Below are 144,179 nucleotides of genomic sequence, written 5' to 3'. Positions count from 1 at the left end.
ATATTTTATGCTGATTGATTTACTTGTGTTAAAACACCCTTTCATGTCTGGGATAAAATATACTTTATCATGATGATTATTCTTTTAATGTGTTGTTGGATTTGATTAATGAGTGTTTTGTTGAGGATTTTTGCATCTATATTTATTAGGGAAATGTCATTTTCTCTTTTTTGAAATATCTTTATGTGGCTTTGGTAGTAAGGTAATAGTTGTTTCATATTGGTCATGTTCTTTCCTATTCAAGTTTTTGGAAAAGTTTAAGTAAGATTGGTATTAAATCTTCATTGAGTGCTTAGTGGAAGTCACCTGTGAAGTCATCTGGTCTTGGACTTTTCATTTTGGCGAGGAGTTTGATGACTATTTCAATTTCTTTGCTTGTGAATGGTTTATTGAGGTCTTCTATTTTTTCTAGGGTCAGTGTAGATTGTTTGTCTGCTCCTAGGAATTTGACCATTTCATCTACATTATCTAGTTTGTTGGTATACAGTTTTTCATAGTATGTCCTTACAATGTCTTTTATTTCTTATATATAAGAAATAAATATAATGGCCCCATTTCTTTTCTGATTTTATTTATTTGCATCTTCTCTCATGTTTACTTTGTCAGCCTGGGTAAGGATTTTTTTATTTTGTTGATCTTCTCAAAGAATCAACTTTTGGTTTTGTTGATTCTTTCTATTGTTTTCTGTTGTTGTTGTTCTCAGTTTCTTTTATTTCTGTTCTGATTTTCATTACTTCTTTCCTTGGCTTGCTTTTGGTTTAGTTTGCTGTTCTTTTTCTAGTCTCCCCAGGTGTGAAGTTAGGTCTTCTATTTTAGCTCTTCCTTCTTTTTTAATACAAGCATTGAGGGCTACATATTTCCCTATCAGCACTGTCTCTGCTGCATCCCATGGATTCTAATATGTCATGTTCTAATTTTCATTCATCTCGAGATATTTACTGATTACTCTTGCAATTTTTTCCTTGACCCACTGTTTATTTAAGAGTGTGTCATTTAATCTCCATATATGTTGAATTTTCCCTTTTTCTATCTGTTGTTGATTTCCAACTTCATTCCATTATGATCAGAGAAAGTGTTTTGTATACTTTCAATCTTTTTAAATTTATTGAAATCTGTTTTGTGTCCCAATATATGGACAGTAATGGAGAAAGATCCATAAGCACTTGAGAAGAATGTATATCCTGCAGTTTTGGGGATGCAATTTTCTGTTTATATCTATTAGATTTAATTCTTTCCATATTTTATTCAAGCTATCTTCTTCTTTATGGATCCTCTGCCCAGATGTTCTATCCAATAGTGACAGTAGTTTCTGAAGTTTCCAACTATTATTGTAAAGGTATCTATTTCTCCCTTCAGTTTTGCCAGTGTTTGCTTCATGTAATTTGGGGCATCCTGGTTAGGTACATATACATTAATAATCATACAATTGATTGTTATTTATTCCTGGTGAATTGCCCCTTTTATTAATATATAATGACTTTCCTTATCTCTAATAACAACTTTACTTTCAAAGTCTATTTCATCTGATATAAGTATAGCTACTTAAACTTTTTTTGGTAAGTGAATGCAGGAAATATCTTCTATTCTTTCACTTTCAATCAGTTGTATCCTTGGGTCTAAAGTGAGTCTCTGGTAGACAGCATATAGATATCTCATGTTTTGTTATGCATTAGGCCAGTCTGTGTCTTTTCTTAACAAATCAATTTTATTGATACATATTAATAAACAATGAATCCATCCAAAGTGTACAAACAATAGTATTTGGTATAGCCACATAGTTGTGCATTCATTAATTGAATCGCTATTATCTTGTCCATGTGGGCCAAAAGTGGCAGTGACTGCAGTTGCCTGGAGAGACTGAGGAAGCACTATTCCTCCTTCCTGCCTGCTCTCTGCTGGGGGCAGGAATGGAGTCACAAAGGTGTCCAAGATTCTAGTCCTTGGAAGACAAAAGCAGCTGCAGTTGTCCAGAGAGGCTGAGGGACAACTGTCCCTCTTGCCCTGTCAGAGACAGGTATAGAGCCACAGGAACATTCAACAATCTATTCTGCATGGACTGAAAATGCCTGCAGTGGCCTGGAGAGGCAGAGGCAACACTCCCACCCCTCTTGTCCTATCAGGTGTGGGAATGGAGCCATAGATGTTCAACAATCTAGTCTATGAGGGCCACAGGTATCTGCAAGTTCCATTGACTTTGAGCTTCTGGCTGATTCCAATCTGCCAGTACCCGTATAATATATATTTTTTGTATAATTCCTCTTCATACATCTTACAATTTCTAAAATGGAAATCCATAAAGAGTTGTAATTATGTATGGTTTGGGGCATAAAATGTATAAAGATATAGTTTGTAATAAGTACAACAAAAAGGTAGGGGAATGAAGGGTTATAAGAACAATATTTGGGTATACTTCTGAAATTAAGTTGGTATCAAATGAAACTACTGTTATAGATTTAGAATGTTAAATTTAAGCTCTGTGGAAAACAAAAGAAAATATGTGAAACATATATAGAAAAAATATGAGATGAAATTTTAAATAGTACACTACAAAAATCAAATAAATAAGATATTATACATTCACAGAAGAATTGGGGACTAAGAATATATACACTTACAAGGCAAAATAACAAAACAGCAGAAAAGAGTCCTGCATTCTCAGTAGTTACTTTAAATGTAAATAGCTATAACAGTCTACTCAGAAGCCAGACATTGTCAGAATGGATAAAAAATATGACCTAATTATATGCTGTTTACAAGAAACTCACTTATAATCAAAGACACAGTAAGTTGAAAGTGAAAGAATGTAAAAAATATATACCATGAAAATAGTAACCAACGGAGAGCTGGTATAGATATATGAATATCAGATAAAATAGACTTTAAGTAAAAAAATAATTGTAAGAGACAAAGAAGATCACTACTGATAGAGAGAGAAATTCAGTAAGAAGACATACATTTATGAATATATATGCACCTAATGGCAGGGCCCCAAAATATATGAAGCAAATATTAATATATTTAACAGAGAAATCGATGGTTCAACATTAATAGTAGGAGAATTCAATGCAACACTTTCAATAATGGTTAGAACACCTTGGCAGAAGATCAATAAGGAAATAGAGGTTTGAACAATAAACTTAGCAGACATATATATATTACATCAACCAATGACAGCAAATCATGTTCTTCTGAAGTAGCGCATATCGGTTATTCTCCAGGATAGACCACATATTACGTCAGAAAATAGTCTCAATAATTTAAAATTATTGAAATCCTACACTGTATCTTCACCAACCACAATGAAATGAATTGAAGAATCAGTATTAGAGAGAACACCGGAAAATTCACAAATATGTAGAAATAAACCACGTACTCTTAAGCAAAAAATGAGTCAAAGAAAAAATCATAAGGGAAATTAGGAAATATCTTGAAGCAAATGGAAAATGAAATGATATGCAAAAGAAATTTTGCATACCAAAATTTATGGGACACTGCAAAGTCAGTGCTGAGGGAAATCTACAGCTCTAAATGCTTACATTACAAAAGAAGACCTAAAACCAGAGGCTTAAGTCTCATACCCAGAGGAACTAAGAAAAAGAAGAAAAACATAAACATAATGTGAACAGAAGAAAGGAAATGCTAAAGATTAGACTGGAGATAAATGAAATAGAGAATAATAATAATAATAAAACAATAGAGAGGATCACCAAAACCAAAGGTTGTTTTACTGCTAAGATCCATAAAATTGACAAACTTTATATATATTGACATAGAAAAGAAGAGAGACAACACAAATAATTAACATCAGAAATGAAAAGAGAGACATTTCTACCAGCCCCAAAGAAATAAACAGGGTTAAAAGAGAATACTATGAACAATTGTATGCCAACAAATTAGATAATCTAGGTGAAATGGACAAATTCCTAAAATATGTATATAAACTAAAACTACCTACACTGAGACTCAGAAGAAATTGATGATGTCAACAGACCAATACTAAACACAGAGACTGGAGTCAGTAATCAAAAAACAACCAAGAAAAATAAAGCTTATTGGCAGATAGTTTCACTAGTGAATTTTACCATCAACTGATGAATGTATAAGCAGAATGTGATATATGCACAGAGTGGAATATTATTCAGCCATAAAAAGGAATGGAATTCTGATACATGTGACAACAAGGATGAAACCTTGAAGACATCATGTTGAGCAAATAAACCAGGCACAAAAGCACAAATATCACATGATTTGAAACAATTAGAATAAGCGAACTCGTAGCATGAAAATCTAGAATATAGATTACCAAGGGACAGTATAGAGATAGGGAGTGTGAAGTTAAGACTCAAAATGATCAGAGTTCCTAATTAGAATGATAGAAACACATCAGAAATGTAATTAGTTACACTGAAATATATACCTAAATGTGGTTAAAAGGGAAAATATTAGTTTGTATATATGGTAACAGAATAATTTTTTTTTAAATTCATGGAATTACACTACATAAACAGTAAACCTAAAGATAAACCATGGACTATAATTAGCAGTACTATTTTGAAACTGTGTTGTAATCAATTGTAATAAATGTTAAACAACAAAGCAAGGTACTAATAATGGAATGGTATGTGGGAATCCTTTATTTTATGCATGATTATTCTTTAAACCCACAATTTATCTAATAAAGAAAAAAGAGTATATATAAGAATTAAATATATGTTAGTGAAAGACTCAAATAGCTGGAGGAAAGATATAAGTAAGTACCACACAGTTCTTTTAAAAATTGTTTAGGTGTGTGGGAAAAATACCAATTGAATCAAACACCAAAATGTGCTAACACTACATTTATATGATATCCACATATTTAGCAGAAAGTGTAGTTTAGTATATGCACCTAGAAAGATAAGTTCAAAAGCAAAGAAACCACAAGGGATGAAATTTTAAAAATTCAATATTCTATTCTTTTTAGTAGACTATAAAATCAGTGTTTCAAGCTGTATTACATGGAAACAAGCAGCCTTCAAGGTAATGGGAGATACAACAAGGAAATAGAGTTCTAGCCCTCTTTTACCCTCCTTCCAGGTGGGAAAGACTTCTTAAATAATACAACATTCTAGAATCCATTCAAGAAAAAATTGGCATGATTTGTCTATGTAACAAACTAAAAAAATCAGCATAGTAAAATGCACCACAGATAAAAGATAAAAAATAAAAATGGAAGAGAAATATTTGTACTATATATACTATAAGATTAAAAACCACAGTCAACACATTAAGGAAATAAATATATTTTATGATATATTAAACATAAATATAATACATTATACCTATTATAATCTATGTCTGTATGCAATAACACATATATAATATAAATCCAAAATATATGGAGTTTCTACAAAGCAGTAAAGAGTGTCAAACAGCTTATCTCAGCCTGATTTTCCCAGAAAATTAAATCAGAAGCAATGAAAATTCATGTGCTATTATTTGTTAGGAAATGCAGAGAATCAGGTGTAAAAAAATGTATGGGTGTTGTACATAAGCTTCAAGGAAACATCTCAATACAATATTTTGACTAATTCCAGGTATACTTGCCAAGTCTCAATCACAAGTGTCAATAAATTCTCCTTTACCCAGCCTGAAAATACATCCCTTTGGTTAACCTGTTCATCATCTTCTCCCACAAGTTTTTTTTTTTTTTTTTTACCTGATCTTTTCTGTCATGTATTAACCAGGGCCTTCAACTTTTTCATGAGTAGTTTTTTTCCCCCAGAGTAAATATCATCCTTCCTTACTCAGACTATGCTCTGTTATCAGCCTGGAGGTGACCCGGCCCGCAGGTCAAACGAACCGGCACCTGAAAGAGGGAGTGGGAATTGGGGGACAAGAGGCGAGAGAAACGGAGACAAGACAGGATTCTGATCGAGCCTCCGTTTATTGAGGGTAGAGCATCAGAATATATACTAAGGGGAGGGTATTAGCAGGGGGTGATAGGCTGATGAAGTGGCTCTTCCATATAAGGCAATAAAATGCTGTTACACCAGTTGCTATAGGTTGCGAGTCTTCAATGCTGGTCATGGCTTCAACATCTTGTTGCGCAGGCGCGACACTTTTTGCCCGGGAAACTGGGGAAAGGGGAAGAAGAAGGCGGAAGCACAGGGGTGGAGTAGGTGTAGTTATGAAAACCATGTTGCTGGAGACCACAAATGCACGTAGCTCCGGGCGGCTCCCCACATGGAGGTAATAAAAGTGTTGGGAAGTGTGGTTCTTTGAGTCTTTTGCTGACCCCAGGAAATTATGTTTTTAAACTGGCCCATTCCTGTAGGTGTGAATCTATTGTGAAGCTTTGATTAAATTATACTCAGCTAAGGGCCGTTTGATTAGATTACTCCAGTAAGGCATAGCTGGGGTGGGTCTTAATCCTCTTACTGGAGTCTTTTATGCACTGGAATTGGATGAACCAGAGAAACAGAGAAGCTGAGAGAGAATCCCCAGAAGCCAGAAGCTGAAATAAGTGGAACACAGAAACAGAGGGATCCCCCCACAAATCCAGAAGCTGAAAGCAATAAGGCACAGAGGAGAGGGGAGAAAGATGGTGCCATGTGGGTGCCATGCACCCACAGTTGCAGCTCATGGAGAGAGCATCTCCTGATGATGCCTTGATTTGGACACTTTTACAGCTTTAGAACTGTAAGCTTGTAACCTAATAAATGCCCATTGTGAAAGCCAATCAGTTTCTGGCACTTTGTCTTAGCAACCTTTTGCAAACTGAAACAGGAATTGTAGTCATCATCTTACAAGGCACCTGGTTTCTGGTAAGGTCACTGCATGATCTCCAAGCAAGGAAAGTGTTATTCTTTTCTGACAAGTGTACTTAGATTCTTCTGTGGACCTAGAAGTTCCAGGAGAATTTGGATGTTCTATATTCTCAGGCTCATTCATTCAAACATTCCCATCCTAGGTCTCAAGGTCCTCTTATCAGGGTCTGACTTTTATATTATAGATGATTTGAAGCTGCACATTTAATTTGTTTTGCAGCTCTGACACCCTTATAATTAGATGCTGTACCTGAATTTATTCTGTCTCCCTTGAGGAGTTTAGAGACAGAGGACTTCTGATTTTTCTAGCAAGTCTTAAGTTTTCACTTAGTACAAATATATGCATATAAATGCACATACACATATACACATACACGTCTATACATACACACAAACATATATCATATCCAGATTTTTTTTACAACAGAAGCTATAATCTTTAGAGTTTGCATTGCCTTTGTACAGTTCTAGTCCACAAAGAATGTATTTCTCAACTTTACCTTTCACCAATTAATCACAGATAAAATCCTTAGTGATTGTGATACCACTTCATGGGATTACTGCCACCCAACTAACCACATGCAGTGGATTCCTATTCCCTTTGGAAAGGTGAAAAATCCATGCTAAAAATCCCATTCTGTGGTTCAGTATTCTAGAGTCTCTACTGCTCTTTATTAATGGCTCTGCCTCCATAAGTGAAAGACCTGCCCTGGGGGCCTTAACTTCCCCATACTACTGGATTATACATACATGAGTTCTTAGCAGATCTCTTAGCAGGATGATAAGTGAGAGAACACATAGAATAGACTTGAGCCTATTTCTTAGATTGTTCCCACACAAAGTGGTCAGAACCCATGTAAAGTTTGTCACCTCAGCAATAGCTAGCACAAAACAAGTGATCAAGGTCTCAGAAGACATCTTAGATGAAATGGATCTGAGGTAGCGTGATAATGGTATCTATGTAACCCAGCCAACTCACAGAAAATAATTAAACACAGACAGTAAATATGTATTATTATGTTCCCAAATTTACTAGTAATCAAGGTAACATATTATAAACAATAGTGTGTTATCATTTACTATTCATCAGATTGTCAAGTATTAGAAAGACTGATAATTTCTATTAGTATGGATATACCAAAAAAAAAAAAAAGTTCTTCCCAGTGACAACTCTATCCTATGGAAATGAAAGCACAAAATTTAGAGAATAACTAGCATGCTTTGCAACATTATGCCTCTCTACCTTTTCCTTACAATAGGACCTACTGATCTCTCCTCAAAAGAGATAACCTGAAGTCCAATTACCTTATCCAGCTGAAACTCCAAGATCTCATGCACAGATATATCCATCAAGTCAAGTATTGTTCCTTATAATCCACTAAATTATAAATTACAAAGACAAGTTACCTGTCTCCTGCTATACACTGCAAATGTAGTAGTGAAACAAGGGCAGTATATCTTCATTGAAAGCTCTTTTGGAAAGAGAAAGAATGGGAAACATCTCACTATGAGTGTGTTTTGGTTTCCTTGTTGCTAAGGCAAATTCAATGCAATAAATTGGTTTAAACAATGGGAATTTGCTGGCTCACAGTTTTGAGGCTAGAAGAAGTCCAAACAACTATCACCAAAGTGATGCTTTCTTCCCAAAGACCAACCTTCTGTGTCTTGCTGCTGGTGAACCTTGGTTTTGACTCCTCTGTCATCCAGCAACGCACATGATGGCCTCTCTTGGCCTCTCAGTTCTCTTCTCGGTTTATTAAATTTCAGTTTCTTGCTTCCCATGACTTTTTCTTATACTGCCTGAATTTCATTTTGCTAATAATAATAATAATAACAACAACAATACCATTATTACTCTCATAATAGTATTAAGACACATCCTTCCAGTTTCCCTTGACTTTCACCTTCTGGTAGCTCATTATATGGATTTTTTTTCTTTCTCTGTGATCTTCCCTAGACAGCCTGCAATAATAGGATTAAGACCCATCCTGGGCCACACCTTATCTGAAGTAAACTCTTCGAAAGTTCATACCCACAGGAATTAATTAAGTTTTAAAACATTTTTTTTTCTGGGGTACTTAGCTCCAAATCAGTACAGAGTGATTCATAAAAGTGACAGACTCTTGCTTATCAGGCATTATAAAAACCCTATCCTTTAGGTGCTCCCCACTGGCCTGGCAGAGATTCTACTTTCTGGGTAGAATTCCCTTATCTGTTGTTTACCTAAACCCTGACTATGCCTTTGGGGAAGTTCTTCCCAATCCGTTATCCTCTATTGTAAAATTTAAGATAGTCAAAGCCCTTTTCAGTTTAGACTCATAGTTTTTCTAGCAATACAGTTAAAATGTAGTAGGTTTCTAATCAATTCACTTGTACTCATTTTCATTTGCAAGCAGCCTCACCAAAAATTTTCCTAGACCTTGTTTCCAAGTTCATTTTATTTCCTTGCTTCTTTACCTAAACGCCTCTTTTAAGCCTATGATAGCTACCAACTTAAGACTATCTGAAACAATACATTTGGGGAAGGATGAAACTCCTTTATCTGATCTAAACCACAAGTCTGAATTTCTTTGTTTAACTTAGAAATTTTAATAGACTTTTACCGCATGAAACTTTTTCAAGCCTATTTTCTGGTGTTCTGGGTGTCTAGAAGCAAATGAGCTTCCAATCCTACAAAACCAAAATTCCTGGACTTTCTTGATCACCTTTCATTTCTTTTATTTCTTCTCTTAAGCCAGTTAATACCTGCCTAAGTTCATCACTTTTTCTAGTACATTCTTATACTCAGCAAATAACTACCAATGCACAGCAACTGTCTAGAATTTTCTAACCTCTTTTTCTAGAGCTACAGGCTCAAAGGACATGTGTTCTACCTTCAGAATGAGAACATGTCAGAAATTGTCAAAGATTTTAATTCCATATTACAGGTTCTCCATATTTTAATTCTCTAACATTTGTTTTCTCTCTGCTTTACATATAACTGCTAAGTCAGTGTCACATCTTTTATATTTTTATTATAGCAGTGTCAGACTTCAAGGTATTAAATTCTGTAGTCTTTGGCACAAAGCTTAATTTTTGTAAAAATGAATCACAAAATTTCATTATCTTACTCAATAGTAGTTTATTTCTCACTCATGTAACATACCAAGTCAAATATGCATGGTCTGTGGTGGTTTTCTTCCACATTGTGACCAATGAACCCAGGCTCTATCCATCTTGTGATTCTACTATTCAACATTCAGTAGAGAAAAAGAGAGCATGGAAAAATCACATTCTGACATTTGGAAGACTTTGTGGATCCCAGAGAAGATAATATTCTTAAAGGAAGTCCATTACTGTGGGTATGGGACCCTTTAATTAGATTGAATTTGGTTTCTCAGGCTTTGATTGGATTTCTTCAGTGAGCAATGATGCAGGATGGCTCTTGGTCCTGTCACTGCAATTGTTTATAATTAAGAGAAACATGCAGAGACACACAGTAAAAAGCAGCAGAGACAAGAGAACCCCTGAGTGGCTGATAAAGAGATCCCAGAAGTCAGAGGCTGTCTACCATATAGGAGGTCCAGGGTTCAATGCCCAGGGCCTCCTGGTGAGGGCAAGCTGGCCCACGCAGCATGCTGGCCCTCACAGAGGGCTGGCCAGCATGGAAATGCCACTCTGTGTGGGAGTGCCACCCCATGCAGAAGAGCTGGCTGATGCAGAGGCCTGGTACAGCAAGATGATGCAGGAAGAGACACAGAGGAGAGAAAATAAGAAGACATAGCAGAACAGGGAGCTGAGGTGGTGCAAGAGAGTAATCGCCTCTCTCCCACTCCAGAAGGTCCCAGGATCAGGTCCCAGAGCCTAATGAGAATATAAGCAGACACAGAAGAACACACAGGAAATGGACACAGAGAGCAGACAATGGGGGGCAGGGGAGGAGAGAAATAAATAAATAAATCTTTTTAAAAATCCCTTGCTATTAACAGCGTAAATTGTGGGAGAGGAATGGGGTGGGATATATGGGACTCCCCTATACTTTCTATGTAACTTTTCTGTAATCTAAATCTTCTCTAAAAATAAATTTTATTTAAAAAGTCACATCTGCTACAGGTATCTTTGTATTTTGTTTTAATTAAATTCTATTCAGTAGTTTTGTTAATGGAGGGGCCATGTCTTATTTGTCTTCTCATCACCCTTGACAGTCATTTACCCTGAATAAAACAAAATTAGTTTTGAATGAACAGCACAGATCACTTTTTTTCTTCATCTGATATAAAGTAGTAGCCCAAATAGTAGCCCACTTTCACATCTACACATACCTGAACATGATTTTAACTCCTGTCAATGATGCATTTTAGAGCCAAGTTATTTTTATTCTCATTACATAAGAGCTGATGCATTTCATTAAGGAGACAGGCTGTGGTTGTAGATAGAGAAGCAGATTTAGCAAATGATAGATCTTGTTTAAAACTTAAAAACACGTAGCAAATTGTGATGCCCTGGGCAAGATATATAACTTCTTTGAGCCTCAGTTTCCTCATTTATGAAATAGGAGAATAATACCTGCATTTGTTAGTAAACTCTAGATTTAAAAATAATAGCTGAATTCCCTAAAAGTGTTTGGCACATAATAGATAGTCAATAGGGGATAGAAATTATTGTTTAGCATAAACCTGATAAACCAGAAAAAAGAAATTAAACTAGGATGGAACTCAACTGTTTTATAATAAAAAGATTAAGTGTAATTCATTTACTAGCTTGTTTTAGCATTTTAAAATTAAACTAAGTGACAAATGGCCTGCTTCTAGAATGATCTAGAAATCACAATGTTTCTCTCTGCTATTTCTAAGAAAATATTTAAGAGAATTTCGCATTTGCCAAGTCCAAATGTCAGACTTTTATGGTTGCCTTACATCAATCAAGTTTGGCTAGAAAGGTAAAGAGAAACCTTCTTCAGTCACCAGAGAAAGGATGATTTATAGTCTGGAATTATATTACTTTGAACCTGGGAATATGTCTATATTTCTACCTTAAAATAAAGAAGAAAAAGAAAATTGTTTTAAGAAAGTAAAACTTTGAATGGATTATTTTACTAGTTAAGTAAAACATTTTACCACATACCATCACACTGAATTATTAATGCAATCAAATAAGTCAATGAATTCAATTACAGAAATAATTTTTCAAAATTTCAAACACAGAAGAATTAGAAAGAGTACAAGGAACACACATATAACCTTACTCATATGTACTTCTTTTTAAATCATTGAGAATTGTTTTATAGACATCCTTAAATAATTCATAATGTAAAAATAAGAAGAGTTTCTACATGCCATCATCACACCTAAGATATTTAATGTTGATTCAGTATTTTGTAATGTATAGTTCACATGAAAATATCCCCAATTGTCCCAATAATTCCTTCTTGACATTTAATTTCAATCTTGGTTCCAATGCAACATTGCTTTGCGTTTAGTTTATCATATCCCTTTAGTCTCCTAAAACTGTCCCTTCACTTTTTTTCAATTTCTTTTTTTCCCTTCCTTCTTTTTTTTTTTTTCTTTTTTTCTTTTTTGGCCATTTATGCAATTGATCCTTTTTAGTCAGGACAAATTGTTTACTAGAACATCCAAAAATATAAATTTGTCCAATTGTTTCTTCTGGTTATATACAAGTTAATTATTTTTGACAAGAGTATTTCATAATTGATGTGTATTTCCCCACATCATATCATATTTTCCTGTGATTGGTGATATTAAGCTTCATGATTTGTTAAAGGTGATGCCCACCAAATTTCTGCTTTACAATGAAGACACAATGAGTGGAGTAAGTATTGTTTGAGCCTGTGTGATATCCTGTCCCCAATAACATCTTTCACCCAATAATTTCATTGAGGATCCTGGTCTGGATCGATAATTACAGTTCTATTTGCAAAACAGTGATTTTTAGCTTCTCTCATTCCTTCTTCATTTATTAGTTGGCATTTTTCTATGAAGCAGAGCTTTTCTTCTCTCTTCTCCCTAATACTCCACACTCCATTTTTTGCCACCACAGTAGATGCATTGGATATTTTTCAGTGTGTTTTAGTACACTATAAATTTTGTTACTCATCTTGGTCCAATATGATTAGTGGATGCTCTTTCAAGCTGCATCTTATGTCTCTCTGTCATATTTCTATCAGTTGGAAGCATCAGTTGATACTCCCAAATTTTATTTTTCAATCCAGTGCTAATATTTGAAAGATAAAAGAAAATTATACATTTATTCCTTTATATAATGTAAATATACTAAATTTTTGGGACACAACTTAGAATAATGTTTTGGCTCAGAAAATCCTGGGTAAATCTTGAATCTAAAACTTACAAGCTGTGCATATTCTTGGGTAGGTGTCCCATCCTGATTCTGAGTATTCTCATCTCTAAATGAGGGATAAGTATCATACCTACCTCACTGGATTATCTGGAAGATTAAGTAAGAAAATATATGAGAAGAATTATCACAGGTTTTGGTGTTAAATAATTGATAAATGCTAGCTATTAATATTATAGGATCATAGAGCAGTTCAAGGTACAAGACAGTCAGTAGAATATTGCAGTTTTAAAATTACACTTCATCTCCTTTATTAACTGAAGTTTTCTGTCTTTCAGACCAAAGAAAATGTTCCACAATGTCTCCTTTTCCAAAATAACATTTTCTTTTTCACTAAAAGAAAAACAATTTGGATCACTAGAGCCTCAAAGCTGACCTTTTAAATTTTGACTGCAGTTTTCCACTTTACTTTCCACATTATTTCACTGAAATTTATATTTCATTGACAAGAGGAATCATTTCTTTCACTATTTGTTGAAGCCATGTCTCCACAGGAAAACTAGGTCAGTTAAAGCAATACTAGACAAGCTCATTGTCAGGGTGTTTTGTTTCCCTAAGAGCTAAAACTCATGGGAATTTTGAGTGACTCTGAGAAGTGCACACATATTTTGTTTAAAAATATATATATATGTAATATATATATATATATATATAGAGAGAGAGAGAGAGAGAGATTTTGTCTGCCCCCTTTTTACAAACAAGATGTGAAATACTATGAGGATTTATATAGGGTCTGGTACTTGACTCAAGAAAGCATCTTCAATGAATTAAATGGAAAAAAACTTTAAATAACAAATATTTTCATTGACAGGTTTATTTCATTTTACTTCTAATCTTCCAATAGCCACTTCAGAGTTCACAGAAATATTAAGCAATTAAAAACATATAATGCTTAGAACAATGGAATATTCAAGAAAAACAGTCAAGGGATCTCTTCACCTGGAAACTTATTTAGCCATTAAATCATGCTTTAACAGATTTTAATCCTTGGCAAATAAGATCATAATCTTTATTGCCCTTTCCCTTCCAAGATGTTTTATCACCCATTTCGAATTATAATGAATATTTCTGGTCAAGGGGTTAAGTACATGCTTAGATATACTACTACTGTTCCAACACAGAAATGTCAATAAAATACAAAAAGGGAAATCCAATAAAATATGGATCTGAAACACAAAGCAGTATACTGGGAGAAAAATCACAAGCTTAATGGGCTGCAACACTGAAGCAGATTTGTCTAAAAGTTTGGTGACTATGGGGTAATGAATATTAAAAATTGTCTATACAAAACGGAAAACAAGAGCCAAACTCACTGGACTTCTGGACTTCTGTTCATACAAGGAAACTTGGCAAAAAACAGAACAAACCAGCCAACCAACCAAACAACAGCAACAAAAATATTGCTGATCTACTGATCTTGGGCAGCCAGATTTCCAGGGAAACATTTGTACCTATGGAGGTGAAAAGAAAAAGATGCAGCCTCATGAACCAGGAACTGAGTCAGCTACTCACTATTTGACCATATCATGAGTTTACTACATGTTAAAGTAAAGTAGGAGAACCAAAAGAACATTACAAAAGATGTTATATCTGTAAGATCTCAAGAGGGCAAGTACAAGAAAACACAAAAGGCAAAATATTTTATATGGAGAATGGAAAGTAAATTAAAACTAAACTAAATTAAAGCTAAAACCATTCCACTTCACATGGTTCAATAACCAAAATCTCATTATATATGTGTTGGGGAAAAGCATGGTGCTTGCTGGGACAGGGAGACTGATATGACCACAGGCAGAGAGAGAATTTATTGGGAAGTTCTCCCAAAAGAGGGGGTCTGAAGAACAGACTTCAGCCCACTCCTGGAAGGGGGATTTGAATTTATACAGAACTTTCCTAGGCAGGGAAATGATAACTGGTGGGAGGGGGTTGAGAGTCCGAGTGAGGTGCAGGGGCCAATAGGAACCCCTAGAGATGAAAAGTGTCCCTCTTGGAATGCTGCAGGAACATGTTTCTTTGATCTGTAGGGATTTTATCTCCCTCTGATATGCAGGTTGGGAAGGTTTCCATTTCCCTTTACTCCTGTCTCTCTGTGGTTTCTTTGTTTAACCTGTGGAGAAGTGCCATGCTCTTGGACACGTAGGCTTATGATGGATGGGTTTAGCCTTTCCCCAGTGCATATCAGGGGAAACTGAGCTACAGCTTGTTAATTATCACAAGCCTCTAACAATATGTAAAGGAAAGAAGTACTGAGAAAGGTGGTCATGAAAATTAGTTGAAATATGAATTCAATCCAGATGAAAACAATATTATAGAGTACTCTGAAAAAGACTTCATAAAAGTATTCCAAGGATAATCAGAGAGCTATATGAAGAAATAACATCTTTAAAACAAATATAAATTTTATCAGATAGAAAAACAAAGAATGAACATGAGAAAGAACTAACCAGAAATATTAGAAATGAAAAAGCTTACTAGTTACAATGAAATTTATATAACAAAGAACAAATTTAATTGAAAGATCACCTGAAAAAATTTACTCAGATTTTGACAAACAAAAACAAAATGTATGAGCATTTTAAGATCAATTAAGAGGTTTCAAACTATCTAATAAGAATTCCAGGAAAAAAGCTGATGGAGAAACAATTTTATTTTAAAGAAATAATTGCAAAATATTTTCTAGAAGTAAAAGAGACACAAATCCTCAGATTCAAGTAAAATTTAATCACCAAAACATGATTTTTTGTATGATTGGAGTATTTCATGTCAATTTTTAAAGACTAAAACAAACATAAATGCCTATATTCTGGCCTACCTTAAATCTCATGGCTCTTAGTAAAATTGCCTTGGCTTTATAGAAATTATAAAAATGTAATCTGTAGTCATTGCTTGCTATAACCCCCAAATTTTCCTGACTTAAGAGAAATCCCCCAACATTTATAATCTTGAAAAGAGGCCTCTGAATTTCAACTACTTTTTTACTATTATTTATTAGCCACATTAACATGTGACAAATGCTGTTCTACATGCTGAAGATACAGAAAGGGACAGACAACAAAGCACCTCCCCCACAGGGCTTTCATTATAGTGAAGAGAAGCAGATCATCAACAAAATAAAGTTAGAGATGTTAGAAGATGGTATTTGCTATGCAGAAAATTAAAGTAGGAGAAAGAGTTTCGGCGGACTTGGCCCAGTGATTAGGGCGTCCGTCTACCACATGGGAGGTCCGTGGTTCAAACCCCGTGTGGAGCTGGCCCATGCGCAGTGCTGATGCGTGCAAGGAGTGCCCTGCTACATAGGAGTGTCCCCTGCGTAGGGGAGCCCCACGCACAAGGAGTGCACCCATAAGGAGAGCCGCCCAGCCCGAAAGAAAGTGCAGCCTGCCCAGAAATGGCGCCATACACACGGAGAGCTGACACAAGATGACGCAACAAAGAGAAACACGATTCCCGTGCCACTGACAACAACAGAATCGGACAAAGAAGACAGAGCAAATAGACACAGAGAACAGACAGCCGGGGTGGGGGGAAGGGGAGAGAAATAAATAATAAAATAAAATAAAATAAAGATTTCCAGGGTAAGAAGCTGCGATTTTAAAAAAGATAGGAATGGCTCATTGAAAAGGCGTTTCCAGAGTACAGGAGATTGGGAAGGAGAACCATGCACAGGATTGGAGTGAGAACCTGAAAGAAGGAACAGCAAATTCAGATATTCTCAGGTGGGAGAGTGCTTGGAATTCTTGAAAACAGCAAAGGATGCCAGTGAACGTGGAGCAGGGCAAGTGAGGGCTGGTCCTAGTACAGATTTACAGGCCATGTCATGATTTGGCCTGTGCAAATTATGTGTCATAATCTGACTTATATTTTTCAACATTCTCTCTGGCTGCTGTTTTGAAAATAAACTAGGAAGCAGAGAGAGGAGTTAGAAATTTACTGCCATTATCCAGTGGGAGATGATAATGCCCTACAGTTCTGGTGAAATGAGCTTTTGAAAGTACTTAGGCAAATTGTTTTGAAGCTCTTGGAATCCTGGAACCTTTAGGCCTCTCTGTATTTTTTGTCCCAGAGTATGGGGAATGACATTATGGTAAACTATGAAAGGAAAGCTACTTGTACAGTGTGGTGTGGTATGTATAGACGCATGCATGGTGGTGGTTTGACCAGAGAAGGACTAAATGAAGAACAAGGAAGAATCTTCTCTTTCTTTATTAATCCCAGATATTTGCAGTGAGCTCTGGAAAGTTTCATACGTATGTCATGAAATGAAAATAAAGTTATGAATAGGTAAATGATTCTTTCTTCCCATTCTTTTTAATCCTCTTAGTTGTACTCATTCGTCTGTGGACTTTCTTTTATGAGATTGGTTATATCATTTGGAAAGAGTCTCTGAGTCTTTAGGTAATAAAGGGAACAATCCCTGTTGGCTCAGTGCTTATAGAACTAAACAGTCTCACACCTTCTGAGAAGGCCTTAAAGTGTTGGAGGGTGGCTGCTTTTACACCAACATCAAGCCACTCTGTGCTTGGTCCCAGTCCTCTTTATGCTCCATTGTGGCAGCAAAAAACAGGAATTCCTGCAAGATGAGGGGCTCCTGCAAGCCCAGAAAATGTGAATTTGTTTGAAACCTACATGAATTGCTTGATGTTTTAACCCAGAAAGTGTTTCCCTATTTTGAGAGGTGTAAACATCAATCTGTATAATTACTCAGTAGTATTAAATAATGACTGCATTTGAAGTTTTAGTTAAGCACTAAATTCATAATTTACAAATTATTACAAATGAGTCCTTTTTGTGTATGATATTATACTAACTTCTTCATTACAAAATAATTTCCAAAGGAGCAAATTAATTAAGACCCTGGTTTACTTTTATCATTCTAAAAGTCTCAAAAAAAGCTTTACATTCCAATTATTAATATCTTAAATATGGTATTTTAAGAATGCAAATGGGTGAGATTTTAATAAGTGATATCCAGACAGTGGTCATTTGTCCCCATTCTGATGCCTGTGAAGCTGCCAGTCCTCAAGATTCCCACACAGCAGGCAGTTGAAAGGCAAGCCTCCAAATAAAGTTTTATGAGCCCTATGCACCTTGCTGTCTACATGTTTCCAAGGCTGGCAGTGAAAATTTGTCATCCCTAAACTACCTTTCTAATTAAAAGTTTAAAAAAAATTTTAAAAAAAGTTTTAAGTACTATCTAAAAAACATATATATAAATACTTGCATTGTTTTCTTTCTCATTCAAATATTATCCTAGCATTAAAATACCACTTTGATAAAACCAAGACTTTGAAATTACCAATATTTTTAAGATGCAAATTAAATTTATGGGAAAATTTAGCCAGCGAATTTAAATCTCAGAAAAATAGCTTACATTATCTAAAAAGGAAGTTTCTACACTGTTTCTTTTTTGTCTTTTGAAAGCATTGTAATTAAATAAAATTTAGATTTGAGCAACACATAGACACATTTAAAATGTAATTTTAGTTACTTGCTGCAACCATTCTAACATTTTTAAAACAGTTTTTAGAAGATCAAGCATTTCCTGTATTCTCAGTTCCCTACTTTCAAAGCTTTTGGGTATAGACCCACATATTTTCTCCCATTCCGTAGGTTGTCTTTTTCACTTTCATGATAAAGTCCTTTGATACACAAAAGTTTTTAATTTTGATGAGGCTCCATTTACCTGTTTTGTTGTTGTTGTTTTATTGCTTATGCTTTGGGTATAATGTCTAAAGACCCATTGCCTAACACAAGATCTTGAACGTGCTTCTCTACATTTTCTTCTAGTAGCTTTACAGTCCTGGTTTTTATATTAAGGTCTTGGAAACACTTTAAGTTAATTTTTAGAATATGTTGTGAGATAGGGATCCTCTTTCATTCTCTTGCATAAAGATATCCAGTTCTCCCAGCACTAATTACTGAAAAGACTATTCTATCTCAATTTAATGGACATAGAAACCTCTTCAAAATCAGTTGGTCATAGATATGAAGGTCTATTTCTGAATTCTCAATTGGATTCCATTGATCTATATGTCAATCCTTGTGACAGCACCATGTGATTTTAACCACTGTAGCTTTGTAACATGCTTTAAAGTCAGGAAATGTGAGCCCTCCAACTTGGTTCTTTTTTAAGATGTTATGGCTATTTGGAACCCCTTACCCTTCAAAATAAATTTGATAATTGGTTTTCCATTTCTCCAAAATAGGCTGTTAGAATTTTGGTTGGGATTGCATAGAATCTCTAAGCCATTTTGGGTAAAACTGACATCGTAACAATATTTATTCTTCTAATTCATAGGAAAAAATGTCCTTAAATTTATTTAGATCTTTTATTTCTTCCAGCAAAGTTTTGTAATTTTCTAAGTATTAAGTCCTTTACATCCTTGGTTACATTTATTCCTGGATTTCATTCTTTTAGTTGCTATTTGCTTTTGCAAATAGAATTTTTTTCTGTATTTTCTCCTCAAATTGCTCAATTAAGTTTAGAGAAACACTACTGATTTTTGCACACTGATCTTGTACCCTACTGCTTTGCTGAATTTGTTTTATAAGCTCAAGTAGCTTTGTTGTAGTTTTGGGGAACTCTCTCTATATAGGATCATGTAATCTGCAAACAGGGAAATTTTACTCCTCCTTTCCAATTTAGATGACTTTTATTTCTTTTTCTTGCCTACCTGCTCTGTAGTAGAGCTTCTAGCACAGCTTTTAGCACAATGTTGAATAACAATAGTGGCAACAGGTTCCTTGTCTTGGTCTTTATCTTAAAGGGAAAGCTGTCAGTCTTTCACCACTGAGTGTGACATTAGTAGTGCCTTGTTTATATATGCTCTTTATATTGTTGAGGAAATTACCCTTGCATACCTGGGATGAAACTCTCTTGAACATGGTGCATAATTATTTTAATGTACTGTTGGATTTGATTTGCAAGGTTTGTGTTTTGTTTTGTTTTTTTGTTTTTTGTTTTGATGATTTTTACATCTATATACATAGAGAAATAAGAGGAATTGGTCTCTAAGTTTCTTTTCTTGTAGTAGCTTTAGCTGGCTTTGGTATAGGATGATGTTGGCCTCATAGAATGAGATAGTCTACCAACGTATTCAAAATTGGTATTAATTTTTCTTGTAATGTTTGGTGGAATTCACCTGTAAAGTCATCCAGTCCCGGGATTTTCATTGTTAGGAGATATTTGATGACAAATTCAATCTCTTTAATTATAATTGGTCTGCTGAGATATTCTATTTCCTTTAGAGTCAGTGTAGGTTGTCCATGTGTTCCTAGGAATTTATCCACTTATTCTGTGTTGTCTACTTTGTGGGTATATAGTTTTCATAGTATCCTCTTATGATCCTTTTTATTTCTGAGGGGTCAGTATGAATGTCCTTTCTCTAGTTTCTGATTTATTTACATCTTCCCTTGTTTTTTCTTTATCAGTCTAGATAAGGGTTTGTCAATTTTATTGCTCTTTTAAAAGAACCAACTTTTGGTTATGTTAATGCTCCCTATTGTTTTTTTAAAACTCTTTTTCTTAAAAAACATTGTCTTGAAGTATATCCTTCAGACAAAGAACATAAATAAACAATAAATGTGTAGTAAAATTGGTGAATTTACTAAATAAACATGCATATCATCACACAGGCTCCCAAACAGCTCCCCACCACTAACACCTTATACAGTTTTATAACAGTTGTTATAAACTATGAAAAAGCAGTCAAAATATTACTACTAATTATAACCCCAGTCTTACATTTGATGTATTTTCTCCAACCTCACCCCATCATTAACACCCTATATTACTATTATATATTTGTTTTCTTTCAGGAGAAAATGTTCTCATATTAGTCCTGTTAACCACAGTCAATTTCCCACCATAGAATTCCCTGTATTATACCATCCCATGATTTCTACAATCCATTCAGAGTATATACTTAGTGACTCTCAGTTTCATCAGAGTTGTGCTGTCATCACCTCAGTCAATTTTAGAATGTTTTACTTACTCCAAAAGGAAAAATCTCATACCCCCATATAGTGCTCTATTGTTGTCCCTTAGTATTGTGAAAATATTTTCTTGCCGTTGCTGCAAAGTATTAGAAGATTACTGTTAACTACTGTCCATAAGTTACATTAGTTGTAATTTTCCTGTGTGTCACTATATTCCTAGAACTTTGTAAAAGAAGAGCATTCTTGCATTTATACTATTAACTGCATTTTTCATCCACCACTGAAATCATTGTTATATATTCTCTAGATTATTCTCTAGTTTCCTTTCAACTGACATTTATGTCCACAGACTGTCTCCCTTTCTCAACCCACCTTCTATTTCCTGCTGCCCTATACTGTAGAGTTTACCTCTGTGAGTGTAGTCATTATATTTATTTCATATTAGTGAGACCATACAATATTTATTCTTTTGTGGCTGGCTTATTCCACTAAGATAACATACTCTAGGTTCATCCATGTTGTCATATGCATCCCAATGTCATTTCTTCTTACAGTTGAACAGTATAACATTGTGTGTATATATACCTTTGTTTATCCATTCATGGGTTGATGGATACTTGGACTGTTTTCATATTTTAGCAATCATGAATGACGTTGCTAAGTACATCGGTGTGCAAATATCAGTTCAAGTCTTTGCTTCTAGTTCTTCTGAAATATTCCTAATAAAGGGATTTCTGGATCATATGGCAGTTCTATATTCAGCTTCTCGAGGTACTGCCAAACTCTTCCACAGAGGCTTGCACCATTCTACATTTCCACCAACAGTGAAAGAGCGTTCCTATTTCTCAATATCCTCTCCAGGAACTGTTTTCTGTTTTTAAAATAATGGCCATTCTGTAAGGTGTGAAAATGTATCTCACTGTAATTTTCATCTTCTTTTCCCTAATAATTAGGATGTGGTGTATTTTTTTTTTCATATACTTTTAGGCCATTTGTATTTTCTCTTGGAGAAGAGTCTATTCAAGTCTTTTGCCCATTTTTAATTGGTTTGCTTTTATTTTTAGCTCTGAGTTGTATTATCTCTTTATATATCATGGAAATCAGACCCTTATTAGATATGTGGTTTCCAAATATTTTCTTCCATTGAATAGGTTGTCTTTTACTTTCTTGACTAAGTGTTTTAAGAACAAAAGTGTTTAATTTTGATGAGGTCCCATTTATTTATTTATTGTTTTGTTGTTCATTGATTTGGGTATAAAGTTTGAGAAACTATTGCCTAAGATGTTTTCCTACATTTTCTTCTAAGAGCTTTATGGTTGTAGCTTTTATATTTAGATGACTGATCCATTTTAAGTTAATGGTTGTATAAGGTGTGAGGTAGAGGTTCTCTTTCTATCTTTTGGATAAGGATGTCCAGTTTTCCCAGCACCATTTGTTGAATAGACTGTTCTGCTGGGTGGGTTTGACAGCTTTGTCAAAAATAAGTTGACCGTAAATGTGGGGGTCTATTTCTGAGTTCTTGATTCAGTTCCATTGGTCAAACTGTTTAACTTTATGCCTAGTACCATGCTGTTTTTACCACTTAGCTAAGTAATATGCTTTAAAGTTAGGAAGCGAGAGTCTTCCAACTCATTTTTCCTTTTAAAGACATTTTTGGCTAATCTGGGTCCCTTACCCTTCCACATAAATTTGATAATTGGATTTTTCATTTCTGAAAAAAAAAAAAAGGCTTGTTGGGATTTTTTTTAAATTTGTATTTTGTCTTTATTTTTTTTTTAATGTTACATTAAAAAAATATGAGGTTCCCATATACCTCCCACCCCTCTTACCCCACTCCTCCCATAACAACAACCTCCTTCATCATCATGGGACATTCATTGCACTTGGTGAATACATCTCTGAGCACTGCTGCACCACATGGTCAATGGTTCACATTATAGTTTACACTCTCCCCCAGTCTTGTTGGGATTTTTATTGGAATTGCATGGAAACTGTACATCAATTTGGGTAGAACTGACATATTAAAAAACTTTCACCTTCCAATCCATAAACACAGAATATCTTTCCATTTATTTGGCTCCTTCAGTTACTCTTAGCAATATTTTGTAATTTTTTGAGTTCATGTCCTTTTTGGCCTTGGTTAAGTTTAACCCTAAATATTTGATTCTTTTATTGGACTTTTTTTTTCTGATTTCCTCCTTAAATTGCATATCAGTAGTATATAGAAGTGCTAATGATTTTTGCTTATTAGTCTTGGTATCTCTCCACTGTGCTGAAATTACCTATTAGTTCTAGAAGCTTTGTTGTGGATTTTTCAGGATTTCCCAGATATAGGATCATATTATTAGTGAATAGCAAAAGTTTTACTTCTTCCTTTCCTGTTTGGGTGCCTTTTTCTTTTTTTTCATTTAGGCCAGTAATTTTTTAAGGAAGAGAGGAAAGAGAATGGGAGAAAATAACAGATTATGAGTCCCAGGCAGTGAGGAAAGGGACTGAAAAGAGGTAAAGAGAGCTAATTTACAGACTACAACTCCCCATTATAGATTACAGATGCCCAGGTTTACTTGCATGCTGTTTCAGGCACAGGAGAAGGACAAAAAAAGCAGGTGAGGTTCATCTTTGCACTTGCTTGCTTTTTAACCACTAATTATTCCACCCCTTTCTAATGACAGGGAAGGAGTCCCAGGTGTTTGCTGTTTTGATTGATTACCCCACATATCAATCCCCCTTTATTTCTTTATCTAGTCTAATTGTTCTAGCTAGATAGTCTACCAGGATATTGAATAACAATGGTAACAGTGGGCATCCTTCTCTTGTTTCTGATCTCAGTGGGAAAGCTTTCATTCTTTCTTCATTGAGTAAAATGCTAAGCTGTAGATTTTTCATATATGCATTTTACCATATTTAGAAAGCTTCCTTCTATTCATATATTTGGAGTGTTTTTATCAAGAAAGGATGCTGTATTTTGTTAAATGTCATTTCTGCATCAATTGAGAGGTACACATTTTTCTTCTTGAATTTATTAAGGTGATTTGGCAGTTTGATATGGTTCATAAATTCCAAAAATAGATACTGGGTTATGGTTATAAACTGGTCTGTACCTGGGCATGATTAAATTATCATTAGGGCTTTGACTGGGCCACATCAGTAGGGTGTTGAGTCCACACCCCTTGGTGGGTGGGGACTCACATATAAAAGACATGGTAAAGGACAAAGTTGGAGTTTTGACATTGGAATTTTCATGCTGGAGTCTTGAGCTGGAGCCCAGGGAAGTAAGACCACAGAGGAACTTGGTTATGAGGAAATAAAATAGGCCCTGGGAAGAGAAACAAGTCATTTGCCTAATAGTCAATAGCTGCCCTTATGGAGAGAAGCAAAGCCTAGAGAGCCTCATAGTCTACAAGAATTCCAGAAAACTATAATGACACACTGCTTGGATGGCACTTGAGAATTTGGAAAGTGTGATTGCCACACTAAGCAATGCAGAGATGTTAAATCCATCATAGCAAATAGTGCAAGAATAGAACAAAAGTCTCAGAGAATGCTAGAGTGGATAAATAGTATAAGGCCAGAAATTCAACAACCTTCTATGCTCCCTGGGAAATCCTCCATTTATTGAAATGGTAAAAGTAAAGGGGACATCAACTTTGTTGAGTATCTCAGTGATAGCTTGCATCTATAGCCAGGCTTGTTATAGATTGGGATCCTAATATCAATAGAGATGATGGGATACTGCAAAAATAGAAGCCAGGTGGTTTTGATTGAAGGTCAGAAGCAGGATTGGCATATTTATCATAAAGAACATCAGAGTTTGAGTGGAAGCCAAATGTTCCTAGAAACAAGGTAGATGGAAAGCTAAAATCAAAATCAAATAAAGAAGTTTGTTTAGGAGGCTGTGGGAACTTCTCCAGTAAAATGATCATCTCTTGACCAGTTTTTGAAGAGGAACCATTTCTCGTATCCAGAATCCAGTAACTGCAAGAGAGGCTAGGTACCAATGAGGAAGGACTCTTAAAAACCACAAAAGTATATACTAATGGTTTCCCCAGTTAATTCCTACATTTAAGCAATCAAACACTATGTAAAAAGGAATACACAGACATTTCAAAGATTTAAGTCTGAATTGGTAGGACTTAGAGCATCATCACAAACAACCATTTTAGGAGCATTTAAGAGACTCAGTAAAAAACGGAGTTCAAGACCAGATTATAAAATTTGAATAGACAAACATCCTCCTTACCAGAGACATATAATATTGATTCTTTGGTCTCTGGAGTAAGAGTTATTGTAGATAGGAAGATTTAAACAGAGAAGGAGATACAGAATGAGGATACAGATTAATGGCTCTAGAAATGTGATACAGAGAAAGAAGAAAAGAAGGAAAGAAGAAAGGAAGGGAGGAAGGGAGAGAGGGAGGATAGGAGGAAGGTATTGGCTTATAAATTGTGTGGCAAACAAGGAATGTCCGGAATAGTCTAATATAAACAAATATCAAACTTTGCTCCTCTTAGAAAGCAGAGCCTGAGATTTCGACTTATGAAACGTTGTATATTTTAGGCAATTACTCTAGAAAAGAGAATTGGAGGATTGGGGGCTGTGGAAAAGGAGATGAAGGAAGGCTAACACAAACATAAGCAAGATAATCAATTAGCATTTGAATAGCAATGTGGAATATTTATTCACCAGTAATTCTTTTCCATTTGTCATGGATTCTTTCATGAGGTGTTAAAACCTTACGTTTCTAGTTTTGGTTATGTGATTTCCCAGGATATTCACAGAGCCATGCTTTACTGTAAGAAAAATCTTAGAGCAGAAAGCAAGGGATACAAGGTAAAGCTGAAGTGATAAGCTAAAAATTTCTACCTCTGCAATTTGCTACCTCAACTGCTGCCGTAAAAGTGGACCAAAAATGTGAGGTGGCACACAAAAGATGCCTGATATACCAAACATTCAAAGGAACATGGCAATAAGAGCGAAAAGCAGTAGAAATATAAGGCAGAAGAATATGCCAACACAGACATCAAATATGGGAATAAAAAGACACTGTTTAAAAAATAAGCAGTAACTTAAAATGTAAAGGCTGCACCAATTATGACTTTCTACTTGACATATTTACTGAATATATAACCTTGAATCAGACAAAAGTTATGTGAATTATAACTCAGCTTCTCTGAAGAAAAGACTCTAATTAGAAACCCCTCACACAAAACTGAAAGTGGATACACCTTTAGTAAAAATCAAATTATAAATGAACCTTCTTATCAAACTCTTCAGGAGTTTGAAAAGAAAATTGATTATCTTTAACTTGACATCGGGTGAAGGAAACTAAATAGAATCTTCACAGGAGGATTTGTAACAGTAAGCTGGTGCTCATCCTGAAATCACATTATTTGGTTGTATAAGAAAATGTAGTTTAATAAAGATGCAGAATTGGTAGTGTCCGCAGATGCAAAGAGAAACCAATGCAAAATACCTTTCTGAAAATTTGTATTCAACCAGGCCTCAAAGAATTCCCACACACAAGGTTTTAAGAAATATGAGCTTTATCTGCAAAAATTATCAAACAACAAATAAAAGAAAGCAATTTAAATGAGATCCAGCAGGAATATAAAGCACAATCAGACCTGTAAATATTTCAGGTCTTAAAATTTTCCAAAATAGAATATAAAACATATTCAATGTTTAATAGGTTTAAAAATTCAAAGACAGGTTTGAAAATATGAAAAGAAATTGAGCTTATATAAAGACAAAATAGGGAAGCGGACTTGGCCCAGTGGTTAGGCATAGGTCTACCACATGGGAGGTCTGCGGTTCAAACCCTGGGCTTCCTTGACCTGTGTGGAGCTGGCCCATGCGCAGTGCTGATGGGCGCAAGGAGTGCTATGCCACGCAGGGGTGTCCCTGCATAGGGGAGCCTCACGTGCAAGGAGTGCGCCCCGTAAGGAGAGCTGCCCAGTGCAAAAGAAAGTGCAGCCTGCCTAACAATGGCATCGCCCACACGGAGAGCTGACACAACAAGATGATGCAACAAAAAGAAACACAGATTCTTGTGCCGCTGACAACAACAGAAGCAGACAAAGAAGAAGATGCAGCAAATAGACACAGAGAACAGACAAGCGGGGTGTGGAGGGAAGGGGAGAGAAATAAATAAATCTTTAAAAAAACAAAACAAAGACAAAACAAATAAAAATCAAACTGATCTCCAAAAATGAAAATATAACGATTGAAATGAAAATGAAATGAATTGATTTAATAACAAAAGATCTAATCAACTGACATAAAAAACATAACATACAGGGTTTATAGCAGGTAGGATACAGCTAAAGAGAGAATTAGTAAATTGAGAAATATGAGGCACAAGGAAAAATGGAAAGTATTTAAGCATGATGAAGTGTACTGTGAGAATGTCTAATATTAAATAATCAAATTTTGAGAAAGAAGGAAGTGAAATGATGCAATAATAAAGAGATATTAAATGTTCTAAAATTGATAAAAGACATTGATCCACAAACTCAGGAAGCCAAACAAGTAAAATAAAATAAAATACAAATAAATCTGCACCTATAAATATCATGGTTAAACTGCAGAAATTTCATAAACAAAGAGATTTTTAAAACAGGGAGAAAATATATTACCTTCAAATGAACAACAATTAGAATGATATCTCATTTCTCAGTAGCAATAATGAAAGCCAGAAGGTAGGCAAATATGTATTCTCTGTGTTGATAGAAGGAAAGCACTGACAATTTAGAACTGTATATGCAGCAAAAATGTTCCCAGGAATAAAGTTAAAATTGAGACATTTACAGATAAACAAAATCTGTGGAGCAAAGAAATTAGCTAATATTTAGATAGATCAAAACAAACATTTATTATATATTTGTAATAAAGTGTCTGACTTCATTGTTTTTAATATTTGCTTCAACTTTAAAACTTCACCCCACCCTCTCCTCCTTCTGTCTCACATGTGGGCAGGCTGATAAAGAGAGAGAGGGTGCTCCTTCTTTTGACACTAACGAGATTCAAACCACACAAGCTCCTACCCTTTCAAGGGAACACTCACCCCTGTTCCATCCCAACTACAATTTAAAAACCCAAGTAAGTCTTTCCTTGCTCTCTCAACTTATTTTTTTTGGACTAGCTTGGGGTGTCTACCCTATTTTCCCAGCAAACCTCATTATATAATCATAAAACATTTCATGCCTCTTAGAGGATATGTGATAAAATAAAATGGTAGAAATAAATATAAAAATATTCATAGTTATTGCAAAAATAAAATGGACAAAATGTTCAACTCAGTGCTGCCATGGAATTTTATACATACGTCTTTTATTACTCATTTCACAATACCATCTTTATTCATAAAAGTATGCCCCTGTCCTTCTCTCTGGAATATGAACTCCTTGAATACAGGAAATATGCTTTTCATGTTAGATTTTAACATGGTGCATAGCACAAACTGCATGCCCAATAAATGCATATTGAATCAATTCTGAGTTAGTTGTCACAATTTCCTAACCCTTGCAATGTAAGTCCCTTACAAATATTTGAGATTTTAATTAATAATATTAGTTAGCATTGTTAGGGTGATTATAATGTGATAGCCTGCAGTATACTGATCCTTCCAAATACAATATCCCAGTTAATCCTTACAGAAACCTCTTAAGGTTGGTATTATAATAATCTAATTTTATAGATTCAGAAACTGTAAAGCGGCCAAGTAATTTACCTAAATTCATAAAGCAAAGCTCTATAATTGATGAAAGACAATCAATCTGATTCTAGAGCCCACAATCTTATTCACTAGTAATATGTGTTAAGTTCTAATTAATATTCTAATCAAGTAATCATAACTTGAACTCCAGTTCTCTTAATAAAGCCTGATATTCTACCCAAATCTTTGCAGATCCCTCTCCAAAAGGCTGAAATGATCCAAGCTATTGCAGTCCTACTCTAATAAAGTGAAATATTTAAATCTCTGATGTAGCCACCCACTTGACTTTGAATATTACCACTATCTGTTAACTACTCCCTCTGTGATCACATCAGGTCAAATTCTTTAAAATAGCAATACCAGTGCAGACAAAGTTTGATTTTGCCAAATTCTTTGGAAATCCTTACGTGGGCTTCAAGCTGTTCTCACTGGGGCCAGCCCAATACAGAAATTAATATACTTAGCCCCACTCAATATCGGTATCTTTCCCCAGTCTTGTTATTGGTATTCTAGAATGCCTTGAGGCTTAGTCCATCTAAATTACAATTTTAACCATATCTTATTTCTACCCTATGCTTACCTGACTTAGTTCATGCCAATAATTGAGATATGGGAAAGGGAGTGATGAAAAAATTAAAATCTTAGGCCTACTTTTTAACTCAGTTAAACCTAATATAATACTACAAAATACAGTTCCCATTTTTTTCTAGTCCAGCATACCATATTTTAAACATGAAATTAATAGTAAACTCTCTAACTATGCATTGTATGATGCTAAGTACAAATAAATTCCTGAGTCTGACTTTTCATTGTTGATTATTGACTCATTTATGCTGCCTTATAATTGCCATAACCTAAATAGACTCTTAAGAACCCTAAGTAAGAACCCTAAGTATGAAAAATATGATGACTCATTTTCTTTTCACATAATAAAATGTAAATGTTTATTTCTTTCAATGATTTAAGTTGACATATCTTAAATACTCTCATATTTTCAGCTATACCTTAAATTGTCTTTAGAGAAATTTGAATTTATTTTTAGAAAAAGATATAGCTCAATATGAAATACTATTACTTTCTGGCACTAAATAACTGTAATCCCCCATAAATAAGGAAAAAGAAAATGCAGATTGATTGTGGGAAGATGGCAGAGTCAGAAGTTCCAGGAATCGATCCCTTCACCAGAACAACTATTAAACAGACAAGAACTGTCTGAACCAACCATTTCAAACTCCAGAGTCCAGTAGAACCCTGCATAGCATCTAGGGAATAGCAGGAAGAAAGGATGGTAAGTTACAGTAATTAGAAGTAAATTGCTTTCTCCACACCGCAGTTACTTTTGACAAGCTCCCAATCTTGTGAGAGACAGCAGGGATGTCCAGCCTTTGGCATAGCTTACTGGTGCTAAAAGGAACATAAACTTTCAGTTCCCCAAGATCAGGGGTTGGGGGAAAGGACTCAGTCCTATAGCAGATTATTCCATTTGATTAGCTACTTCAGATCACTGAGGGGAGCCATTGTTCTAACCCACAAGTTATAATCATCCTAACAAGGACAAAATCATTAGAGGAGACTTAAAGATGTTATGCTTCCACAGAGCTGTAGGGGACAGTTTAAGGGCTGTATTTTCTGGGCAGGTACTGAGTCAAGAAAGTCCTAGAGAGGTCTGGAGCCAGCTGGTGCTATCTTTGTGGGTTCCTGGCCTTTTTCTGGCTGAGAAAAATTAACTTCTGAAATTCCTCTCTAGTATGCACCCCTCCCCAATTTGCCCTCCAGGCAAAAGCAGCTTGAGATAATGAAAGTAATGGAAGAAGCAATTGAGGCAGATGGCCTGGGGCAAACAAAGCTTTACCTGCTCTAAATCATGGATAGCCAGGAGAGGGAGAAAGTCTGTGCCAGGGAAGTGTGGTGGGTACATCCGAACTTCTGAAAACAGGGGAACTCCTAATATCACTAGCAAGCATTAGCCCAGGAAAAGACATAGGCTAGAAACAAACAGGGTGGCTCAAATGTGGCCTCTCTCTAAGTCAAAACTCAGCATATAAATGCATTACCTTCCCCACAGCATGGGACATGACTCCTGGGAATGAACCTCCCTGGCACCAACGGGTTACTACCAAGCACTAACTAGCAATGCAATTGGAAAAAGACCTTGACCGAGAGGGGGAAAGGGTAAAGACAAATGAGTTTATATGGCTAAGAGACTTCAAAGTGAGTCAGGAGTTCACACCAGAGGTTACACCTATGCACATCTCAGCAGGAGCTCATTGACGGCCAAAGTAAATATTGCCTCAAATGTGGGGCTACTGAGGGATCTGGAGACATCCAGAAACTATAGTCAGAGTAGACAGCACAGGAGTTTTTGGCACCCTGACAACTGGCCCTACTTTGGAATTTATGCTCCCCAGTGTAATAGAGTAAGACTTAGTTGTGTTTTCCCTACACATGGCTCTGCTGCCCCTCTGTTTGAACCTATAGTTACTACTAGAGTTGATAGTTGTATGTCAAGGAGGAATTTGCACTTTGCATTTGCGTTGGGCTAGACTTCATGAAAGGAAGGCTGAATTCTAATTCAATGCAAAGCCAATTTGCTAAGATGATGAAAGATGTTCTTTGCTTAGGTTTGCAGGGATTTTTTAGCTCCAGTCACTTAAGAAAATCTCTGTCATTAGACCAATAGGATATAAGCTTAAGAAACAGACACATCAGGGAGTAATCCCAGAGACAACATTTTTAAATATTAAATTATACAGAGAGAAAAAAAAAAGAGTACTACACAGAGAAACAGAAAATAATGACCCATCCAAAGGAAAGGATAAAAATCCAGAAAACATCAAAGAAGACCAGACCATGGACATACCAAACAAAGACATTAAGAAAATGATCTTCATAAGGATCAGATGTAGCTCAACTGGTTGAGCACCTGCTTCCCATGTATGAGGTCCCAGGTTGGAGCCCAAGTACCACCTAAAAAATAATCAAACAAACTAATAAAACCAACTCTCCCATACATTCCCCCCATGTCTTATTTTTTTCTGCTTTTCTGTTTTATCTTCAAAGAAGCTTTAGGTTACAGAAAAGTCACATAGAAGATATAGGGGATTCCCCTATACCCAACCCCTTATTCCTCTCCCAATAATATCATTTCATATGTGTATGGTACCTGTTACAAATGATGTTCAAATATTGAAGCATTGCTACTAACCATGGTAAATGGTTTACATTATGGTTTACATTTTGCACCATACACTTTTACAGATTTTGATAAAATTTAAAATGACCAATAACCTCATTGCAAGATCATGCAGAATAATTGAATGCCCTAAAAATGTCCTTCCCACCCCTTGGAACCTATGCTAACCACTAAGTTTCAATTTTTAAAGAACAAGGTTCATAGTTACATGCAATAATATTGAGGGCTTGACATTTTGGTCTGTTTCTTTTTATTAGGCACTATGTTCTCTATAGATTCTAGCCTCTCTAACTGAGAACAGTGCAGGACTCCCCAGGAAAGGAGATTAATATTTTCTTGCTTGTTGTGTGGGTCTCTACCCACACAGTGATAAGGTGAAAACTTTCATATTCCATGGAAGCATGCCCCAGGTGTGCCCAATCCCAAATATATCCCCACCCCTGATGCCCTGACCAGTAATTCTCCCCTGACAAAAGAACATTTCTATGATTGTAGTTTTCTTTTAGATTTATTTTTTATTTATCTCTCCCCTCGCCTTGCCATTTGATTACTGTCTACTCTCTGTGTCCATTTGCTGTGCGTTCTTCTGTGCCTGCTTGTCTTCCTTTGTTGGGTCCTCTTGCTGCACCAGCTCTCTGCTGATGTGGGCCATCAGCTCTCCACAGGCACAGGCCAGCTTGCCTTCACAAAGAGTCACATATGGTAGATGTGAACTCAATCAATTGAGCAACATTCACTTCCCTCCATGATTGTAGTTTTAACTACAGACCTACAAATCCCCAGAGTTCACCTGTTTCTTCCTCCAGCCCTCTCCCCACTTTCATGGATAGTGCAACCCAACCCACCATCCTACTCCCCATCACACTCCAGCACTGTTGAACTCAATCATATCACTGCACCATTATCACCCCATACACTACCCAACAATCCCCTTCCACCTTATCATATATTTTGTCTCTATTGAGCATCATTACCCTCTATTCCCTTTCTATCTCCTGAAAATCTATCTTCTAGACTCTAGTCTGTGAGTCTGCTCAATTTGCTTAAGTCATATCAGTGAGGTCATGTAATGTTTTGATTACTATTAGTGACTGGCTTACTTCACTCAACATAAGGTCTTCAAGTTTCATCCATGTAGTCCCATGTATTATTACTGCATTACTTCTTACAGCTGAGTAATATTTCATTGTATGTATATAACACATTTGATTATCCATTCATCTGTTGATGGACACCTGGGCTGCTTCCAACTCTTGGCAATAGTGAATAATGCCACTTTGAACATTGGTTTGTATATATCTGTTCATGTCCTTGCTTTCAAAAAATTGTCACTGTATGTAAAAGACAACAGATCTTACGGTGATGAAAGACAGTATGAAAAAAATTTTTCATTTACTTTTTGTAATTTATTATTTTCTTTTATTATATTTATTTTTTATATTTCGACTTTGTTCTGGGGGAGATTTTGGATTGCAGAAGAGTCACAACTGTGACAGGGAAGGATCACTGTTATAGGGTGTCAGCTCTGGGGGACTTTGTAGGGAGGGATCCACCAAAGGCATCCCTCTATGGTATATGAATATGTTCAAGTGGTCTTGGGACATTGTCTCAGTGGATAGAGACCCACACAATAATTGAAAAAAAAATTGAATTCCCCTCCTGGGGAGTCCTGCTACATTCTCTTATACAGTAGCAAGAATCCACAGAGTACATGGGCAGTGCCTATTGAAGGAGGACAGACCATTATGCAATTGACATTGATGGTTGTACTTACGAAGTGTGTCCTTGTGAAATTAAAATTAGCTTAGTATTTTTGTTGCTTAAGAGTTACCTCCTGAAAGTCTCGTTGTTGCTCAATTGTGCTCTCTCTCAGCCAAACGCAGCATATAAACACACTACCTTCTCCCTGTTATGGGACATGACTCCCAGGGGTAAGCCTTCCTGGCACTGACAGATTATTACCAAGTGCCAACTAGTGATGCATTTGGACGAAAGACCTTTACCAAAAGGGGGAAATAGTAAACACAAATGAGTTTTTATGCCAAAGTGATTTCAATGTGAGTGGGAAGGTCATCCAGAGGTGATGCTTATGCATGTCTCCACATGATCTGATTGACTGTCACAGTAAACAGTACCTCAAACAGTGGGGCTTTTTATGGCTCTAGAAACATCTAGACACATAGGCACGCCAGGCAATCTCAGGAATTCAGGACCTTTGTCATGGGCCTTACTTTGGAATAAATGCTCCCCAATGTAAGTGAGTTGGACTCTTTTATAATTTCCCCACACAGGGCTCTTCTGTCCCTTTTATTTGAACCTATTATTAGCACTGTGCTCTTAAATATATATCCCAGAGACTTAAGTTTTCAGTCTGTTTCAGTGCCAGTTGAGCACTGAATCTCAGCAGAGTTGCAACACCTACTCTCCAGGTCTTTGGATTCACCCAGGACAACTAACAAAAGGATTATGCTGGACATCACTCATTCTAAAAATCAGAGAGTATCCCACTCATCTTCTCCAAGGGATCTCAGCCCCATCTCAATCAGAAACAGTTTGCATCACTATCCCAAAATCCTCAAGACTGAGGAATGAACAAACATAAGTGGGAAGTATAACTATGGACTAAAGTAGACTTACTATATTCTAGCAATTGAAGAACTTGTACCATTGATTTAAAAAGGCAAAGGACATCAGAGGTTATGAAGGGAGGGAGAGGGAAGAATATGTGTGACATGGGGTATTTTGGGGACATTGGAATTGTCTGGCATGACATTGCAGTGATGGATACAGGCCATTAAACATTTTGTCAAAACATATAAAAATGTGTGGCACAAAGTGTAAACTATAATGTAAACTATAGAGCATGAATAGAAGCAATGCTTCAGTATGTGTTCATCAATTGAAAGAAATGTATCGCATTAATGAAAGATGTTGTTAAGGGATAAATTGTGGGAGAGGGAGGTAATGGGTTATATGGGAATCCCCTGTATTTCTGATGTAACATTTATGTAATCTAAAATTTCCTTATAAATAAAAGAATAAATTTTAAATCCAAACTAAAAAAAAATACTAATTGGGGAGCTCATGTAGCTCAGTGGGTTCAATACCTGGTACCTCTTAAAGAAAAGAAAAGAAAAGAAAAGAAAAGAAAAGAAAAGAAAAGAAAAGAAAAGAATCTTCATGATACTTAATGAGCATGATTAATAGACACCCTGTCACACTCAGATAAAATTCTTAAATGCAAAGCACAAGAAGTTTCTGAAAACTGCAAAAGAAAGGCAATATGTTATGTACAAGGCAGTCCCCATTAGATTAAGTGAAGTGTTCTCATCATAAACCGTGGAGGCAGGAAGGTAGTGGGTTAAAACACTTGCAGTACTGAAAGAAAGCAATCATCAATCAAAAATCTTATATTAAACAAGATTTCTTTCCAAAATGAGAGAGAGATTAAGTTATCTCCAGAAATACAAATTTAGATAGTTCATCATCGCCAGACATGTCCTATGATCTTTTATAAAAGAAGTTCTTCTGAATGAAAAGAAAGGACAAAAGACAGTGATTCAAAGCAGCAGAAAGAAAGAAAGACCTCTGGAAAATTACAAATGCCAGTGCTATTGCATTGTATTTTTGATATGGAACTCCACTTCTTACTTCCTACAGATACTAAAATGCAAATTCATAAAGAACAGTGATAAATCTATGGTTTTAGACATACAATGTACAAAAATATTATTTGTAACTAGTATAAAATATAGTGGTGAGATGGAGAGGTATTCTACTGAGGTCAAGTTAGTATTAAATAAAGTATGATTGTTATATATTTAGGATGTTAAATTTTAACCCAATGATAACCACAAGGAAAATATATGAAAATATATCCAGATAGAAATAAGAAGGGATTCAATATATTACAATACAAAAAATCAAATAAACATGAAAGTAGACATTAACAAAAGAATTCAGAGACAAATAGATAATAATTACAAAGAATAAATAGCAAAATGGTGGAAGAAAGTCTTGCATGATCTGTAGTGACTTTGAATGCAAATGCATTAAGTTCTCCAGTCAAAAGACAGAGATTGGCAGAATGGATGAAAAAACTATGACCAAACAATAAGCTACTTGTTAGGTTTTTTTTAAGAGAAGATTTAGATTACGTAAATGTCACATAAAAAATACAGGGGATTCCCATATGCCCCATCCCTCTCCTTCCCACACTTTCCCATATTAACAGCATCCTTCATTAGTGTGGTTATGACTGATGAACACATATTGTTAGTAATCATATACTATAGTTTACATTATAGTTTATACTCTGTCCCACACAATTTTGTAGGTTATGACAAAATATATAATGGCCTGTATCTGTCATTGCAGTATCATGCAGGACAATTCCAATGCCCCCAAAATGTTTCCATATTACACTTATTCTTCCCTCTCACTCCCCTCAGAAACTCTGGTGGTCACAGCCTTTATATTAATAATAAAAGTTCTTCCATTGCTAGACTAATCATGCCTATGATAGAATAATAATAAATCTACTTTATTCAATTGTTCATCCCCCAATCTTGAAGATTTTGGGGTGGTAATACCCACTATATTTCTAATTCAGATGGACCTAGATCATTATCTTGCTTGCAGTTGTAGATACTCTCTGTTCCTTGAGATGGGTGTTGTCCATTCCAAGGAAGAGAGAGTTGTCTATATGCTGTTAACAAGAGGATCACCTTAAATTCAAAGATATAAGTATGTCAAAAGTGAAAGAATGGAAAAATATGCTATGCATCTAGTAACCAGAAGAGAGCTGGGGTAGTATGCTAATAATAGATAAAATAGACTTTAAGTCAAAAACTGGTATTAGAGACAAAGATTGTCATTATATAATGATAAAATTGTCAATTCAATGAGAATATTGAAAAATTATAAATATATATGCACCTAACAACAGAGATACAAAATACATGAAGAAAATACTGATATGTTTTAAAGGAAAAATTGGTAGTTTTACATTGATAGTAGGAGACTTTAGTATACCACCTTCAATAATGGATAGAACATCTTGAAAGAAGATCAATAAGTAAATAGAAGGCTTGAATGATACTCTAAACCAAGGATTCTTAACCTTTTTTTGTTCCATGGACCCCTTTGCCAGTCAGGTGAAAACCACAGACCCTTCCTCAGAATGTAGCTGCAGATAGTTTTATGACATTCAACATTGGCATCTCTTTAAGTTAAATTTTAAAATTATTCAAAATTAGGTTTTACAATTTTCCCATAATTTCAATAGCTGATAACCTAACATGGTTCAACATCTGTTGAAATGGTCATTTTTGGCAAATATTTTAAAAATTCAAGTTTTCCCATAGCATCATAAAACCACCTCTGCCATCCTTACCAATCTTTTTGAAGGCAGTTATCCACTACACGCAGAACATGCTACGTCAAAATAAAAATCGTACTAACTCACACTCTACTGCGCATTACTTAATAAATATATCACACCCACACAACACATTCCCACAAGAATAATGTTTTTAAATGCGTAAAATAAAATTACAAAGGAAATCAGTTACATATATTGAAATACAGTTACTAAAAGAAAAAACGTAATACTGTACATACGTATTTCTTTCTTACATATTAAATAATAATCCAATACATCAAAAATATAGGAAAGTTGAAGTCAAATTTTATTTTTTAAAGACATATCATTGTGCAGGCTGTTGTTGTTTATCTTAAAAAAGAACTTTAAACTGTGGTGTAGTATTTGACAAGGCAACAAGTGTATCACGTTGGACATCTAATTGAGGTGACTTTTTTCAGTTCAAGCTCACAGACCTCCTGAAATCTTTGGTTAAGAACTGCTGCTCTAAACATTTTAGATCTAACAGACATATGTAGAACTTCTACAGAATAGCACAGAATGCAATTCTTCTAAAATGCGCAGGGATCATTCTCCAGAACAGGGCATATCTTAGTCACAAAACAAGTTTCAATAAATTTTAAAATATGAAATCAAACAATGTATTTTCTCCAACCACCATGAAATGAAGCTAGAAGTCAATAGGAGTGGGAGAATTGGAAAACTTACAAATATGTGGAAAATAAATTGCATATTCTGCAACAACTAATTGTTTACAGAGGAATCCACAAGAGAAATAAAGAAACAACTTGAGGCAAATGAAAATGTAATTACAACACACCAAAACTTATGGAACACAGCTAAGGCTGTAATGAAAGGGAAATGTTTAGCTCTAAATTCTCACATTAAAAAAGAAGATTTCAAATCAAAGACTAACTTCAAATCTGGAAGCATTAGAAAAAAAAGAGCAAACTGAACCCAAAGCAAGGAGAAGTAAGGAAATAACAAAGATTAGATAGAGAAAAAAGAAATAGAGGATAAAAATAATAGGCAATCAACAAAACCAAGAGTTGGTTCTTTGCAAAGATTAATAAAATTGACAAATGAGATAGACTGATGAAAACAAGAGGATACAAAATACTAACTTCAGAACTGAAAAAGGGACATCGCTACAAACCCCACTGAAATAAAATGTGCTATTAGAGGATATTATGACCAACTACATGCCAACATTAGATAGCCAAAATGAAATAGACAACTTCCTAAAGCTTGCAAACAACTTACACAGACCCAAGAAGAAATAGATCTTTACAAACCAATAACTAATAAAGAGATTAAATAAAAGTGTCAAAAACCTCCCAACAAAGAAAGCCCAGGACCAGATGGCTTCATACGGAAATTTTATCAAATATTCCAAGAAGAATTAACATATATTTTACTTAAAGTCTTCCAAAAAATCGAAGAAACAGGAAAACCCCCTATTTCATTCTATGAGGTCAACATCACCCTCATACCAAACCTAGATAATAATGCCATAAGAAAAGAAAATTACAGGCTAACATATCTCATGAATATAGATGCAAAGATACTCAGCAAAATACTAGGGAAGTGAATTTGATATCACATTAAGAGACTAAAACACCATGAACAAGTGAGATTTATTCCAGGTGTGTGTAGTATATTAATGTAATACACTACAATAACAAAATGAATGGGAAAAAAATGCATGACCATATCAATTGATGCAAAAATCCATTTACAAAGTAAAGCACACCTTCTTGATAAAAATACAACTCTAGAAATAGAAACTTTCTCAACATTATAAATGGTACATATGAAAATCTCACAGCTAACATCATACTTAATGGTGAAATGCTGAAGGCTTTCCCTAAAAGATTAGGAGCAAGACAAGGATGCCTACCATCACTACTGTTATTCAATATTTTACTGGAAGTTCTTGCCAGAGCAGTTAGGAAAAAAAAGAAAGAAAAGCCATACAAATTGGAAAGGAATAAGTAAGATGTTCTCTATTTGCAAATAACATGATCGTATACACATAAAATCCTCAAGAATCCACTGCAATGATCCTAGAACTAATAAATGAATTCAGCAAAGTGGCAGGGTACAAAATCAACTCCCCAAAATCATTAGTGTGTCAATACACTAATAATGAACACTGAGAAAAAGAAATCAAGAAAAAATTTCATTGTATAATAGCAACTGAAAATATCAAATAGCTAGGAAAAGTCTAACCAAGCATGTAAAGGACAAAATACTGCTAAAAGAAATCAAAGAAGACCTACATAACATTCTGTGTTCATAGATTGGAAGACTAAATACTGTTAAAATGTCAATTCTACCAAACATATTTATAAATTCAATCAATCCAAATCAAAATTCCAACAACCTTCTTCGCAGAAATGGAAAAGTCAGTCATTAAATTTATATGGGATAAGTGGCCCAAATAGCCAAATTTGTCTTGAAACACCAGAACAAAGTTGTAGGACTCACACTTCCTGATCTTAAAACATTACAGAGCCACAGTATTCAAAACATCATGACACTAGAACAAAGACATAGATATAGACCAGTGAAATCAAACTGAGAATTCAGAAACCAACCTAATATTTTTAGCCAACTTATTTTTGACAAGAGAACAAAGAACACACAATTGGGAAAGAATAGTCTCTTCAATGAATGGTGCTGCGGAAAATGGATTTCCATGTAAAAGACAATGAAGGCAGATCTTTGCATTATACCATATATAGAAATTAACTAAAATGCATCAAAGACTTAAATTAAGAACCAAGACTAGAAAACTCCTAGAAGAAATCTAGGGAATTATCTTTAGGAACTTCTGTTAGGCAACAGTCTCTTAGACTTTATAACCAAAACACAAACAATAAAAGAAAAAATAGATAAATGGTACCTCATCAAAATAAAAATCTTTTGTACGTCAAAGGATTTTATCATGAAAAGAAAACAACCACCTACACAATGGGAGAAAATATTTGGTAACAACATATCTGACAGGAGTTTAATATGCAGGATATATAAAGAAATCCAACTGAAGAATAAAAAGACAATTAAATTAAAAATGGGTAAAAGGCTTGAATAGACATTTCTTCATAGAAAGAATACAAATGTTCAAAAAGCACATGAAAAAGATGCTCACATCATTGTCCATTAGGGAAATGCTAATCAAAACCACAATGAGATACCATTTCATGTCCACTGGAATGGCTACTATTAAAAACACAGAGGGACGCGGATTTGGCTCAATGGATAAAGCATCCGCCTACCACATAGGAGGCCCAAGGTTCAAACCCAGGGCCTCCTGACCCATGTGGTGAAGCTGGCCCATGCGCAGTGCTGATGCATGTAAGGACTGCTGTGCCATTCAGGGGTGTCCCCCGTGTAGAGGAGCCCCACATGCAAATAGTGCACCCTGTAAGGAAAGCCGCCCCATGCAAAAAAAGTGCAGCCTGCCCAGGAGTGGGGCCACACACACAGAGAGCTGACACAGCAAGATGATGCAACAAAAAGAGACATAGATTCCCAGTGCTGCTGACAAGAATACAAGTGGACACAGAAGAACCACAGCAAATGGACACAGAAAGCCAACAACTGGATGGGGGGGCAGGGGAGAGAAATAGCTAAAAATAAATCTTTAAAAAAAGTAAAAATAAAAAAATGAAAACATAGAAATTTGCATGTATTGGGTTGAACGTGGAATAATACAAACATTCATTGTTGGTGGCAGTGTAAAATGGTGCAGCCACGGTAGAAGACAGTTTGTCAGTACCTTAGAAAGTTAAATATAGAATTACCATATGACTCAGAAAGCCCACTGCTAGATATATACCCAAGTGAATTGAAAGCAGGACCCAAATAAATATTTGCACCCTGATGTTCATAGGAGCATTATTCACAATTTCCAAAAGATAGAAGTGACCCATGTGTCCATCAACTGATGAATGGATAAACAAAATGTGTTATATACATGCAGTGGAATAGTATTCAGCCATAAAAAGGAAAGAAGCTCTGATACATGCAACAACATGGATGAACCTTGTAGACATCATGTTGAGTGAAATAATACAGACACAAAAGGACAAATATGGGGAGCAGATGCAGCTCAGTGGGTGTGAGCCTGCTTCCCATGTATCAGGTCCCAGGTCAAATCCCAGGTACCTCCTAAAATAATTTTTTAAATTATTCATTATTTTAATTATTTCATATTTGTACAAAAATAAAATAACTATAATAAGCAAACACATAGATTTACCACAGGGGATGGAGTAGAGGTAAAGAATTGGGAGTTAAGGCTTAAAATATATGTATTTTCCTCAGTTGTAACAAATGTGCCACAACAATGCAAGGTATTAATAATAAGGTGGTATATGGAAAACCTATATGATTTTTTTCTGCAAAGCCCCAAATTCTGTAATAAAAACACTCTGTGTATGTATTTAAATATATGTATTTATATATATCCTGTTATAATTGGGAAATTAAATTGGAAAAGCAATATTAGAAATTCTTTTATGTATACATATTTTCAATTTGACACATTCTACCATCCACTTCCCTAACAATAGAAACATCCAATATATCCTTCTAACATTGTTATTTTCAACACTGGCCTATTGTGAGTCACTATTATATTTTAACAACTTGAAGTTACATGCATGTTCCCTGATCATTATTTATAAATGTTAATCATATATACATAAAAGAATGTATTTCAATATTTAAAGTGCTATTTTGAAGCAAAAAATGTTTCAGACTTCAAAGCATTCTTAAATAGGAATTTTACTTTGACTGGCGATAATAAATTCAACCTGCAGAATAATAAATCATTTTAGGGTTATCTTTGCTTTTTAGCTTAGTAAAATATTACCACTTTTAGTTTCTATGTTTGTAGATGCTTAATACTTTCATTACGACCACAGATCTTATTATAATTTTATCTATAATTTATTACAAAGAATTTCATTTATTTAGAATATTGGGCTATGGGTCAAAACTGCACCATTTTAATTGTTCAAACTATGAATGAATAGCCTACTCAGTCTATTAAATTGACCCACTGAAGTACAAAATCAAAATTTATTTTGTTGTCTTCAAATACCACTGAGAATTTAGAAAGCTACTGCAAGTAATAAATATTCTAATACTCTACATCCAAGTTCATCAAATGACATTGAAATCATGTGGACTAGAGAGTTTAGTTTGCTAAATCTATCATATAATTAATAATTTTTCACATTATTTGTATACCAATGATGTAGGTGTGATTCCTTAAACACATAGAATTAGATACATTATTTGCTTAGCAAATTAAAAATTATAATGAAACAAACTCTAAATATTTAAAAATAACAGAGAATTCAGAAGTGGCAAGGAGATCCCCATATAGCTGAGTTCTAAAATTTAAGGAAAAGATTGTATTGTTTAGCTGAGAAACTAAGAAGTTGATTCCAATAAAGAAACCTAAGAGAAAAAGAACAATCAAAAAATAAAATTACTGGTTATAAGAAGAGCATAAAAATATAAAGTGAGATTCTCATTTTTTACTAGGACATTTGAAGAAAGAGAAAATATTTCAGTTTTGCACAATTAAAAAAAAACAAGTATTTCTAAATAGTATTGTTTTATGTTATCAATTTCCTTCCATATTATTTGTTTCTCTAAATCTAGGTACGATGTTGTAGAAATTACATTGACAGCCAAAGAGAAGTTTTCTTTTCTTTCTTTTTAAAATTAATTATTCATTAATTTATTGGCAAGAAAGCTGTTTTCAATAATGACACAAGCAAATGTTTTGAAACAAAAGAGAAAACAAAATTTGGAAATGAATACTACCACCCACCAACTTAAGCCTACTACTGTACAGTTGTTACTTTGTAAGAACATTGGTTTCCTCTTGTAGACAGAAATATGGGTGAAAAATTATGAAAAAGATGAGTTTTAATGGATAAATAAATAAAATGGATATAATTATGCTACATTGTTAATTGCTGTAGAACTATATTCAAATTTATGAATTTGAGAAAAATCTCACTTACTCTGCAGGGCTAAATAAATAATCAGCACCTCTGTAAACACTGCGATAAATCTAACAGTTAACCTTTCTAGGTTGGAATTCTTAACTGGATTTGGAATAATGTCTGTTCTTAGTCCAGACCAATAGGCTGCAGTAAAAGCCTTTATGAATACTAACATTTGATGTTCTTTTCACAGAATGGAAAGAAAAATAAAGAGTTGTGACTCTGCAACTAATAGCATATGCTTAACCACTGATCTTCCAGTGAAGAGACAGACACAATCAAAATTGAACATGCTGTATAATCCAAACCAACCCAATGTTCTTCACGGCTGTTTACATTTGGAATACTTTGCCCAGAGGAACATTCCCACAAACTCAACAAAGTATTCCCTATGTTTCAAGCTACGTAATTACTCTCTTCATAAATGACTCTACAATTCCTTTAGCCAAGAAGGAATCCAGAAGCTGCAAGAAAAACCCCACAAATTTAATGTCTCAGAAAAGATTAATTTAAACGGTAAGTCTTTCAAATACTTATTGCAAAGCCAAAAGATAATATATTTTACTGTACCACATAACACAGGCAAGCAAGAGAACAGTGTGAGGGGTCATCATTGAGTTGATTGATGTATGCCACAAGAATCAACACAGCATAGAACTTAAGAAAACCTTAGAGCTATATATTGTCAGAGATATGGTCCAACTTTAGACTAAGTTCATCTTAAGTTTTCAACAAATGTATCTTGTGAAGATCTATTAATCAAACAAAAGATGTCCTCAAATGGCTCCTGAATGCTAAAAAATGGAAATGGCTGCAGACTTTATTGTCAACTAACTGAAGCAGGCGCCTGAATATCTCCAAGACTGGGTCAAATAAGGTGATGCTTCCTTTGAGGAGCAGTGTTACTATGCACCCTACTGCTGCCACTTAAACAATCTTCAGTCCGTGACTTTCCCTTGAGGATGCTACTGAGGGTTCAGAAGGGGATGCAGGCTTCGTGTGGTCCCCTCCCACAGACAGAGCTGTTTGTGTAAAATAATTGCCTTGCCAAGGGCTTCCCTCCCAAAGATTCTGATTTCCATTAGCAAACAGGCTATTCATTTTTTTTAAGAATAAAATATTCATTGTACTAGGAAAATATTTCAATCGAAGCAATACACAGTTTAAATAAAAATAAGCATTTAAAATTATACCTAGTATCAAAACAATAACCATTAATTATCAATAATGATATCCCTTATTAACTTACTACTGCAAAATATTCCAAAAATTAGAAGATTAAAATGTAATTAGAAAATAAATATGGACAGACAAAAACATTGAATGAAGAAATTCATTCAAAACTTGTCTCCACATATTTAATTCATGGTACATCATAAATAGAAGTAAGATGTTACTTGAATACCATTTACTTTGAGGTTAAGTGAAAGAAAAGGGATAGAAAAAGGAGTACATCTGAAAATCTACAACTAATCACTCTCTAAGGAAATAGATGTTGACTAAGAAGTTTGAACACCTATATTATTAAGTACATGTTGTAATATTCTAATAAATTTAAATATAAATAAGTATATTGCCCATAAAATAGAAATTTTATTTAATCGTACTATAATTTTTGGAACTGAGGTTTGTTATAATAATTCACTCTTGCGGCTCTAAATATTACAGAAGAAATAACTCATAAGGTAAATTAAACAGACATAACAAAGTAATTTAACTATAAGAACTGACTATATTGAATTCTACAAAAATATGGCTTTACTAAGCTTGGAGCTGATTTCACTAAATTAACCCTGTATCTGGCTAGTAAACTCCCATCTTCAGCCTCTCATTATCCAAACATGATCAACTAAACTAACATTTCTTACTACATTGGGAATCCAAAAAAGTAGAAAATATCATCTTTATCCTCAAAGAGTTTACAATCAAGTTAGGATAATAAACACATGCTGAACATCTTAGAAGTAATACAATGCAATTCATAATAATAATTATTATACTTATTCAAAACTTAGTCACAGTATTTAATAATAATTTGACATACCATTGACCTTAGGACAAAGCAACCTTTGTATCACTAGAAATAACAGTGCTAGAAGAGTAGTGGACTGTCTTAATTAATATTATCTATTCTTTGTTTCTTTCATTCCTTTTTTTTTTTTTGCTTTCTTTTTCTTTCATTTATTTATTCATTAAATATTTCTTGAGCATCTGCTTGAGCTAGGCATTATTCCAAGCACTGAACACACAGAAACAAACAAATAAAAAAAAAAACAAAGTTAATCTTCATGGAAATTACATCCCAGGCTGAATTAGCAGTGTCCTAGTTTGTCACACTGTTATGGCAAATTTCAACAATGGATTGGCTTAAACCACGGGAATTTATTGGTTCACAGTTTCAGAGGCCAGAAGTCCAAATCAAGGTGTTGACTAGAAGGTTTGCTTCCTCCGGGTTGGTAAATTTTGGCTAGCCAACAATTCTTTGGGTTCTCAGATTTACTATCATATAGCAATGTCTTCTCCTTTTTCTTTTGAGTTTTCACTGACTTCCTGCTACAGGCTCCAAACTGTTTGCTACTTTTCTCTATTTCTAAAATTCTTCTGCTTATAGAAGACTCCAGTAATCAGAGTAAAGCTCACCCTCATTCAGCTGGCCTAGACCTAACTAAAAATAACATCTTCAAAAAGTCGTATTTACATTGAGTGCAAAGCCACATGCATTGCAAATTAAGATTAAGAACATGTTTTATTCTGGAGGGTATAGCTCAATCTACTACAAGAAGTCTTCTCCTTTTTCTCACATCTAAATCTGCATCTGTATCCACTTCCCTTTTGACAATGGCAAATAACTTAGTCTTGACTCATTACAGTACGGTATCTCTCTGGCAACAATAACTGATTCAGCATTAGGGAAAATAGCCAGCTAAAGACAATAAGAGTCCTTCTCTGAAATTGATATTGCTCCTTAAATTTGTTTGTTTCTTTATGTCAGTTCAATTTTTAAAACCCTGATTTATATGACAGGAGTGACATAAATTATTTATTAAAAGGATGTATGCATAGTGCTAAGAAAATCTAAAGTAAAAAGATTTCACTGTGGTTTTTGGCATAGAAGGAAGGCATAAAGGCGAAATTAAGTCATAAACAAATATTAATAAGTACAGGGTTTAATTAGGTAAGGAGTCTTTCCTATAGAAGAAAGAACAGAACTCTAGTAATCAGTGGATCATTCCATAGAATTTACCCCTCAAGATTAGTAGGAAAAGATACACTGATGACAATTTTCAGGAAACTATAGGTAAGAGTAAATTGCAAGGAACTATAGGTAGACTACCATAGTGTACGCTGCTTCCTGAACTCATAGGTCAAACTGAAAAGTACTCTGTGGCATTTCACCCTCCATGTCTTTTCGATTTGCAAATTGAAGATTGCAAGTTCAAAAAATACATACACTTACCTGAGAAAATTTTCTGAAAAATATTTTTTTTTTCATAACTGTTACTTGGGAAGTAAATTACTGCAGATAAACAACATATTTGAGAGACTATCAAAAGTTTTCAAAAATATCAAGTTAACAAAGAGTACTAGTGATGTAAGTCAGTTAACTTACTCAATAGTTAAATCTTCCACAATCAAGTGATTCAAATTTATGTTAAACCCTTATATATATAATCGCATGTAATTTCTAAAACATCATTATATATGTTATAGGTATTATTATCCCAATAAAAATTGTGAAATATCATGTATCTTTGGGTCTGTTCATCTAAAGTCAAAATGCCAAACATTAAATGCAGATTTCAAAGTTATACTGAAATACAAAAAGTGTGAGGGAAATTTAGTATCTACATCTACCATTACAAATCATCACCAGAATTAATTAATACATAAGGTAAGATAGGTTCATTTTTCTTTCCTCAGTACTCCATAATCCATATATGAAGCTCCTGTCATAAACAAGAGATTTCCTCCAATCAAAGACTGCTGATTTTCCAGAAGGCATAGCATTCACCATGCAACACTAGAATCACTATTTAGAGAGATTTTATCTGTAATAGACGTAGAATAGCATTTATCTACAATAGAAGCACACTGGTAAACTATTAAAGGTCCAGTGATTAAAATCAACTCTCAACCAATGCTGAGATGCTTCCAAGTCAATTTTCATCACAATAGAGTGAAAATCTAGAATATAATAAATCTGAAATGTTATGAAATAATTTAATTTTTATTAAAATATAATAGTCAAATTTTTGTTTGACATCATTGTGCAGCAATTGACAGCTTCTGTGGTCACTGTCTTGGACATTTGGCATATTAAGTATCAACTGAGATCAATAAGGAAGTAACATCTTGTTTGGTTGGTATTTTAATTTCCCCGGCTGTTAAAAAAAATACCATAAAATTGGTTTGCTAAACAACAAAAATTTATTAGCGTGTGCTTTTGAGGCTAGGAGAAATCCAAAATTAAGACTTCAGGAGGGAGAATATTGTTGCATTCTGGGACTGGCTGCCAGTGGTCCTTGCTCCTTTTCTTTTATCTGGCAATTAACATGACAGGGTCTTCTCCTTTCTCTTCCAGGTTCCATTGACTTCTAGCTTCTGTTGCTACCTTTAGCTTCCCTCTCCATCTGACTTTGATTCTCCTTAAAAAGGACTCCATTAATCCAGATTAAAACACAATCTGACTCAGTTTAACTGAGTTTAAGTAACAATGGCTCTTGAAAAGACATTATTGACAAGGTACTTGTCCCACCAGAATGTGGACCAAGATGACGAGCATGTTCAAACTGGTGTATACAATCCAAATGACTACAGTGACCTCTGCCAGGTATGTAAAATGATGCTACCATCACCAAGACACTAAGCATTTCTGCTGATCTTATAGTAACTGATTAAATGTAAAGATTTTATATACTTTTCAGAAATGAAAATTTAAGTTAATTGTAATGATGCAGTTTCTTTTTGAAAGACTTTAAACTTTAATATAAGAAACTTTTTAAAAGACTTGAAAGTGATATTTAGGTCTACCCCAGAATAGAGAATATTTCTACTTAATGTTTACCCAATAGAAAACCTTTTGGTTTTTAACACCCAAATTCTAGAAAATGTACTTAATTCTCAATACAAAAGTTTTGGACAGTGTGTAAAGAGAAAACCTCTATATTTTTTATCCCCCAAACTCTGTAAAATACTTTTAACAATTTGAGGTGTAAAATACTTTTAACAATTTGAGGTGTACTCAATTTTTGTTTCAGTACAAATGCAATCAGTAGACTGTCACATGAGGCTGGTGCTGGTGCTCAGTGAGAGATTTTCCCTGCCATTTTATCCTATCTTCCACCATTCTTTGAAAGCAGCCTCTTTTTGCATAATGTTGGGCAATGAGTCCCCAAATTTTTCAGAAAGTATTGAAAGAAAATTGCAGCAAATTTAACAATTTAAGTAAGAAAGCAATTAAAATGGAAGAAATGTTTATCAGTGGGTTGAAGATCAGAAATTAGCATTTAGAACATATTAAATTCTAACCTAACTACCAGGGCAGATGGCCCCTCTTTGGAAATGGTGTTTATGTGTGATGAATCTGGACTCAGATGGGATCTCCCTTCATAAGACTTTCATGCTAATGTGCTGGAGGTGCAGTTAATGTTGGGGTTTAAGATATATTTAGGGGATTTGAATCTCTGGACTGACAATGTGATAGCCAGATCCTGAGCCTCAACAGACTCCAGCACCTACAATCTGATTTATTGGACTTACCACACTCAGCTAAGATGGAGGTGAAGAAGGACAACCACCACACCATGGAGCCTAGAGTGATTACAACTGAAAATGGGAGGATTGCATCCAGCATCCAGGTGGAATCTGAGCCTCCTCTTGACATAAAGGTGCAATGGACACAACCAATCCAGTGTCCACATAGAAGAGGTGGCATTGGATTGGGAAAAGTGGACATAATGGACAAAGGGTATGGGGAAAGGCAGGAAGAGATGAGAGGTGGAGGCGTCTTAGGGACATGGAGCTGCCCTGGATGGTGCTTCAGAGGTAATCACCGGACATTGTAAATCCTCACAGGGCCTACATGATGGAATAGAGGAGAGTATGGGCCATGATGTGAACCAATGTATATGAGGTGCAGAGGTGCCCAAAGATGTACTTACCAAATCCAATGGATGTGTCATGATGATGGGAACGAGTGTTGTTGGGGGGGGGGGGAGAGGGGGGGTGGGGGGGTGGGGTTGAATGGGACCTCACATATATATTTTTAATGTAATATTATTACAAATTCAATAAAAAATAAAAAAATTAAAAAAAAAAAAAAAAATAAATTCTAACCTGATAGTTTATGATATTTTAAGAAATTGGTTGTGATCTCGGGGTTTATGTGAAATGCAGGATAATATTTCCTTTCTAATATAATGGAGGAAAGGTTTTTGTTAATATGTTCATGAAGAATATCTATTTGAAGAAAAAGTTAATAAGCTTCAGTCAAATTATTCTACAGCTCAGAGAAAGCAAAAATGTTTTCAAATTAATTTGTAAGAATTTAGCATAACACAACAAAATAAAACTACATGTTATCCGTCCTCACTCCTTACAAAGTAGAGATCATAAAGTTTAGAGTATTAAAAGAAAAATATAGCAAAATGCAGAGGGAATCATTCTAAAAATGCAAAAAGTAAAAATGTTCAAAACTTTATCTAATATAATTACTGTATTTAAAAGCCAAATAAATAAATATTATCTCCAAATAATTTAAAAGGGAATTCAAAATTAAAATTTAAAGCAAATTTAAAATTTAAATTAATAAAAACTTTAACACCCACATATTATATTTTTGAGGCGACAAAACTTACACTTAGTGGAGTAACATTACAAGCTTCCCTATTAAAGTCAAGAGGAAGACACTCGATACCTCCGTTGTTTTATCTGTTGCAAAGATGCAATTAGAAAAAAAAATGAAGTAGAGGGCAAACTTTTCATAATTTGCATTGGTATTTTGTATACTTTGAAAACAAAAAAAGAAATAAGTAAAAATAAAATGGTATTTCTTTAATATGGAATCTAACAAAAATAATCTTTCTTTTTGACATAAAATTACTAGCTAAAAAGATAACATAATGAAAGATTTTATGCACCATATCAGAAAATAATAATATTAATACTTGGAAGTAAATTTATCTGGAAACAAATACAACTGAATACAGAAAATAATAAAATTCCCTTAAGTATTATAAATAACTAAAAAGAAATGAAAAGAAATACCTTTATCTTATGTTGTCACATTCAATATTGTAAAGACTCAATCCTTAAAAATCAATACATAATTTTAATATAATCCTATGAGAACATACCTTCACTGATTTTAGTTTTTGACCCTTTTAACTTAAAATAAATGTAAGTTTTATTTGGTAAAAATTGAGGTTATAAAATAATCAAAAAATAATTTATAATTTGAAAATGTCATGAGGAAAGGCTCCTCCAGTCACATATTAAAATATATTCTAAAGCTGCAGTAATTAAAACAATACAGGTCAAGCGTGGTACAGATAGATTAATGTAGCTAAATAGGCGGTACAACCCTCATACACTGGGGGATTTAGTATATAACAAAGTTGGCCCATATTAGTAAGAATATTTAGAATCACAAGTGAAAGAAATACAACTCAATTTAGGCACAAGAGGACTTTATTGGCTTCTGTAACCATACCGTAGGAATGCAAGAGTTAGAGCTAGGTCAGTGGAAACCAGGGATTCTTCTTTGTGTGTCAGTCCCTAGTGACCAGAACAGAGAAGATTTTCAAATAGCATTTGTTGGCAGAATGTACACATTAATGAGCAGTCTGAGAGTCTCAGTGAAGAGCTGGGATAGGATGTATAGTGAAGAGGAAGGATAAAATGAAACTTGATTCAGAGTCTCAGACAATCATGAGGCTAGAAGTAAGATTATGTCCAAAAATTTTAATGTCCCTGAGGAATCACAAAACTGAGAGCAGAAGAGGAGGAAGTACTAGATAAGCGCTGGGTCAAATGTGAGACATAGAATTCAGGAGAGAAACAAATCTACAGTAATAATGCACAGGATAAAAACTAGTTTATGAAGTGGCAGGAACAAAATAAATTTTGGAGAGAAAACCACATGTATAAAAGCAAATTATGGGGATGGATGTGGCTCAAGTGGTTGAATAACTCCCTCCCACACAGGTTCAGTTCTCAGTGCCTCCTGAAAAAGCAAAAACAAACAACAATCAAAACAAGTGAAAAAACTAGCTCAAGGAAGGTGATATAGCTCCCTGGTTGAGAGCTGGCTTCCCACATATGAGGTCCCAGGTTCAATCCCTGACTCTGGTACCATAAAAAAAATTAAATTAAAAAATGCTTACCAAAAAAAAAAAAAAAGTCAAATGCATGCTATCAATCTGAGCAGGAGACTAAATAACAGCTCATGTTTTCATAAAATAAATTTTTAAAAGGTCTAATATTTATTAAATGCTTACCCTGTTCCAGGGAAGTTGCCAAAAAATTTATTTTTCAAGTATGTTTAGTTTAGTCTTATTGTAAATATATTCATATAGGGAAACGGACTTTGGCGCAGTGGTTAAGGTGTCCGTCTACCACATGGGAGGTCCGCGGTTCAAACCCCGGGCCTCCTTGACCCGTGTGGAGCTGGCCCATGCGCAGTGCTGATGCGCGCAAGGAGTGCCCTGCCACACATAGGGGAGCCCCACGCGCAAGGAGTGCGCCTGTAAGGAGAGCCACCCAGCGTGAAAAGAGAGAGCAGCCTGCCCAGGAATGGCGCCGCCCACACTTCCCGTGCCGCTGACGACAACAGAAGCGGACAAAGAAACAAGACGCAGCAAATAGACACAGAGAACAGACAACCGGGAGAGGGGAGGGGAATTAAATAAATAAAAAGTAAATCTTTTAAAAAATATATATATATATATATATATTCATATACATTCATCCCAATCAAATTGATGATGCCATTATCCCCAATTTAAGGATGAGAAACTGAAACTCAGAGAGGTTAGCGAGTTGTCCCTGGTCATTAAATTAATAAGTGGTAAACCTGAGATTCAAGCCCTGGCTCTGCTATTCCAGAGCCCATGCACATAAACTCTACACTGAACCTAATGCATATGAATATATTTGTAATGGAAAAAAATGCATTTGAAAAATAAATTCTTTATTAAATTACTATGTTTCATGTACTCATATCTGTATTTCATACCATAACACTAGGGCATGCAAACTTTTTTTGCTTATTGTTTTAAATTGAATTTAATTGTGACTCCACCCACTTGGCTGGTGAGAATTTCAGTGCCAGTCATTCTGGAGTCTCTGCACCAAAATATCTCCATGGGGTCACACAAAAGTTCTAGGCTTCTGTGGTGGTGAGTGCCCAGTCTGTACTCCATGAGTCACCATCTTTGCTCCAGCTTTTTTGGCCACATCCATGATAGCTTAGAATTCTGATAACTGCCATCTCTTTGGAGGGTTCTTAGACTTCAGATTGAATCAGAAATGACTCTTTATTATTTCTATTTATTTTTCATTTGTAAAGCATTTTTGAGCATCTTATAGGGTAGTTTTTTTCTCTGTTCAGATTTTTTTTTAATTGGAGAAGCTGTATGTTTACAGAAAATTCATGCATAAAATACAGACTTCCCAAATACCATCCTGTTATTAACACCTTTCATCAATATGGTGTATTTACTACAATTCCTGAAAGAATGTTTTTATAATTGTACTATGAACTATCGTCCATTGTTTACAACAGAATCCACTGCTTGTGTTGTACATTGTTATGTTTATTTGATTTTTTAAAAAATTTTATTCTCGTAACAAATTTACAACCTAAAGTTTCCCTTTTAACCACATTCAAATATATAATTCAGTGAAGTTATGTTCACAGTGTTGTGCTACCATCAGTGACTCAAATTCGTCTTCATTCATCAGCCCTAGCAGGCTTTACTACTGCTCTTAAGGCTTTAGTATTTACTGCTACAAAAGCAGTGTGCATGAAATGTCTAACTTTCCTACAAGCAAAACAAACCAAATGCCCTCTATGGGCACTTGTAATCTTAAACCACTACCTCTGAGACACTCCCCTTCTCTGTAGCTAAACAGTACACTTTATAGTTTTACCTCAGGTTCAGGCTTTTCTTTGGCATCTTCAAGTGTGTACTATAAGCCTACAGAATTGTGTGGGAGAGAGTGTAACCTACAATGTAAACTATAGTCCATGCTCAGTGGCAATTCCCCAATATGCGTTTATCAATTGCAATGAAAGTACCACTCTAATGAAGGACATTGTTTTTGTGGGAAAATGTGGGTGGTGTGGGGAGTGGAGCATATGGGAATCCCTTATATTTTTTATGTAACATTTATGTAATCGAAGTATTTTTTTAAAAATTGAAAATACATTTAAATAAAAGGACTTGGGAGGAGACAGTAAAAAGATTGCCAACAAAGACCGAAACTGCATTTAATTTTTTTTTTAAAGTGTGCATTATAGCCAGGCCATCCTAAAATGTTGAATAAAGGTTTTGCCCAGACACCAGAGTAGCAAGAACTCCAGAGGCCCTCTCCAGGCTCAATGGAAGACTAGAAAGCAAAATCAAGCCTTTAGTTGGCATATTGATTCCTTAACTGTCCTGGATGAGTGAAGTCAGTTCACTAAAATCATGTCTCTCATGAATAATTCTATGTCTGGAGTGAATAGCCATTTCCCCCTCCTTCCTTCTCTAGTGAGTTGGAGGGAGTGGTTCCATTTCTACGAGGCTAAGTTCCCAGTGGAGAGTTTACTCATAATAGCCCTTCCCTGGGCCTGCTCATGCCAGGCCTGATCCACAGCCCTTGTGTCTATGGCTCCTCTGTCCAAAACCAAGCTCCAAAATCTCCAGTCTCAGAGTCAATGCAGATACCTTTCAACCATCCTGCTTGCGGGTATTTAAAAAGCTGCCCTGAACTTCCTTTGCTGAAAATTCTTCCAATCACTACATATCTGCTTGCAGTTTTTAAAAAATATTCTGTAAGTTCTTTTCTTTTTTCTTTTTTTAGTTATGCCAATAAAAAGAAGTTATTTGGGAGATGGGGGAAAGAACAGAGCTTGCTAAGAAATGGGAGAGAAGGACAGAAACACCAAGATTTGGTGTGGGTCCCTCTAGGCAGAAAGAGCACACTCTGCTTCGAGCTATAGCTCTCTTCAGAGTAAATCTTACGGGAAGCAGATGTGGCTCAACTGATAGAGCATCCAGCTACCATACAGGAGGTCCAGGGTTCAAACCCAGGACCTCCTGGCCCGTGTGGTGAGTGGGCCCTCGTGCAATGGTGTCGTGCACAAGGAGTGCCCTGCCATGCAGGGGTGCCCCCCACATAGGGATGCCCCACTTTGAAGGAGTGCGACCCGCAAGGAGAGCCACCCCATGCAATAAAAGTGCAGCCCACCCAGGAGTGGTGCTGCATACATGGAGAGCTGATGCAGCAAGATGTCGCAACAAAAAGAGACACAGATTCCTGGTGCCACCTGACAAAAATGCAAGCGGACACAGAAGAACACACAGTGAATGGACACAGAGAGCAGACAATGGGGAGGGGGGTGGAGAAGGGGAGAGAAATAGATAAAAATAAATCTTTAAAAAAAAAAGTAAATCTTATCTTATTCCACTGATATTCCACAAATTAGCATGGCATTATGAAAGTTCTCACTACCCCTTAATCTCCAACCTGGTAATAGCCATTGTCTTAAAAGTCACTACACCCAATTCTTAACTTTTGTAATTAGTCTGCCATTTAAAGGTAGCTTGCACAAAGTCTTCTTAATAATCCCCATATTTCCCCCACATATAACTGGTATTAAATTTATTCCATTATATTTGTTTAAGAAATTTCTTATTCATTTATGGTAGGTTGTATATAGGGTAACAGAATAATTTCAAAATATCCGTGGAACTACACAAACAGTGAACCCTAAGTTAAATCATAGAGTATAGTTAATAATACATTATAAAAATATGCTTTTATCAGTTGTAACAAATGTTCCATGCCAAGGCAAGGTGTTAATAATAGGGTGTTATACGGAAATCCTATATTTTATTCAGGATTGTTCTATACCCACAACTTCTTTAATAAAAAAACATTAAAAATTTAAAGTAATAAGTGCTAAATATGTGAAATTGGTTTTTAAAAAAATAACCCAAGTTTCTGCATAACTTGCTGATAGTAAATTCAATTCAGTTGATATTGGGACTCTTTTCCTATCTCAATTAAATATGAAAATAATTCTTGAGTTTGTGATACCTCAAAAATAGTTCATTATGATTTCCACTTTACCATTGCTCTGTTAAGCTTCACACAGCAGCAGTTGAGCAGTGACATTCTCCACCTCTTAGACATTGGTTCTCTTTGAGTTTGGGAAAACTTGGCAATTTATATTAACCCAACTCTCTTGGCTAACTGGTTCTGACAGCACACATAGCAATGTCCAACTCTACCCCCAAAATTAGGTGATGTTTGCCATCTGGGCACAGGTTTCAGTGGAAACCTGGAACTTCAAAGCCTCTTTTGTAAATCTCAGGTAACTTCAGTTCCTGGACTTGCTACCTCTTCTGTTCTCACTGGAAACACTCACTTTCATTGCCTATATCTCTGGGATAATTCAGCCTGAACAAAAGTTCATTTCCTTCTTGAATATGGTGCTTACTTGAGGGAATTCAAACCTTTAAAAATGTAATGAGATTTTTTACTTTCAGAGGGTAGAGTGAGCATAGAGAGACAAAAGGTTGCATTCTTTCTTGGTAAGAGTCCAAAGCAACAACAAAAACAAAATACTGAGACTTCAATTTTGTTTTGGAGCTTGTGATTTTTGTAACAAATTCATTTCAAACATTTACTTCTACACGTTTTAATGCTTGGAGAAACTTAATAAGGCAGCATAGAAAAAAATTGCACAAACTCTTTACAAAGCTGTTTACTTTCATTTTGCTTCACTAAAGAAGATATAAGATTACAGATTATTTATTATTTTAATTTCTAAAATTGTATGCTGCATTGAATACAAATAAGTTTGAAAATGCTTATTAAAATAGAATATACAAATTAATAACAGGAAAAAGCTATACAATTATTTATTACTCCAAACAGGAAATATCTGCTCTATTTTTTAAGGAAGTGTAATAAATTGGGATTACGCACTTCTGCATCTTATGAAACTTCAAAAGTGGAGCTAGTTTATATTAAGTCAACCATAGGAGTAAATAAAATGACAATCAGTCCTGTGTTTTCATTAAGTCCAAGGAATGTAGGCTCTTCCTAAGCAACAGGAAGTATTGAAGAGAGACTATGGAACCATTAAAGCAAGGAAGTTTAGCCCCTTCTTAACAGGATGGAATAGTGTTTGTTGGGTAACATTAACACTGATGATATCATATATAATGGAGAAGATGCTACATAATCAATTTAGGGAAAAATTATTGATTGCTTTCTCATGTATGGCATGGACCAAAAGTGTTCTCTTTTGATTAGTTGCATTACTATTCATATTACCATGTGACAAGAATGAAATGTAATGTTTAGATAAAGTTTCTCTAATTTTGCTAACATCCGTAAGAGGCGGAGAGGGAGAGAAAGAGTCAGTGAAGTAAAATTGAACATTCAGGGAAGCGGCTGTAGCTTATTCAGTTGGGCTCCCGTCTACCATATGGGAAGCCCTGGGTTCATGGCACAGGGTCCCCTTGTGAAGGCAGGTTCACAGCAAGCTGCGGAGAGCCACCAGCCCACAAGCACTGCAGAGAGCCAACTCAGCAAGGTGACACAACAAAAAGGGAGACAAGCAAGAATGCAGAAGACTGTGTAGTGAATAGACACAGAGAGCAGACAGCAAGCAAGCCACAAAGGGGGGGGGGGTAATAAATAAATAAAAATAATAAATACTGACACAGAAGAACGCACAGCGAATGGACACAGAAAGCAGATAGCAAGCAAAAAGCCGCAGGGAGGAAGGGATAAAAAAATTTTTGAACACTCAGCAAACCAAGGAAATTAAAACCTTTCTTTTCCTTGCAAAGGCAATTTCAATAGTAATTGACTCCATCTACATTTTTTCATATGGTTTCCTTCACTTTTCGAGGTTAAATTTGCAGTGGTTTTTTTCAAGTTTCTGTTTCAGCTTAAGAGTGCACAATGTTTTTAAAAGGTCATTCTAAAATTATTAAAAACATATTTGATTTTACTATGGATTGACCAAACTGCTTTTGCTAAGTTATTTTTAGTAATAAATAACCCCAGATCTTAGCAACTTACAATAACAAAGGCTTATTTCTCACTCAGGTTAACTGTTCTCACAGCTCATCCATAGCTTTGCTTTATATAGTCTTAACTGCATGACCTAAGTTGCAAGAATAGCTCCTATCTTGTTCTCATGGCAGAGGAACAAAAGCAATGTCAGAACCATGCAATTCTCTCAAAGCTTCCAGTCAGCATACATCGCTTCCACTTACATTTTATTGGTAAGAGCTGCTCACATAACCATGTTGTGCTGTAAATGGAGTACTGGGCATGAGTAAAATTGTCTCTCAGGGAGTGGCGGTACAAATCACATGGCAGTGGAGAATAATGAATTTACTCTTTCCATGTGTGGGAGTAAATAATTAGGGAAAACAATGCTTTCTACCACTAAGTTCTTGTCAGTCTTGCAGTACTTGAAAATCCTAATAAAACTGCATTCCAGAGTAATTTGGATGGTATGACTTAGAGTTGGTCTAGCACCATGAAAAAACTGAGACTGCTGAAGTTCTTTATTCTGCCTGTGTACTTTTAACGCAATAAATCACAATAGAAAAAGAAAGGAAGAAAAGAAAAGAATCTGAAAAATTTAGAGAACTTTTATTTCAAAACGAAGGCTACACTATTTTTAATATTAACCACAATCCTCACCCACCACCAAGTTAATTTTTTTATACAGCCCCACTGGTACAAATACAAGAAATTTCTTCTATGTACTAGAACAAATGTACATCATTATTACAAGGGGTTTAGAATGTGGTGATACATGGGAAAAACACAACTAATGTAGCTTATGGACTATAGTTAATGGTAATCTTTTAATATTCTTGCATCAATGGCAATCAATTCTAAGGGTCAATAATAGGGGAATTATAGGAGGGTATGGTAGTTTTCTTTTCGCAGTGATGAAAGCTTTCTAGAAATGACAACACAAATCCATGTTGAAACTGAGAGCCACTGAATATATACTTTGGATGGACTGTACAAGGCATGGACTATATAACACAGAGAACCCTGCAGTGGATGATAGAACTGTGGTTAAGAGTATAAACATGTGATCATTTGCTCACGAACTCTAACAATTATACAACACTAATACATGGCGTTAATAATAGGGTGATGGAAAGATACACCAATGTAAGCTATGAATTATAGGTAATATTTGATAATATTCTTTCATCATTTATAACAAATATGCCACAACAGTGCAAGGTACTGATGGTAGGGTGATGCATGCGAGTCCTGTATGTTATGCATTATTGATTTGTAAGCTCAAAAATTTCCTAATTAAAATAATAATAATTTTTAAAACATGCGAAGTGATAGAAACTAGACACAAAGCACTATATATTGCATGATGTCATTTATATTAAATGTAAATATAAATAAATCTACAGATAGAAATAGATTAGTGGTTATGTAGGACTGGAGATAAACAGAGAAATTGAGGGGTGACTGTTAAGTGTTATGGGATTTCTCTTTTTGGAGTAATGAACATGTTCTAAAATTGATTGTGGCGATGAAAGCACAACTCTGTGATTATACTAAAAGCCATTGATTGCACACTTTGCATTGACTATATGGTATATGAATATATCTCATTAAAACTGCATTTTTTAAAAAATGAAGCTGCTCACGCTGCCAATTTGGCATGAGTCACCCTAACCTATTGAATGAAATCTTCAATATTACATGCATAGGTAAATTACCCATGGCAGGGGAATGACTTTCAGCCATTGTTTTTCTCTCATATCCAATCAGCTCAAGAGGGCATACTGAAAATAGTCCAGGGAAAAGACATTAAATTAAGTTGGGGGATCTAAGCACCAATATCTTCTTTGTGTGTAAGAGATGTTGTTGGGTATCGCATAATTAGATCAGAGAGAATTAAGTCAGTCATCATTAGTAACATCTATTACTTTCCCACCTGCATTGAACACCATCTGGGGAAAAGACTTTTTACCAGCTCTGACTTTATTTCAGTCAAGGTGCTTACTGAAAATGAAAAAGAAATTCTTACCAACTTACACTTATGGATATTTCCTGTCATTTTAGGTAATAGGCTGATTCAGTTCTCCCTTTTGTTTCTAAAAGTGTAAGACCTAAATGTCATCTAGGATGCAAAAGAGAGGAATGCTGTTTTCCCATTCACACAAATGGAAGCATTTTGTGCAATGAGGATCAGGGCTGCCTGCTGGGGAGGGCTCCAGACAAGATGTCGAAGCAATGATCTCTTCTCCTATTCCTATTCTGGCACTTCCCTGAATCATGCCTTTACAGATTCTGGGCTCTTTTACCCATTTGCTTATAAGGATGGTGGTTGTGGTGGTTAATTTCTTTTTCTCCTTATGCCCTTAACATGAAGGCACAAGAATATAATATGCTAAATCATTTTGTAATATTTAGGCTAGAAATTTGTTAGACAAAAGATTAAATGTAATGAGGTTATTAAAGGTGTTCATCTACACACACCACATCCCTCTTCAGTTAATATGGACATTTGAGATGTATCTTTTAACACATTTCATAAGTAACATATATGTCAGTCCTGAAAATTAAAACTTTTAAAATACTGGACCGGAATTTATACACACATAATACATAAACCATTGTTGACAATAGAATGCCATTCCTAAAGTTAGACTTCTTTTAAGATTAAGTATAATTCAGTAATTTTGAACTCTTAGGGAATCCAGGAAATTATTTCTGCATGATAAATAAGTACTACCCAATCTATATTATCATCTGCAACAAATTTAAATATTCTCATTTTTTGGATCTGTGACATTTGTTAATGAAATAGGGCCTAATTCATTGTAATTCAAATATTATACACCCTTTCTATATACTGGTTTTTAGAGATCTAACTATATTTAACTACATGTTTACCGTAAACCAATTTTTAGGAAAGTTTAAAAATCAAAAGAATTTATAAATATAATATGAATCCCTTTTCTTCTGTTTTGTCTAAGTAATATATCAGCATTTCTAAACATTTTAAACTTCTTTTAAGGTGCAAAACTGAGTTTAGTGGAGGCATTTTCATTAGATAGTGTATAATTTCTACAGTTGAAAAATATAAAACTTTAGAATAATTGCTGCAGGGGTTCTACATTATTTCATTTAACATACCTTCAATTTAACTGGATAAAATTCCGATTCTCTAGATTCTATTTCATTACAAAATAATAATATTTCCTACAGTGATTTAGATCTTTTTATGGTTCCTTCAGTGGTGAGAAGGTTCAGCCTAAGATATCTTTGAGTTACAAAAGTGTGTTAATGTAGAATAAATCTTTGAGGTCAGAATTGGGAATATACTTATGGCTTATCTATTTAAAATTTAGATACTGCCTCTTACAATAAGTATATGGAAGACTAGAGGGGAAATGTAGCATCTCTTTTTAATAGCATAAGCTTAGAGCATATTTATTTTCTTAAAAAATATAAGGTGTGTTAAATAGAAATTAATTTTACAAATCAAATGTTAATGTTCCTCAAAATTATGCAATAATTTGTTTTCTTGGTATTTTGCTTTTCTTCTAAACTGTTCCTCTTTATCAGCCTTTTTCAAGAAATTAAACATTGTCTGTTCACATAATAGGCCCATCATAGATACCACTATATTAATGTTGCTAGATTTTCATTTGCCCAAGAGTTTTATGAACATGAAAAAGAAAAGTTACTAGTATCATTTGTACTTTATATGAATTTGGAAGCAATTAACACTCTTTTAATTATTAAAACAACTGCTCTTGTAGTTAAAATGAAAACATACAAATAAGGTTGTAGTGTAAGGGGTTCTTAACTTTTTTCTCCGTAGACCCCTTTGCCAGTGAGGTGAAAACCATGGACCCCTTCTCAGAATGTAGCAGCAGATAGTTTTATGACACTCAACATTGGCACGTCTTTAAGTTAAATTTTTAAATTATTCAAAATTAGTTTTACAACTTTCCCATAATTTCAAAACCTGATAACCTAACATGGTTCAACATCTGTTCAAATGGTAATTTTTGGCAAACATTTAGAAATTCGAGTTTTCCCACAGTGTCATAAAACCATCTCCACTATCCTTACTAACCTTTTTGCAGTTATCCACTGCATTAAGAACACACTACATCAAAATAAAAATCATACTAAGTCTGCACTATACTCTATTTAATAAATATATCACACCCACACCAACACATCCCAACAAAGATGTTTTTAAATGCATAAAATAAAATTACAAAGGAAATCAGTTACATATATTGAAATACAGTTACTAAAAAACATATGATATAGTACTATACATATGTGTTTCTTACACATTAAAAATAATCCAATAGATCAAAAATATAGAAAAATTAAAGTTAAATTTTATTTTTTAAAGATATGTCAATGTGCAGACTGTTGTTTATCTTGAATAAGAACATTAAACTGTGATGTAGTACTTGACAAGGCAACACACATATCATGCTAGACATCTAAACAAGTTAATTGTTTTCAATTCAAGGTCATGGACCCCTGCTGTAGTGAAGGGACATCCATAGCCAAAAATCAATTAATCAATCAATCAATCAATCTTGATATTAAAAACCTCACACCTTATACAAAATTTAACTCAAAATGGATCATGAATGCAATCACAGCATGTAAAATTATAATACTTTTAGAAGAAAACAAAGGAGAACATATTTGAGACCTGGACTAGGCAAAGAATTCTTAGACACAACACCAAAAATAAAGATTAAAAAAAAATAAACTGTACTTCATCAGAACTAAAAAGCTTTTCTCTGCAAAAGTCCCTAGCTATAGGATGAAAAGTGAAGCTACAAACTGAGAGAAAGAGTATACACATCACATATCTAGATTATATAAAGAATCCTTAAATATCAGCAGCAAAAAATACAAACAATACAATTAAAAAAGTCAAAAGAGATGGACAGACTTTCACCAAAGAGAATAAATGTACACTATAAAAGCGTGGAAAAAAATATTTAACATCATTAGCCATTAGGGAAATACAAATTAAAACCACAGTAGAATATCTATCAAAAAGGTTAAGATTAAAAATAGTGATAATACCAAATGCTGACAAGGATGTGAAGAAACAGTTTCTCTCATACATTGCTGAGAGGAATGTAAAATGATACAGACACTCTGAAAAGGTTTGGCAGTTTCTTATCAAACTAAGTATACATTTTCCCAACCTAGCAGTTATACCTGTAGGCCTTCATCACAGAAAAATGGAAACTTGTGCTACCATAAAGTCCTATACAAATGTTCATAGCAGCTTTATTGATAATAACCAAAAGAAGAAGACAAAAATCCTTCAATGAGTGAATGGTTAAATAAACTGTGGTACATCTATACAACACACCACTACTCAGGGATAAAAAGAATCAAACCAGTGATACATGCAAGAAATTGAATGAATCTCAAAGTCATTATGCTGAATGATAAAAAAGCACAACTCAAAATACACACACTGTATTATTCCATTTATATAACATTCTTAAAAGAACAAAATAGGAGAAGTAACACAGATAGTGATTACTAGCAGATAATGATGGTGGGAGTGGGGGTGACTAAAAAGGGTAGCATGAAGGGGTTCCTTTGTGGCAAGGAAATGTTTCCATTGTGATGGTGGTTACGTGAACCTATACATGGGATAAAATTGCATAGAACTATATGCACACACAAATAAGTGCATATTAACTGATAAAATCTGATTAAGGTCTGTAGGCTTGTTAATAACATTAATATATTTAATAGTACTGACCAATGTAATTTTCCTCGTTTTGATATTGGTTTTTATGGGATGTAACCACTAGGGGAAGCTGAGTGAAGGGTACATAGAACTCTACACTACAGGAAGTCCATCAAAACGGTTAAAATTTAAAAGACTGATATTAACAAGTATTGGGAAGAATGTGGAACAACTAGGATTCTCACATATGCCTGGTAGGAATGCAAAATGGTAAAACCAACTTTAGAAAACTATTGGCAGCTTTTTAAAAAAACTATATATATACTTAAAATTTGACTACCGATTCCACTCTGAGTTACTTACCCAAGGATAGTGAACATAAATATCCTTACAAGGATGTTTTCATGAAAATTTGTGTTAATTTTATTCATAATAAAGACAAAATGGACTCAATCCAAATGGCCATCAATAAGTGAATAAATTAATGTATATCCATACAAAAGGATATTACTCAGCAATATAAAGAAACTGTTGATATATGCAATTGCATGGATAAACATTAATCTTATTTCTTGAAACATCTCTACTCCTGCAACTCTTTTTATATTTAAGGGAGGTGGGGATGCTCATATGTGAGACATGGTAAAAGAGAAGCATGTTATAACTGCGTGATACAGAAAACTTTAGCCATGAGGAAAAGAATGCTCTGATTTTTAAATGTCTACCATGGGGCCAAGAATGAAAGAATGGTGGGGCTGAGCAATTGGTGTCACTTCAATCTTTGTTTTCTTCTCCAAAAATATAAAAAGTGAGCCTGTTTTCCCTTTCGTAAAAATTTTAAACTATTTTCCCTAGTTAAAAGTAAGTTTAATTTGAGGGAAGCATGATGTGCATTATGGAACAAATTGTTTATAAATTATTGAGTGCATCCCAGAAATCATTCTGTAACAAGTCAAAAGACATCTACCAGTCTAGAAAAGAGAGTGAGTTGTATAATACAGTGGAAATAATATTCAATAAATAAATCTGATGTTATAGAAATTCCTTGTGTAGCTTGAGTTGTGTGCCACAAATTTAGACCTGCTCTTCCTCATAATTATTCTCATTCCTGTGGGTGTGAACGCATGGTAAATAGTATCTCTTGAAGGTGCTATTTTTAGTTAAGGCATGGCCCAACTGAATGAGCTTGGGTCTTAGTCTGGATTACTGCCACCCTTTATAAGCAGAAGAAATTCAGAATTAGAAAGAAAAAGCCATAGGGAGAAGCTGGAAGCAGAAATCAGCTGGAACCCAGAACAGAAATGAGAGGACATTGCTAAGTGAAGGAAACCCAAGGAGCCCCAAGCATTGCCAGCCCACCAAAACACAAACCACCCTTTTAGAAAACCAGTCTTCCAGCCCCTGAAACCATGAACCATTAAATCCCCATTGTTTAAACCAACCCATTGTGTGGTTTGTCAAAGCATTTGGGATACTACAGCAATCCTAAATGGAGGAATTTGAATTTGATATTAGACTGAGTATCCTCAAACTGTTCTGCCTAACCTTCCCTAATATCAGAGAGCTATGTAAATACATGTGCCTAGGGTTTCTGGAAGTATAGTTGAAGAAACCTTGCACTGACCAAAATTATATTGACATCCCATGTTTATCTCTAATATTCAGCACAATTTTGCATTCTAATAAATACTATGAGGCATTCTTATTACTTATCAAAGTATCAAACATCTGCCCAAATATTCCAGTGACATTGACACTGTACAAAAGTATACTATGCTTACCTTGTGGCCTTGCACATTCCTAGCATGTCACAAAGTACCTCCTGAGGTATGCACACCTCTCTGTTAAAAGCATGGCATAGGCAATAGTTGGTAATTCCTACATTCTTAAACAGGAGCAGAAGTGCACTTTTAGGAATATTTAAATGAATTATAATGCCTCAGACTTCATCTGGCAAAGAACTGTTGTGTTTGACCTTTATATTAACCTGTGGTGGTCTGCCAGATAAAGTATTTTATGTCTGTTTATAAACAGTCAAAGAAACAGAAAATTTAAATTGTACTGTTAGCAGCACAGCCCAAAGATAACATTTCTAGAGTCCCTAGTCACCCCAAAGCAGGATATAGTATAAAACTAATTTATCAGTGAGCGGATGTAGCTGGAACCCAGAATATATATGAGCACCAGCTTCACATATATAAGGTCACGGGTTCAATCTCTGCTACCTCTAAAAACAAACAAACCAAACAACTGATAAAATCAACTCTCATTGGGGAGCTGATATAGCTCCATGATTGAGTTGCTGCTTCCCATGTACGAGGTCCTGGTTCAAACCTCGGTACCAGCTAAAAAACAAAACAAAACAAAACAAAAAAAAAAATACCAATTTATTTTGAATCACTTCAAGTGAATTTAGTTGTACCTATTCTAAAACTCACACTTATCCTTATTGGTCATCCTAAAAAAATAGCCTGAAAACAACATACAATTTAAGTTTGCTAGTAAAGTAAGTTTTCACATATTAAAGTTGGTAGGTAACATCTGCCACTGACACAGATCTATTTTTTTAATTCTTAAATATTATTACTGGTTGTACTTAAAAGAATAAAACTGACCTGCTGAATTTTTTAAGAGCAAAAAATTTAAAAAAAAAAATGCCTTCTCCAAACTCCAAATTGTTGTTATGACAAAAGGACACATTTTTACAAATCATCTGGAAGTTCTCACTGCTATTTTCTTACTTCTTAGAACTTCAGTGGCCAATTATTCCCAAGAACCTCCAGAAATGAGTAAAGATTCATTTCAATTCTTGCTCTAAAGGAGTATGCTCTGGTTGGTTGTTTATGAGATACTAACCTCCTCTAATTGTACCCACTGAATATTATGTTCATTGCTACAAATTTCTGGATCTTGCAGAGTGTTTACCTGCCCAGACCCATTAAGAAGGAGGGAGGTCATTTTTATTTTTATTATTGTTTTTTAAACACACTTAGTCCTTTGACTAAAGGCAGAAGCTTTGAAGTTAATTGTTGATAAAAAGTCTATACCTGATGGGCAACCTAGACATTTGACTGAATTTTCCACTTGGACTACCTCAAAAGCATTATCATATTAGTCTCTGGTTCCGATGAGGGCAGACTTCCTGGAGTATTTTGAATTGGATTCCCTTGGCCTACTGGGCACAAAAAAGCCTGCCAAATTAGACTTAGATTCCTAGACTACTGATTTACAAAAAATAAAGAGTGGCATATTTGATATCCATGGCCTCCTTTTATGTCTGCTGATAGCAAAAGTTCCTTGTTTTCTTCTGATCTTATTAGCAAAATTTCCTTTGAATAAAACAGAAAAGAAGCAGAGATGATTATAAGAGAATGAGATAACTAGGCTAACTTTGAAAGTAGTTTCCAAAATGAATAAACAGGGTTTTGGCTTAGAAAAATAAAAGCTTTTCTAGCTATTGCATTTTTGCTTTCATTTTTATTTTTTAATAGCCAGGTAGACCAAAATTAGCAAGGTTAGAACTTAATCCTTGTTCTTATAGTGTTTATAAATGTCAATGTATTTTTCATTGTGTCTAGTATATGTTATTTCACTGATAAAAACCTACTCATCACACTTATTTAAGTTTATACATTTAGGGACACCTAAACATATAAACGGAAATTTTTTTTTATTTTATGTTTCACAGCTTCTGTGAATGGTAATAATTGTAAGAAACCAGGGAGAACATGTGCTCATGGTGTCTTAGAAACATATTGTGACCAACCAATAAATAAATAATTGTCATGCTAAATCATGATTAAAAGTTCTGGGTTAGTAATTTCTAAATGTCGATGAATTTTGGAATCAACTGTAAATATTTTTTAAAAAATGATGCCTGACTACCATCCAAGTCATACTTATTTAATTAGTATGAAATGTAATTTAGGCTTTGGGATTATTAAAAGCTTTACAGTTAAAGAGATAGTCTGGTGGAATCAAAACCATACTATAAGCCTGGAAACCTGAGTTCAAATCCAGGATTTTTTGCTTACTACTTTAGAGTTTTGAGCAAATCAGTTGACCTCTTATCTGTTAAAAAACCAGGATATTGATAATACATTTTCTGCCTCCCTCAGAGGGTTTTTGTGGGGATAAAACCCAAGACACTATGCTAGAAGCTCTTTATAAATTATCAATTTAAATTATGAAGTGACACATAAACATGAGTTATTATTAATTATTATATTATATTATATTATATTTATTATTATATATTTGGCAGGCTACATGTGGTATTGGTACCAAATTTTGTTTAGGTTCTTGGCTATGCTGCAGAAATGAGTTTCAAGAGCACACCAGGTGAGTTAGGCCAGTAATTTATTTAGGTAGGGAAGGAAGAGAAATGGCAGAAAATAACAGGTTCCAGGTAGAGAAGAAGGAGCTGAAAAGTGATAAAGAGAGCTAATTTACAGGCTACAATTTCCCATTATAGGTTATCAATGTCCAAATTTACTTGCGTGACCACATGGCAGAGGATAAACAGTGAAAGCAGTATGCGGAGGGCAGAAACAGGTCCACAGGCAAGAGAGAGCACAAAAGAGCAAACTCAGACCTGGCACCACTTTTTAAACTGCTAATTATCTCACTACTTTGTTAATGGCAGGGGAAGAGCCCCAGCTGTTCACTTCTTTGATTGCTTATTTTCCCCATCAATGTCCCAGGAGGGTCCAATGATAATGCCCTTAGGGAATATCTGGTTTTCTCCTGGCTCCCCAAGGAAGTCTTCTTCTGAGTGGCATCATCTTGGGGAGGGTCTTCCAGCAGCCATCTTAGGGTTGCTGATGTCCACGTGGACTTCTTGCCAGGTTCCAGATCCATCTATTATTTCTCTATCTTACTAGCCTGTTTCAATATTGTGAAGCTCAAATGAGATAATGCCTGTGAAAGTGCTTTGAAAACTGTCAAGGCATACATAAATGTAATGTATTGTAATTACCATTTTTAACAAGACATACTGTAGAAAATTCCATAGATGTCAATGACCAATAAAAAATGTAGGATTACTGAACTATGATTTAAGTTACTTCTTGGCCCTCATCTTCACCTCAACTCTGCCTAAAATATTCTGGCATTTATTGGGATTTGAAAGACATCAAACACTGTCTCTGTCAAATTGTCAGGGAAACAACATTCTAAAAGAGCAAACTTCAACTATAAATCTTTTTTTCCTTAACTCAAGAATTATACCTATTAAAACACAGTTGATTCTAATGACTCCCAAGACTGGCCATATGAGTAGGTGGTATGATCTGAGAACTCTCAAGAGTCCTTTCCTGCCAAATACAAATTCCTTAGTAAAATTCCTGGAATTCTCATTAGAGACAAAACAGAAAGTCCCTTTTAAAGTGCACAGAAGTGTTAGCATCTCAAGGGTTCACTTAGCAGTTTGAATAGAAAATGAAGGAAGGAGCACAGGTTAAAACTGGCAGTGTAGGAAGTTTGACAAATAGCTCCCTTGGCTAAAAAAAAAAAAAAAAAAGAAAGAGCTGAGAAAAGAGAATTGAATTAAGTGGGTAGTAACCCTGGAACCAGAATGAACATTTAGAGAAACTACAGGAGTGCCAGTGGAAGATGCTGCCTCTGCCCAGAGTTCTGCTTTAGTAAGTGAAACCATGACCAGCCCCCATTACACAGTCTCACAGCTGTGGCTGCAGAAGTGGTTGAGGAAGTATGGCCTGGGTTTCAGGAGTGGCTGACTAAGTACACAGTGGCAGAGGAAACCAGGTCCACTAGAAGTTAGAGTTGAGAGTCAAGGTCAGTTTGGGTACCTGAGGGGTCTCAGTTTTGGCCCTTGGGGTAGCCAGCTTGCAGCCTTCCAGCAGCTTTCACTTGGGTATAAAGGGTTAATATTGGTTTGTTTGTTTCTTTAGGGTATGACATTTCCTGGCCTGTCAGATCCCTGAGGGTACTGCATAGACTGCCTGGTTTCAGCCATCTCTGCTGCAGTTGCTTCTGGCAGTACCAGCATTTTTCAGGACTTAAATGCTCAGAGCACTTTCTCATTTGTTCAGTTTCTTCTTTCCCTTTCTTGTTTTGTTTTAGTCTCGTGGATCACTGAGGGTCCCGCACTGATGTTAGCCTTGGTTTCTCTCAAAAGCAGTGTCTCTTTACATCTATTTGATTTTTTTTCTGTTTTATAATTTTGGATCTGGTGGATCCCTGAGCAATGAGTATGGTTACTAGCCTAGGGTTTGACAGCAAAAGCAGTATGCTTCTCACCAGCATGTAACCAGGGACTTGGAGAGGCTATAAAATTCATTATTTTTCCTTTTTCCTTTCATGGGCATTTTGTCTATTTGTTAGTATTTTCTTTTTCTTTTCTTTCCTCTGCCCTCTCTATTTCTTTCCTTCCTTTTTTTTTTTTTTTTCTTTCTTATCTTAGTCGGGCAGACTGAAGAGTGGGAGAACTAGATTCCCAGAGTGACCACACTATGATACTTAGAATGTGCAGATCTCAACAAATAATCACAAATCATATGAGGAAAGAGGACAGTATGGCCCAGTCATAAGGAAAAAAAAATGGAAAATATTCTAGAGGACTTGTAGTCTCAGAAATTACTAATCAAATATCTTAATACATCTCCCATAAATAATATCAATGAACTAAAGGAAAATATGAGGGTGAAATGAAGATATTTTCAGATAAACAAAAACTGAAGGAATTCATTACCACTAGACCTGCCTTACAAGAAGTGCTCAAGGGAGTCCTCCATGTGAAAGGAAAGGACACTAGACAGTATCTCAATACTGGATGAACAAATAAAGATCCCCAGTGAAAGTAACAATATGAGTAAATATATATGCAAGTAGCATTTTGTTTTTCATTTAAAATGCTATCTCTTACTTCTTATATGGTTGAAAATTCAAGAGCATAGAAACAAGTTTAAATCCTTGTTAGTGGGAACAAAATGAATAAAGATGTAATTTGTGACATGAGCAAAATAAATGGAAAAGACAGAGAGAAATACATAATGTATATGTGTAGACTATTGAAGTCAAGTTGGAATCAGCATAAACTAAATTGTAATAGATTTAGTATGCTAAATATATTCCCTATGGTAACCAAAAAGAAAATATCTAAACAATCCGTACAAAAGGAAAAGATCAGTGATTCAAAATGGCTCATTATAAAAGAGCATCTAAACAAATTTGAAGGCAGTAATGGAGGAAAGAAGGGACAAAAAATATATAACTAACAAAAACAAGTTAGCAAAATGACAGAGGTAAATACTGTCTCATCAGTAATTTCCTTAAATGTAAATGGAGTAAACTCTCTAATCAAAAAGCAGAGATTGAAGAATGGATAAAGAAACATAATGCAACCATAAGCTGTTTACAAGAGAACCATCTTAGATCCATAGATACAATTAGGTTGAAACTGAAAGGATGGAAAAACATATTTAATGCAAATAGTAAGCAAAAAAAGTAGAGTTGGCTATATTAATATCAGACAAAATAGACTTTAAGTCAACTATTGTTGCAAAAGGCAAAGAAGGACATTATATATTAATAAAAGGGTCAATTCAACAAGAAGATTTAACAAGTATACATGCAGGTAATAGCAGAGCACCAAAATACATGAGCAAACATTCACAGAAATGAAGGGAGAAACAGATGGTTCTACAATAATAGAGATTTCAATACACCAGTTTCAACACTTAATAGAACATATAAACAGAAAATCAATAGGGAAATAGAGGATGTGAACAATACTATAAGTCATCTAGTTCAAACTGACATATGTATAATGCTTCACCCCAAAACAGCAGAGTACATTATTTTCAAGTGCATATGGACCATTCTTTAAGGTAGACTATATTTTAGGGCATAATAGAAGACTAAATAGATTTAAATATATTGAAATCATGAATGGAATCTTTCTGACTATATTAGAATGAAGCAAGAAATCGATGACAGGAAGAAAACTGGAAAATTTACAAATATTTGGAAATTAAACTGCATATTGCTTAACAACAACAGGTTAAAGAAAAAGTTATAAAGGAAATCGTAACTTGCTTACAGAAAAATGAAAGCAAAAGCACACCATACCAAAATGTATGGGATATAGCAAAGTCAGTGTTAAAGGAAATTTATAGTTATGAATACTTACAGAGAAAAAATAATAAATCACAAAGAAAGTATTTAAAATATATACAGAAAAGTAAATAAGAAAGGTATCGATCACTTACATCACAAAAGATCAACTATAAGACAAAAGGAGGATACAAATGGGAAAAATAGAGACAAAAAAGATGTAAGATGTATTAAAAAAATGAAGTCCAAAATGGCTGAAGACCTGCCTTATTAGTAGTAAAATTAAATGTAAATGAATTCAAATCCCCAATCAAAAGACAGACTGTCAGAATGGATTAGAAAAACCATGATCCAACTATGTGTTGTTTACAAAAATCATAGCATAGACCTAAAGATAAAAATAGATAGAAAGTGGAAGGATGGGAAAAAATATTACACACAATTAGCCATCAGAAGAGAGTTGAGTAGCTATATTAATATTGTTTAAAAAAAGACTGTAAGTCAAAAACTGTCCAAGAGACAAAGAAGGGCACCATATATTAATATAAAGGTGAATACACCAAGAAGAAATAACAAACATAAACATTTATGCACCTAACTAAGCACTCCAAAGTTCATGAGGAAACATTGACAAAATTGAGAGAGGAAATAGCCACATCGACAGTAATATTTGGAGATTTCAAATTTACACTTTCATCAATGGAAGGAACATCTAGACAGAAGACTAATAAGGAAATGGAGAATGTGAACAACACTACAAATGAACTATACCAAGAGACAAATACAGAATATTGCATCCAAAAACAGCAGAGCACACATTCTTCTCAAGTGCACATGGATCATTTTCTGGGATAGATCACATTAGATCACTAAACAAGTCTCAATAAATTTATAAAGATTGAAATTATACAAGTTTCTTTTCTGACAACAGTGGAATTGAACTAGAAATAACATGCAGAGAACTAGAAAATCAACAAATATATAGATGTTAAACAACACACTCTTTAAAAATCAATGGATCAAAGAAAAAATCACAAGGAAAATCAAGAAATCTCAAGATGAATGAAAGTGATAATGCAACACATCAAAATTAATGGAATTCTTTGGCAGTGAGGTTCCTAAGAGATCTTGAGACAGCTGGACATTATAGGCCGGGCAGATAATCTCAGGAGTTCAGTGCCCTGCCATTTGCCCTTACTTTGGAATATATGTTCCCTATATATATAGGGAAATTATAAATTTATAAGTTATAAATTATAACTTAAAGTTATAAATTATAAATTTATAATTTCCCTACACATGGTTCTTCTGTCCCTTTTATTTGAACCTATAATTAGCACTGTACTTGTTAAATATTTGTCCCAGAGACTTAAATCTTCAGTCTTTTCATAAGCCAGTTGAGCCCTGAATCTCAGCAGAGTTGCAACATCTACTCTCCAGTTCATTGGACTCACCCAGGACAACTAACAAAGGGATGATGATGGACAGCATCCGTCTCAAAAACAGAGTATCCTCAGCTGCAGGCAGGACAATTCCATCTATATAATCCATGGTATCTAGACCCTCTCTCAGTTGTAGGCAGAGTGGGTATCACCATTCCAAGACCCTTAAGATTGGGGAGTGCAATTATGGACTAAAGTAGACATTATTATTCTAGTGATGGAAGAACTTGTGTCATTGGTGTGAAGGCAGTGGACGCAGGGCTTCTGAGGAGAGGGAGACGGAAGAGTGGGTATAACATGGGGCATGTTTGGAACATTGGAATTGTCCTGTATGACACTACAGTGGCAGAAATAGGCCATTGTGCATTTTGTCAGGGCCTGTGGGATTGTGTGGTGCAGAGTGCAAACTATGGTGTGGGCTTTGGACCATGGTTGCTAGCAATGCTTCAATGTGTGTTTGTCAATTGTGGCAAATGTACCACACTGGTGAGGGATGTTGTTGATGGGGGAAGGTAGGCAAGCAAGGGATGGCAGGATGTATGGGAATCCCCTGTATTTCTCATGTAGCATTCATATAATCCAAAGCTTCTTTAAAAGTAAAAAATAGTAATAAAAATCTTATGGCAATTTTGGACATTGGAGTTGTTCTGAATGGCATTGCAATGATGGATACAGGCCATTATACATTTTGTCAAAACCTATAAAAATTTGTGGTGCAAAGTGTAAACTATGATGTAAACTATAGACCATCGTTAGTAGCCGTGTTTCAATGTGTTCATTAGTTGCAACAAATGTACCATACTAATGAAAGATGTTCTTAATGGAGAAAAATATGGGAAGGGAAGTGCATGGGGTATATGGTAATCTCCCTATATTTGTGGTGTATCTTTTATATAATCTAAAGAGTCCTTAAACATAAAGTAAAATAGAATTAAAAAAAGAAAAAAAACCTTATATAACACAGTGGAGACAGTGCTCAGAGAGATATTTACAGCCCTAAACACTTAAATTAAAAAGAAGAGCTCAAATGATAGACCTAATCATACACCTGAAGGAACTAGAAAAAGAAGAGCAAACTTAACCCAAAGTGAGCAGAAGGAAGGGAATAATAAAGTTTGAAAAGAAATAACGTAGAACATAAAAACAGTAGAGAGAATTAACAAAACCAAAAGTTTATTCTTTGAAAAAAATCAGTAAAATTAACAAACATTTAGCTATACTGACAAAAGAAAAAAGAGCATTAAAATAATTAAAATCAGAATGAAAGGGGGACATTACTACAAACCCCTCAGACATAAAAGGATCATAACAGGATATTATGAACAAATTTATGACAACAAATTAGATAACCTAAAAGAAATGGACAAATTCTAAAAACACACAAACCACAAACAGTAACTCAAGAAAAAATAAAAGAGCTCAATAGACCAATAATATGTAAAGAGATTGGATCAGTAATCAAAATTTTCCTAATGAAGAAAAGCCCAGGTCTAATGGCTTCGATGGTGAATTTTATCAAACATGTAAAGAATTAACATTGCCTACTGTTAAAACTCTTCCAAAAAATTGACGAGGAAGGAATATTTTGTATCTCATTCTATGAGGCCAGGATCATTCCAACACCAAAGCCAGATAAAACTGTCACAACAAAAAAAGAAAAACTACAGACCAAAATCCTTCAGGAATATAGATGCAAATTTCCTCAACAAAGCAGGAGCAAGTCAAATCCAACAGCATATTAAAAGAATTATCACCATGCACCATGATCAAGTGTATTTGAGGCTAGCTCAAAATAAGAAAATCAATTACTGTCAGATACCACATCAATAGAATGAAGGGGGATAAAAACATCATTTCAATTGAAGCAGAAAAAGCATTTGACAAAATTCAGAACCTCTTCCTGAGAGAAACACTTCTAAACAAACTAGGAATAAAAGAAAGCATCTTCTGCATAATGAAGGGCATATGTGAAAAATCATACTCAGTGGCAAAAAACTGAAAGCCCCACCACTGTGATCAGAAAGAAGACAAGGATATCCCCTAGCACTGTTTTCATTCAAAGTTCTAGCCAGAGTGATTAAGAAAGAAAATAAAAGAAAAGGCACTCAAATAGGAAAGAAAGAGTATAACTCTTCCTATTTGGAGATTGCATGATCCTACACAAAGAAATTCTGAAAAATCCATAGCAAAGATACTGGAGCTAATAAACAAATTCAGGAAAGTGGTGGGATACAAGATGAACATGCAAAATTCAGTGGTGCTTCTATATAATAATGATAATATGAAGGGAAAATCTGGAAAAAATCCATATAAAATAGTAAGTAATCAAATATCTAAGAATGAATTTAAGGAAGAATATAAAGGAATTGGACACAGAAAACTGCAAAACATTGCTGAAAGAAGTTAAAGAAGACCCAAATAAATGGAAGAACATTCTGTATTCATGGATTACAAGATTAAATATTGTTAAGAAGTCAACTCTACTCAAAACAATATACAAATTCAATTCAACTCCAATATAAATTCCAACAGACATCTTTGCAGAAATGGAAACTCATTCATCAAATTCATATGGAAGGGTAAGCAGTCCTGAATTATCAAAACTTTTTTGAAAAAGAAGAATAAAGTTGGAGGATTTAAACTTGCCAATCTTAACACTTATTACCAAAAAAAAAAAAAAAAGAGTGTAATCAAAACAATGTGGTAGTGGCACAAGGACAGACATATACACTAATGGAAACCCTTGGGCCTTTTGCCAACTGATCTTTGACTAAAGTGCCAAGTCCATTCAGTAAGGAAAATATAATCTCTAAAAAAATGGTGCTGGGAGAGCTTTATATCCATATACAAAAGATTGAAGAAAGACCCCTACCTCATCTCATGCCATATAAAAAATTTATTCAAAATGAATCAAAGTCCTGTATATAAGAACTAAAAATATAAAAATCCTAGGCGATAAAATAGGTAAACAGCTTCAACATTTTGTGTTAGGCGATGGTTTCTTAAGCTTAAAAGAAAAGCACACAACAGAAGAAAAAAATAGATTAATGGGACTGTATCAAAACTAAAAGCTTTTGTACATAAAAGGACTTTAAGAAGAAAATAAAAAGACTACCTACATAATGAGAAATAATCTTTGGATACTATATATCTGATAAGGTTTTAATTTCTGGAATTTACAAAGAACTTCTACAACTCAACAGCAAAAAGGCACATGACCCAGTTAAACAATGGGACATACCAATAGACATATCTCCAGTGAATCTATACAAATAGTTAATAAGCAAGTGAAAATATGTTTAAAGTCATTAGCAATCAGGGAAATGCAAACCAAATCCATAATAAGATACCATATCAGGGAAGCGGACTTGGCCCAGTGGATAGGGCATCCATCTACCACATGGGAGGTCCGCGGTTCAAACCCTGAGCCTTCTTGACCCGTATGGAGCTGGCCCATGTGCAGTGCTGATGCGCACAAGGAGTGCCTTGCCACGCAGGGGTGCCCCCACATAGGGGAGCCCCATGCACAAGGAATGTGCCCTGTAAGGAGAGCTGCCCAGCGTGAAAGAAAGTGCAGCCTGCCCAGGAATGGCACCACACACACAGAGAGTTGACACAGCAAGACGACGCAACAAAAAGAAACACAGATTCCCATGCTGCTGACAACAAAAAGATACCATATGACACCACTAGAATAGCTACTATTAAGAAATGGAAAATAAAATGTATTGAATAGCAGTCAGGGCAAGATGGCATTGATTTAAGTGTGCACTTACCAGCTATCTAGCAAAAAAATTAAAGAGTAGGGGCAAGGTCCTGCCCAAGTGAGCTGTTTGAGGAACACACAGATCAGGAGATTTCAGGGTATCAATCTCGAGAGAACTGGACAAAGAGACAAATTGTTCAAGGTAAAACCCAGAATCTCTAGCCCTGGAGATTGGAAACTGCAGGATGGGGAGGCTAAGCACCATCTTTAAGGCAATAAGCCAGTCTAATTCTGACTCCCATTGGCCACCCAGCAGGAGGGAGCATTCTCTGAACATTCTCTGAGAGTGAGAGGGTTCTGGCAAAGGGTGGAGAGGGGTTTCCTTTCTGTGGGTTTGTTTGCCTGGACTCCCTTTGAGATTTGAGGAGCATACCAACTGTCTCACGGTGGCACCAGGAAGAGGGGAGAGGTGAATCTGCTGAGACAGACTGATTTACCTAGTTGACCTGGAAGAGAGGACCTGGCCTGGGAAAGGGAAGAGTCAGGCAATTGACTAGTCCCCTGCTGAAAACTAGCAAAATTTCAACTCCCCTAAAGAAGGCAGGCAGTAGGAAGTTCTTTATAAAGATTCCGAGAGTATATTTAGGGTCCCCTGAGAGATGGGGATGGTTTAAAAAGTGGGTTGAGAGTCATTTATATGCAGCAAATCCAGTCACCATGGTCCCATTTGAATTGCAAAAGTGAATTCAACCTGACCCAACAAGTGAGGGAGGACTCCCTCCCACAGGCTATTGCATCCTACTGCACTTGGAGAGAAAGCAATAAGAAACGAAAGGGGACAGGGGGAAAACTGCCTGAGGGAAAGTGACAAGATAGCTTTCTGAAGAGCCAACTGACCCAACAAGAGAGTTTAGTTCAGTGGAGGAGTTTCCACTTTGAATATTATGAGATCCCTAGATCGATTCCTGTCTCCTCTTAGAGCAGTGATCCACTGGGATATCAAACACCCAGCTGATACTTTAAGTTAGGGAAAATATAGACATTATATTTGTACTAGCTTCTCTTGGACCTCTTATTTCTCCTAAAAAAAAAAAAAAAGATTACTTTTTAAGAAATTTTAACTTAGCTTACTTACTAAAACCCAATTCAAAACCTGAAGAGGGAAGGCTGCAGGGTAATTGATAAAGCACTTCAGCCTGAGAAGCTCCATGGGGGCCTAAGAAGGAAGACTGTTCTCCTTAGTGTTTGTTTGACTGCTTGCTTGTCTGTATGTTTCTTTGTTTTTTGCTTTCTTGTTTTTCTTTCCTCTTTCTCCCCCCCCCCCCCTTTTTTAAATTAGGTACTACTGGCTTGTTTCTTCTTTGCTGTGTTGCTGTTTCCTCCTCCGTGATTTCTCTTTTCTGTGTATACCAATTTTGTCTGCCAATCCTACATCTTTTCTTTCCTTCATTTTCCTATCTTCTGCTTTCAGTTGTTATTCTTACACCCCACTTCATTGTTTAACCCTCAATTTTCCTGATTTATATTTCTAACTTATCTATTCTGTTTTCTTTCTTTTACAAACTTTCCCCCTATTCCTTTCTTTTCTCATTCCCTCTTTCCTCATCGTTCTGACCTTTTAAATCATTCTACATATTTTTCTCTATTTGGATTCCCATTTAATTGTAGGTACTCCATTTTGTTATTCCTATTATTCTACACTGCTTACATGAGTTAAATATTCATTTTCCTAGGTCTTATGTGGTTCCTCTTCTAACTTTTACTATTATTATTACTATTATCCTTTTGCTTTTCTTATCTCTTTCACTTCCTCTGGCCCTAATCTTTTTCCTTCAAGGGAACATAGAAATCTGCAAGGAAATAGAACAAGAGGAACAAAGTGTCAAAGAGAAAACAACACACACACAAACAGCAGCTAAAAAAAAAACCTCAATGTGGAAAAGGAAACTGCTCAACAGAATAAACCCACAAAGATAAAAAGATGACAAGACAGCAACAAAAATTACAAATGATACAAGAAACAGGAAGACATGGCCCAGTACAATGAACAAACTAAAAACCAGGAAGAGATGCAGACCATTGAACAACTAATCAAAGCTGTCCAAACAAATATTATAGACCAACTTAATAGAGTGAAGGAAGAGATCAAGGATATTGAAAAGACACTAGGAGAAGATACCAAAGAAATTGTAAACATACAAAAAGATAACAGATATGATGGTGATCAAAGGCATAATCCAAGAAGTCAAGAATACACTGGAAGCACATAACAGCAGATTTGAACACGCAGTGTAAAGAATTTAGAATGTGGAAGGCACTACATCTGAAATCAAACAGATAGTAGATCAGAAAGATGAAAAGATAGAAAAAATCCAGCAGGGCCTTAAGGTCTTGAACAACAACACAAAAATGCATGAACATATATATTGTAGGCATACCAGAGGGAGAAGAGAAGGGAAAGGGGACAGAAGGAGTGTTGGAGAAAATAATGGATGAAAACTTTCCAACCCTATTGACAGAGATAGATGTACATGTCCAGGAAGCACAATGCACTCCAAACAAAAAAAAATCCCAACAGGCCTACTCCAAGACATGTATTTGTCAAACTGTCCAATGCTCAGTACAAAGAGAAAATATTGCAGGTAGCAAGAGCAAAGAGAACCATCACGTACAAGTGAAGCTCAATAAGATTAAGTGCTGATTTCTCATCTGAAACCATGGAGACAAGAAACAGAACTATGACATATTAAAGTATTAAAAGAAAAAAAACTCCAGACAAGAATTCTCTATCCAGCAAAGCTGGCATTCAAAAATGATGGAGAGTTCGAAATATTCACAGATAAACAGAAATTAAGAGAGTATGCCAATAAGAAACCTGCCCTTCAAGAAATACTAAAGGGAGTTATGCAGGTTGAAAGGAAATACAGGAGAGAAAGAGAGATGGAGGAGAGTATAAGAACAAATAAAAAGGCAAAAGGAGAAATGAAAATAACATATGACATACATAAACCCAAAGAAAATATGGCTAATGTAAGTAATTCATTGAGAGTAATAGCACTGAATGCTAATGTATTAAACTCACCACTCAAGAGAGACACAGATTGTCAGAATGCATAAGGAAATATGACCCATCTATATGCTCTCTACAAGAAATCCACCTTAGACCCGGGCTTCAAGCAGATTGAAAGTAAATGTCTGGAAAACAATCTTACAAACAAACAATCATCAAAAAAAGTTTGGGAGTAGTTATACTAATATTGGACAAAATACACTTTAAATGCAAAGCTCTTATAAGAGACAAAGATGGACACTATGTAATAGTAAAAGGGGTAATCTTTCAAGAGGAAAGAATATTCATAATCATTAATGCACCTAACCAGGGTGCCTCAAAATACATGAGGCAAACACTGGAAAAACTAAGTAGAGAGATAGATGCCTCTACAGTTACAGTGGGGCACTTTAATACACCATTATCACCATTAGAGAGAACATCTTGACGGAAAATAAATAAAGAAACAAGGACTTTGAATAATACATTAGAGATCTAGACCTCACTGACATATACAGAACAATACACACAAATACAGTGGAATAAACATTCTTCTCTAATGCACATGGATCATTCCCCAAGAAAGACCACATGCAAGTCCACAGAAACATTCTCAGTGAACTCAGAAAGATTAAAATTATATAAAAATATTTCTCTGACAACAAAGGAATGAGGCTGAAAATCAGAAAGGTACAAAAAACCAGATTAGGCACAAATATATGAAAGTTAGATAGCACACTCTTAGACAAACAGTGGGTCAAGGAGGAAATTTCAAAAGAAATTAGTAACTACCTTGAAACAATGAAAATGATAACACAACATATCAAAACTTATGGGATGCAGCAAAAGCTGTACTGAGAGGGAAATCATAGCCATAAATACATATATCAAAAAAGAAGGAAGAGCTAAGATCAAAGACCTAACTGCGCACCTAGCGGAATTAGAAAAAGAACAACAAAATAAGTTCAAAAGATGTAGAAAGAAGAAAATAACAAAGATTAGAGCAGAACTAACTGAAATAGAAAGTAAGAAAGCACTAGAAAAATTAAACAAAACCAAAAGCTGGCTCTTCTGGAAGATCAATAAAATTGAAAAACCCTTAAATAGACTAACAAAGAAAAAAAGAGAAAAGATGCATATACAAAAAATAAGAAATGAAGAAGGGGATATCACTAATGATCCCACACAAATAAAGAGTATCATAAGAGGATATTTTGAAAAATTATATGCCAACAAGAAAGACAGTTTAGAGGAAACGGACTAATTTGTAGAAACACAAAAGCAGCCTACATTGTTGAAAGAAGAAATTGATGAGCTCAACAGACCAATCACAATTAAAGAGATAGAATGAGTCATAAAAAACCTTTCAACCAAAAAGAGCCTAGGGCCAGATGACTTCACAGGTGAATTCTACCAAATATTCCAGAAAGAACTAACACCAATCCTGCCTAAACTCTTCCAAAAAATAGAAGTAGAAGGAATATTGCCTAATTCATTCTATGATGCCAAAATTACCCTAATACCAAAGCCAAAAATAGATGCCACAAGAAAAGAAAACACAGACCAATCTCTTTAATGAATTTAGATGCTAAAATCCTCAACAAAATACTTGTCTATCATATTCAACAACACATCAAATGAATTATAAACCATGACCAAATGAGTTTCAACCTGGGTATGCAAGAATGTTCCAACATAAGAAAAGCAATCAATGTAATACACCACATAAACAGATCAAAAGAAAAAAATCACATGATCCTCTCTATAGATGCAGAAAAAGCATTCGACAAAATACAGTGCCCTTTCCTAATAAAAACACTGCAAAACATAGGAATAGAAGGAAACTTTCTGAACATGATAAAGGGTGTATATGAAACCTCCTCAAAATTAAAACTTTTTGCACCTCAAAGGAGTTTGTCAAGAAAGTGAAAGGACAGCCTACACAATAGAAGAAAATATTTGGTATCCATATATCTATTAGGAACCAAATATCCAGCATATAAAAAGAAGTCTTATATCTCAAAAATTAAAAAAACAACTCATTTAAGCAATGGGCAAGCAATTTGAACAGACATTTCTCCAAAGAAGAATACAAATGACTAAAAAGCACATGAAAAGATACTCAACATCACTAGCTATTAGGGAAATGCAAATCAAAATTACAATAAGATACCATTTTACACCCATTAGACTGGCAGCCTTTAGAAAAAACAGAGGACTACAAGTGTTGGAGAGGATGTAGAGAATGGAAACCCTCATCCACTGCTGGTGGGAATTTAGAATGTTCTAGTCATTGTGGAGGGCAGATTGGTGATTCCTCAAAAACTAACTATAGAATTGCCATATGACCTAGCAATTCCACTGCTGGGAATAAAGCCAGAAGAATTGAAAGCAAAGACATGAACAGATGTATGCACACAAGTGTTCATGGTGGCATTATTCACTAATGCCAAAAGTTGGAATTAACCTAAATGCCCATCAACTGATGAATGGATAAACAAAATGTGGTATATACATACAATGGAATATTATTTAGCTGTAAGAAAGAATACAGTTCTAACACATGGTATAACATCTTGAGGATCTTATGTTGAGTGAAGCAAGCCAGGCATTGAAGGGCAAATATTACATGACCTCTCTGATATGAATTAAGCATAATGAGCTGACCCAGAGAGCTAGAGTATGGCAGATAGGTTTACAGGAAATAGAATGGGAGATGAAGATTATGAGCCAATGCCTATATGGGCAAAATGTATGACAAGGTGGAAGTGAGTAGTTGTACAGTGAATGGATATGCAGAGGTATAGAGACAAATTGGGATGGGCAGTGCAAACTAGATGGGGGATAGGGTGGAGAGGATGGGTTGGGTGGTCCATGGAACCAGGGGGAGAACTGGGGGAGTGAACAGGTGAACACTAGGGATTGGCAAGTACCTGACTGAAACTACAATGTTGAGAAAGCTCTCAAGGCAATATGTCATGAATGGTGGGGCATTTGGGACAGTGTGCACCTAGGGAGGTCTTCTAGAGAATGTGATTATTTTGACATAGTGTGTTGTATCAGTGGGTGGAGGCCCATATAATGAGCAGGAAGAAGTTGGACTCCCATCCTGGGGAGGCCCCATTTGTTCTCACACAGAGTGGGGAGTGTTTCTTGAGAGCATGGGTGGTTCCTAATAGGGGAGGACAGACTAGTGTGTCAAGCCCTCAGCATTGTTACAGGTATTTATGCATCCTGTCCTTCAAGGAGTGAAGCCTGGTGGTTGCCATGGGCCCTGAGGGGAGGGAGAGGAAGGAATAGATTAGATGGAAGAGGGGATATTTAGGGGACAATGGAAGTGTTCTGCATTATCTTGCAATGATGGAAACAAGCCATGTTAAATTTAATCAAAAATTTATAAAAGAGTATGGTCTAAAGTTTAAACCATTTTGTAAACCATTTACCATGGTTGGTAGCTATTTTTCAATATTTGTATGCCAGTTGTGGCAAATGTATCATCCACATGTAAAAAGGTTATTGATATAGGAGGGGGAAAGGGGAGGGGATGTTGGGTGTATGGAAGTCTTCTATATTCTGTATGTGAATTTACTGTGACCTAAAACTTCTTTGAAGACAAAATGAAAACAAAAGTAATATCCTGGGGAGGAAATAGAATAAAATGCCCCATACATATAGGACAACAGATATTGCAATGATGAAAGGCAAAAGGCAAAAAAATTTTTTTTATTTTTTTATGATTTTTAAAATATCACAATATTTTTTATTTTAGTTTTAGTTTTTCTAAATTATTATGTATTTAATTTCTTATATTTAAACCTATCATTATTATTTCATTTTCTGAATAATTGTATTTGGTGATATTCTTGGCTTCATTTTTGAAAAAGTTTTGGAACACAGAATATTTATAATTATGGAAGAGAGGATCATTGGTGTGGGGTGTCAGTGATGGGGAATACAAGGGAGAAAGTTCACCTGGGCATACATATAAGGTATATGAGTGTGTTCAAGTGTTCCTAGGGCATTGCCACAATGGGTAGTGATTCACACAACAACTGAAAGAATAATGAATTCCCATCCTGAGAGCTCTGCCACATTCTCTAATGGAATGGCAACAATCACCCAAGTACAGGGCCAATGACTTGTGTCCATTGATGGGCCTTGATAATTATGACTATCCTTATGAGCCTTTGTCCTTGAAGTTGCAACATAGCCTAGTATTGTAGGGAGGGTGCCTAAGGGTAACTTCCTGAGAGCCACCATGTTACTCAAATGTGGCCTCTCTCTGAGCCAAATTCAGCATATAAATGCATTACTTTCCCCCCAGTGTGGGACATGACTCGCAGTGATGAGCCTCCCTGGCACTGAGAGATTACTGCCAAACACTAATGAGCAATACAACTGGAAAAAGACCTTGAATAAAAAGGGAAAAATGGTAACCACAAATGAATTTCTATGGCTAAGAGACTTCAAAGTGAGCTGGGAGGTCATCCCAGAGGTAATGCTTATGTACATCTCAGCAGAATCTCATAGACTGACAAAGTTGACACCAAATAGTTAGGTTCCTGAAGACTCTGGAGTCACCCAGGTCCTACAGTCATAGCAGATAGCTCTGGAGATTGGTGCCTCACCAGTAGACCCTATTTTAGTGTTCATGCTCCTGATTGTGATAGAGTTGGACTCAGATGTGACTTCTCTACACATGCCTCTTCTGTCCCTTTTATTTGAACCTATAGTTGGTGCTGGAGTTGGTAGGTGTACATCCAAGAGACTTGAATCTCTGGTCTGTCCATGTGCCAGCTGGGCCATGAGTCTCAGCAGAGTTGCAAAACCTACTCTCCAGTTCATTGGACTCACCCAGGGCAACTAACAAGGAGGTGAGGATGGACAATTACCATACTAAGGAACCAAGAATCTACAACTGCAAACAGGAGAATCCCATCCATCAGTCATGTGGGATCTAAGCCCCCTCTCAATTTAGAGGTGAAGTGGACATCAGCACCCCAGAATCCTCAGGATTGGGGAACAAAATATGGACTAAAGTGGACTTACTGGTATTCTATTATAGACTTACTGTGATTCTAGCTATGGGAGAAATTATATCATTGATGTAGAGACAGTGATCACTGGAGCTCCTGAAGGGAGAGAAAGTGAAAAAGAAGTATATTATGGGAACACTTTCAGGATATGGAATTGTCCTGAATGACATTGCAATGACAGATACAGGCCATTATATAACCTGCCATAACCTACAGAATTCAGTGGGAGAGAGTATAAACTACAATGTAAACTATAACTTATGCTTAGTGGCAATGTTCCAAAATGTGTTCATCAATTGCAATGAATGTACCACACTAATGAAAGAAGTTATTAATGTGGGGAAAAGTGAAAGGTGTGGGGAGTGATGCATATGAGAATCCCTTATTTTTTTTATGTAACACTTTATGTAATCTAAGTATCTTCTAAAAATAAATAAAAATATTTTTAAAATTATTGAATTTGATGGAGAAACAGGAACATTTGTGCATTATTTGTGAGAATGTAAAATGGTGCAACCAATGTGGAAAACAGTATGGCAATTCCACAGAAAGTTAAGTATAGAATTACCATATAACCCAGCAATCCCACTTCTACATATATATGTAAAAGATTTGAAAGCAGGAACTGAAATAGACATCTGCATACTGATGTCAAAGTGGAATTATTCACAATTGCCAAAAGGTGGAATCAAACCAAGTGAACATTAGCAGGTGAATGTATAAACAAAATGTGGTATATACAAACAATGAAATATTAATCCATAAAAAAGAATGATATTCTGATGCTTGATACAATATGGATGAACCTTGAAGACATGTTGAGTGAAATAATCCAGACACAAAGTGACAAATAAAGTATGATCTGACTTATATAAAATAAGCAGAATAAGTATATTCATTAAATCAGAAGCTAGAATACTAGGAGATAGTTGAGGGAAGGGAATAGGGAGTTAACATTTAATTAGTATGGAATTTGGGGGGAGGTGACAGAAAAGTTTTAGCAAAGAATGACAATGAATTTCAGCACAACTTTAAGTATGCAATTAACAACACAGAATTGTATATTCAAAAAGATAAAAAATGGGAAGGTTTAGATTCAAATGTTACCAAACACACATACACAGAATTGTAGAACACAATGTGTATAGTGCGTTAAGTTTAGTAGCATAATTATAATAATATTGTTTCATGAATGGTAACAAAGGTGTCACACTAATGCAAAATTTAATTGAAAGGGAAAACTGTGTGTTTGAGAGACACTTCCTGCATGACTTTTCTGTAAACCTACAATTGCTCTAATAAAAAAATGATCATTTCCCCCAAAAAAGTTCTCAAATTAATAACCTATTTTCTTGAAGAACTATAACAGAGAGCAAAGTAAACCCAAAGTTAACAGAAGAAAGGAAGTAATTAAGCTTATAACAGAAATAAATGAAGTAGAGAGAGACAAGCAATTGAGAAAATAAATAAAACAAAAATTAATTCTTTGAAAAAAATCAATAAAATTGGTAGTTATACTGACAGAGAAACAAAGAGAAATGATGCATATAACTAAAAATAGAAAGGAAAATGATGATATAATTACTTGCCTTACAGAAATTAAAAGGAATTTAAGAGAATTTTTAAAAAATTGTGTGTCAACAAACTAGGTAATCTAAGAGAAATGGTAAAAAATCCCAGAAATGTACCAATCACCCAAATCAACTCATGAACAGATAGAAAGCATTAACAATCCTATAACAAGTACACAGTTTGAATCAATAATTAAAATCCCTCTACCATTGGAAAGTCCAGGACCAGATACCTTCACTGGTGAATTTTAGCAAACATTTAAAGAATTATTACTAATTCTGGGAAGCAGATGTGGCTCAAGCAATTGGGCTCCAATCTACCATATAGGACGGCCAGGGTTTGAAACCCAGGGCCTCCTGGTGAAGGCAAGCTGAACCATGTGGTGAGCTGGCCCACGTGAAGTGTTGCCCTGCACAGAGTGCTGCCCCATGCAAGAGTGCTGTCCCACACAAGAGTGCTGCCCCACACAGGAGTGCTAGCCCATGTGGAGAGCTGGTGCAGCAAGATGACACAACATAAAGAGACACAGAGAAGGGATAATAGATGAAACAGACAAGGGAACTGAGGTGGCACAAGAGAATATTACCTCTCTCCCACTATCAAAGGTCCCAGGATTGGTTCCCAGATCCACCTAATGAGAATACAAGCAGACACAGAAGAACTTACAGCAAATGGACACAATGAGGGAGGGGGGAGAAATAAATAAATAAGCCTTTAGAAAAAAATACTAATCCTTTGTGAAAGAACCAAGGGAAAGGAACACTTCCTAATTAATTCTATGAGACCAGCATTATTCAGATGCCAAAGCCTGGTAAAGATAGCACAAAAAATGAAAATTACATACAAAATTTATTTGATAGTATAGATGCAAAAATCTTCAACAAAATACTAATTACTGAATTCTATGGCATAGTAAAAAGGTTATTATTCATAACCAAATGGGATTCAACCCAGGAATGCAAGCATGTTTCAATACATGAAAGTAGATCAATGTAATCCTCTGTATAAATAGAATGATTGGGGGAGGGGGCGCCATGTGGCTATCTCACTAGATGCAGAAAAGGCATTTGGCAAACTTCAACACTCTTTCTTATAATGACACTGAGAAAAGGAGGAAAAGATGGGAACTCTATCAAGCAAGATAAAGGTCATTTATGAAACACTCACAGCTAACATTATATTCAATGATGAAAGACTAAAAAGTTTCTTCCTAGTATCAGGAAGGAGACAAGTATGCCCACTTTCACCACTGCTATTCAATATTTTACTAAAAGTTCATACCAGAGCAATTAGACAAGAAAAGAAATAAAGGTTAGCCAAATTGAAAAGGAGGAAAGTAAAAGCATCTCTATTTACGGGTGACATAATCTTATATATAGAAACCCCAAGGAATCCACAACAAAGCAACTGGAACAAATAAATGAATTCAGCAAAGTAGCAGGGTACAAGAGCAACATTTTTTTAAAAAGCATAAAACAACTGTATCCCTATACACCAGAAATGAATAATCTAATGAAGAGGAAATTAAGGAAACAATGCCATTTACGATAGACTATAAAATATCTACATATAAATATAAGTAAAGTAAGGAGTCAAAAGTTTTGTATCATAAAACTATAAAACACTGATGAAAGAAATTAAAGAAGACTTAAATAAATGGCAAGACATTCCATGTTCATGGATTGGAAGAGTTAATAATGTTAATGTATCAATATTACCCAAAGCAATATAAAAATTCAATTAATCCCTATTGAAATTCTAGCAGCCTATTTTGCAAAAATGGAAAAACTGCTCCTCGAATTCATATGGAACTGCAAATAGTCAAAACAACCTTGGGGGAAAAAAAGAACAGAGTTGGAGGACTCATACGTCCTAATTTCAAATTATATTACAAAGTTTCAGTAACAAAGACAATGTGGCACCAACACAAACATGGACAAATAGATCAGTAGAACAAAATTCAAAGTCTAGAAATAGACTCACACTTCTATGGCCAATTGATTCTGACAAGGGTGCTAAGTATATGCAGTGGGAGTGGGAAAAGAATAGTTTCTTCAAGAAATGTTCCTGGGAAACTAGACATCCACAAGCACAAGAATGAATTTACACCCCAAACTCACAAAATATATGAAAATCAATAATACAATCGATCAAGGACATAAATATAATAGCTAAAACTATAAAACTCTTAGAATATAACATAGGGGTAACTCTTCAGGACATGGAATTTGACAATGGATTCCTTTTTAATATATTTTTTATTTTTTAAAGATACTTGGATTACATAAATTTTACATAGAAAAGAAAGAGGATTCCCATATGCCCCACTCCCTACACTTGCCACATTTTCCTGCATTAGCAACATCCTTCATTAGTGTGGTACATTCATTATAATTGATGAGCACATTTTGGAGCATTGTCACTAAGCATGGATTATAATATACATTGTAGTTTACACTCTCTCCCACACAATTTTGTAGGTTATGACAAGATAAATAATGCCCTGTATCTGTCATTGCAACTTCATTCAGGACAATTCCCAAGTCCCAAGAATGCCCCTGTATTATTCCTGTTTTTCCCTCTCCCTGCCTTCAGAACCTCCAATGGCCTGTGCCTCCACATTGCTAGAATCACAATAAACCTATAGTAGAACACCAGTAAGTCTACTTTGGTCCATAGTTCCTTCCCCAGTCCTGAGGATTCTGGGGTGCTGATGCCCACTCCACCTCTAATTGAGAGGAAGCTTCGAGCTCATAGGGCAAATGAATAGGACTTTCTTGCTTGCAGTTCTAGACCTTTTCAGTTCTTTGGGATGGTCATTTTCCATCATCATTTCCTTGTTAGTTGTCCTGGGTGAGTCCAATGAACTGGAGATTAGGTTTTGCAAGTCCATTGATATTCAGGGCCCAGCTGATACATGGGCAGCCCAAAGATTTAAGTGTCTTGGATGTACACCTATTAACTCTAGTACTAATTATAGGTTCAAATAAAAGGGTCAGAAGAGCCATGTGTAGGGAAACCACAACGGAGCCCAACTCTGTCACACTGGGGAGCATAAATTCCACAGTAGGTCCCAGTGGCAAGGCACTAGACCCTTGAGCTATCTACCCTGACTACAAGCCATATTAAATTTCATTAAAATTTTAAAAATCATATGGTCCAAAATGTAAAACATAATTTAAACAATTTATGATGGTTAGTCACTATGTTTCAGTATTTTTGCATTAATTATAAAATGTACATCCACAAATAAAATGTTATTAATGGAGGAAAGGGGAGAGAGAGAGGATGTTGGGTTCATGGGATTCCCCTACATTCTGTATGTGATTTTTCTGTAACCTAAAACTTCTTTGAAAAAAAAATGAAAAAAGTAAGACACTGAGGGATGAATGGAAGAAAATGTCACTGTACATACAAGACAACAGATTTTATAGTGATGAAAGACATAACCTCAAAAATATTTTACTATTGTTTTATTATTTTTATTATTCCAAATTTTTTTAATTTTTAATTTTTTAATTTTATTTATTTTTAAAACTGTCATTATTATTTCATTTTCCTTTTACTTGCATTTGGATATTTTGTTGGTTTCACTTTTTAAGAAGTTTTGGATCACAGAAGGGTTGCAACAAGGGAGTATCATTCGTGTGGGGTGTCAGTGATAGGAGATATATGGGAGCGGGTCACTTGGGGTATGCATATGAGGCACAAAAATGTGTTCAAGTGTTCATGGGGCATTGTCACAGTGGGTGAAGACTCACACAATAATTGAAAAAATATTGAATTCCCATCCTGGGGAGCTCTGCTACATTTTCTAATGGAAAAGCAAGAATCCTTTGAGTACTGGAGCAATGACTAGTAAAGGAGGGTGGTCCATTGACAGGCCCTTGATGTTGATGACTATACTAATGAGCCTTTATTTTTGAAATTGAAACTTAGCCTAGTATTATAGGGTACCTAAGAATTACCTCCTGAGAGCTTCCTTGTTGCTCAAATGTGGCCTCTCTCTGAACCAAACTCCGCATATAAATGCATTACCTTCCCCTCAGTATGAGGCATGACTCCTGGGGATGATCTTCCCTGGCATCAAGAGATTACTCCCAAACACCAAAGAACAATGCAACTGGAAAAAGACATTGAGCAAAAGGGGGAAAAGGTAAATATAAAATGAGTATATATGGCTAAGACTTCAAAGTGAGGAGGGAGGTCATTCCAGAAGTTATGCTTATGCATATCTCAGCAGGATCTCATTGACTGTCAAAATAAATACTACTTCAAACAGCAGGACTCCTGAGGGTTCTGGAGACATCCAGACAATGGATTCTTAGATATGACACCAAAGCTTGAGGAATGGATGAAACAGTAAACAAATTTGATTTCATCAAAATTAAAAACTTTTGTGCTTTGAAGGAAATTATTAAGGACATGAAAAGGCAACCTACAGAAAGGAAGAAAATAACTTCAAACCATATATCAGATATAGGTTTAATATCCAGAATATATATATATATATTTTTAAAAACCTACAATTAAACAACAAAAACAAACAACTCAAGTAAAAATTGGGCATAGGATATATTATCAAAAAAAGATATGCAAACAGTCAATAAATACAATTAGCAGATTTTGCATTTTGGCAAAATAGGCTGCTAGAATTTTAATAGGGATTAAATTGAATTTGTGTATTACTTTGGGTAATATTGACACATTAATATAATTAAATACCATTTTACATCTACAGGAATGGTTACTATTAAAAATTTTGGAATATAACAAGTGTTGGAGAGGTTGTTGAGAAAATGGAACTCTAGTGCATTGTTGGTGGGAATGTAAAATGAGGCTGCCACTATGGAACATAATATGGAAGTTTTTCACAAAATTAAATCTAGAATTATCATTTGACCCCACAATTGCACTTTAGTTATATACCCAAAGAGAGCAAAACCAGGGTCACAAACTGATACTTGTATACCACGCTTTTAGTAGCATTATCCATAATAGGCAAAAACTGGAAACAATGCAAATGTCCACCAACAAATCAAGGGATAAACAAAATGATGCAGACATACAATAGAATATTATTCTGCTATAAAAAAAAATGAAGTTATGAGACATGCAGGAACATGGAAGAAACTTGAAAATATTATGCTTAATGAAACATGCAAAATGAGTAGAAATAGCAAATTCACAGAGATAAATAGCAGATTAGAAGTTACCATAGGAGGGAAGAGGGGAGAGGAGCAAAGGAGAAGTGTTTATTAAAAAATTACAAATTAAAAAGCCCTAGAATTAAAAAAAAAATTAAAGCCTGGTTCAGACATACCATCAAGGTTAAAAAGATAGTGAGAAAATATTTTAGGGACTTGCAGCTCCCTAAATATATTCCTGTTAAAGACATGGATGAGAAATAGCCATATTATAATAGGGGTTTGGTTAGAGTACAAATGGAGCTTGTCAGTCAACAAGTATGACTGCCATATCCTTTCCTAAAAAATCTGAAATGAGAAAAAATTTAAATAAAAGTTTGGGACAAAGGGTGTGTGTGGTGTGCTCTCTATATTGATGACCTGATGAAGGGACATGCCAGGATAGGGCTACCTTGTAATGTGTCACAGGTTTGAGGGTATGGCAGGCTTATATCCAGTTAGGCCCAGGCAACTCTAGACTGTTCATTGAGGTAGATTTTGTAATGCAGTCATGAAAAACCAGACATTTTTTGGGGAAAAAAATAAAATGAATAAGAGTAGATTTACATACTACTTGCCAGTGTGGGATCTTATGGCCTTCTCCACATATTTCTAGATAATCATATTTGATTCTTCATAATAGGACCTACAATAAACTTGAGTGAGATTTCCTCTTGGACTTAGGAAAGATCAATGGAGTTTGAAGCCTCCTTGTTTTTGTCAGTCAGACAAAAGCATGAAGTTCAAATTTTAACTTCAAAAAAAAAAAAAGACAAATTTCAACTAGAGAGCCATCAATTAATTGGTGTACAATATTTACAACTAAAACTCCAAAATGGAGAGGTTCTTTTTGAGGAATACTAGTTTGATATAATAGGAACATCTTTAAAAATATTTCTCATGCTTGTAAATACCTTGTATACATTTCATTTCATGCAACCCTGGGAATCAAGGGGAAGGATCCTATCCATCTTTAGCCATTGAACCCTATCTCAAAATACTTACTCTGAAACTCCCCAGGACTCTTAGTTCAATCTATATAATCAAAGTTCAATCTATATAATAAGGATATTTTCCTCCCACCCATCCAAAGACACATCTAGGAGTCTCTCCCTGGAGACTGCCTCCTCCACTTCCCAACCTCCCCAAAAGCTATATTTGTGCAATATTCACTGCTAATGCTACTGTGCATTAATCACTCCTTTCCACTATTCACAGTCTATCTTCAACTCCAAAACAGGCTCAAGAACTTAGTACTCTACTAAGTCACAGACTTCTGCACTGTTTATCCTAACATTATTAAAGAGTATAAACCTATGCAGCTCATTTTATTGCTGTTGTTTTGTAGGCTTTCTATACTACCTTGGATGTGCTGCTCCCTAGCTGTCTATCAAGCAGAGCAAAACTGCTCTATCACTTGGCCCTTGGTCATGAGGCAGATTCAATGATGTCTAAAATGTCCCTGATCAGAGTAATTCACAATAGGAAAAAATCATAGCTCAGTGCCTGCTTTGGAGCAAACTTTTTCTTTAACAAATAAGTATTCTCCTGTGAGCAATAGTTCTTGGTTTGTTCCTGGAACATAGATACTATTGAATATTTGATAGGACAAGTGACCATTTGATTTGTGTTGTTCGTCATAATCAGGTGTTCTTTGATTCACCAAAACATAAAGTTAGGCATGTCTAAAATCCTTTTTCCATTAAGTAGAAATAGGGTTTATATGAGATCAGACTAAAGCATAATGTATGCTCCAAGATCAGGAGAATCTGAAATTTGCCCCTTTTCTTACTGCTCCATATTAAGAGGGAAAATTCATGATGGTTGGATGATTGCGTAAATATAAGAAAAACCATTGACTTGTATGCTTAAAATGAATACAATGAATACAATGAATAAAACTTAATATATGCATTTTAAAAAATTTTAGAAGAGCTCAGGACCCCAGGATGAAATGCAGAGTGTGACCAAAAAAATCTAAATGCCTTACAAATGTATGAAACAACCTCACTAAAAGGGTCTGAGAAAAATGTGCTGACTTGAGTAACTTCAGAAATGAGTGAGTTTGTAAGACAAAACAAAAGGAACTATTCATGCTCACTATACTCTAGTTTAAAAAGTAATTCTCTGTGGGAGTCCAGATTAATAATTATGAAATCACAATACATCTATCCTGGAATTGAACAATTAGATGGTGGGAGCCAGGTTTCTCACTGCTGGATGGGTGGTTATGGATAGCAAGCGGTGGAGTCCATAAGTGTGGTAATGGATTATAGTTGGAGATATCAGTCTGAACTCATAATTAACTCAATATAGATATAGTTACATATAGATATATTTATAGATATATTAATATACATACATATTATTCCTTCCTCTATCAGCTGAGCAGGCCTAGAAGCAATGACATCACAGTAGCAAATGGTACACCTAGTGATACCAAACAAAGCAGGTTCTTTTTTTACCCAATGTACTTTAAAGACCAGTTCTGAGACATGGGAATTTCAAAAACAGAAAAAGTTTATTTGCTTGCACATATAGCAAAGGAAGCCAGTTGTTTAAGGGTCCAAAATTTGCCCTCCTGGAACTGCAATAATCCAGATAGTTTTCTAATACCCAGACTTAGCAATTTATGCTAAGGAATAATTGGAGTGGAGGAGGGTGGCATGGTTGCCATTTCAACAGAAATTTATAATGGTAAAATCCATCTGGAATAATCATCGTTACAGCAGGTCTTACTCAGAAATGACCATATACAAAGGTAAGACCCATCTGGAAAAATCACCCCAATGGCAAGTTTTAGTTCAGGGGTTCTTAGCAAGGGGTCTCTGAGTTTGAATTGAAATTCAAAAAAACCTTATTCTAGTGGGGATGTGTTGGTGAGGGTATGATGTATTTATTAAATAATATGCAGTATAGTGTGGACTTACTAAGGAGTCCATGTTTTTCACTTGACTGGCAAAGGGGTCCATGGAACAGAAAAGGTTAAGAACCCCCGTTAGTTGGAAATGACCATATATAAAGGATGAGGTCAGTAATTTCAGTAATTTCAGATATTAATCTTTGTCTATTTTATAATATACTGGAAAGTAAAAGGCATCTGTAATGATTCAGTAATCATTATTATTATTAATTCTTAACCCTTGGTTACATTAGCATTCAGATTTTGGTTTCTAATACTGTTCTCCAATTAAAGAAACTTGGGTTCCTTGGAGAAATGGCTGATTTTACAATCTGAGCAGGAAAATTACAAGACAAACATAGAATATCTTGTAGTGCCAAAAGGTAAGTGCTCACAAAACAAACAAAAAACTATCAATGATGGTCATAAAACAAAGAAAAGAGATATAGGAACCAATGACAGAGTTCCTAATGGATATAGCTGGAACAATTTGAGCAAAAAAAGAAATTATTATTGGATGATAAAGCAAAACATAAGGAAATATCATGTCCAAAATGGTATAAATAAATGATAAAATAAGCAAATAAATGGGAGAGGAGACAAATCTTCTACATGAAAGATTTCCAAATAATTTTTTTTAGGATTATCCACCCTCAAAAGTTGGGCTGCACATAGTGGCTACCTTCAAATGAACAGTATATGGAAAGGGAGAAATAAAGGAATAGATTTAGGGCGCATAAACCTGACAAACACTATTCAAGCCAGGTGACCAAGTTTAACATCAACAGATAAGTCACAATAATGGTATACATCCTTGATATGATTTGATGAGATTGGCACTTTACCTCTGCGGTCTTCCTTCCAAAAACGTATTATCTTAGTCTAACCATGAGGAAACAAACAAACAAAAAACAGACAAATTCTAACTGAGGGAAATTCTACAAAATACCTGAGCAATATTCCTGAAAACAGTCAAGGTCATCAAAAACAACAAACGTTGGAGAAATGGTCATAACCAAAAGTAGTTTAAGGAGATAATGAAATATAATGTGGTGTCCTGGTTGGGATCCCAGAACTTTGTAAACCAGAATATTAGGGAAAAATGAAGAGCTCTGAATAAAGTGTGAACTTTAATTGATAATCATGCAACAATATTGGTTAATTAACTATGACAAACATACCATACTAATTATGCTAATGTAATATTAATAATAGAAGAAACTGGGTATAATGTACAGGAACTCTCTCCTATCTTTGCAATAATTCTGTAAATATAAAATTGTTCTAAAATTAAAAATGTTTAAATAGATATTTATATTATTATATTTTAAATAATATTTTAAGGAGGTTAGCTTATATATAAGTATATTGTAGCTGGTATTTATGACTTTAGCCCATCTATCATCACTTCCTAGAAAGAGAAAAAAAAATCATTATAACATTTTGAATGAAAATAAAATATCATAAATATGTATTCCAAAAGAGTAATTTCTTCTTTGATGAGCCAATGTTAAATATTTTAAACATCAAATATTGATAGTATTTATTATGTTAATTGTGCCACAGTTGAGCATAATTTTTATGAAGTTCAATAGCCTATCTATTCCCTTATTAAGATTAAAAACTAAATTAGGAATGCAATTTTCTTCTTTTAAACAATTCCTATTTATATTTCTATTTTTCATAACTTTCTAAAACTGTTCACAGTAATTTTATACATTTTCTACTATGTGGATTTATGCAGAGGAAATGTATGAAGATATTGCTTTAAAATCTCATTTCTGTGTGTGCACTTTTCAAAAAATAGATATATAAAATCTCAAGAAAATAATTTGTCAGTATTATTTTACTGACCTAACTATTTTAAAAAGCCAGTTAGTTTTTAGCTATTAATAATATTTGAGAGTGATATGGCTGGATATTTAAGTTCTTTCCCCACCCCCATCCCTTGAACTGTATCAAATACAGTGAACCTTCTATTTTATATTTCTTAAATCTCTGCATCTATTTAAGTAAAAATGTTACAGAGCCAAGTAAAACACCAGTTGGGTAAAGTTGAATTCCAGCAAAAGAACAAGAACAAGTTCCAAATGTACAAATGAAAGGGACCTGGTAGACTCCAAGTTTTATTTTTTTCTCCTAACTACTAATTAACTTTACTAATACCACACAGATATTGTGTTTAGTGTTTAAAGTGTACTTTTTCACATTATCTTATTTGATTTATATTACCTCATTTAAAGCAAAAAAGCATTAGTCTCATTTTACAGATAAAGAAACTAAAATTTGAAAACATTTAAAAACTTAACTAAGGTTATCCAATTGAGCCAAAAAATAAAACACCATTCCAATGACTCTTAATTAAGTGATATTTATATGTAGCAGACATTGCTTAAGTCAGATACAGAAGTAATCAATCTATCCTTTAACTGTGATCCCACAGCATCTCATGCTTTTTTTTTTAAGATTTATTTTATTTTTTTTATTTCTCTCCTCTTCCCTCCCCAACCCCCCCAAGTTGTCTGCTCTCTGTGTCCATTAGCTGTATATTCTTCTGTGACCGCTTCTGTCAATATCAGCGGCACTGGGAATCTGTGTTTCTTTTTTTTTGTTGCATCATCTTGCTGTGCCAGCTCTCCGTGTGTGCGACACCATTCTTGCACAGGCTGTACTTTCTTTCGCTCTGGGCAGCAATCCCTACAGGGCACACTCCTTGCGCATGGGGCTCCCCTACACAGGGGACACCCCTGCATGGCTGGGCACTCCTTGCGTGCATCAGCACTGCACATGGGACAGCTCCACACGGGTCAAGGAGGCCTGGGGTTTGAACCGTGGACCTTCCATGTGATAGGCAGACGCCCTATCCCTTGGGCCACGTCCGCTTCCCTTTGTGCTCTTTTTATAGCATGTGTAATCAGTAATGTTGAACATGACTTGTAAGAAATGTTAAAATCATAATACATCTTTAAATTTTATTCAATTTCTGTAATATTTCCTGTCCTTGGATGTATTTGGGTAGACTATTATTTTCCAATTTACTACTAGGTAATAGCAGCCCTATGATCTCTTTCAGTCATAAAGCACTGTTTCAATTCAGTAATTATAATGTATAACCCAAATTATTAATTAATGCTACAATAGTTATTCAAATTAAGTCTTCTTATCTTTCCTTAGGCCAAGGTTGTAGTTGCTGGCTTAACAAATTGAAAATGTTTGCCTTTTGATTTTTCTCCTCACATGCCTCCTCCCTCAGTGGCTAACTGCTACCTCAGACCTTTCCACAGTCAAAGTGAGCAGAAGCAGTAAAAGAATAAAATGATTTATCCTGGGCTGTTTTTGGCAATATTCTTTGTGCTTGACATGTGGACAAATTTTGCTGTCTTGTGGATTTGTTGCTTATGGATTGGCTACTTTGAAGGTTTCCATGCCTGCAGAGTTTCATTCTTCTTGATGGATGCTTCCTGCTCAGCTCTTGGCCTCCCTGGAGTTTTACCCTCACACAGTCTTACATTATTGGAGCACCCTCAACAATCGCTCTTGGGAAGTACTTGAAACGTTCTCTCATATCCTTGCTACAGCAAGCTCTAGGAGAGCAAGCCAGTCTCAGAAGAGCAGCAAGATTTGTCTGGCTATATCAAACAGCTAGTCTGCTGGTGTCTCACCCTTTGGATTTTCCAGGTAAGTGTGTCACTCCCACGTTACAGGGACCTCCAGCTTCAGGGAACATATACAAAGTTTTCTCAGTGGTCTATTTGAAACTTACTCTTTCCAAAGCCACCTTACACTTCTGAGACAAGGAGATGAAGTTTCACAGGACCATAGTCAAAGAAGTTCTCAAAGTAGTTATCCTTCTCCACACTTGAACCACATTTTATGTCCTTGTATGTCCTTGATTTATCTGAGGGTTTCGAATTTTCTTTTGTATATTCAGAAAAGGGGCAAGGGGCAGAGTCTGCCTCATATTCATTTGATAGTTATTATATTATCACATCAAAAGTTAGATAAGAAGAGTCTCATCTAAATAATTTATTCCACTTCTACATGTATTACTTTCTGCATTATTGTGCATACTTTTGTACAAATTATACGCCTTATGTCCCCTAGCAAATTGTAATCTCCATATCAGCAAATACTGTGATTTATTTATTTATTTATCTTTCATGACAAAAAGAAATGCATAATACTAAATTTTTGAATTTAATTTTTACACAGATAAGAAAATCTGGACAAGGGTTAAGGGTTGGGAGATGATGGGATACTTCAGAGTATAATAGATAAGCAATTTAGAGTAAGACAAATATGGATTTAAATCCTATTTCCACTACTTGCCAGCTATTTGTGTTTATCAGAGCTGTGGTTTTTGCTCTCAAATTCTTGGATTTCTTACCTTTAAAGACTAGATAATAATGCCTCTCTTATAAGGTTAGTGTGTAATAAGTAAAAAATTGTATAAAAATGTGGTTAATACATTTATTATTACTCACTGTTCTAAAAGGATCACAGATCTGACCCCAAACAGAATAGATTAGTACTTGTTTTACAAATATGTTTATGATTAAATGAAACAAATAGCTCAGCAATTATCTGGACAACTTAATCCTTAAAAAGCAGTTTACTTTCATTACCTGAGATATGGGGCTAGTTAACTTTAATATGTCCATTATACACATGTGAAAAGAAAAAAAGAGAAAGGCAGAAGGAAGGAAAGAAAGGAAGGAAAGAAGGGAGGGAAGCGGGGAGGACCCTGCATCGTTGCGAGTGATTATGGAGGATTTGTGGGTCTCCAGAATATTTACTTGTGTGTAAGTATTATCTCATTTGCCCTTGGTGAATCTTTCCTGCAAGATATATTTAGAGCAGTAGGACAGAGATATGTGACTTCATGACCTATAGAACAGGGTTGGAAATGTTTTGTGCCTGTTTATGCACAAATATCTACATGTGACTGAATGTTTTCTTGGTGACCTGACAGGGAAGTTGTATGAAATTAACTAAATTCCTTACCAAACGTTAACAATCAGAAGTCACATATATTTACCAAAAATAAATAGCTGTGCATTACTAATTTGGGTTAGATCAGTTTATATTAAAAAAAAAAATCCTGAAATGCAGTAGAAGTTGCAAAACAAAGCAAAACAAAACAAAATCCTACAGATTTCTGTTTCTTTAAAGGAAATCCTATCCTAGGAACTAATATTTGAAGTGGGTAGTGTTCGTTATATATAATTGGCCATTGGTCTGGAGAGGATAGTAAAAACAGAAATTAATTTGTTAATCATTTTTGTAGAGTAGTAACAAGTGCAAGAGGGACGAGGATAAGTAAAAGTGTAATTGTTCTGTTCTAAGAGCTGGTTATACTTATAACAGGTTCCTACAAAGTACTTAGTCAGAATATCTATTTCTTATTCTCTTTTCTTTTTCCATTTATGCATACTGGGATGAACACAGAAGCACATTTGCTCTAACAGCATCACTGGTGAGAATAGCTGGTGTTTAAGTATAGATAGATAAGGTTTTAATTATGGTAGAAGGTTTAAAGACCTAAATGTCAGAAACAGCCTAATTCACAACCAGCTCTGTTATGTTCTGGCTTAAGCAACCTGAACAAGTAGAATAAGACAGTAACTGGCCATGAACCATAAATCTGCCAAGGCCTGGGGTACCATTAGTCAGCTGGAAATTTCAGTGTGAGTTCAAGTGAGATTTTAGGACAACAGGGTTAAATGAAGTAATAAAACTAACTTAGGTTAACTGGCAGGGAGCATGGATATTTTCCTTTAAAACATGCTCTAAATAATAAGTGCAGAAGACATGATTTCCAATCCCTAAAACTCAGGTGTGCAAAATTAATAAATCTATTTCTCTATAAATAAATCTAATTTCCATTCTGTGCCCCCATTTTTCTGGGCAGTAGAAGTAATCCTTGTCAATGTAGAGTCATCGCAATCACTTCATGTTCTCATCTCATCTCCCCACAAACATCCTTTCATTGAGGTTGCGTCTAAGCCCCAAGGATATTACAGGTTACTGCGGTCACCTCTCGGGCTGAAGTGTGGTTTGCTGGCCTGGTGGGGGAGCAGCCGCGGCAGGCCAAGCCGCTGCCCCCATAATAGGGCACCCTATTCACCGCCACCCCCGAAAGGAGCTCGGCATGGGCGCAGAGTGCCCTCGGGTCTCCCCTTCTCGGCAGCCATGCTTCCGCGGCCGCCCCTCCTCCCGGATGGCGCCACATGATGCCTTGTGGGGCGGCACCCTTCTTCTTCCTTCTCCCTGCGCAGGCGCAGGGCAGAAAATTCCAGTCTGCCCTTTTCCCCTTCCCCGACAGCAGCAACAGCCGGGTGTGGGCGGGAAACTCAAGTCTGCCCTCTACCCCAGCAACAGCAGCCACCAATCACTAAGCCCTGCCACTTCCCCCAGCAACAGCAACAGCCAATCCCTAATCACCACCCCTCCCCCGTCCAGTACCTCCCACTGACCTTTCGCCGGCAACCAATCAGAACAGGGCGTGGCTTCGACCAATCAGCTTTCCCCAGCCCCTATAAAACTGTTGCCTCTCCCTCAGTAAAGTGGACTTGCGTGTTTACCTTGTCTCCGCGGTAGTTCTTCTGCCGTGCGCCCTCCAGTCCTGAGAGCCCCCGACAAGGGCCTGGCCTCCCTTGTCCCCAGTTCGTCGCCTGCTTCTCCGGGCGACCCTTTCGTCGCCGGCTTCGCCGGGCGACCCCGTCAGCCGAACCACGCAACGCCTGTGAGACCGACCCCTCGTCTGCTGCCGGACCGACCGCTCGTCCCAAGTGGGACCGACCCCTCGTCCTAAGCTGGACCGACCCCTCGTCCGCAGCCAGACCCCACCTCTACCGACCGAGCAAGCCGCCGCAGGTTACCACACAATTAGTCAATTGTATGTGGTCACTTCACACACACTTTCATTCAGATGTCACATTTCCTCCTGATCTGGGTCATTGGCCCAAGCAGGTGTTAGCGGCATCAATCTCCTCCACAACACAAGCTCTCCTCCTGGCTCTTGACTTCTGCAGTGTCTGTGCTGCTCTCAGCTCAGTAGGAAATACTCTGCTGCTCTGTAGGCTATATAAATGGGTCAAGAGATTTTCAGGCCTCTATCTCAAACACCTCATCCATGTCTACTCTTTTGTTTCTCTTCAGGCATAATGGCGATAGGTATAAAGGAAGACAGATATGAAGCTTGATATCTCTCTAAACTCCGTTGAGGAAATACCAGGTCTCTTAATTCTAGAATCCCAATCTTACGTGTTTTTCCTATTATTCATCTCTACATCTCAGCCCAGGGGTTGGGGAAACAAATTACAGAGAATCACTTCTCAAATGGAGTACCAACACCAAAATGCTCTTCTTCCTCTGCTTCTTGTCCTCTCCCTTACCCAAGAAATTTCTTATTTTCCTGGATTTGAAAAACTGGCTATGACTGATAATGTGATGTTATATCGATGCGGGCTGTGGGTGGGAGGCTGTTTATCTCTTCGTGGATAACTTGAGCTGTATGTATCCTGAGCTGTGCATTTGGGACAGTGAGAACTGCAGCCCTGCCCTTGGTAACCATGACAACAACTCCAGTCCTGGAGAAACAGTTTAGCAATGCAATCTCTATAAACCTTAAATATTCAGGGAAATGCAAACCAAATGTGCTGAAAGCTTATCTAGAACATATGAAGTCCATGCTAAAAGTTTACCTAGGATGTGGAAGATATATGTTATTGAGCACTGAAACAAAGAACCATTTGGCCCTTCCTCTGTATAAAAAGAACTCAAAAACCTTGTTCAGGGCTCAGATTTTGAATGAGAAGCTCCAAGCCTGGCCGGTTGTAAATAAATCCTTTTTCCTTCCCAAAATTATTCCTGAGTCCTGGCCTTTCTATACACAAATAATTAAACCTCTCTCAACTTCTACAACAATATTACTGCAGTGGGGGAGAGATGTGGGAAAGAACACAATGTAACTAAAATTATAAGAAAAAATTTTTCAAAATATTATACTAGTGATGTGATGGGAATTTTGCACATTGTTTTGTAAGCTCACAAGTTCTCTAATTGAAAAAAATGAAAAAAAAAGAGGGAGGGAGGAAAAAGGAGAGACAAAAGTACTCTATTGCTGCTTTAGTGATCTATGTAATCCTAGAGAAGGTCTATTTAGTTTATAGTAATAGTTCCATAAATATGCCTATTATTTAATTCTAGTGGGAAAAAAAACCTGTATTTTCTGAATCTTCAGTACTCTAATCCATGCCTAAAATAAGTCTTCTAGTTAGGCCTAAATTACATAGTGTATGCTTCATCAATTTCAGGGCAGTTATAAAGATTGTTGAAAAAAATGGAGAAAAGGTTCCATTCCTTCTGGAAGTATGTGCCTAATAAAGTTTATTTTATGAGGGGTAAATATCAGAATTACAACCTTCAATGGTTTCCTCATCCATAAAACAATAATAAACTCCACAGTTTATCTAGTTCAATCATTGAGAGATCTGATAAAATAAAAGTTTTGAAAAATAGTCTTAGTTTCTTCTGAAAAGTTTCCATAAGTCTAATAATTATAGTTGATATTAATCGTATATATAAGTATGAAAAACAATATGCCTAAAATGCCATCAAATTATATAGACTATATTTTTAAAAAGGACTCCTAAAATTAACTAAACATTTTTGGAATTTTTATTATTGAATTAAATATAATTAGACCTAACTTATGATTTTGGAAAAGATTTAAGGTAAAAAACATCCTATATATGCATATGTGTATATATATTATATAAATGTATTTCTACATCTATGTAATAATTGTACCTCGCATCCCTTCAAAAATAATTATATCTGTGTATGTATACTTGCTCAAATACACACATACACATGCACGCACACATAAAACTCAATTTTTACTTTTGGGGTTTTAATGTCAACTCCTAGTTAAGGTGAAATTTGAATACTGGTCTTCCAAAACACGTGATTCACAGTGTTTTCATGGTTCTGTAGTCTGCTCTTGAGAAAATCTGGAAAAAGAGCTGCAACATGAGTCAAAGACAGAACATTGAAATTTATTCATATTTCACAGAGATCTGTAAAACGGTGGGTCTAGATTGCAGTTCTTAGCCACTATCCAGCATTGCCTGCATTTCCATGATAGGCTCTGTCTTCACTTTTTAAAATGCCAACAGGCTTCTTGTGGGTGGAATCAAATGACTGCCCCTCTCCCTTCACCTGTGAAATTTCAGAAAGTATTTGAAAAGGGCCATTGTTTCCCAGGAATGCCTGGTCTAGTCCAGGAAAGAAAGTCTTCATTTCACCAGGAATTTGGAGCCTGCCTGAGAAGGCCAGCCAGTTACTTGGTGAAAACTGTGGCAATTCATTCAAGTTCTGAACAGTTACTATCCAGACCTTACTCTCTTATTTTCAACCCCTGAGCTTTACTACTAATATGTTTTTATTTTTCCTTAAACCATTGGAATGTGTGTATGCATCTTGGTACGTCCATCACAGCAGAAAGAAGTAAATATGTATGTAGTTCAGTGTGTGTGCAGGCAGTGAACTGATGAAGGAAACCTCTCTCCTCAGTGAGCTGCAGCCATGAGTATGAGACATAGGTTTTTCTGTTCCAACTTCTACCCCTACATTTACAATATTTGAGTGTTTTCATATGAATAAATTCATCAGTTAAAAAACATTTTGAAATAAGTTCCCAATAAAATATATTTATGCAAAAATTCAAAACAAATACACAGTACTTATATTCAAGACATGGACAGAAGATCCCTGTCTATAGCAAATTAAAAATTATTTCTAAAATAAAATTAGAACTAACAGCCAAAAGAGTACTCTTCTTTAAAAGGGAAACAAAATATCAAAACAAAACAAAACAAAAACCTTGCTACAGAGGAATAGACTCAAATCTTTCTTGTTGAAATCTACAGGGTCTGATGAAAAGTTTTACTGTATAGCTAAAATTCCTACTGCTTAGAGAGCTCTGATATTTTCTATGAACTGATTTGGAAACTTTCCAAGATTTGCTCATTCTACCAATAAGACATTTAAGTTTATAGAATGCTTATTAAGAAAATCTAGCTCTGTGCCTATATTTCTAAACATTAATCAAGCCATCAAATTGATTAAAATGTTCTTAAAAAGAAAAAACAATAGTAATGTCAAGGAATTTGAAAGCAAAGCATTCACTCTTTTGTGTGTGTTTTGTTTTTTGTTTGTTTGTTTGTTTGTTTTTAGCAGAGAAGGATGTAGTGATGAAAGGAGAGGATTTTGAAATAAGTTTTCAAAGCCAGGGCAAAGTAGTCTTGAACATGAACTGACATTAATTGCTATGCTCAACATCTTTTGATTTCGGAAAGTTATCTTTTTTCACGACGATATAGCAAAGATTTACTATCTCAATCAACGATAAAGCATCACCAATTTGTGGTGACCTACCACATAATTACTTTCCAAAAAGAGATTCTAAAATTAGAAAACAGAATGCAACTGGCTAATGAAGTCAAAAGATGACTTCTTTCCCTTCTCTTCTTTAGCTATTTCCTGTGATCTTATGAAAAACCTGAAGTTATAACATCGTTAGTCATCACAATTTAGGGTAGCTGGTACACAAAAGGAAACTTGTCCTTTTGAGACCAGTTTTGGAATAAGTTACAGACTACAGAAAGAAAAAAAAAATACTCTTCTGTGGCTACTCAAGTTCAGGAATGAATTCTGGCAGTCTTTCCCAATTCCCCAAAGCAGAGTCCACATTACCAACATCTATTAGATGTTGGCTTAGCTTAGATGGCAGGCTTAGTTTGTAATCCCCCTAAGTTACAGGGCGAAAGAAATGAACGATTTAGTGAAGATATCCTGAATCCTCTGTAGAGTGGCTGGTCGGGACACTGGGGTTCTTTCTTGGAACCTTCCCAGACATGTCACTCAAGGCAAAGAGAGAGCAGTGCATGTGCTTGCAACAAGGCATGACAGTTTTATTAAATTGCTGTCCCCGGGGAAAAAAAAATTCAGTTCCCGGGAAAATTGTTCTCTTCTTTTGATCTATACAAGCAAAGGAGTCTTAAGAAAGAAAACACATTTTGTGGGATCCCTTCATTGCTAAATTTCCATTCCAAAAACTTTTATATATGACTTAAGTAGCCACCTAACTATGGTTGAATATGCTTTACTCCTGGCCTACACAGATTATTCTTTATGCATTCAGGGAAGAAAGTTGGCCCATTTCTGCCTTTAAAAAAAAGGATCAAGAGTGACCAAGTGAGCTGCTGATGGTAGGGAGAGGGAAGAGATATGATGTGGGGGCATTTTCAGGATTTGGAGTTGTCCTGGGTGGTGCTGCAAGGGCAGATGTTGGACATTGTGTGTCCTGCCATGACCCACTGGGTGGACTGGGGGAGAGTGTAGACTACAATGTAGACCACTGTCCATGTGGTGCAGCAGTGCTCCAAAATGTATTCACCAGGGGCAGTGAATGTGCCACAATGATGGAAGAAGTTGTCAATGTGGAAGGAGTGAGGTGGGGGGATAGGGGGTATTTGGGGACCTCATATTTTTTTAATGTAACATTTAAAAGAAAATAAAGAGAAAAAAAAGTGACCAAGTGTAGCTCAGTGGTTGAGCACCTGCTTCACATATATGAGGTCCCTTGTACTTCCTAAGGGGGGAAAAAAAAAAAGAGTGACTCAGAAGTCATTTTCCCACTCTGACAAGGTGAAGCATTGTCACTAACCTTACAGTTGTTTTTTGTTTTGTTTTTTTTCTAGTGCCTAAGTCTTGCTGTGTCGGAATTTATTTTCATTTATTAAGTAACTTTCACACCTTATGTCTGAGACGGAGAATTTATTTACTCTCTCTAGTTCAGTACATATCAATACCATTACATTTTTAATGTGATTTGCTTCTATCTTGTTAATTCTTTAAATCATTTATGCCAGATTCTACCTGAAATTTTTTTACATCTGCCTTTTTTAGTGAAGCTCCACTAGTCTCCCAGACCCAGCAGCCAAGATTGAACCTTTGGCCAATTTAGTGTCAATAAGTCTGTCTACCTCAATTTAGGGGAATAGGAGCAAGATTGAGAACAAAGATAAAATGGCAATCATGACAAAACAGAATGAGTGATTTAGTAGTTTTGGAGAAATTACTTTCACTTCTTCAAGAGACTTTGATAAAGTATATACTTTTATTTTCTTAACAATGTCAACATGATTCCCCTTGAACTAATATATAAGCCTTGCAATCTGAAAGTCACATGGAATTAAGTCATTAGATCATTTTCAAATATTTGTTACATTCTTAAAATCCTTCCTTTTCCTGGAACCCAAAATAAACATATATACTGAATTCCAATTTTTTAAATGAGTAAAAAGATAAAAGATAAGCCTCAGTAACAATATCCACCATGAAATTCTGTGCTTTGAACTTTCTCCTCGCCTTACCAGGGTTCCGCACAAGCGCTTTAAAACACAACTCAGCAACGTCTGAATGAAAGTTAGAACAATGACTCCTTCATAAGTGAGTCTTTAATTGATTACAGCTGTGTTTATGGAAGCAGAAGAGAATTTATACAAAAGAACAAATTCCCTTCATTTTAAGGGAGTTTATTGTCACTCATTTTCAGGGTGCTTTCTCTATTGACCAGTCCTACCTCTTTCCTCACCTATACCCACTTGGTTGCCATCCAATTGAATGAAATTTAAATATGACTGCTTCATGTCACTTTCCACTAGAATTATCTCCTAATGGGTTAAAATGCACACCTTTGAAGCTATGGTACATATTTAGAGAATCAAAACAAGAGTTGGTTTCCATCTGACCAACTGCCATACATTCTTGTATTATATATTATGCAAAATAATGAAATAATAGGAGACTATTAGAACTCAGTTTAGCAATGTATCTCTTCTTTTGTTTTGTTTAAGGAATTGTGGAAATGGGAAGCTTTGGAAATCATGATTTCGCTAATGTATATTAAGCAGGAACATTTACTTTTATCATTTAATTATTGAAAAAATATTCTGATTTAAACTTATGTTACATTTTATGGCTATCTTAATTCTAGGTAACGTTATGGCCTTTAATTGTGATTTGAGTCAAGACAGAATTCAAGATTTAGCTATATGTATTAATCTTAAATACCAAAAGGCTATACATTTGTCTGTTAATAGTGACCTCTACAGGTCAACCACAACAACAACATATTAATAATATCTTTTAGGTAACTGCACTAAAGTCATGTTTATTCATTGAAAAACAGTGGTATAATTGTAATATTAAATTTAAAATATATTAGACCCTAAATGTCAATTTACATTTTAAAGACCCTAAATGTCAATTTACATTTTAAAAATTTAAACCCAACAAAAATTAAATGGTCTGCTATATATTTTTGAACTCTCTTCAAAAGAAAGTAATACCTGATAAGGTCTTAGCTGATATATTCCAATTTTGACAGTTTTGAAGGAAGAAAAACTGAAATATATGCAAAGGTTAATGTTTTTTGTAATGTAAATTTAAGAAGACAACATTACATTTAGGTTTCCTTTTTTAATTATTATTTTTATTGGTTAAAAGATACTTAGATTGCATTAAAAATGTAGGGGATTCCCATATGTCCCACTCCCTAACCCTCTCAAATGTTCCCACATTAACATCCTTCATTAGTGTGGAACATTTGTTACAATCGATGAGCACATGTTGGAGCATTGCCACTAAGTTTGCAATTTAGTTTACATTATAAACTCTTTCCCACATATTTTTGTAAGTTATAACAAGCTATGTAATGGCTGGTATCCATCACTGCAACATCATTTAGGACAATTCCAATGTCCCAAAAATGCCACCATATTACACCTATTTTTTTAAAAAAAAGACACTTAGGTCACATAAATGTTGCATAAAAAATATAGGGGATTCCCATATGCTCCGCTCCCCACACCTCCCACATTTTCCCTTATCAAAACATGCTTCGTTAGTGTGGTACATTCATTGTAATTAATGAATACATTTTGGAGCATTGCCATTAAGCATGGATTAAAGTTTACATTGTAGTGTATACTCTCTCCCTCCTAATTCTTCAGATTATGGCAAGATATATAATGGCCTGTATCTGTAGTTGCAATGTCACTCAGGACAATACCCAAGTCCCAAAAATGCCCCTGTATTACACCTGTTTTTCCCTCTCTCTGCCCTCAGAATCTTCAGTGGCCACTGCCTCCACATCAATGACATCATTTCTTCTATTGTTAGAATCACACTAAGTCTATATTAGAATACCAGTGTCTTCTTTAGTCCATAATTCATTCCCAAATCCTGAGGATTCTGGGATGGTGATGTACACTCCACTTCTAATTGAGAGGGGGTTGTGATCAACAGATGGGACTCTCTTGCTTGCAGTTGTAGAATCTCTTGGCTTCTTGATGTGGTAGTTAGCCATCATCACCTCCTTATTAGTTGTCTTGGGTAAGACCAATGAACTGAAGAGTAGGTGTTGCAATTCTGTTGAGATTTGGGGCCTAGTTGACACATGGACAACCGAAAGAGTTAAGTCTCTTGGACATACACCTACCAACTCTAGTACTAATTACGGGTTCAAATAGAAGGACAGAAGAGCCATGTTTAGGAAACCACAACTGTCACCGTGTGAAGCATAAATTCCAAAGTCGGGTCCACTGATAAGGCATGAACCTCCTGAACTATCTGCCCTGACTATTATGTCTAGATGTCACCAGAGTGCTCAGGAGCCCCTCTATCTGGTGAAGTATATACTTTGTCAGTCAATGAGATTCTGCTGAGACATGCATAAGCGTAACCTCTGGAATGACCTCCCAACTCACTTTGAAGTCTCTTAGCCATATATACTCATTTGTCTTTATCATTTCCCTGTTTTGATCAAGGTCTTTTTCTGGTTGCATTGCTAGTTGGTGCTTGGTAGCAGTCCCCTCAGTGCCAGGGAGGCTTATCTCTACGAGTCATGTCCCACACTGGAGGGAAGGTAATGCTTTTATGTGCTGAGTTTGGTTTAGAGAGAGGCCACATTTGAGCAACAAGGAAACTCCCAGGAGACAACTCCTAGGCACCGTATAATACTAGGCTAAGTTCCCATTTCAATAATAAAAGTTCATAAGCACAGTCATCAATATCAAGGGCCCATCAATGGACCTCCTCCTTCACTAATCATTGCCTCTGCACTCAAGGGATTCTTGGTGTTCCGTTATTGTGTGAATCTCCACCCACCATGACAATGCCCCATGGACAATGCCTCATGAACATTCAAACATATTTACATACCTTATATGTATGCCCAGGTGAGCTTCCTCACATGTATCCACCATCACTGACATCCCACACCAGTGATCCTCCCCTGCCACAGTTGTAACCCTTCTGTGATCTAAACTTCTTTAAAAATGAAGCCAATAAAATAGCCAGATACAGCCAATAAGGAAATGAAGTAATAATGATAGTTTTAGAAATAAGAAATAAAATACAAAAAATTTTAAATAAAAATATATTTGGGATAGTAGAAAATAATGAAAAAAAATTTTTTTTGATATTTTGTCTTTCATCACTTTAAGATCTGTTGTCCTAAATGCACAATGACATTTTCTTCCATTTATTCCCCCAGTATCTTACTTTTTTTCATTTTGCCGTCAAAGAAGTTTTAAGTTACACAAAGTTACATACCACATACAGGGGACTCCTATATACCTAACATCCTCCCCCTTTTCCTCCTTCCCCTATTAATAACATTTTATATGTGGATGGTACTTTTTTTTGAGAAATGGCTTAACATCTTATATTAGAACAGTGATAACATGGTTTTCTTCATTTGCCATTGTCTTATTTTTAAAACAATACCACAAGTGAGTATATATAGAACTTTCTTATTTTTATGATTATATTGTACAATTTTCTTTCATTGATCTGTTATTAATTCATTGATTTTTCAATGATAACATACTCTAAGACCACATAAGAGTTTTCTTTTTCCAGAATTCTATTCCCTTTCATGTCACTGACCACTGGGCTAACAGAACATTTACCTTCGATACTTTCTTGTCTGTCTTCCCTAGGCCTACTTTTAGGCAGGGGGTCTTGGAAATATAAGAATGTGTTTAAAAAATCTAAAATGTCCATAATAACAGTAGGTGGAATCTCTTGAAAACAGCAAGATTTGGTTTGTTTATAAAGAAAAGTGTCTTTTACAGTAACTATTAAGCTTCTGGAATCTAGGATAAAAATTGATTAAAAAAATTGTAGTTTCAGAATAATTTAGATATATATTTGATTGCTATAAAAGGGATTATTTGAAAAATATAGGGATATTTAAAGACACTTGGGTTTTAGATATTAACTTTAATCAATGATAACTGAATCCTTACTCTGACATATACTGATTGTCTTCTTTAAGCTTCAGTTTCTTCTGTAAAATGAGAATAATAATACCTATCTCATAGTTAATATGATAAAATGGTTAATATTTGAAAACAGAACAGTAGCTGGCACAGATTACTTTAAAAATGTCAAATAAAATAAATTCTAGGGAAGCAGATGTGGTTCAAGTGATTGAGCTCCTGCCTACCACATGGGAGATCCCTAGTTCGGTTCCAGTGCCTCCTAAGAAGCTAGCACAATGGGCAGGCATGGAAAACTGAAGCAACCAGAGACACATGAGAAAAACATAATGAGAGACACAACAAAAAGCAGGAAATGGAAGTGGCTCAAGGTGATTAGGTGCCTCTCTCCCACTTTCAGTGTCCAGGGTTTGGTTCCCAGTGCCTCCTAAAAAAACAAGGAAGTTGACCAGACACAGCAAGCGCAAACAATGACAGGGTGGGGAGAAATAAATAAATAAGTACATATTAAGAATAAATAAATAAATTCCACAAAAACTCACACAAAAATAATGCTCAGAATTTAGAAAAATCTTGGAAGTACTCTTCCTGTTTTATGTCACTTAAAATCCTCCAGCTTCTAATTTTATCTATTGCATTTGGAATCATATTTTGAGTCATACCACATAAATTTCACCAATTATATAATTTGCACTGAAGTACATTTTTCAATAAAATCTTGGTTCTTATAATTAAATGAAATTTTGACTGTATTTTTGAATTCTTAATTTTGAAATATTTATGCATAACAGAAAGTCCTCAATATAATATGTCATGTTTTTGTCCATCACATAAACAAATATCACTCAATTAAGATGAAAAAAGTACCTACTATATCTTCTAACCTGAATGGCCTGATGATTTATATTCTATAAAGAAGAGCCTATTATTAAGCAGGGTCTAAGGGGGGCAGTTTTCCTAGAACTCCTCCTCCCTCAGGAAGAGAAGTGAAAAAAGTTTCAAATGAAATTTAAATAATCTTCTCAGCAAGAAATATTGGAACTTCTCCATAAACCAGCTTTCCGATTTGAGAATATTTTTACCTGCATACATTTGTACTGCTTACCTTCTCTCTTGATTTTTCCACAGTAAATTATTCATTAAATAAATAAATATTGAGCACTCATCCTGTATTGGCACTGTTATAGGTGTTGGAGATACATGTGTGAAAAAATTCTAATAAATACTAAAAGACTGTGTACTACATTCAGAAATCTAAAAAAAAAGAGAGAGAGAGCAAGCAAGAGAGAAAGAAAAGGAAGTAGCTGGGGGAGGCTGTATCAGAGCACCAGTCTTGGAAAGGGCAAAGAGACGATCAATAGGTAAAATGATTGTCACTTTAAAGAAGGCATGAAAGCGACAAACATTCCAAGACCTAGGACGTGACCCTGAAGATTAACAATAGAAACCCAGCAGTCTACAAACTGGCGTTTATGTGCACCTTCTTACAGACGTTACTAGCATCCAGAAAATCAATTCTCACCTCTCTATATAATTTTACCTAAAACTGATCTCTGAAATCATACTCATGTTTGAGGTCTCATATTGTAGCTTCCTTTTCCATTGCCCCTGCTTCACAGTCACCTTATTTTCACGTTATGAAAGACATTTCTTCCACCCATTTAAATCTCACTGTGAGCCATTGTCCTAAGGTATAAAAAACTTTTGTGCCCTAAATAAAAGGTCAACTTAAAATGCTTTTTTAGTGCTTCCCTTTATCAAGGCACCAACTATCTGTGCTAGGCCTTCATGCCATTTACTCTTTCATGTATATATTTTAACACAAACCCATGTGTGTGCATACACATACAGTGTGTTCATATTTCATTTAAGGATGAATATGGCGGTTGGAATGGGGTACCCTATCCAGTAATGTTATGCTGTGAATTTATATATATTGTGGAGCAAATTCAGATATACATATTGTAGACAAACTCAGATATATTGCAGGAGTAATGACAGCTTTTGTTTAATCTCACAGGCTGATTAAAAATGCATAAATACTAGAATGAATCCCAGGAGAACAAAGCAAAAACATTATCTGTAGGAAATATTGAAAGTAACTCTACCTTATTTCATCCAAGCAAAAATACTCATGGTAGGATCCATGTTTTATCTCTCTCTCTCTCTATCTCCCAACCAATCTTACCAGCTCTGAATTGAAATGATTGTCTGGAATATATTCACTAACAACTTTATTTGAATAAGCTTTACTTTATTTTCAAACACATTTACTTAAATTTAAAATAAAGCAAGAAAATAATAGAGAGCAGGCATGATTTGCCTGATTTGTTTGACAAAGACAGGCTATGCCAATTATATTATATAGTGGCTATTTCATATATATTGAAAATATTTTTTAAAAATTTGTAGAGTTTCAAAAAATAACATTGCTACATAAAGATTATATTGATAATTACTATTGAAATTCACGATATTTATATTTACCTAATACTTTCGAAACAATGAGGATCTAAACAAGTTATTAGCAAATAAATGAAGAATTATTTTGATAAATCACTGTGCAGGTTTCATCACATAATCAAAATGAGTGTAACAAAATGAGTAACAAAACTCTTTCAATTCCTTCCTATTTATTTATGTAAAGAATATCAGTGTTTACTTCCAACAAATTAGAATTATTGCCCTGTAAATAAGTTATATTAATTCATGGGTACCTGAACTCATGAAATAAACAGCCTGTTCAACTCATTAAGAACTGCATTTCCAACAAAATATTTACTTCTTGTACATTTTTAATTTGCAATCACATATTTATGTAATTTTGAATTGTAAGGATTGATAATATGTATAACTCAATTTTATCCTAAAAACTCATAGTCACAGGAAGCTTTTCAAATAAACTTTTGGTTCACATACATATCTTTGTTTCAAAAATATAAGAATAAAATGATTGCAGCAGTTTGATATTATTGATGAATTCCAAAAAGAAATACTGGGTTATGTTTGTAAACTGATCCTTTCCTCTGGGCATAGATTACATTGGATTCATAGGTTTAATTGATTAAGCAAATATGTAAACCTCTTGTGCCAGTAGGGCTTTGAATCCCCACCCTTTGGTGGGCGGGGACTCACAGATAAAAGGCATGGCAAAGGACAGAGTTAGAAAGATTTTGATGTTGGAGTTTTGATGTTGGAGTTTGATGCTGGAGTCTTAAAGTGGAGCCCCAGGGAGAGAGACAGAGCCATTTGCCTGCTGGTCTACAACTGGTCTTGTGGAGAAAACAGCATGGTGAACCTTGAAGACAGTATATTGAGTGAAATAAGCCAGACACAAAAGGACAAATATTGTATGATTTCACTGATATGAAATAAGTAGAATAAGTAAAATCATAGAGGTAGAATCTAGAATATAGGTTACCAGGGGCTGTGTTGTGGGTTGGGAATGTACAAATTAATGCTTATGCTTAGTTTGTAGAAATTTCTATTTGAGTTGATTATGAAGGTTTGCAAATGAATGGTGGAAATGGTAGCTCCATAATGTGAGTATAATTAACAGCACTGAATTGTATATGTGAATGTGCTTAGAAGGGAAAATTTTAGGTTATATATATTAGTAAAATAAAAATTAAACTATAAAAACATAGGACTGTACAACACAGTGAACCCTACTGTAAAGAAGTGACTATAGTTAATAGTACAATTCTACAGATGTTCTTTCATGATTTATAATAAATGTACCACAGTAATGTAAGGTCTTAATAATAGGATGGCATATTGGAGAAAAACATTCTAATGTAAACTATGGACTCTAGTCAATAGCACAATTATAAAATTCTTTCATCAAGTGTAACAAAGATACATACTAATGCAAAGTATAAATAATGGGGGGCAGTTTATAGGAATACAGTACTTTTTACATGATTTTTGTATAAACCAACAACTTTTCTAATTAAAAAAAAAAAAGAAATGTGCCAGGTAATGAAAAATACATTATAAAGTAAAATAAATCAGGGTAAGTAACTAAAGAGTGATGGAGCTATGTTAGTTAGGGAATGTCTCTTTAATGAGGTGACATTTTAGCAGTGCCCTGAATGATGTGACAGAGGGAGCCAAGAGCCATGAGTTCACAGCAGAGGAAGAGGAAGTGCTAAGGCTCTCATGCAGGATGGTGCTTGGCAAGTTAGAAGAAGAAAGAAGAGGCCTCTGGCCAGGCAGAGTGAACCAGGGGGAGAATGAGGGGAGGTATATTAGTCAGCCAAAGGGGTGCTGATTTAAAATACCAGAAATCTTTTGGCTTTTCTAAGGGATATTTATTTAAGGTTTGTAGGGGTGCTAGAGCCCAATAGTTAAATGGCCTAAGCATCCTGGATACTTCTTTGCCATATCCAGGAAACAGTGACACAGCAAAACTGCACTCAGCTTCCAGGATGGACTTGATTCCAACTGACCCATGTGCCAACTAATCAATATATGTAACATGATAGGTATGCGACTGTAAGAGTCAATCACATATTCTGATAGTAGTAACATAAAAGCAGCTCCCATTTAAACAGAGGAGCAGAGAAAACAAAGAAAGCTTACTTAAAGTAACAAGAGCAGAGAGAGAGAGAAAGTGGAGAAAGGTGGAAAAGAGCATGGAATAAACTCAATATGCATAAACTCCCTGCTGCTCCATGTGCCTTTATCATTGCTAATGGCCCTGACTCCCCCACTCTGACTGAGGGGCCCAGCTCAGACCCCATCAGGGTTGAAGCTTACAATTACAAAGGCCTTAAAGAGTAATTTACTTGCCTCACCAAAGTCTGTCGACATGTATTGGAGCAAGATAGCTGCCATCTCGGTGAATGTTCAGCTTTATTCTTCCTCCTGAGGCTCCATGGTTCCAGCTTCCTCCAATCTCAGACGTAGGCTGGTATAAGGCTCGTCTCTCTCATTTCTTTTTGGGCTTTCTCAGCTGTTCATGGGTCTGGTATCTTCAGCTGCAAACTATTAGTTGAACGGATGGACTCTCTCCATGGGGCTCCAGCATCCAAAACTAATCTCTCTTCATGTATTTACTTCCCTGTCTTTGATTGAGCACCCATTTATGTAGCCCAAAAGGGGATCAGGGAGCAGACACTCAAACAGAGCTGACCTAATAATTTGGTCAAATAAAAGCTCGAATCTTGATTTTTTAAAAATATTTTTTATTTATTTTTAAAAGATACATAGATCATACAAAATGTTACCTTAAAAATATATAGGAAATTCCCATATGCCTCACTCCCCACCCCCCACCCCCACTTTTCCCACATGAACTATTTCTTTCATGTGCGGTACATTTATTGCATTTGATGAATACATTTTAGAGCACTGTTACACAGCCTGGATTATAACTTACACTGTAGTTTAGACTCTCTCCCAGTCCATTCAGTGAGTTATGATGGGATATATAATGTCTTGCATCTGTCCCTGCAATAGCATTCAGGACAACCTCAAGTCCCAAAGATGCCCCCCATTACACCTTTTATTCCCTCTCCCTGCCTTTTGCAAGTCCAGTGGCCCTGTCTCTACAACAATGATATAATTTCTTCCATTGCTAGAGTCACAATAATTCTATAGTAGAATACCAGTTAGTCCACTCTAGTCCCATCATCTCGATTTAACAAAGTAAAAGCAAATACTCTGAATCTAATACACTGTAGCTGTTTGATATTGTTTATGAATTCCAAAAGTAGATATTGGGTTATGTTTGTAAACTGTTCATGGTTTCACTTTTAATTGAATAAATTATTAGGCCTTTGATTGGACCACATCAATAGGGTGCTGAGTCCTCTCCCCCTTGGTGGGCAGGGACTCACAGAAAAAAGACATGGCAACAGACAGAGTTGGAAGTTTTGGTCTGGAGTCTGAGAATTAAACACACAGAGAAACAGATATGTGAGGAAAGAGAGAAGGCTCAGTTGGACAGAGCAGAGGCCCCTGAAAAAGAGATGAGCCATTTGTCTGATGGTCTACAGCTGGCCTTGTGTAGGGAGCACAGCAGCTGAGCCTGGAAGGAAATGAGGCCCGGGAAGAGAGTAACCCATGAAGTCTGAACTCTTGGCAACAGATTGATAGTATTTTGTATCAGCACCCCTTCGGCTGACTAATACATATGCCAAGAAGAACAGACCAGTTTACAATTCATAAACAATACCAAACTACCACAGAAGGCAAATTCAGAGAAGAAGCAAGGAGCAATATCATGATTGTGCAGGTCTTCTAGACCGTGGGAAGGACTTAGATTTATGTACATGATGGGAATCCATTAGAGAGTTTGGAGCTTCATTGTGACATGAACTGAGTTATACTTTTTAAAAAACTTGCTCCAGCTACTTATGAAAATTGACCAAGGGCTGAAGTTTGGAGAAGGAATAAGCTAAAAATAGAGAAAATAATTAGGAGGTTGCAGTTCACCAGGTGAGAGTAGTGATAGTTTATGATTAGGGTGGTAATAATAAGGTGAAGTAAAATGCAGGTTTAGTATATAATTTGTAAGTGGGATTTGCTGATGGAATGGATGTAGGAGCTATAAGAAAAATGAGTTTAATTCTTTTTGATACATGGTCTAAATGTAAGTTTCCTTGCAAATGATCACTCATCTGACTCCATTGCTATTGTTTATTCATGAGTAAAAACTTTTGTTGGTCAACCCTCTATGATAGTCGGTGTCTTCTTGATAATCTTAAGACATTTTAATGTATCTTTTCTCTTTAACTCATAAAGAATAAAAGAAATATACTTTCACAAAAAGAGTAAAATTCAAAGCTGGAGTGAATTTAAGTGAATTGCAAAGTTTCTAAAATTACCTGCTGCTCAATCTTGTGTCCTAGTCCAAGTTCGGCATGATGAATCACACTGTCCCTGAAGCCCAGGACTCCTTTTCAGGACCCTTGGTTCTCTCAGTTAAACTTACTCTGTTGGAGAACAACTTCTCTTCCACTATGCTCTCTTTTCTAAATCCCAAGAGATTATTTTAGGGCCTGATCAAGAGTGAAGACTGGGGAGCGGACTTGGCCCAATGGATAGGGCATCCACCTACCACATGGGAGGTCCATGGTTCAAACCCCGGGCCTCCTTGACCCATATGGAGCTGGCCCATGCACAGTGCTGATGTGCGCAAGGAGTGCCATGCCACGAAGGGGTGTCCCCCACGTAGGGGAGCACAACATGCAAGGAGTGCGCCCCGTAAGGAGAGCCACCCAGTGTGAAAGAAAGTGCAGCCTGCCCAGGAGTGGCACCACACACACGGAGAGCTGACACAACAAGATGATGCAACAAAAAGAAACACAGATTCCTGGTGCTGCTGTTAAGGATAGAAGTGGTCACAGAAGAACACACAGCAAATGGACACATAGAGCAGACAACTGGGGGCGGGGAGGAGAAATAAATTTTTTAAAAACTTAAAAAAAAAAGAGTGAAGACTTTGTTCTTATATCAGGTATGCAAAATATTGAGGTTGGGTAAAGAAAGCACGAGATTAAAGAGATATATTATGGGCCTGGGAGTTGTAAGTGGCCAGAAACGTCTGGTTCCAGGAGCCCAGGAAAAGAATAGGTAATTTTTTATTTTATATATATATATATATATATATATATATATATATATATATATATATATTTATATTTTTATATATATATGTTACTAGAATAAAAATTCAAAAGAAGAAAACAAAACATAGGACTGTACAACACAAGCAGTAAAATGTGGACCATAATTAATAGTACAATTATAATACTATTCCATCAGTTATAATAAATGTACCACACTAATGCACAGTGTTAATACGGGGAGATGGGAACTCTATATTTTCTACAAGATTTTTCTGTAAACCTACAACTTCTCTAATAAAAAATTTTTAAAAAAGATTGTTAAAAATAAAAAAATATATTACATTAAATAAAATCAGTAGGAAATGGAATGCACACACATGTTCAAGGAGAAAAGAAATAGTGTAAAATTTCCAACTCTTATATGTTTATTTTTAATATATGATAGGAGGTATCAAATTTCTATGCCACTACAATTCCATTTTATATAAGAATCATAACACTTTTTAACATGAAATATTTACAGTAAAATACAAGAGAAATTATATTTTTTGCAATTTATTTAAGCTTATAACAAAAAATCTAGAAGCCAACTTGAAAATATGTGTGGTTTTCAAAATTCCTTTGGGGATGCAGAAACAGAAATTTGAAAGGACATTCACCAAAGTAGAGATAATTAATAGCAGTTCTTAGGGAAACATATTTAGTCTTCTACAGTGACAAAATTTTCCTAGAAGCAGAGAAATGGACAATACGGGAATTTGTCTGGAATTGATATGATCCAACACACCTGAGTGAAGTTGGATTGGGGACAGGAAGCTAAAACAATGTAGTGAAGCACAGCCTACCACCTCCACTCACTTTTCTATTGTTGTCTTTCCCAACCTTTAAGGGACTTCTCTTTTTCCTCACATTTATTTATTTATTTTTAAGCAGTTTTATTGAGATATAGCCACATACTCTACTATCTATCCAAAGTATATAATCAATGGTTTTTAGTATAATCACAATGTTGTACATTCATCCTCACAAAAAATCTTAGAATAAGTTCATCACTCCAAAAAGAAAAGCTCCACACCCCCCGCAGTCACCTCTCAATCCCTCTATTCTTCCCTAGACCTACACAATCACCAATCTAATTTCATCTTTATAAATTGATTTATATTTACGTTTTATATAAATGGAATCACACAACCTGTAGTACTTTGTGTCTGGTTTCTTTTACATTTCACAGTGGTTTTTTTGGTCTGTTTTTAACATATTATAGTATTGACATATATTAGTTGAGTTTCAAGGAAGAACAGTCTTATAGATGCAATATTACCTATATTCATATTTCACATGAGGTTTTACTGTGCTATACAGTTCCTTGTTACATTTTTTAGCTTTCCTTTTACTAATATACATGACCTTTGACTCCCCTTTAAACCACTGTCATACCCATATAATAGTACTGCTAGTTACAAACATCATGCTGTGCTTTCACCTTCATTTGCAAAGATTAACACACAACCTTTTTACCAATTCTGCACAAGTTAACCCTCAGCTTTCCATTCTCTAACCTCATTCTATTTTCCGGTGACCCCTATTCAAGTTATTAACTCCATAAGACCACACAATATATTTAGTTCATTGTAATGCAATCATACAGTATTTGTCCTTTTGTGTCTGGCATGCTTCACTCAACATAACATCCTCCAGATTCATCCATGTTGTCATATGCTTTATGACTTGATTTCTTCTTTACAGCTGCATAATATTCTATCATGTGCATGCACCAGTTTTTTAATCCATTTATCCACTGATGGGCTCCTGGGTTGTTTCCATCTTTTGGCAATCATGAATAATGTAAGGGACTTTTTTGTAACCATGTGGCTTTTGGAGCTTTTCATAAAGTTTAATTTGACCTTCAACCTAACTGCCCTATATGGTATCTTCTGTAAGTGTGGATGGTTTTACAGTCCACTACAGGAGTCATTTATGGAACACCAAAAAACATATGTCAATCAAGACTGAAAAGATGAGTGTTTTGCCCTAACACACAAATCCAAATGTACTTCTGGAGTCACTTCTCTTTTTATAAGGTTAATGACAATTGTGCTGCCATCATTTAAGAAAACCCCTGAGTGGGACTACAGTGCAGCAATCATCCATTTGTGGGCTGCTCTCACAGGCAGAGTGAACCTATCTATAAACCAAACTCCTCCACACTATCCATTATAAGATGCAAGTCATCTATTTGGGATCAGGCATGGACAAATCTAGAGTAAACAAGTGAGAGGCCAAGCAGATGATTCAAATTCCCATTTGTATCACCTCTGATCTAGGGTACCATCTTGTGGAGGAGTTTGGTTTATAGATAGATGCCCTAGATCAGAGGTGATACAAATGGGAATTTGAATCATCTGCTTGGCCTCTCACTTGTTTACTCTAGATTTGTCCATGCCTGATCCCAAATAGATGACTTGCATCTTATAATGGATAGTTTCAGTTTACTCACAACCTCATTACTTTTGATCTGACAGAATCCAGTCCATGATGGTCGGTTCTAGTTTAATGGCCATTTAAATTCCCTTTGTATAGTTTCCATCTATACTAGAGCCTTGTATCATACCAGGAATTATTTTTGAGAGGCATATAGTACTCCAGTGAAAATGGCAAGGTCTTGATCTAAAGTCCAAGTGGTCTAGTTTGTGATTCTCTTATTTGGGCTTTCAATAAACTCATTTTTTTCTGCTACTGAAACATCTAGTTCCAAGGTCTGCTGAATTGTATGGCTCAAGCAGCAGGCCATCTACACCCTTGACTCGATCTAATGCAGGGTCCTTTCTTGCTCTGGTTTCTTCCAAAAGCTGACAGTGTTCTGTGCCACCTAGTAAACTGGTCAAAGCAATGGTACTAGCTATGGAATACTGACTCCAGAGCCCAAGAAGCCTGCCAGGCCTTGGGCTTCCTAGAGGTGGGAGATGTGAAATACAGAATTCATTATTAATTTGTAGAGGATATGCAACCATGACCAAATCACTAGGCTTCTCAAAAATTCACTGAAGTAGCAGACTTCGGAATTTTGGTAGCCTTTTTCTCCCATACTTTTTTTTAAATCCCCCACTCCTTGTTGCTTTTTGCGTGCTGTCTGCACTCTGGGCTCATTCGCTGTGCATTCTTCTGTGTCTGTATTTACTTTTTATTTACTCCCCCCACCCCTTGTGGCTTGCTTGCTGTCTGCTCTCTGTGTCCATTATCTGTGCACTCTTCTACGTTTTTGCTTGTCTCCCTTTTTGTTGTTTCACCTTGCTGAGTCGGCTCTCCATGGTGCTTGCAGGCCGGCATCTCTCCACTGCATGTGGGCAAGGCTGCCTTCACAAGGAGGCCCCGGGACACAAACCCAGGACCTCTCATATGGTGGACGGGAGCCCAACTGATTGACCCACAGCCACTTCCCTCTCCCGTACTTTTGAGAAACACATGTATCTTAAAAAGATGTGCAATGTACTAGCCTTTTCTTGCACATCCAATTCAATGACACCACAACATTCATATAGTAATGGATGTAATATTTTGTGGAAAGCCCAGATATTCCACATCTCTTTTGGACTATGTAATGAAAGAGAACAGGAGGATTGCCATAGCCATGGGATAAGGCCATAAGTGTGTGCCTATATCCATCCCAAGTAAATGCAAATTCTTACTCCTCCTCTTACCTGATAGATATGGCAAACAATGTATTTACCAGATCAATGACAACATATTATCATATACTTGAGGCTGTGTTGATCTACTCCTTTCAGCAAAGATGCCTTGTCTTATACAGCAGCTGTAATTGGGGTTAATACTAGGTTAAGTTTGTGGTAGTCTAGTGTCTTCCTCTAGGATCCATCTGGTTTTTGCAAGAGCTAGACTAAATTAAAAGGACATATGATAGAACTAACATTCCTGAATCCTTTTGGATTTTAAACATGGCATTGATCTTAGTCATTCATAGGTATTATTATTATTATCTTTGTGGGGAGGAGTAGTTTAAGAAGCTTGGACTTAACCATCCCCACTATGTTAGCTCTCATTCCATATGCCAAGGAACCAATATATATGGATCTTGAACTACTAAGTATATCCATTCCAAATTTATGTTTAAGACTAGAAAAAAAAACATTGGGTGGTCCATCAACCCAATGGACACACTTTAAGTTGCATCTGAGCCTAACTTTCATTTATTACCTGGCCCCAGAAACTTTAGGTCCCAGGGTAACAATGTCACTTCAAACCCTGAATCAAACCATCTTTCAAATGTTTCAACATTCCTATTACTCCAGTGAAAATTTACCCAAATAAATGGTTGTAGGTCTCTTGGGGTAAAGTCTGGAAAAACATCACTGAACATAATTGCTGTGCTGTTTTCATTCAATAGGTTCCAGGTCTGAAGACTTACTCAGAAATCAGGCAAAAGATAGTGACTTGTGTGGAGTGACTGTCCTAAGTCTCATAATCATTCTTCCTTGATTTATTTTTATTTTGTCAACTGGGATATACCCTTTCCTGACACAGTACAGTACAGTGGAATCCACTTGACAAAGAGCTGAGAAGGCAGAGGTTGGAATTCTGGGCTGATGAACTGCTAGATTTTGTGGACCAAGGTAGTAAAAACTGGCTCGTCTCACAGACGGAGGACCCATAAGTACCCATGGGGCTTCACTGTAGGTCTTTGTTCATGAGCCAAATTTAAAAAACACAGGGTGAAAACCTTCAGGGTCTAGTAGAGATTGCCTCCTACAGTCTGAAAGCTAAAATTAATATAGATCCAGTCTAATAACAAATAAAACTGGGTTGAAAGGATCATAAAGACTCATCAGTGATTTAACAGTTCACAGAGCAGGATTCAACTCCCCTTAAAGAAAAACTGATTAATTCATATTCCCTATCTTGTTCTACATACAACATCTAACATAAAATCAAAACTCACTGGACATGAGAGCAGCAAGAAAATGCAACCCACATCAAGGGAAAAAGAAGCAGCCAATAAAAACAGATCCCAAGACCACCCAGATAATAGAATTATTGGGCAAAGGCTTAAAACAAAGAACCAAATGGATATTCTAGAGCTGGAAAATAATTCATCTGAAAAGAAAAAAATCACTGTTTTGATTTACTAGCAGATTAGAGATTGCAGAAGGAAAAATTAGTGAAGGTCAATATAGACCAATAGAAATCCAATCTGGAGGACAAAGAAAATAAGATTAAAAATATAATGGACATAGCCTCAGTGACCTGTGGACAAGTATCAGTAGGTGTTAGTAATTATACAGGAAGTAATAAATAGGACAGAAAACATATTTTAGATAATAATTATCAAAATGTTTCCAAGATTAGCTTAAAAAAATCAACCTGGGTATCAAAGAAATTTATGAACCACAAACATGATAAATATAAAGAGAACCACAGTTAGGCGACCACAATCAAAATTCTGAAAACCTGAGAAAATATGAATATTTCAAAGGCACCCAGAGGGGTGGGGAAAGCACACATTATATATAGAGGAAGAGCAAGAAGAATTGTTGACTTTCTTTTCAAACAAATCAATTTTATTGATACATATTAATAAAGCATACGATTTACCCAAAGTGTACTATCAATGCTATCTGGCATAATCACATAGTTGTGCATTCATCACTTAAATCATTATTAAAATATTTTCATTATTTCAATAATAATAATAATGATAAACAAAAAACAGACAGACAAGAAAATTCTTCACCTCTCAATCTCTCTCTCCCTTGCTGCGCTTAGCTGCTATTTCTAGCTATTCTTGCACAATTATTTATTCATTTATTAAGCAGTTTTATTGAGATGTATTCACATACCATATGATCTATCCAAAGTGTATAATCAATGGCCCTTATTATATTAATGATGTATAGTCATCATCTCAAAAATTTTAGAACAGGGAAGTGGATTTGGCTCAATGGATAGAGCGTCCACCTACCGCATGGGAGGTCCAAGGTTCAAACCCAGGGTCTCCTGACCTGTGTGGTGAAGATGGCCCATGCGCAGTGCTGATACACTCAAGGAGTGCCATGCCATGCAGGGGTGTTCCCCACGTAGGGGAGCCCCAAACACAAGGATTGCACCCCATAAGGAAAGCCGCCCAGTGTGAAAAAAGTGCAGCCTGCCCAGGGTAGTGCCGCACATATGGAGAGCTGATGCAGCAAGATGATGCAACAAAAAGAGACACAGATTGCTGGTGCTGGTAACAAGAATACAAGCAGACACAGAAGAACACACTGTGAATGGACACGGAGAGCAGACAACAGGGAAGGGGGACAGGGAAGGGTAGAGAAATAAATAAAAAATAAATCTTAAAAAAAAATTTAGAACAATTTCATTAGTCCAAAAAAGAAAGAATCCATACTCCTTAGCTTTCCTTCCTCAGCCCTTCATAACCCCTAATCTAATTTCATCCATATAAATTGATTTATATTTACATTTTATATAAATGGGATCATACAATATGTCGTACTTTCTGTCTGGTATCCTTCACTTAGTACAAGGTGGTTTTTTTGGTCTGATATTCACATTTTGTAGTATTAACCTACATTTGTTCAGCTTCAAAGAAAAATGGTCTTATGTATGCAATTTTACCCATATGCATATTTCATATAATATATTTAGTTCATAGTAGTGCAATCATACAGCATTTGTCCTTTTGCTTCTGGCTTCCTTCACTCAACATAATCTCTTCCAGTTTCATCCATGTTGTCACATGTTTCATAACTTTATGTATTCCTTCTGCTGCATAATATTCCATTGTGTGTATTTATTCATTCATCTGTTGATGAGCACCTGGGTTGTTTCCATCTTTTGGCAATTGTGAATAATGCTGCTATAAGCATTAGTGTGCAGATGTCTATTCATGTCACTGCTCTCAGTTCTTCTGAGTATATACCTATATACTGAGTATATACCTATATACTGAGTCCCATAACATGTCTATATTCAATTATTGATTATTTAAAAGAGAAACCAGAAGACAATGGAACAACATCTTAAAGTGCTGAAGGGAAAAAAAGTGCAAACCAGAATTCTATATCCAGTGAGCCTATCCTTTGTAATTGATGGTGATATACATTTTTCAATTAAAAAAAAAAAACTGAGAAAATTAGCCCCCTACCAGCAGATCTGCTCTCAAAGAAGTGATAAAGAAAGTTCTTTTGGCTGATTGGAAATGAAACAAGATGGAAACTCATATATACAGAAAAGGAAGAGCAGAAGAAATGGTAAATAAATGGATAAACATTAAAGGGAAAAAGTTTTTTCTTTCTTTTTAGGACACCTATTTAAAACAAAAATAATATATTGTGAGGATTAATGCATATGTAGATATAAATATACAACAATAACAGAAGGGATGGAGTGCAAATGGAATTTTACCATTGCAAGGTTTATTACATTATGCATGAAGTAGCACAATATTAACTTGAATTAAACCATGGTAAATTATGGATGCATATAGTAGTTCCTAGAGTAAGCACTAAAAAGAACAATTTGTACAAAGGTATATATTGTACCTGTAAGAGGAAATAAAACCCTGTAAGAGGAATTAAAATGAAATGTGAAAATTAGTTAGTATGTTTGAGTTGTGTTTAAAAATGTGAATTTTGAAACGGAATTGGAAGAAATATAGTATATATCCAGGTTTAACAATAGAGTTCGATAATAAGCAAATGCTTTGAAATTATTTCCCCATTCATTTATTACCCTGGATAATATATTTTTAACCTTTAAATATATTACATTATTGATTTATTTGTGAAATACTTATTTTTTTTAGTTATTTTTTTGGAAGTGTTTTCAGTGACATATTATGAATGGAATAAGGTTTGATATGCAATATTTTGTGTTTGCCAAACATTGGAAAGGCTATATTCTTGGTGCCAAGATATTTGTCAAGAGCCAATATATGTATTAATGATTGTGAGCTGTAAGTCACAAAATGCTAAAATTTATTAGAGTACAAAAAGATCACTTGATTCCTGAAGAAAAACACCTCTGAATACAAGGCAAAGGATCCATTTGTAGGTTTACTCTTTTTATTCCCCTGATAATACTAATATCTTTTATGGTTAAAGGGAGGAGGTTAAATTTGAAGGGGAGTTAAGAAAGATAGTTGGAATATAGATAGGTTTTATACTTTTGAGAAAATTGCTCATTGCAGCTGTCCTTGAGATATCTTTTTAAAACAAATCAATTTTATTGATACATATTTAATGTATCAATATAATAATTATGATTTCATAAACATAAACCCACCCAAAGTGTACAATCAATGGTACTTGGTATAATCACATAGCTGTGCATTCACCACTTCAATCATTATTAAAGCATTTCCATTATTCCAATAATAATAATAATAAACCAAAAAATAGACAAAAAAAACTCATCAGCTCTTAATCTCTCTATGCTTCTCCTATCATGAATAGCTGCTATTCTGTTTCGGTTTCTCTAGTTAATTTGTATTTATATTTTGTAAAAGACCATCTAATATATGCAATATTGCCCATATTCACAATTCACATGAAGTTTCACTATGTTATACAGTCCCAAGTTACAGTTTTTAGCTTTCCTTCTAGTAATATACATGTCCTTAAAGTTTGCCTTTCAACCAATTGACAATAGTTATACCCTTAAAATAACACTGCTAGTTCAAACACTATGATGTGCTTTCAGCATATCTATTCGTTCCCAAAGATTTACAAACTTTTTATCAATTCTGCATAGATTAACTGTCAGTTTCCATTTTCTAATATCTTTCTATTTTCTGGTGACCTATATTCTAGTTATTAACTCCATTAGTTTATGCAATGTATTTAGTTCATAACAGTGCAGTCACACAGTATTTGTGCTTTTGTGTCTGGCTTGCTTCATTCACTCAAATTCATACAGCTACATAATATTCCATCATATGTATACACCACAATTAATTTACCCATTCACCAGTCAGTGGGCACCTGGGTTATTTCCATCTTTTGGCAATTGTGAATAAAGCCACTATGAAGTCTATTGGTGTCACTGGTCTCAGTTCTTCTGGATATATACCTAGTAATGGTATTGTTGGATCACATGATAAGTCTAAATTCAACTTCCTTAGGAACTGGCAAACAGTTCTCCACAGTGGCTTACATTCTACATTTTCACTAACAGTGAATAAGTGTTTTCAGTGACATGCTATGAATATATCACTCCACATCCTCTCTAACGCTTGTAGTATTCTGACTTTTAATAGTGGCCATTCTAGTAAATGTGAAACGATGTCTAATTTGTAGTTTTGATTTGCATAATCCCTAGTGGTGTTGAACATTTTGCAGGTGTTATTTTGCCATTTATATTTCTTTTTTGGACAAATGTCTATTGAAGTATTTTGCCCATTTTTTAAATAGGAAGTTTGTCTTTTTATTTCTCAGTTGTAGTATCTCTTTATATATGATGGATATTAAACCCTTACTGAATTTCCAAATATTTTCTCCATTGACTCAGCTGCCCTTTCACCCCTGTGACAAAGTCCTTTGAGGTGCAAAAGAGTTTTATTTTGAGGAGGTCCCATTTACCTATTTTTTTATTTTGTTGCTCATATTTGGGTATAAGGCCTAAGAAACTATCACCTACCACAAGATCTTGAAGATGTTTTCCTACATTTTCTTCTAGGATTTTTACGGTTGTATCTTTTATATTTAGGTCCTTGATGCATTTTGAGTTCATTTTTGTATAAGCTGTAAGAGAGAGGTCCACTTTCTTTCTTTGAGATATGGATATCCAGTTCTCCCAGCACTATTTGTTGAATTGACTGTTCTGCCCCAGCTAGGAAGGCTTGATAGCCTTGTCAATAATCACTTGACTAGATATGAGGGTCAATTCTGAGTTCTCGATTCAGTTCCATTGGTCAACCTGTCTATCCTAATGCCAGTACCATGTCGTTTTTACCACTGTAGCTAAGTAATATGCTTTAAAGTCAGGAAGTGAGAGACCTCCAATTTCATTCTTCTTTTTTAAGGTGTTTTTGGCTATTCAAGTCCCCTTATCCTTCCAAATAAATTTAATAATTGGCTTTTCCAATTCTACAAAGCATGATATTGGAATTTTTTCAAGATTGCATTAAATCTATAGATTAATTTGGGTAGAATTGATATCTCAATGTATTTCTTCTTCCAACCCATGAACATAGGATATCATTCCATTTATTAGGTCATCATTGGTTTTTTTTACCAATGTTTTACAGTTTTCAGAAAACAGAAATTTATTCCTAAATATTTGGTTCTTTTAGGTGCTATTGTAAATGGAGTAGATCTTTCATATATACACTTTGCCATATTGAGAAAGCTTCCTTCTATTTGGAGTGTTTTTATCAAGAAAGGGGGCTGTATTTTGTCCTTTTTTCATGGCTTTTCTTTGATTTTTGGTTCAACTTGTTCTGAGTCTTTAAAAATGTTCAGCTTAGTTTATCAAAATCAGGCCAGGGACTCACTAATAGGGAGCAGATTTTCTCCCAGGAGTTGGAACTAAAGAAAGCTCTAAGAATAGTTTTTCTCCTTGAAGTTTCCTGGCAGGTCAGCAGGTGGGGCTTATCAGCAAAACATTCCATGGAGGTATTTCTTTCAAATTCCACCTGCCTATGTTTCTGGTCTGGCCAGAGCTGAGACTCAAAACAGGTTTTGCTGGTCAAATTCACTATATAGAGCCTGCTCTCCATGCTCCAATGCACCCTCCTTCATCCCAGGGAGAAAGGTCTCTGTTCTCCTCTCAGTCAGCTATAGTGAGCCAGGGGTTTTACCCAGTCTGCACATCTTGAACATGGGGGATGGTTGCCAACCCCAGCCACCATGAACATTTAGTAACACGTTTGTTGTGTCAGTTTTTTCTCTCTCTGACCCTCACCCTCCTGGGTATTGCACAGCACTGTCCTAGTCTGCTGACCTCTAACACAGGTCCTTCTAACAGTTTTTAGCCCTTTCTCTATTGTTTTTGTGAAAGACTTGAGCCCTGCCTGCCTACTCTGATGGCTTCTTCCTGAACTCTCCTCCTTAAGACATCTTAATAACTGGATGAGGTCTTAGGATATGACCTGTCAATAAATTTACATAAGACTTTGGAAGTCAGAGTAACTGACTAAGGTAATAATCCTCACTATGTTAGTCTAGGACCTTTGTGCAGAATTACCTCTAGATATTGTCAAGGGATCTCCTTATCATAGGACCCACACATGAGGGTCACCATATATTGAAGTACCTACCTTAATACTTTCCAAGTCCTTCTCCAGTTTTTAAAACCAGGCAGGGCTGGCATGACCATCTCGACAGACATCCCCAGCCTCAACCATGGCCCATGTGGGCCTTGGCCCCTGTGTTTCTCCTTTGGAGCACTCTCTAACCCTCATCTTGAGTGTGTTTGACCAGATGACCTGCATGGTTTTGGATTTGTACCTATAAGAAATGTGGCTGGACCCTAGTTCCAGGAAGGTGATTTGGCAAATGTGAGAATAGCCCCCAGAATGGTGCTGATATGATCATTTTTGATGAACCTCATTAATCCTAGACACAGGCTGAGTTCAGGGCTCTAGGCTACCATTAATCCTTCACCAATCCTTGGTATTCAGCTATATATATGGCCCTGTGCATTGGCTATTTATCACTTGTATGTGTTCTAACCACAAATTGCCCTCTTTGGTCTCCAACACCCAAAGAAGATGAGGTGACATTAGATGTTCTTTATCTTGTGAACCCCCTGACACTTGCACCCATAATGGTAACTCCACACCCTCTTGGACCCCACTCTCCATGTCAAGCAGCCTTCCATCAGTTGCTCTGAATATGTCATTTGAGGGCTTTTGAAAATATTGCACCATAATGCCAATGCAATGGCTCTTCCAATTGATGTCCAATTGATGTCCATACTTGCCTTTAATTCACATGGTGATGTTCTACTCTCACAGTTAATCTCAGGCCTTGTCAGGTGAGGAACAAACAACACTTGCACAAACAGTGCTGTTCTTCTTGCACCACCCACTGTCCCCACACCTCTCTTCCCCACTGTTGTCAGTATGTGTGGAGCAAGTCATTATAAAGGTGCATTAATAGATCACAGGTTCAGGAAATAACAGAAACTTTTAGCAAATGATCCCTTTATTATTTGGCCAGAATAAAGAGTCCAGAAAGAACAACTAATCTTGTCACATACATAGCATAACAAACCCAAAAGAGCAGGGGAGGAGTCCCATCACAACCAGCCCCATGAGGTGGCCAAAAAGTGATCTGTGTCAAGGCCAATAAATGGCAGCTCCACACATCCCACTTTGTTTACATTGTTTATATGTGATTTTTATCCACCACAGGGGAAGGGTGTTCAGCCACTGAGAATTCCGTTCTGATAAGCATCTGGGCTGCTTGTTCTCAGATTCTGAGCTTAAGGTCAGACTGGGCTTTTTATTAAACTTAACCATCTCCCCAGATTGTGGAATGGCATACAATAGAAAAGGAGGTGTGGGTAGTATGTTCATGACTTCCCCTGAAATGGAGGTGGGGTTAGGTGAGAGCTGGGCAATGGCTGCTTAACAAGATTTCCTTAACAGTGACTGTAGACAGGGGCTCCACATTGAAGGAGATCACATTCTAGCAATGTAGTGATTGCAGCCTAAAGAGTTCCAGAGAAGAAATGATTGAAAATTGGTTGCCCTATATTTATGTTCTAAAATTCCAAATAGTAAATTTAACAAGGTCAGAAAAATTAATTACCGTTATATTTCCTATATATGCTCAGTAGGAGTTCCATGAGCATCACCATCAACAAAGCATAGCATACTTTGAAAGAGGCATTGCAAGCCATAATTCACAGTAGCATGGTGGATGATACAGAGTTATGAGTAATGGTATAACCAGCATTAAATAAATGGTATTAGTAAAATGTAGAGGCAAAAAGATCTGCATTGTTTCAATAAAAAGATTCCAAAAAGCTTGGCATTGTAAGTAACAGCCTTGCTACATTTTCCTTGTAGTGAGAGACAGGAAATTAGCCAGGAATCATACATTTGATAATAAAGAACACAAAGAAATGGTTCCTCAACCTGAACAGGAAGGAATCGTACCTATTAAGAATACTCATATGCACTAATTGGCAATACATAATATATATAAGTGCCTCTTCTCTATCCATTATTCTAAATCACCAGTATATCACTATTCTTCATATGGACCCATGAATTTGGTTGTATATTTTTAATCAAATTATTTTTTACAGTGGATGCTGCCAAAATATTTTTCCAGTTTCCCAGACAGCCAAGTAGAGGACTTACTCTTTGGATAAAGGCTTATGCAGAGGATAGATGTAGGGGAGTAGAACCGTGGAGTTCACAATCATTTTTGGTCCATGTTCTAGATATTTTATGTTAACTACTTATTGAATCCTCACAACTGATCTATAAAACAGACATTTAATCAGTGCCTACTAAGAAACAGAATATCAGAAAGATTAAACAATTTTTTCAAAGTCATACAATTAGTAAGTAGCAGAATCAGTATTAAAATCCAGATCTGTGACACTGTAATCTTCCCTCCATGCTATAATAGGTGATTTCCTAGTGCTTGAAAGAGTGTGGGTACTTATTAGAGCCAAAACAAATAACTAAGCTCTATTAAGTAGCATTTATTTCAACATAATTCTTGGAATATGAATACAGCATGAAATATATTTTGACAATAAACTGGCCTTGTGATTTTTCAGGTGTCCTTTTAAAACTTTCTATGCATTCTTGTCTTTGAAAAAAATTTTAATGAATTGAAGCAAAATTTTATTTTATTTTGTGATTTATTTTTATTTATTTCTCTCCCTTCCTGCCCCTCCCCCCCTCATTGTCTGCTCTGTTGTGTCCCTTCACTGTGTGTTCTTCTGTGTCCACTTGCATTCTCCACGGCACTCGGAATCTGTGACTATTTGTTGTTGCGTCATCTTGCTGTGTCAGCTCTCTGGATGTGCAGCGCCACTCCTGGGTGGGCTGCACTTTTTGCACGGGGTGGTTCTCCTTACAGGGCACACTCCTTGCACATGGGGGGCCCCTAATGTGGGGGCATCCCTGCGTGGCATGACACTCCTTGCGTGTGGCAGCACTGAGTGTGGGCCAGCTCACCACATGGGCCAGGAGGCCCTGGGTTCAAACCATGGACTTCCTATCTGGTAGGCAGATGCTCTATCACGTGAGCCACAACTGCTTCTCTTGAAGCAAACTTTTGAATATCCATATCTAGTTTCACAAGAAGTGAACACAACTTAATGATTTTAAATCAGAATTTTCTGCCATCAAAAAGAAATTTAAAAGGCCCATTGAATATCAACTTAAAAATAAGAGTTAATGTGGTATAAAGAAAATGCTGAGCTTTAATCATAATTGTTCAATTAAGTAGAATAATTGGAAAAGAGCCATCCTACTTGGTGTTTTAGTGAAAATGAATATAAACAACAGATATATTTTTAAATGCCAGGTTAATTAACTCATAACAGATAATCTCCATTCAAGCCAATCATAACATAGAGAAGGTGGTATAAGAATAGCTAACATTTAGACAATGCTAATCATAAACCAGACACTGTTCTAAATGTTTTATATATTTTAACTCATATAATCCTTATAATACCTTGATGAGAGAGACTCAATCATCATTTTCATCACCATTTTAGAGATGAGATAATTGAGACAGAGAAGTGAATTAACTTCCTTAAGATCATTTGACTGCTTAGTGTAAGAGTGGTATTTAAATCCAAGCAATCAGATGTCAGTGTTAATACTTTACTTATTATAAGATACAGTCTCACTGTATGGTATAGTAGTGAAGAGCACAGATTCTGGAGCCAGATTGCCTGAATTAAAATTTCAGCTCTGTTAATGTACAAAGTGTGACTTTTTTTCTCATTTCTATTATTTGCATACTGGAATAATAATTTATACATATGCTTGTCAGAAGTAAAAGAAGTAGCCTCTGTAAAGTATTCACCACACTCCTCAATAATGGAAATATTTAATAATTGTAAGCCATGATTATGATTATAAGGTAGCTCTTCTTCCTTCCTCTTAAGTAAGATGCAGGTAAATTCCATGGGGAATTGTAATGGTTAGGCTACTTGTCAACTCAGGCAGGTATTGTACCCAGTTGTTTGGTCAAGCAAGCACCGGGCCAACAGTAATACAAGGGCATTTATGGACTTTAGTCACCATTGACTTTACTGCAGTGGTTAATCATAGTTAGCTGGTTATAATTACACCAATCACAGAGATTGCCATGAGCAGTGAATGATGCTTAACCCAGTCAGTTGAATCCCTTAAAAGGGGAAGTGATTCCATCACTGAGAGAGAATGTCCCAGCTCATCTTTGAACAACCAACATCTCCCAGAACTCATCAAGAACCTTCATTGGACTTCCATTGCAGCCCCTGGCTATGGCCTGCCTGCAACACTTGGACTTGTGCATCCCCATGGCTGTGTGAGAGATTCTTATAGAATCACATACCATTGACAGATATCTCTTGTTGATTCTGTTTCTCTAAAGAACCATGACTAATACAGGGATAATATAATTCTTTTATAACACCAGATTGGCAATAGGATCAACCAATATATAGGTGTATATAGGTGGTTTAAAATATAAATATTACATATTTTTAAACTGGACTTATATTTTTTTAAATGTGCTTGAGAATACTGTACTATTATGTCTTGGAAATTTTATTAAATTACGACATTTCTTTTAATCTATCATTTTATAAGATATCCTACTGCTTTTCATGACACAACATTAGCAAAAACTCCCATTTATCCTAATACAATGCTTTTTCACTTAGAATTCTTATTGAAAACATTATTTTATATTTATTTACACAAAGCTTTTTAACAGGAGTGCATACCTTAAAAAGGAAAATATTAGTAAAATAGTTTATTCGTAAAGGTTCCCCACAAAGTCTGAACCTACTACACTCTCTCTTTTTAACTCAGAGTCATTTTTTCCATGATTTTCAGCACAGTATTATTCTTTGTGCCATCAGAATTGTTGGTATCACAGGATTTCTTAACAGTACAGTAAATACTGTACTGTTGTTTTGAAGACTTTTATTTCAACTTGCTGACACCCATTCTAAAAGATGCAGTGCTGTTGTTTTTCTATTTGAACAAGCTCAAAGATTTATTTTTCCTTCAACTGAATTGTAGTTTGCTGAAAGTTAAGTAGCTTCTGTTCAAAGACCACAGAAAGGTTTTTTTTCTTTAATAAACTGATGTTTTAAGACTAACAATAATCTTGTGTGACACATCAATTTAGTCATTCCAGCTTCTTTGCTTCAAAATATGTTTTATCTCTTCCAACCTATCTGGTAAGTTCTCCTTCAGTTGCACTGCTTTGTGTGCAGCAACAACATGTGTAGATCCAACAACAAACATAATTATATAAGGTGAGTATAATATAAATAACTATGACAGGTTTGCATAGGTATAAGCAATGACTGGTATATTACAGCTGACACTTAGTTGACAGCAATTGTAAGATGCAATCTAATTTCAGGTATTTTAATATAAGAAAAAAAATGGATATCTTCAATCTGATGATATAAGGTAAGAATTTACCACAGTGACTATCTGATTATGCATTGCTCATCTCATAAGCACATCTAAATGTAAATTTAGTTTCAATTAGATAGTCTGTAAATAATTTCTAGTAGGCAGATATAACTGTTGCTCAGTTATATATCTATGGTTTTACTGCCCTAAGAACAAATCCTTAAAACCTCACTGACCCCTTGTCCTAGATACGTGGTTTTCTCTTCTGCCATTTGCCATCCTGTAGATGTATACTATCGTTAATCCATTCCTCTTGGGCTACTACTGCTCTGTGCATTCACTGCCTTAGAGTCACTTGCACTCTTCTGTTTCTAAAGATTTCCCTGAAAACATTGTATTTCTCACTAGTATGCACACTTCTTTTCTAAGACTACTTATTTTTTTCTAAATTTACTATATTTTATTTATTTCTCTCCCCTTTACCACCCCCCCTCCCACCCAGTTTTCTGCTCTGGGTCCATTTGCTGTGTGTTCTTCTGTGACCACTTCTATCCTTATCAGCAGCACTGGGAATCTGTGTTTTCTTTTTGTTGAGTCATCTTTGTTGTATCAGCTCTCCATGTGTGCAGCACCATTCTTGGGCAGGCTGCACTTTCTTTTGCGCTGGGTGGCTCTCCTTACGGGGCGCACTCTTTGCACGTGGGGTTCACCAACTCAGAGGACACCCCTGCGTGGCAGGGCATTCCTTGCGCGCATCAGCACTGCGCATGGGCCAGCTCCACATGGGTCAAGGAGGCCCAGGGTTTGAACCACAGACCTCCCATGTGGTAGGTAGATGCCCTATCCATTAGGCCAAGGTTACTTTTCAAGTTAAGTTCTGAATCCACTTGGTTTGCCAGAGGACTTCACCCTATCAATAATTTCACTAATGATAGTTTTCTCACAATCCCTTTCTTTGATCAACAGGAACAGTTTTTAACTCCCCCAAATACTGTCGTTTGGAATGGAGATAACTAGCCTCCTGATAGAGTGCTACCAAGATAAATAATGTCTGCTAACTAATCAAAAACCAGTATAGAAGTTCTATTTGATTTAACTTTGTATGAAATTTCTATGCCTCCATTGAACATATCATTGTCCATCTAGATTATTAATTACTATAAACATAAAAAATATTTTCTCAAACTGCTGCTACAGATAAATTTATGGCAAGTGGGAGATAAGCATAAAGTGATCTTAGATGAAGCATCATATTTGTAACAAGGATTATATCATATTTCTTTTTCCACTCCTTGACATTTTGATATTGCAATTTAGAAAAAACAATGCCAAAACTAGTTAATTAGGTTAGATGAGATAATGTAAAAGGAATTCATGAGAAAGTTTTCCCTATGAAAGTGAATTTTCAATTGATAGAATATTAAAAAGCTCCATTCATTTAAATGTTTATTTTGTTAACTATTACTGTTCTTGGAATTGGTGATTAAATAATTCTTCAAGGCAGCAGTTCAATATGGAAATTAGTGTAACTATATCTAGTTTTATTCTGCTAAAAATTACAACCTTGTAAAGTTTTTACATTGTACTGTGAAATCACAAACCATTAAATGTCTCAGCATGCTATTAATGTGGCTCTAATTATCTTTTTAAATGAACTTACCTTAAATAAATTAAATGCTAACCAAGGGTATTTGTTTGATAAACACAATATTTGAACATGTATAAAATATATGAGTATCATATATAAAATGTGTGGCTCATTCACTAAATGAAAAGGCTAAAGTGAATTTTCTGAAGCTATAAAAATGTGAAATTTTTGAAATTTTAAGTTTAAAGGACTAACTATGGCACTTTAAGTATGACCTCACTCTTTAACAAATTGGATAAAAAGTGTTATTTGGCAGGAGTAAAGAAACTTTGAGTAGGTTGGCAACTTTTATATACTGTCATACCCTCCAAACGCCATCAGTAATACACTTACAGTTGGGTTATTCCTCATTGCAGTGAGGAAGAATGCAATCTATGGAAAATATGGAGCTTTTCAGTAAAAGAGTGTTGGAAAGGACTTATTATAGGATTTGGGTTTTGGCTGAATGATTTGGGGTAAAGTCCAAGGAAGCAAGAATTCTTTGGATTGTGTTCCATCAGAAAGTAGGGACAAATTTTTTAAGATTGGCTATCTCAATAAATTTTATCTATATGGAAAGCAGACTAATGTAAAGCTAATACTGTAATTGATAAAGAAGCATCAGTTACTCATTTGAGCCAGGAGGGAGCAGGGTTTCCTATTTTGTGGCTTCCACAATTATTTATGTTTGGTTTGTGTGGGTACATGATTTCAAAGTGGGCTTGATTTTGTTGCGCTCCAAGATGATCTTAGAATGTTCTGAGAAATTGTTTTATGATTAACAGTACACCATGACCTAACTGTGAATGCCAGGCCAGCTCATAAGACCACCAAAACCTAGTTGATAGTACCAGGCCAGCTTCTAAATGTAAGGGGCTGCTTTCTCTTTCTCAGTATATATGGAGAACATAAGGCTGAAGTAAGAACAGAAGTTTTTATTTGCCTCAGGGATCAAGACTATATAAAATAAAATTTTGGGGGTCCAGAGGGTAGAGTGTGGTAGTTTGAGTCTTTTGTGGACCCCAGAAAATTATGTTCTTGAATTGGTCCATTCCTGAGGGTGTTAACCTACTGTGAACCTTTGATTCAGTTCAGGAGTACTTGATTAGATTACTCCAATAAAGTATAGTTCAGGGTGTGTCTTAATCTTCTTACTGGAGTCATTTATAAAGTGGAATTGATGGAGGCTGCAGAGACAGAGAGGAACACATAGAAGTTGAGAGAAAGCCACAAGAGCAAGAAGTTGAAATCAAGAGAATCCAGGAAAGAGGAAACCAGAAACTGAAAGCAAGGAACTCAGAGGTAAAGTCAGAGATTGCTACCTACTGCCACATGCCTGATCACCATAGCTGCAGCTCAGGGAGAAAGCATTTCTAAATGGTGCCTTGATTTGGACTTTCACTGCCTCAGAACTATAAGCTTGTAAGTTAAAAATCCCCACTGTAAAAGCAAACCATTTCTGGTGTATTGCCCAGGCAGCCTTTACCAAACTAAAACAAGTAAAATACATGCAATGAAAACATTCCTTTTAACCACATTCAAATATACTACTCAGTGCTGCTAATTACATTCACGTGTTGTGTTACCATCACTACAATCAATTAACAAATTTTTTCACCACCCTGAAAAAAAAACCCATACCAATTAAGCATTAACTCCCTATTTCCTACATCCAGCATGGCCCCTAGTAACCTGTATTCTAGTTTTTGACTCTAGGAATTGGCTTATTATAATTATTTCATATCACTGAGATCGTACAATATTTAATCTTTTTTGCCTGCCTTATTTCGCTCAACACAAAGTCTTTAAGATCCATCCATATTGTTACAGATACCATAATTTTGTTCCTTAATCTGGTTGAATAATTTTCCATTACATGTAGACACTATATTTGGTTTACCCATTCACCTGTTGATGAAAACTTGATTTGCTTCCATCATTTGGCAATTGTAAATAATACTGCTGTGAAAATAGTGTACAAATATCTGTTGGAGTCCTTACATTCAATTCTTCTGAGTATATACATAGAATTGGGACTGCTGGGTCTTACTGAAGCAGGCTAGTAAGATAGGGAATCAATAGATATATCTAGAGCCTGGCAAGAAGTCCACATGGACATCATCAACCCCATGATGGCTGCTGGAAGACCCTCTCCCACGATTCTGTCACTCAGAAGAAGACTTCCTCTGGAAGCCAAGAGATGCCCGGATATTCCCTAAGGAATTTATCATTGGGTCCTCCTGGGAGAATGATGAGGGAAATAAGCAATCAAAGTGGTGAACAGCTGGAACTCCTCCCCTGCTATTAGCAAAGAGGTGGAATAATTAGCAGTTTAAAAAGTGTCACTGGGCCTGAGTTCACTCTCTCGTGCTCTCTTGCCTCTGGACCTGGGCTCCAGCTGCTTCTCCCCTGCTTGGATAACCATGCAAGTAAAACCTGGGCATTTATAACCTATAATGGGAAATTGTAGCCTGGAAATCAGCCCTCTTTATCACTTTTCAGCCCCTTCCTCTCTACCTGGGACCCCTGCTCTGTTATTTTCTCCCATTTCTCATCCCTCCCAACCTGAGTAAATTACTGACCTAACTCACCTGGTGTGCTCTTGAAATTCATTTCTGCAGCACAGTCAAACACCTAAATAAAATCCAGTAACATTATGGTAATTCTATCCTTTTTGAGGATCAAGTCACTGCTTTCTGCAACAGCTGCAACATTTTACTTTCCACCAACAGTGAATGGAATGAGTGTTATTTCTTGACATCCCCTCCAACACTTATTTTCTATTTTTAAAATAATAACCATTCCAGTGGATGTGAATTGGTGTCTCATTATAGTTTTTTTTTTTTTTCAAAAGAGAGTTTTATTGGTTGTGCAGGCAATGGAGCACAAACCTGCCTCTCTGATCTACAGAAATTCTAATATTTTATAATATTGGGGTGCAAATGAATAATAGGTTGGAGCTGAACACAGATTTGTTCATTAATAAACATCAAGGGACTGAACAAGATGGACAATGTTGGGTGGGATAGAAACCAGGGTCATTCACAAGGATTCAAGATAGCAGTATACAGAATAAAGGTCAGTAACAAGATCTTCCATATGGATGTTAAACAGAGGTGGGTGTAGTAGTTACCATCCTAATAGTAAGTATTACAAAAGGGTAAATTCAATCTAGAATTACCACCACAAGAGTTAGCATATGCAAGAAAGGATGAATCAAGTCTAATGTAACCAGGGGTGGAACTACTCTAAGCAGTTTCAGTAATTTCAGGTATTCATCTTTTGCTATTTTATAATACAGTGATTTAGCAATCATAATTATTTGTTAATTCTTAGCTCTCAGTTTTTTCTGTTTATAAAATATCCAGTCTTGGCGATAATCTGGACATCAGATCTTTCTGGCTTTTTCATGCCGAAAAGGAGTGTCCATATTATGGAGTAGAGAGGAAGCTGGTTGTCATTTTGGCCTCTGGGTTCCATGTTGGTTTGGTATAGGAATAATTCAGAGAACTTCTGGAAAATAAACAATATATAAATTGAGAATTATAGATTTAAATAACTATGATACATAGGGGAAATGATTTTATAGATTTTCTTATATATAGTCTGGAGTATTCTTTTGGGCTTTGCCTACTGTCACTTTTTTTTTCAGTACCCGGCTGAAACCTGCATAAGAGTAATTTCCAGAAGGACCTTTTGACTCTATTTGAAGTCTCTTAGCCATTAAAACTTCATTCTGTCCTATTTCTTTTCTCCATTTTTATCTAATCCCACATTGTCAGGGAAGCCCATCCCTGGGAGTCAAGTCCTGCATTGCCAGGAAAAATCTCTGTAAGTTAAGTCCCATGTTGCCATGTAGATTATCTTCCTATTACCATTATCCACAGATATACCACCCTGAATGTACCCAAACTTATCTCACTGTAGTTTCAATTTACATTTCCCTAATGGCTAATGATGGTCAGCATCTTTTCATGTGTTTATTGCTCATTTGTATATCTTTTAATTTGGGTCCTTTATCTTTTGCTGTTGAGTTTTAGAATTACTTTACATATTCTGGATATTAAACTCTTATCAGATATGCAGTTTATAAATATTTTATCCCATTCTGTAGGTTGTCATTTTACTTTCATGATAACATCTTTTGATGTAGAAGTGCTTTTAGTTTTGATGAGTCTCATTTATCTATTTTTCTTTTTAACTCTGCTTTTTGTGAAAATCTAAGAAATTGTCAACTCATACAAGATCCTGTAAATGTTTCCTTATGTTTTCTTATTGAAAGTTTATAGTGTTGGTTCTTAAATTTAGGTCTGTGCTCCATTTTGATTTAATTTTGTGAGGTAGGGATCTACCTTCATTGTTCACAAATGGAGATCTAGTTTTCCAAGCACAATTTGTTAAAGAGACTGTTCTTTCCCCATTGAGTAGAATTGGTAACTTTGTCAAAAATCAATTGACCATAGATATATGGGTTAATTTCTGAACTCTCAATTAAACTCCATTGGTCTATATGCCTTTCCTTGTCCAAGTAACCTCCTGTTTTCATTACAGTAGCTTTGCAATAAGCTTTGAAATCAGAAAGTGTGAATTGTACAACATTTTTCTTCTTCAAGATGGATTTGGCTATGTGAGTCCCCTTACCCTTCCATATAAATTCTATTATTGGCTTTACCATTTCTGCAAAAAAAAAAATCTGTTGGAATTTTAATTACAGTTACATTGAATCTGTAAATAACCTTGGGTAAAAATAGATTCTTAACAATATTTAGCCTTCCAATCCATGAGCATGGATAGTCCTTTCACTTATTAGATCTTCTTTTACCTCTTTAAGCAATATGTTTTAGTTTCCCATGTATAAATACTTTACATCCTTGCTTAAATTTATTTCTAGATATTTTATTATTTTAGTTACTTTTGTAAATGGAATTTTTCTTGATTTCCTCTGAGAATTGTCATTACTAGTGAATAGAAGCACTACTGATTTGGAGGAATTTTTCTTGTACTCCACCATTTTGCTGAATTCATTTATTAGCATTAGGGGCATTTTTGTGGATTTTTCAGGATTTTCTGTACATAAAATCAAATCATCTGAAAATAGTGAAAGTGTTATTCTTTTCCAAATTTGGGGTCTTTTATTTCTTTTTCTTGACCAAATGTTCTGTTGAGAACTTCCTGTACAATGTTGAAAAACAGTGGTGACAGTCATCTTAGAGGGAAAGCTATCAATCTTTCAAGATTGAGTGTGAAGATAGCAGTGGGTTTTTCATATATACCCTTTATCATGTTGAGGAAATTTCCTTCTATTCCTAGATTTCTAGCATTATTATCAAGAAAGGTGCTGGATTTTTGTCAAATGCCTTTTATGTACCAGTTGAGATGGTTGTGTGCTTTTTCTTTCATTCTATTACCGTGGGCATTGCATTTATTTTCTTTGATGATCTAAAAGTATCACTTGTTCATTTAATGTGCTGTTATATTTGGTTTGCTGGCATTTTGTTGAGTATTTGTGCATTCATATTACTAAGGGATATTGGGCTATAATTTTATTTTCTTATGGTATCAATATCTGGCTTTTTCATGTTGGTCTCATAAAATGATTGAGAAGTATTCCCTCCTCTTCAATTTTTTGGAAGGATTTGGGCAGGATTGGAGCTAATTCTTTTTGAACTGTCTGGTAAAACTCACCTGATCCTGGGCTTTTCTTTTTTGGGAGGGATAGATAGAGATAGAGATAGAGATAGAGATAGAGATAGAGATAGAGATAGAGATAGAGATAGAGATAGAGATAGAGATAGAGACAGAGAGATAGAGATAGAGAGATAGAGATAGAGAGATAGAGACAGAGAGATAGAGATAGAGAGATAGAGACAGAGAGATAGAGACAGAGAGATAGAGACAGAGAGATAGAGATAGAGACAGAGATAGAGATAGAGAGAGACAGAGAGACAGAGAGACAGAGAGATAGAGAGATAGAGAGACAGAGAGACAGAGAGATAGAGAGACAGAGAGACAGAGAGAGAGAGATAGAGAGAGATAGAGATAGAGATAGTATTTTGGGGAGGGTTTTATAGATAGTAGTAATATTCTTTTCTGTTTTGTTTTTTGTTTTTTTAAATATATTTTTAAAGAAGTTTAAGATTACAGAAAAGTTACATTGAAAATATAGGGGATTCCCATATACCCCACTTACTCCCCCTCTCACATTACCCTTTAGTAATAACATCTTACATTAATGTTGTACATTTGTTACAATTGAAGAACAGTATTGAAACATTGTTACTAACCAGGGTCTACAGTTTACATTATTATTTATGCTTTGTACCATACAAATTTATGGGTTTTGACAAAATGTATAATGCCCTGTATCCATCATTGCAATATCAGGCAGAACAATTCCAATGTTCTAAAAATGTTTGGGAGGTTTTTGATTACTGATTCAATCTCTTTACTTTTTTGCTGGTCTACTGATTGTCTATTTCTTCTTGAGTCAGTCTATGTATTCTGGGTGTTTATAGGAATTTGTCCAATACTACCTGGGTTATCTAATTTGTTGGCATACAGCTGTTTACTGTATCTATATTTATAATATATTTCAATGGGGTTGGCAGTTTTGTCCCCATTTCATTTTTCTGAAGATTGATTGATCGATTGATTGATTGATTGATTTACACACCCCCCCTCCCTCCATTGTCTGCTCTCTGTGTCCTTTGGCTGTGTGTTCTTCTAAGTTTGCTTGTATTCTCATTAGGCAGCTCCAGGAACCAATCCTGGAACCTTCCAGAGTGAAAGAGAGGTGATCATTCTCTTGTGCCACCCCAGCTCCCTGGTCTGCAGCATCACTTATCTCTGCTTTGTGTCTCTTTTTGTTGCATCATCATGCTGCACCAACCCCTCAAATGGACCAGCACTCCTGCACAGGGCAGCACTCCACATGGCTGGCACTCTGCATGTGCCAGCTCACCACACAGACCAGCTTGCCTTCACCAGGAGACCCTGAGCATCATACCCTAGATGGGAGTCCAATTGCTTGAGCCACATCTGTATCCCCCCATTTCATTTCTAATTGTAGTTAATTGTGTCCTTTCTTAGTTTTCATTTGTCAGTCTATCTAACGATTTGGCAATTTATTTATCCTTTCAAAGAACCAAGTTTTAACTTTGTTGATTCTCTTTATCTTTCTTGTGTATTTCATTTCCTTTATCTCAGTTGTACTCTTCATTACTTCATTCCTTTTGCTGGCTTTAGGTTTAGTTTGCTCTTTTCCTGAACCTCCATTTGTGAAATTAGGTCCCTGATTTGAGATCTTTCATCATTATGTAAGAATTTAGAGCTATAAATTTTCCTTTCAACACTGCCTTTTCTGCATCCTGTAAGTTGTGATGTGTCATGTTTTTTTTTGTTTTGCTTTGTTTTACATTTGCCTCAAGCTATTTCCTAATTTGCCATATGATATCGTCTTTGACTCAGCAGTTGTTTAGTACTACATTGTTTAATTTACAAATATTTGTGGCACTTTTTCCCATTTCTCCCACTGTTATTGATTTCTAGTTTCATTCTATTGTGGTTGGAAAGGATCCCTTGTATGATTTAATTTTTAAAAATTTATTAAGACTTGTTTTGTGACTGAATTATGCTCTGTATCTTGGAGAATGATGGATGTGCACTAGGAAAAAA

This window comes from Dasypus novemcinctus, chromosome 9 (genome assembly GCF_030445035.2).
Source record: "Dasypus novemcinctus isolate mDasNov1 chromosome 9, mDasNov1.1.hap2, whole genome shotgun sequence".
Lineage (NCBI taxonomy): Eukaryota > Metazoa > Chordata > Mammalia > Cingulata > Dasypodidae > Dasypus > Dasypus novemcinctus.
This window is presented reverse-complemented; position numbering follows the sequence as displayed.